The sequence below is a fragment of the Micrasema longulum genome, unplaced genomic scaffold (genome assembly GCF_059751315.1).
Source record: "Micrasema longulum isolate JH-2025_06_02 unplaced genomic scaffold, ASM5975131v1 h1tg001207l, whole genome shotgun sequence".
Lineage (NCBI taxonomy): Eukaryota > Metazoa > Arthropoda > Insecta > Trichoptera > Brachycentridae > Micrasema > Micrasema longulum.
In genome coordinates this window covers 47,102-180,523 of record NW_028278394.1, presented here as the reverse complement: position 1 = coordinate 180,523, position 133,422 = coordinate 47,102, and the positions used below count along the sequence as shown (strand labels likewise).

Genomic DNA, 133,422 nt, shown 5'->3' with positions numbered 1-133,422 from the left:
TCTTCATTTTGTAAAGCTTGCTATTTCCTCCGACAGATGGCGCCAAAGTCAAAGAAAGACAAGAAGAAAAATAAAGACGAAAAGGTTCCTCTCGCTGCTGAGGCAAAAATTCACTCGGATGAGGCGGCCGGGCATCTGAAAAATGGAAATTATGCTAAAGCATTGAATTCATACAATCACGTAAGTATTTTTGTTTGCATAATTAACTAATGTACTGTACGTTGTATATATTACAATTTTCGGAAATGGCTGACACATATTATGGGTAGCCTGGAACTAAACTTGTCACGTTACATTTTTGGCAAAACCGAGTTATGGGCATTATTGAACTTAAAGAAATAAAATCTGAGAAAAAGGCTATGTTTATTTTTTATTTTTTTATAGTTGCAAGATATTTGTACCTTGCTTTTGTTTACTAATCTTGCACCCAAACGTCTATTAGGTACTCAAAATTATCAGATTACATTTCACGTGATTCTTTCATTTTATGCAATGAGAAAAATCTGAGATTTTTGTTATTAGAGTAAGCCAAAAAAAAATTGTAAATTTTTGTGCATTGAGTTTTGTATTTTAGAAATTTTTCCGCACGTGACGTCACGATTTCTCTCCCCCTTCTTCTCGGTGAGTTCTGCTGATTGGTCAGTTGACATACTGTAAACCAAAAATCTATCACAACCTTCTTATCACTGGTTGATTCAGAGGAACTAGTGACGTCATTTAAAGTAGTTCGTTTTTATTAAAATCATTTTAATTATGTTTTTCACACATTTTTAAGAAACTTCACGTTACAATTAAATGCTCTAATTTTTACAGCGCGTAAGATTACATTTTTGTATTCAATTTCCCGTAGGGCTAAATTTCCTTATTCTGAAGTGGTCTATGTAAGAAGTTGTGCGTAAAAAAATATTTTTTAATGTTTATTGTTTCAAAAACAAATCAATAAAAAATAAAAGAGCTAGGTTATCTACTAAATCGATATAAGAATGTAAAATATTCACTTGACCGTAATTAATCGTGACATTTCATACGTGATTTGAATAAAGATAAAAACGGGGGCGTCTCTGATATTAGTGGGTAGATTATTCCATAGTGAAACAGCTACCACTGTAAATGAGGAAGCAGATAAGAATGCGGTGAATGGGTGTTGAAAGGGTTCTCTCGTTGCCAGAACGAAGAGATAGCTCATGCTGTGATAGAGTTTCCACTTAGTTTGATATGTTTTGGCTGAAAGTTCCAACTTTTGGGACGTAAAGATCCAACAATCTCTCCATCATTTAGACGGTTTCTTAGGGCTGGTATTCCGAACGCAATAATAGGGCAGTATAGCGCGTTTTTACGTACTAAAGCTACAGTCTCAAGCTGGAGAAAACGCAATTCAATCTAAATCCACGGAAGCACTTCCTGAGCAATAGGGTTGTTAATGGTTGGAATAAGCTCCCACGAGATCTGATCTCAATGGGTTTAAAAATGGTCTTGATTTGTTTCAAAGTTCATAAAAAAATAGTAATGCACAATTCGCTCATCGCAGTATTGAAAATCGAAAAATTTCATACGCGATCACATAACCCAACTGCTGAGTTATCATAAGCTCTGTAAATGACCAGAATTTCACATTCTCAACAATTTCATCGCTGTTGATAATATTTCCAATATTAACATTTATCTGCCCAAAACACTAAATCGTCATTATAATATTTTTCCTATCCGAACCCATTGCATATGTCACCGCATTTATATACCAAATGCAGTATATCTAAATCTTAGAGTAATTATACGCCACTGGCTAGAGTCGCCCAAACGGGCAAAAACCACGATTATCAACCACAAAGTTCGCTACAGTAACAGGTCGTTGGTTCTCAGGTCTAGAATTACAAGCGCAAACCGAAACCATCCGTTACACGTTTGTTGTTAAACTAAAAACGAAACAAAAAATTTGGAACGCTTTTGTTCTTTGGAATAGAGCTAAAGGGGCTTCTCTAGCGAATTATTGGAGATTGATATCTAACACTTCACATGCCAGACCAGGGCTGGTATTCCAAACGATCTCACGGCCGTAGGAAAAACATTTATCTCACGAATTTACGTACAAAATACACAAGATAAAGTGTTTTTTACGGCCCCTACAGCGGTTTTGAATACCACTCTAGGGACAGTGAAATATCTTTGATGGGCGGACATAAGAGTGATTTATATGCGAAAATGTTCCTTGTACATGCCTGCATCAGTGGTATAAACAGTACACTTCTACGACTACTTAAAACATACATAAACAACTTTGGGCTTATTAAGCTATGGTTTTAATAAAATAAGTATGCACATTTGTGTCGTAATTTCAGCGGCAAGACGATCTCGGTAATATAAGTAAACTCATTTCTGTCCCATCTTTAATGGTCCAAGTAGTATATCTGGAATATTTATGTCATTTATTATTATTACAAGTCACTAAAACTCTTGGGTTTTGTTAGCAGAACATCTAGTGACTTTACTAATATGTTCACGGTTCAAACACTATATTGCTCACTTGTTCTACCTCTTTTAAAATATGCATCCGTGATCTGGTCTCCCTTCTATGTTATGTGGGCCGGATAAATCATATCGAATCGGTGCAACATCGTTTACTAAGAAAAGTAGCATGGATGATTGGCCTCGAGAGGGGAGACTACACATACGGAGAAATGGAGTCAATGTTGAAAATCTCAAGTCTACAAAAACGTAGAGATAACATTGACTCCATATATATGTTTAAGTTACTGGAACAAGTGGCATTCAATGCTCCAAACCGCCGGTTGCGAAATAATAATGTGCTGTTCCTCGATCAACACAGCACGAACTATGGCTTGCATGCACCAATGTCCCGATTGTGTCGTATTGTAAACCAAAGACAAGATCTGGACTTTCTTGGTGTAAGTTTTTATAGATTTAAAAAATCACTAAGATAGGCCGGATCTTGTCTTGAGGTAGTAATTTTCATATTTTTTTTGCCCTGGCTTTAATTTCATTGAATTGTATTTGATTTTATTAGTGCCTGTATTTATATTATAAGAAATTGTATATACCATCGCTAGAATGGACTGCATTAGTCCGTCAAATAAATAAATCTTGAATAAATAAAAATAATAAATAAAAAATTGCTTGAATCTTGTTACGCCAATTAAATTATTTGTAAATAATAACTCAATTTACAAAATATGAGTTCTGTAGCTGTTCTGTAAAATAATTGGGTTCATAATAACGTTTTTTTGCTCTCCTGAAAAGTTGCGCTTTTGCAGTTATACTCTTACATATGTCTGCCCATCAAAGATATTACTGGGTACATTTGCCTTTTAAACCAATAATTCGTGGCGACTTTGCCAGGAATCGAACCCGGAGCCATAATCATGGTAGCTGACGCGCCTATCATAACACCACACTGGTCGATAATAATTTTTATTTCAGCGCTTTAAATATAATTATATTCTTTAAAGGACGCGTGTATAAAGTCATTTAAAAAAGAAATAAAAATATGTTTAAAAATGGCAGAAGTCACGCATACATATTATATCACACCCCCCCCTGGTATAGAGTGCTGCATGTCTAAATGCGTCAAACTGAGAAAAATTACTTTGAAGATTTTGACATTTGCGATTTTGACCGCGGGTCAATACTGTTAACATATTTATTGCAACCGACATCAAGAACATTTTACAGAAGGGAATATAGAAGTCTAGGCATCCACAGGACATGTTTCGGTGGTTTGAAAGTAAATTTGCTTTAAAATAAATAAATATTTTGATATTTTAATCGAAACGAATTGATATTTTAATCCATAATATAGTATAAATCCTTTCGTGGGTTTTAAAAAACAAAGATTCGCTTATTGTTTTTTTAATTGTAATTCGTTTTTGTGCATACGATGACAGTTGAATATTGTAGGTTATTCTTCAGTATCGATTTAAACTTTTAAAATTTAGTTAGAGTTATGATAAAAACGTTACTAGTGTATAGTGTTAAGAATAAATATATATGAAGAATTATAATATGTATAACTTATGTCGTTTTGTGAATAATAATGTGATATAAAAGTCGATGAAACAATGATTCTTAAAACGTAATTTATGTTTTGTTTGGTGAACTATCGTACTCGGTAAGGAATACTTAAAAATTATTTAATTATTATCATTTATTAAGAAATAGTGTTTTATTTCAAGACAAGTTATAATAGTCTGACTTAACCAAAGATGCACTGGTGCGCTAATGAATTATCTAGCTTATTAATTACTTTTTCGATACTTAGCCGAAAACGCGAAATAGCTGCGCGGCTGGGTCGTTGCTTTCTAAAGATGAAGGCGGCGGTTCGAGTCCACAAAGGTTCCAATTTTCGTTTTGCAATTATGTTTTTTTTAAATGTATTTTCTAAATCAAATGTTTGTGCTACATTAGAAAATATTTTTACTGAAACTATTAGCCGCTGGAGCCATTTGTTAGGAATTATTTATTGAATATAAAATAGACTCGTTTTTTTATATGCCATACTACCGCCATGGACATTTTATCAGAATTTTCATAGCTTACCAATTGAAAAACTCACCGTTCGCCACTGCTAGATACGTTTGTGATATTTGAATAAAATAACGTTTTTATATCGAAAACAGTTCAAACAACTTGCGCAAATATATTTTTAATGCTTGGATAACCTTTTTTTAGAAAATTAGAAAAAAATATAGAAATAAATATATTCACCCAATGCTGAAATGCTAAATTCCAACAGAAGTAGCGAAATTATTTAATTTTCTAAATTGAGGAAGTTCAGTGGTTTTATAAAAATAAAAAAATTGCTAATACAATCAAACTAAGCCAAAAATTTAGTTTTTATATATCGTATTATCAGCGCTAATAATATTTATTTATTTATTTTATTTTATTTATTTACTTAAGTTAGTTAATATTACATTGTATATTAACTAATATATTTACAATTATAACAAATACTTATTAAATATTTCTTACATAACTACATTATTACAATAAACATAACATTTTTTTTTTAAATCCGTAAGTTTTCTTTCATTCTTCATACTTTCAGGCATCTCATCATACAGTTTTAACCCTTTATACATTAAGCTATTTTGTGATTTTGTTTTTTTCTTAAGTGGTAGTCTTATCCTATTTCTATTTCTTGTCCTATATTTATGTACATTTCTATTTAATATAATTTCACTTATAAAATACTTTGGCATGAGATTATTAAACACTTTATATATAAATACAAATACATTATACAATAGTCTTTTCTTATTCCTATCCAGTTCAATTGTTTTCTCATTTTTTCAACACTATTATATTTGCTTTTTTTCAGTATAATTCTCATTGCTCTATTTTGTAGTATTTCAAACTTGTTTATGTCTCCCTCGTTAGCTAAATATAATATAGTAGAGCAATAGTTCCAATGAGGGGCAATTATTGTTTTGTATATAAGTTCTGCACTCTTTTTGTTTATTTTTTTTCGAATTCTTCCTAGGAAGAAAATCTTTTTTGAAATTTTCTTATGTATATATTCAAAGTGTGATGTTAAATTTAATCTGGAGTCAAGAATAATTCCTAAGTATTTCATTTCATCAACCCTTTCAATAATTTAAAGTTTTTGTATTTTTGAAATTACTCGGCGTGTGACGTCTCAAGTTCTCTTCCGCTTATCTCATCAGTTCTGCCGATTGGTCCGTTGACGGTAAGTAAACTGGAAGAAAGCCTCCCACACCTCTCTTATCATTGGTTGATTCATATGAACTATTGACGTTGTTCAAAGTAGTTCGTTGCTATTTTTTTATATTTTTTTTTTTTTCGTACATTTTCAAGAAACTTAGTAGTAGTGAATGCTCTAATTTTTACCGCGTGCGAAAACATTTTAGGTTCTTTGTTGACATCAAATATGTATTGAAATAAATACTAACAAGATTTTTAATTCTGATTTTGATCATGACAGAAAACTTTGCCTCGTTCCTTACGAAAATCCCAACCATCACCATCTGATTCTTAATAAGTAGGCACTGTCACTACAGTAGGCAATAAAACTCTCCAAAGTACGATTGAGCCTCACTCTAGTGGTAGACTATAAACATTTTACTTACCACAAAAAGTGTATCTTCATGTTAAATAACGCCACAAAACCATCAGATGTAAATTTATTTATTTTTACACTAAAATTAATTGGTGCCAGTGTATACCTTACCCCGTATCTTCAAAAAACTTTCTTAAATAGGTGTTTTTTTATGTTATTTTCAATGGTGTCACTTTGTTAATATTTCAAAAAGTATTTTACAGATTGCATCTTTTACATTATTGTTAATGACATAATAGCTCCGGAATAATTTTTCAAACTGCCATTAGTCGTCTGAAAACTGCATTCATTTCTAAAACTCGTTCCTAGCCATTTTATTTTAATGACAAACTCATGAAAAGTAAATTATAAATATGCCGGAAACTTTTTCTTACTGATTCACTGAAAATTTAACCGCGGGTGAAGATATATGCTGATGCCATGAAAACAGTCTGTTGGTAGTTTTAGTAGGTACTATCATAAATAGTTAAAGCATTAACTTTGTGGTCAAACACTTAACTTAATGTTATTAAATATTTGTATATAACCACTTACCGACTTTTCTATGTTTGACCGAAATATGAAACCGGTAGACATAGAAAATTCGGTAAGTAGTTATATACAAATATTTAATAAAATTTAGTATGTACATCTTATTTTTACATAAATTATTACTTTGTTTCAAAGAACAATGTTATTTCAGTACGCTATTATTTTATGACATTAATTTAAGAAAAACCTTTCTAGCCAATAATGTACACAATATTTTGAGTTTGTCCAAATATTTATAGACAAAATTCTTGATTTCACCGCTGAGGTGGAGAACATTTAAGAGAACGAAATATGGACGTCTTGACATTTACAGGGCTTACGACCTGTCATTGACTGGTTTGAGTGGCCACTTTACGCTCAGTATAACATGTACCAAATTACCCATATTCGGACATCCATATTTCTGTTGATTTTAGTGAGGTTTCTACTCTTTGATTTCACTAAAATCAACAGATACTATAATTTTATTCTATATTTGTACATATTCGTTGAAAATAAAAGTGTTAATACGTCTATGAATAAATATTTTTATTTATTTATATCGACGGCTTACGCCTTTAACAAAGTATAAAATAATTATAAAAAACAATTATAAAGAAACAAACAAAACACCTGTACACTGTACACAAGTGAAGAAAATATGGAAAAACACATAATATAGATACATAATTTATGGTTGTGTCTAAATTTCTCCAAAACTCCCAAGGAATATTTTATACAATTATGTTTGATGTGTGTATGTGCCCTAAATGAATATTTGTGACAAGATTTTTTATTTTTTATTTACTAATTTTCATCATTGTTTATACTTAATTTAAAAAAAATATATTTATAGATCTGTGCTTAGTTGATTATTTCGTTGATACAAAAACAGGGTATTAAATAAGGTTTCTGCATATAAAAGCAGTTGGCAAATGTATCATGTCATGTTTGGTGATCGTTAAGGTACTTAAACACTAATATTTAAATGAAGAAATACCACCAGGTGCCGGCTCCGCCAAACACTTCGATGGTGATCGGAGATTCTAACATGCCAACTACTAACGAATCCTAGACATTTTCAACTTGAAATTTAGTAGACCGCATCTCGTAAAATGACTCATTATCTATCACTTCTCGCTTATTGGTTGAAGCATGGAATGGCTGCTAATGTCATCACTGGTGTACGATGAATTGATAACGTCAAAAATGATTTATTGATAATTTATCGCTGCCATCACCCGACCAGTTCAGCTGTCTGTAGGACCAATAATTGAGGGCTCTACTTGCTAAGTCAGTAACCTCCATAAAAACTTATTTTGAACTCTAAATGCATTTTTGTTCTTAGGGCATTTTTAAATCCTGTGAGCGAGTTAAGGAAACGAAGCTGGCTGAATTTTAAACAAAATTTATAATACTATATATTTTACAAAATTTGTAACCTCCAATTTGTGTGCTTTATCGACCTGACAAAGGCGTTTGATGAGGTGTCGCTGAATAATGTGATCAGAATATTAACAGAGAAGGGAATATCACCAAAAGTACTACTGTCTGCGTACTGCCAGGGTTTTTGAAAATACCCGCATACTGAGAACTTTTTACAACTCCTTGATGCGAAGTAGACTCGAGTGGCTCGATGATTTGGGGGCCACGTGAACTGAAGTACTCTCTTATGATAAAGAAAATCTGAAAGAAGTTTTTAAACTATCTCTACATGAGAGCTTTTCCAAGGTATGTTTGGCTACAACAGTTTAGAGACTAGACGAAATGTGTATTTGACGACACATTTTTTTTATTGTTGCGCTTTATTATCGATAATCCTGAGATTATGATGAGCATTGGTTTGGATGTTCCAGATAATTACCTAAGACAGCGTCAGAATAGATTGTTTAATATTCCGATATACAGGACCAACCTACCGATGGTTATGCCTGTTGGAAGGGCTACCGCTATGCTGAACAACATCGCTCTAGATATTGATCTGTTCCATGTATCCGAGGGGTTTTCCGGAGCAGGATTCTCCTACTACTTTGACATAAGTCTCTTTCATGTATTTTTTTTATTTTTATAATTTGTAAGCATTGAATGTATGTTTGTAATGCATATGTTACTCGTAAATTTAAATAAATTAATTGAATTAAAGTCTCTTAAACATTCCAAGACATTAACACTGGCAGCAAAACCAAAATAAAAGTCTAACGTGAAATATTAAAAAAAAATTCAAGCAGCCAGTGCCTTAAGATAAAGTGACAGTCTGATAGAATTTTATGGACAAGATTCATAAGCAACATTGAACTAGATTCTTTGATCAATTGTAATATCTAGAAATTGAATCATTTTCTTAACTTTCGTGCGTCTCCCACATCTTAATATTATCCTCATCGCTTTGTTTTGTATTATTTAGAGTCTCTTTAGATCTCCCTCATTACTTAAATATAAAATACTGGAGCAATAATCAATGTGGGGAACTATAATACTTTTAAATATCAGCAAAGAGGTTTTAAGATATAGTTTATTCCTTATCCTTCCTAAAAGGGATACCTTCTTTGCGATTTTCTAACTCGTATTGTCTGCATTTTTTGTAAAAGATAATTTAGAGTCAATCCAAACTCCTAGATATTTTATGCTTTAAACATTTTCAAGAACCTCTCCATCTTATTCAACACTGTGATCGCTGAAGCAAAGTTTCCTCGCTTTCAAAAAATTTTAATTCCCAAATTATCCACTCTCTAGGGGGTAGATAAGGTTCAGAATACCACCCCAGGAATTGTACCTAGGATCTCAAGCGTGGTAGACAAAGTACTCTCCATCCACTACACCAGTGGTCCCCAACCCCCGGGCCGCGCAAAGGCCTGCTTAAAAATCAAAATTACTTTTGAAAAATTGAACATACGAGTATCTATAAAATTTATCATAGTGCTGTAAGTACTAAAAATTAATCCCCATTGCCATTTCCGACATCCTATCTATGTGAAGTGGGGTTTTCTGCAGTGAGATAAGCAAAACTCTTCAGGTATCACAATCTTTTTTTACCCCCAGATGGAACCATCTCGTTTCTCTCATTTATTTAGAATTAAATCAAAACACATAAAACTTCAACATCGAAACTTTTAATCAAAATAGATTAATAACTTTCGAGTTAATATATCTGCAGGATATCAGAATAACATTAAAATCCAAATATTGAACCCTGAGCATTCTGAAAATTCTTTTCTCTATCTTGGAAAAATATTGTAAAATACCCGTGGATCCAAAAGAAAATTTATATGAAACTAAATAATCCTTCATTGTTATTATATATTAACAAATTACAACGGGTATGGAGAATACCTTAAATAAGGGAATATGGAAGTCTAGGCATTTACAGGGCTTATGACTTATCATTTGCTGGTTTAAGTGGCCACTTTACACACCGTGAAACATTCACCTATTTTACATGCCATTGCCTAGTATGTAAAATAATTGAGTCAGATGAATCTCTTAACAACAATAAAGGTTTCAGCTCTTTCACTTCACTAAAATCAACAAATGGAAGAATTTAACAAATATGGATGTACAAACATAGGCAAAATGGTGAATGTTACACGGTGTGTAAAGTGGCCCCTTTAACCAGCCAATGACAGGTCATAATCCCTGTAAATGCTCAAACTTCAATATTCCTTTATTTAAGGTATTCTCTACCCCTGTTGTAATTTGTTAATCTTAATGACTCTCGAGGGGGTGAAATCCAGTTTTTTGTCTACGAACATTGGGACAAACTCAAATATTGTTATTATATATTTTTTCTTCATTTTTCCCACAAACTTTGTGTTTTCTCTACTATTATTTGTCACTATAACTTATGTACCACAGTTGTAAATTAAAAAAAAAAAAATATTCATAAATTTCATAAAAAGTACATGTTTTTGTAAAATTCTAAACATATCCACTTTTCCACATCTAGTAAATGTTATCACTGTAACTCTCCAAAAAAAGAGACTAACTCTTGTGCTTGGAGAGTTAAATACACTGTTTTAGTTGTTTATTTATAAGAGTTTATGTAATTTTAAATACTAGTACAGAAAAAAGAAGAAGAAAACATAAGACATATAAAGAAAAAAACATAAAACAATAATACATTCATACTAATTAAAGTTCAATGTTGTTTTTACACGAGTTCAAAAAATTTCTTTAGATTAACTTTAAATTTCTTTATTGATATATTATTTTTCAGTTCATAGGGAAAATTATTATATTTTTTTACACCTTTGAAGACAAAGCTATTTTGACCATGACTTGTATGGAATTTAGGAATTTTAATATTATGTTGGTATCTAAGTGACTTTTATTATTTTCTACTTATATATTTGTATAATAGAATTTATTTTATAAAGAGTGTCTACTGTATGAACCTTAAATATTTTATATAGACTTTCTATTATTATATATTGTACAAATTTATTGTTATATATAGTTATTTTTAATTATTTCAAAAAAAGGTTGGGGACCACTGCACTACACGATGAGGTGGACTTTTCTCTACTCGATTTTCTTTTTCAGATCTTTTTAGTACAAAATTAGTTAAATATATATTTGGGTCACAAAAGCAGGAAGTAAGAAAATTCTGTTCTGAAAAATCCTGAAATAAAGCTAGCGATTCGTAATGAAAACTAATTTTGCTGAAATTCATTATCACTTCAATTTGTTCTGCGTGAAAATGGTTAACGACGCAAGCAATTATTTTATACAAAAATGATCGAAATGAATGTTTTTATTAAAGGAGGTGGGAAACAGTAACAGGTATATTATCATGTAAAGGGTAGGTATGCCGTGTGTAAAGTAGCGAGGAATGTTAGGTGGCCATGGATACAGTAGGCGGGAGTGGCGAACAGAGTCGAATCTAGATATTGCAGTTTACATATTACAATACAATAAGTGTGGTGAAAACTACAGGTAACCCCCGTGAGTACGAGGGATGCGTTCCTGACAAAATCGTACATGAAAACATTAAAATATTCAAAAATAAGACTCTTTGCAGACGATGCCTTAATATATATATCGGGAGAAAATTATAAAACAATTATGGACAGACTAAATCATGATCTTAATAGTGTATCACTGTGGCTAAAAATTAATAAATTAAAATTAAATGTTAACAAAACTAAATATATGAATATAGGAAACAAAAGAACAGAAATTACACCATCAATTGTAGTAGAAAATGAAAAACTTAATGAAGTCACTGAAATTAAATATTTAGGTGTAATGTTGGATTCAAAACTTACATTTCACCAAAACGCTAAGATGGTAATAAATAAGATTGCAAAAAAAATATAAATTTTGGGAAGGATCAGAAGATTTATTGATAAGGACTCCTGCAAAACTATTTACAAAGCAATTATTGAACCACACGTTAACTACTGTAGTAGCATTTTATTTTTATCAAACAAAGAAAACATAGATAAATTAACTGTATTACAAAATAAAGCCTTTAGAATCATTTTGAAAAAAAACAGATATACGAGGGTAAAGTCGATGGTAAATGAAATGAAATTATTAACATATAAACAAAGAATATTTTACAATACAATGATATTTGTTCATAAAATTATAAACTCTAATAAAAAAACAGAATTTTGGAAAAAAAATGATCGGAACCAGCATGAACAGGATCACAATACTAGAGAAAAGAACAAAATTAGACTTCCATTTAGGAAAAAGGCAAAGTCACAAAATTCAATTTTATTTAAAGCAATTAAAAAGTATTACGAAATGGAAAAAAATATTTATGAAGAAAAAAACATATCAAAATTTAAAATAATGGTCAAGACATATGTGATAAACAATTTATAAATTAAATATATTTGTAATGTTATTATTAGAACACACATAACAATATGCATGATATGTGTGCCCTACTTTAAGATTTAAATTTAAAAAAAATTGTCACCTATATGCGAATAAAACACATTCATCATTCATTTATTAACTCAAAGACATTGATTGTGGAAAGAAAGAGCCTTTTACGGTGAATTGTTTTTGGGTGGAAACCGATTCCACGTCCACCCGTATGATCATCGATCGTAAGCTTTCAATAGTCTTAAAATATATTCAACCTCAGATCTTCGTTCCGTTCGGCTAATATCTTCAATACGATTTTCCACAATATTTTGAGTTTGTCCAAATTTTTGTAGACAAGGAATAGATTCAACTTCCTGGGAAGCTGTTAACATTAACATATTACAACAGAGATGAAGAACATTTTAAAGAAGGCAATATCTAGACATCTACAGGGCTTATGACATGTCATTGGCTGGTTTAAGTGGCCACTTTACACACTGTGTAACATTCACCATTTTGCCCATATTTGAACATCCTAGATAGAAAAACTAAACTGAGATAATTGCACTTTTTGTGAAAAGAGTGAATAATAAAATCTACACAACAGTTAGACTGTTTTTTACTTTGACAAATGATAAATAATGCATACGTTCGGTTTTTTTGTGATACAAAAAAATATTATCCCATTAGATCCTCACACGATAGTTAGAAGGGACATAACTTTTGCAGTATGTATAACCCTTGCACATAATAAGCATGACAAAAAACAAGGAACTGCTTTTTTTTTTAGAGGACCTCCATAGTCCCTAATCGAAAAAGGTTTAATATTTCTGTTTTTTTATATTTTTCTATTTGAATTTTCAGTTTATTTATTTGATACGCTTATTTACATTACATAATTGGGGCACTTATTTTTTACTATTATTATTATATATTAATATTATTTTTTAAATTATTTATCTTTAAGTATAAATAATACTCTAGTTCTGCCCTGGTAGAAGAGCGACATGTTACGCGCCCAAAGGCCCACTTCCCTTCCACACTGCCTGCACCATTCGGCACGCGAAAAGCCAACGGGCCACTGGAATATATAACTAAGACATTCAAAAGATAAACAAGAGACATTAAATATCCGATTGTCATTAAAATTTATAAAATACAATCATTTTACAATGTTATCGACGTGAAGTATAAGGATTGTCGTGTCTGTGTAAAATTCTCATAACGTCGCGTGCGGGGTGAAAGTGTGAACTTCGTAGTTTTATTGGGGCGTAGTGTTATAAAACAGCTCCTTATTATAAGTGATTACATACCGCACTTGCGCAAAGTAAATTCTTTATTTTTAAAAATACGTTATTAATAATATTCATATCGGTAGATGGATACAAATTATCCAGATAAACTTTATTGCGTCAGATTGTGCACCATTTTATTCAAAAGATGGTGATCGCCAAGCATTAATGGTCATAGCCTTGTTCTGTGCGTTCCCTTCTTTAAAATGCCAACCGACGATGTGGCAAAAGATAGAGCTAGCAAAATTTTGGGTGCGAGTAAGGAAACGGAATTCCTGCAGAGTTTTGTGCGAGTGGATACAGGAGTCCACGATGAGAAACCGGGAGCCCGATCTGGCCACAGAAGGCTGGCAGATCTCAGCATGCCTAGACAAGTCTCTTTCGATGTTCCCGAAGGCGAGAGTAGAGACAGGACTGGTTCGGCGCGTCACGTGTACACCTCCAAGTTGTCGAGCAAAGCCATCTTCAAGCAGATCAAGAAAGAAATGAAGGAGAAGGAACTGCGATGCCGGAAGATCGTGAAGGAAGAAGAAACGTATACTGACAAAGACAGAGCAGCGGCGGTCAACATGGGATCGACTGATATAAAACAATCGCTGAACATCAAATTAAAACAAGACAGGTCGAAGGCGCTTAGTTTGCCTGACGAAGCGGATCCGAACACTCTCCTGGCCCTCGGGAGAAACGAACTCCGCGCGGGCAACACTGAAATAGCACTCAATTTTTTCAACAAGGTTAGAGATTTTTAGACATTATTGAGAGGACTCAAATGATACAAAAACTGACTAGTAAAATTACATTGCTTTTATTTTGTACCTATTTAGTTTCTGGGATATAAGTACAATAGGATTTGATAGCTAAATCAAAATTCAATTTAAATTTATTTGAACAGAGAGGGAAAACATTTTTGAGAAGGGAATATGAAAGTCTAGGCATTTACAGGGCACCAAGGCTTATTACGGGAGTAAAAAAATATTCTCACATCTCACATCTTCAAGATTTGCACTGGTTAAAAAGCCCATAGAGAATAAAATACAAGCTTTGCTGGACAGTATTCAAATCCCTGCATGAAATGGCTCCAAATTTTAAATCTGGAAATATAATATATAACTTTAGTTTAGTTAGAATGTAAGTTTAGGTATACAATTGTAAAGCGCCCTTGAGGTGATTTTTTACAAAAATGGCTTTTACTTCACAAAAGTCAACAGATGGAAGAGTTGAGGAAATGTGGATGTTCAAACATGGGCAGAATGGTGAATGTTACACAGTGTGTAAAGTGGCCACTGGAAAAAATTATGATGTACGAAGCCTATGTCAAAAGTAAATTGAGTTATATGATCGCCTTCTGGGGAACTGGTAACAAGACAGACATAACAAGAATACAAAGACAACAAAATAAAATTCTTAAACTAACATACAACCTACCCTACATGACCTCTACGACTGAACTGTACAAAAAAACACACCAGTTTGACATAAACTACTTGACTAAAATTGAGACCTTAAAAATTGTGCACAAAATAACACTGGGAAACATACAAGACAACTACATAATATTAGTCAAAAATGCTGACATACACAAATATAACACCAGACAACAACAACACTATCATATTGAAAAAGCAAAGACAAACACAGGACAGTCAAAAATACTACATAATGGACTTAAACACTACAACGACCTACCTTACTACTTGAAAACTTTTACTGGAGACAAATTTAAAATCAATCTGAAAAAGCACATGATGACTGAACTAACTAGACAAGACGAGACATAAAATGACTTGACAATATTAAATTTCTAATGTAACCCTAACGGGTTTTTTCAAATTGTAAATAAATTTTAAAAAACAGCCAATGACAGGTAATAAGCCCTGTAAATGCCTAGACTTCTATTTTCCCTTCTCAAAAATGTTTTCCCTCTCTGTTGAAATAAATTTAAATATGAATAACTCCCTAGGGAGACAATCCAGCCAGTCTACAAGCATTTGGACATACTCAAACATTGTCGAAATTTTATAATCGATTGAAAATAATATAATAAATGGGCATATTATGTGTCACGTCAGTCACGTGACACTATTTAATGGTTCGTTCTACCTACGGTACCTACGTGTGTTTTGATGGGCTCTGTAATGATTTCAATCGAAACGGTAGGTACTTTTAATTTTAATTTAAGTTAATCAAATTGATTTTTCAGTCTCGCTTTCACGGCAGATAATTACAAAAGGAAAGGATAAAAACTGGTTAGTTACCATATAATATCTTCAATTAATATTTTTTTATAAATCTTGGGTATAAGGTAATTCATGTTTAAAAAAAATATATATTAAGCCAAATATTTTAATATTATTAATGTTTGTAAAAGGCAGATTTGCCGTTTATATTTATAAAAATATTTTTTTTTAAATAAAATTTAAAAAATACTTATTTGTCGAGTATCAAAAATTAATTATAAAATTAATATTCCTAAAAGTGTATTATAGATAGTCCATATATATGTACCCGCGCCTAAAATGAACATGTTTAAAAACATTCATACCCGAATATCATTTCATAATATTATAAGGAATACAAAACATGTACTTTGAGAAGGATAACAATATAACGTATCTACTATTAATAATACTAAAAAGAATCTACGAATACTAAATTTTCGGAACCTTCCACAATCAACCCTCCTATAACGCGATTAATTCGTACTGCGTTGTATGGAAACCACGCTATAAAAAACTCGGAATTAACACGAATCAGATAAATGTTAGTAAATATTAGAATATAACCACTTACCGACTTTTCATGTCTACCGGTTTCGAGACGTACCCGTCTCTTCGTCAGGACACTCACTACACCAACATGCAAATACTAAACTACAACTTCACCTTTACTATCACCATAGTATAAATTGTATTTACGAAGAAATACACAATTTACGTGCAGAGTTAAAGGGGATACGAACACCACCATGTCCGAAGATGCACTAAAATTACGTTAATAATATTTAGGGATATGTTGCAGAATGTGTGGGGATGGGGGTTAGGAAGAGGAGAGACTAGGAGGTTGAAAGTTAGATAATTGGTTAATTTTTAAATCAAAAAGAGGGCTATATTAAAAATATATTTTAATATTTATTAGAGGAATATTATATTCCCTTCTGTAGGGCGTTCTCCATCCATGTTGCAATTTGTTAATAGTAATTAATATTTTTGTAATTTTTCATATTTGTGTGTAAGTTTATTAAAAATGATACGTAGTACAGATAATAAAATTATGATTTAAAAAACATTTCTAACAAAAAACTTAATTTAATACAAATAAGATGCTTTTAACTAACCATCTCCCTCATAATATATTATAGGCCAAACCCTTTTTTTTTAATGGGTCGAAACTCTAAATAGAAATCTATTTTTATAGTTTTCTCATATTTAGTGGAATCCCTTGATCAAATGACATTTATATTCAATAATGTTTTCAGTATGTCCAAGTGCTTGCAGACTGGCTGGATTTACTCCCTAGGGCGTAGTTCATATTTAAATTTGTTGCAACAAAGAGGGAAAACACTTTTGAGAAGGGAATATACCAAAGTCAACAGATGGAAGAGTTGAGAAAATGTGGATGTTCAATAGCGGACAAATGGCCACTGCGGCTTCGCTGGACGGCGCGTATCTTAGAGGTCCAATTTTCGATGAATCTCGATATTCGGGACGATGGTATTGTTTATATTGACTTTTAAGGCATCAAACGTCTATGGCTTGTTAGCATAAACCAGTGATGAAATAGTATTTTTAATATTTAAAGCATTAACTTTGTTACAATATTTGAGTTTGTCCAAATGTTTGCAGACAAGATTGGATTTCACCCCATCGGGAGTAAGATCACTAAAATCAACAAATGGAAGAATTAAAGAAATATGGATGTTCAAACATAGGCAGAATGGTGAATGTTACACAGTGTGTAAAGTGGCCACTTAAACCAGTCAACGACAGGTTATAAGCCCTGTAAATGTCTACACTACCATATTCCCTTCTGAAAGGTGTTTTCTCTCTCTGTTGCAACAAATTTAAATATATACCCACTTACCTATTTTTATAAGTCTACCGGTTTCAAGACGCACCCGCCTCTTCGTCAGGGCACTAATTAAACCAACATGCAAACCAACATGCAAAACCCACTATACACCTTCACTATAGTTGTTGCACAAAAATATAAAACCACACGACATGCATTTTAATAAGCCCATGCACTGATTGCAACAACCAATCGAACCGCAATACATGAACTTTTCAAGTCATTTGCATTGTTAGAATGTTGTCTTGTACGAAAAACGCGTTATATGGAAATCGCGTTAAGAGGGATTGTTCGCAATTTTCGCTTCGTGATATTTGGAAACCACGTTATAAAAATACCGCGTTATAGGAGGGTTGACTGTACATGGAGTCGTAAAATATATGGTGTTATTCGTTCCGATAGCGGTCGTATCCTTCATATAATATTATTACTATACAATTTCTACTTGTCAGCAGTAATATATGATGAACTTTCATAAAGCATGCACGTTTTCCCATATTCGTGTCATATTCTCCACTCACGAAACGAAGCTATACTAACTCCGTAGACAGGAGAGCTGCTGTACGAAATGTATAAAATATTTGATAGGTCTCAGTCACAATTTTTATGTTTAGACGATATTATAACCCCTTTCTGGAAAACTAAAATTTGTTTATATAGCTTACGTAAATCGATGTACGATATCTAAGACTTGTGGTATAATAATTTAAATATGTATATTATTGAAGTATAAATATTTATTTTTCCTGCACATGCATGCCTTTGTGTATGAAATTGATTTATAAACTTATGTGGGTACCGATAAAAATAAAAATAATTTACTGATTATTTGTCGTAAGTCCGAGTAGCTCATTAAGTTTGGTTCTGATACGAGTTCAGAAAATTTATAATTTAATTTTGAAACCATGTTCATCATCATAATTACACAGCCATTTCTGTCCACTGTTGAACACAAGCCTTCATGCATCCCTGTCTTCCGCTTTCTGCATCCAATCACCAGAAATGAGAAAGTTTAGTGTGTTTTTTTGTTAATAACTAAGCCAAAAAAATATTTTTATGGATCGTATTATCAGCGCAATGATTTTTTAAGGTCTTGCATTTTTTAAATTACTCTGCGAGTGAGGACTCAAATTCTCTTCCGCGTCTTCTCAATCAGTTCTGCTGATTGGCCCGTTTACGTACCGTAAACCGAAAATCTTTCTCAACTCTCTTATCATTGATTGATTCATATGAACTAGTGACGTCGTTAAAAGAAGTTCGTTTTTTTCAAATATTTTTTATTATTTTTTTCGTACATATTCAAGAAACTTTGAAATACAATTTAATGCTCTAATTTATACCGCTCGTAAGAAAACATTTTTGTATCCAATTTCCCGTAGGGTTGAACTTCCTCATTCTCCCATCGTGTGGAGGGTCTCCCTCTACTTCTGTTGTCTTCGAGGGGTCTCAACTCGACTACCCTTTTTGTCCATCTTTGGTTTTTTTGTCTGGCAAAATGTCCCGTATATTAAATATTCAGTTTTGATGAAAACACTGGCCACAGAACAAAGTCAATTGACTTTATTCGTTCACATTACTTTCATTCTAAAACACACTTCAATTTTGGATTTACTCACATCTGTTTCTGTTCTGTTTCAGGCATTAGAACTTAACCCTGAGGATAAAACAGCTCTTGTTGCAAGAAGCAAATGCTATCTCCTTATTGGAGAACCAAAGCTGGCTTTGGAAGACGCAGAGACTGCTCTGCAGAAGAGCAAGAACTACATCAAAGCTATTTACCAAAAGGCGGAAGCGCTTTATTATTTAGGAGACTTCGAACTTAGTCTAATGTTCTACCACCGCGGATTACGCATTCGACCAGAACTGGAAGGATTTCGCTTAGGAGTGCAAAAAGCCCAAGAAGCTATCGAGAACACAATCGGATCTTCTAAGCCCTTAATAGATCTAAAAGACATCGAAGAATCGTTACTCAGCACACCAGTTCAAGATGACAAGACCGTTAGAAAAACTATCACTCCGACGAAGAAAGCGAGCGGCTCAAAAAAGACGATGAACCCGGAGAAAAAACTGTCCAGGCAGTTGCTGGGACAGCTCTGTGTGGATAAGGAATATTTAGAAAAGCTTTTGAAACATCCCGACTTGAATGTCGCCGACAGGAAGACCAACAGTATAGCGATCCATGCTGAGGAAGCGGTGAGTTTCTTGAACAAGAGGCAAGAGTTCTGGAGACAGCAGCGTCCCTCGACTACAGCAACTGGACGAAGAAAATCTCAAAAGTTAAACGATCTTGGTCCTTTTCCAAAATGGTACGCACAAAACCAAAACCTCTAACTTCTGAATCGATTTAAGTAATATAACTTTTGATATTTACCATTATATCTAAGGTGATCGTGTTTGCAACTACATGGGTAGATATGTAACTATGTAGGTTTATTTTCGTAGTTTGCATGATAAACTTTTGATTGGCAATTTCACGACATACAAGTTTAGTGTCAAGAGTAATTAGTAAGATACCTGTCACTTGTAAAACAGTGCGTTCGATTAGTTAGTGCAGGGTTTTTATTATATGTACGTTTATACGCACGTCACAAAATAAAATTAAAATCATAAATATAAATGACGTATAATAAATAAACACGTTATATCCTTTCTAAACGTACAAATCCACAATATGTTGAAATTTAAAATTAACAGTTCCTAAATTATTCTGTCAAAATTTTAATAATCAAAAAAAAAATTATAATGTAAGAAATTAAACACTGATTTGAGTCTACTGAACACTTTATTTTAATTTTAAAAATATAAAAACAAAAATTTCGCCTTGTTAGGGTATTTTCAAACGAATGTGAAGATTAGATGGATTGAATTTTCTATTATTATAAAGAATTATTATTAACTAACAATTATGAAAATTATAAAAAATACCAACCTATTATAATATTATCGATATATTTTCCACAACTATTATCTAAAGATATAATACTATAAAGCTTAATTAATTATCTTACAATACATACATGTATGTGAATAAATACTTACTGTGTTATACATTTTTCCGAAATTCAAATATAAATACCTAAATTCCCCATTACCTATTAAACACTTAGTCTTTCCCTTAACTATTGGTTTTTCCCACAATTATGATTGATGTACATGCTTTAGTGCAAAAGAATATTTTTATTTTTTACTTAAGTACCTTGAATTATATAACTATAGGTATATGGACATTCAATCCATCTAATCTTTACATTCGTTTGAAAATACCCTAACAAGGCGAAACAATTGTCACGAAATTTTTGTTTTCATATTTGTAAAAAAAAAAAAAAAGTGTTCAGTAGACTCAGTAGAATCAGTGTTTGATTTCTTATATTATAAGTTTAAATATGGAGTTCTACAAAATAAACACCAAGTCAATCAAGAATATAATAATATGTAAAGAGTATATTCTAAAACAATTCACTTAACTTTTAAAATGTATTTTTCAGCACGGATTTTTTAGTGAGGAATACATTGTTAATTTGACCATATAATGTATTCTAATTAAATATTAAATAAATAAATTTGAGAAAAGGAGCTAACAAATTACATTACACCTACATTCAAAATTCAAATATTTAGTTAGAAAGAGGTGCGAGAAGGCAACTATGAATTTAAAGGCCATTATTTACGCGCTTGTAACTTGTAAGGTGTCTATAATTCGGCATTCCATTAAAATAACAAATTTCATTAAGGATGTTGAATAAAAAATATATATATGTTCCTTAAAAGATAAATCACGGGAGTTACACTGAATGATATGTTCAGAAAACAGGATTTTGTGACTGCGATTTCCAAAACAGCGTAACTTTGTAACCAAATGAAAGAATTTCAATCTAAATAACTTTTAATATGAAATATTGATTATTTTTATATTAATAGTACATAAAATACTAAAATAGCAAATATGGTATAACTGATGTTTTTTGTATTAAAACAAAGTAGACTTCAGATTTTTTATGACGAAAATGGACTTCAGAGTTCTTTTCACACATAAAATAGTTTATTGCCATAATTTCTACATTTTTTAACTTCAAAATGGCAAAAAGTATGCTCCCGTGTTTTATATTCTAAGTTACATATATATATATATATATATATATATATTTTAGAGATAAAATGACTAAGATATAATGTAGATAAATAGTAGACGAATAATGGCCATAACATGATTTATTGATATTGACATCCCTATATACAATAATTTTCATAAGCTTTTGAGATCATTTTACTATATTTTGTAGGTACTAGAGATGAGCGTTTCGGTATTTGATAAGAGTAGCAGTAGCAGTTACCGTTTCACAAATTAAACTGTTTTGAAAAACCGTTTATAAAATAACAGTTTAAAACGGTGTTTTTCAACCTGTGGGTCGTGATCTCGTCAAGTAAAAAACAAGGGTAAACTGGTGTTCCGGGGGAGGGGTCGCCATTTTTTCAATTGTACTTATTTTTTTATGTCATGAATCGATATCGTTTAATTATACACCCCGACTCTTTTTGCTTTAGTTTTTCGTTAAAAAATTCATTTATTTTTATGAAACTGTTTCAGCTACTTCGGGAGAGTAACTGTTTTAAATAGCTGTTTAATTTTATCTTTTACCACTAGTAGGCACTAGTTTGCATATAAAATAGACTGCCCCTTTTCATTTTGTTTGATGTGCTTTAAAATGTTAACGTAATATGTTGAGTAAAATATAAACATGAAATATTGTAATTATTATACAGTGCATTTATATTTTATTTTATGGCACTTAAATAATAATAATAATAATAAATTTTCGTTCATTTAAAAAATTCACCGACAGCTTTAAATAAAACTACCAACAGTGTCCTTTTATGCATTTTTATTATTATTTTTACTAAAAAAAAGTCATATTAAAGTTTCTACTGATTAAAGTGTTATCGTTTTTTCAGAAAAAGTGGATAATAACAGAAGTTATATTTAATAAAATAGTTTAGTAAAAAAAAGTCCTGTTTTTAGGTACAGAATATTTATTTATTTATTTTCTTTTATTCAGGAAACATACAGTACAGTTACAAAGTTTAATATTTAGATGTAATAAATCTAAGATTTCAAATTTGATTGTAGATTTTAAAAAGGTATTATAGAAATAAAAGACGATCGATACTTAAATCCACAAGTCTGGAATAACCAGTTACCGGTTTCATCGCTTTCAAGACAGGTGTATTTATAATACATTCAAAGTGTTTATACAAAAACGGTATGTATTTAAACTCATTATAATAACATGATTTAAACTCTTGTATTTACCTACCCAGTAACATTTTGTAAAAAGGTATTTCAGACATAAATAATTGAATGTAGAAGTTGAGTGTTTTTTTGTATTTTTTTTTGTTAATATGCTATCAAACTAAGTAAAAAAAATATTTTTATGATTTTTTAAGTTTTGTAATTTTGAAATTACTGAGCGTGTGACGTCACAAGTTCTCTTCGGTGGTGAATTGGCTTTCAGTTAACAGGAAATCTATCACACCAACTATTATTAGTTGATTCGAAAGAGCTAGTGATGTCGTTCAAAGTAGTTAGTTTTTATTATTTTTTCCATGCATTTTCAAAAAACTTCGCCATTCAAGCTCTAATTTTACCGCGTGCAAGTAAATATTGTTTATATCCAATTTCAATTACCTTTATATTGTTTTGAATTCGTTATCTGTACTATTTTGTATAAACAAATTGTATTTTATAATAAAAATATCAGTCAAGAAGATGTCGCGAAAGTAATGAAACCGGGCACTGCTTATTCTAAATTTGTGAATTTAAATATTTAAGTATCACTCATCATTTATTTCTATAATAAATTACAATTAACTTCCACCCAGAACTTTCACTAAAAAACTAACAACAAACAAACATATAAAACTCGAATGTTTTTAATAGGTGTGATTTTATAATAATTAATTACTAATCTAATTTTGTTACTACACAGATGGAGAGTTTATAAACAGCTTACGTAATGTCATTAGCTGGTTGGAATGATCACAATTTTAATACCAGTCGTGTAACATTAGCCATTTGCAATTTTCCATCTGTCGATTTTTGCGAAGTATTTATGTCATTATTGTTTGTATGCTTACAATATGTAATAAATATAAACCAAATAATGCTTAAGAATATTATTGTTTTATTTTTCAAACTCTATGGTCACTGCAAACTCTGAGATATCTACATAAATAATGAGATTACATAGATATTTATGTAGTAGGTATGATTTCAGAAGTTTGTATTGATGAAATTTTAGTCCACTGTTGTTAAAAAAATTATCATGGTCTCAACATGTACCGTATCGAAAGCTTTTTTGAAATACATGATTACTCCTGTGATTGGAATTCCAGCATCCATATTTGTTTATATTTAATTAATTCAATTTACGTGGTGTGTTCCTTTTTTTTCTTGAAAACTATGTTGGTTTAAGCATATTATTTTAAGGTTTTTTCATATGACCCGTCAATAATTTATGTAATGCATTTTTAGAAGATTTTTTTAGCTCTAGTGATGTGATGTCACGCTAGTCTACATACGATACAAGATTTGATAAATCTCTCTTATTTTTTTTTGTGATGTAGTTGTATTTTTTTTAATATTCAGGTGGACATTTTCACACCGGATTTGGAAAGCAAATTTTGTTTAACTATGCTGGATTTTAATATAAAAAATATTTAACCTTGCTACCCGAAGACTGATATCCGCAAATACAGCAATACATCTATATTAGAGAGAGCACGAAGATAGAATACATATCAAGGAAGACAGAGACGCTGTTATGTAGCCGCCGTAGTTGGTGTTAAGTGAAACAAATTCAGTCAGTTGTTGACAGTGATGGGGGACGCACGTATTTTTTTGCTATAACAGGGCTAAATTATTTGTTTATCTTTTATGTTTATAATTATGGAAGAATTATTAAATTGTATGTCTCCATGTTTTTTTTCTTCAAATGTCTGAGCTTTAGAATTTTCTGTCTTTTGCTTGTGGTAACACGATGTTACATCACCGGACGCAAAGAGATTATTTACCACAGTCTTTTAAGAGTTAAATACATTTAAATTTGCTATATTTACAGTAAAACTCCAACTATCCGGATTAATGAGTGCTAGACATTATCCGGATATGAAGAAATCTAGATAATTAGATTGACCCATAAATTTAGGCAATGTTTTGAAAGAAAACGCAAAATTTACTCCAAGATCACTTTTTTATTAATTTTGAAATAATACGGCAAATTGCTAAAATAAAAAAAATACTTATGACGAAGAACCTCGTTTACGAGCATCGTAAGTTTATTATAACATCTCCTTTTTTATTTCATGATAACGACCCGGATATTTGTCAATCCGGATGGCTAGAGTTCGGATAAACGGAGATCTACTTTATTATTATTTGGCTGTCGTTATATTTTATCTTTGGAGATTTGGAAAATGATGACGAGTGATGAGTCAGTGAAAATTAGAAATTGAGTTGTTTATTTTAGGAAAATAACAACAAATTTTATAAATGCATTTATACATTCTCCACAGTGAACAATATAAAATATTCATTAACATACCAAGTAATAAAATAAAATTAACAATGATAAAATTTGTAGGATGCCACGAGTAAAGAAATGAATTATTTTAACACATTTAAGATACTGTTAGTATTTTTATTATATCATCGTCATCATTCACTGCCCGCATTAATGGTCCATCTGGTACCACGTTAGTCTTGATAATTTATGTAACATGAAGGTTTCCCCTTTTTTATGAAAAAATAAAAATAAAAAAACCCATTTCATGGAATCTAATTTTTCAAAGAAGTTATTTTGGTTAAAAAAAAAAATACAATGCGTTTTTATCAGAATTTGAACGTCATTCGATGGCCATTTTGCACAAAGCGTACCGTAGAATTTGAAAACTTACAACCAAAACGTTCATCTTTAAATATATAAATATATGTGTATATAATTCCCTAAAAAAAGAGCATGAATTAAAATATTTCAACAGTTTTATTTTTTAAAACGATTATTGAAGGCATAATTACACGTAGAATTAATAAAAAATACAACAAAATTTACGTGATTCAGAGTGCTTGTAAATTCTTTAAAAAAATCATTTTGATTTTGTCCCCATAATTCTTTTGATCAATTTATTATCTTGAAATAATTTCAACCAGTTTTACTTTAATAAACATTGACATCCTTATTGTAATTACTTCTGTACCCATGCTTCAATTAAATAAATATGTGCCAAAAAGTAATGTTATAAGTTATAATGCATATATTTCAAATTTATGTAAACATCATATCCATAGAATTAAGAATAGTCATCACATATTATTATAATCGTAAGTATTGTCCTATCAATCTAATATAAAGTAATAAGTCGACACTGAGAATTTAAACTCTGTCCATTCGCCGCTTGTCGCTTATTTTGAGCAGCATCTGTTGTCGATGGAAGGAATGTGGAATTTTAAAATTTGTGGAGTCGGTAAGAAAGAAAATGACATAAACAAAATGGCCAATGTAGTGTGTTGCGGTGGTTTGCCTTGTAAATTGTCCAAATTATATTATTTTATCAATAAACCTCGAATAGAACGCATTTTAAAACAATAGTTTGGGATGTATCATGCCTCAGAAGAAATATTTTGCCGTTCTTGGAGGAATATACAGCGGTAACTGCCAATATTACATACGCGGTTTTATCGCGGTTCCTCACCTTTTTGAAGCTGTATGAGGTAATTATTAAATTTTTTTATTAAAAATAAAGCACACTTTTTTTACAAATAAAATAATGTACTATTTTCAAAATAATTATTTATTTAGTCTGCATTTTTTGTACACTATAAATATTTTTTGGTTCATTATAGTTTTATTTTGGCGTATTTCATTTTAAGGAGTTGAAAATATATAAAACCATTTGATTTTCTTCACTTTTAAGCCTTTTCTCGGACAATAAGTTTCTTTTTATTCGCTCGAAAACAAAATGTCCGAATATCCGTCAAAAATAATTATTTTATTTACGTTAAACAATGGAATCTCGACGGTTTTCTTTCTAAATGACAGCTGAAACCATTGGCTGAAACTGTGTATTTTGATCTCGATTTGCGGCCCGAAATGATTGTAGACTTATTTCGTCCGATTTATTTTTGCAGGTTAAACCGCACACCTTTCACGAAATAGTTTAAAATGGGTCGTAAGAAAAAAGTACCACCGGCTGGCCGATCTATCAGTACTAGAAGTACTCGACAGTCGGCCAAAACAAACCCATCCATAGCGACCGAGACCTCTACAGCGGCCGACAGCAACTCTCAGGACAGCAGTCAGGACGCCTCCGGAGAGAATGACTCTCAAGACTCTAACCACACGGCAGCTCCCTCCTGCGTTCCCGTTACTTCGCTGTGTCACAAGAAGTTCGGCAAGTACCGCTGCCTCATGTTGGGCGACTCCAAGTACCAGCTGCTCGGCAACTCCGAGGTCAGCGGGAGTGACAGTGAGACTGGGAGTGGTGTGGAAGTGAGGATAGTAGACCCGTGCGTGAGTTCCGAGTCAGATTGTAGCACGCCTATAGAATTCACTAATTGCGCTCCCACTTCTGACTCTGTTCTGGTAAAAACATTTTCCAAACTCGATCACGATTCCTCTAGCTCTGAAAATCAGAAAACATTTGCTGAAAAGACCTTACATTCCAACATATTGGAAACTATTCACTGCTCCGGGGATTCGAATACCCTCGATTCAGATACTCCGATCAATTTAAATTCAATCTCATACGATACTCAATTGCCGGACCCGACTCTCAACCTCATCATTAACAGCGATCCTCGAAGAGGATACAAAGTAGTCTGCGAGGATCCCATGATAGTGGAAGAGGAACTGTCTCCTGCCGTCTCGGAGAATGCACCATCTAGCGGGATGGAATGTTTCAACGACGGAGCTGACATCGCCGAGGTAGTTGTAGGGGATTCGCGGGATAACGAAGAAGATGAAGTTATGACAGTTTACGAAATAATAGAAGAAAATGGTTCTGATAATCAAGACCTCTACTTCGGCCTGACAACGGAAGATATTATTTATTCAGAACCGAAACAAACACCCGAAGTTCTTAAATCACCCCCAACCTCTTCCGACGTAGATCTCGTTAGAAATTCGGAGCAAGTTGTCCAAACTGTGGAAGATTGCGTTGTAAACGACTTCCAAAACAGACTCGAAAACTTAAAATTAATTCCCTGTGATCTCATTCAACCTGAATCCTCTTCTATGGACATTGCCGATGAAAGCAAAGACACACCCGAAAACAGTTCTCGCGCATCATCACCCGTACTTATTCCTCAATCTGTGATTTCTCAAAGTTCATCACAAGAAGTTTTCCCAGTAGTGACAAATCATTACGAAGAAGAAACACCGAGCGGCACTAAGTTGGAAGGTGACAATATGAATTGCGAAAGTAACGAAGCTAATCTCGGTTGTTCCACAGACTCTTCTTCGTGTTCTAGTGCATCTGGAGTGAGGAGATCGAATAGAATAAAGACTATTAGCGTTTTGAAACAGAGATCAAAAGGACACGGTTTAGTTCGCGCTCCTCAGAAAAAAACAGAAACACCTTTGGTGAAAGAAGTTTTAGTTAAAGTTTCGGAAAATCTTTGCGAAGCGATTTCTAAATACTCGCCGGATAGCTTTCCATCTTCTCCGTCTCCTTCTGTGTCTATTCCTCTCAGTTCCCCTTCCTTTCCAGTGCCGGTCTTGGACAGCGACCTGAAGCCTGTGAAGGTGAAGTCTCGTTGGAGACGCTCCAGCGAGATGGAATTGGGGAGTCGTTCCCCCGTAACTCCGCCGCTGCACAGCCCCAACGCTAACGGCTCCAAACTTTCCGTCATAAATGAAAGCAACGATAATTTTCCTCTAAAAACTGACTTTGTGGGTATCACCCAATCTAAGTTACCGAATTTTCAAAATGACGACGAAGCCACGCAAAGGAGACTCAAACAGTTTGAAACTATTTTAGAAAATGAATACCATTGTGAAAGAACAATTAGTAAAGAAGCTCGTAAAATGACTTGCGATTGTTTTCTTACCAAAGAAGAAATCGAAAGGGGAGAATTAGGTTGTGGAGAAGATTGCCTTAATAGATTATTAATGATTGAGTGGTAAGTCGTATGTATTTATTTATTTTATTGCAGAAATACATTTAAATATGTGTAAGGTAATCAATGTTACCATTTTTGTATTATGTAGTTAGAAATAACTCCCCATATGTTACACTGAATCATTTTCTATTAGTGAGATAAGTGATTTTATCCATTTGTAAGGGGTCAGATTTATTCTGTATTATCACTTTGTGTATGTTTTAAAATATTTGTCTTGTTTGATAAATAATTTATTCCAGCACAAAAAATGTTTGCCTCAAAGCACCTTGTTGGGCAAACCGTATATACATATTCCAAAGAAATGTTTTACATTTAAATACATACCATAAATTTGAAAATTCCCTTATGTTAATACAAATGCATAGAAATAATGTTTTTTTTAACCAAATTATTAATATCGATATCGTGTTTAAAAGTGACAAAATCAAATACATCAATTTTATTCATTTAATTTTATTTCAATCTATTTAAATCAATAACAGATTACAAGTAATAAATTAATTACTGAATTTAAATAGGAGTTTAGCTTTTCACGGTCACTGTTATCAATATGTATCTTCTTTGTACAGTATGTAGTTTTGTGGCAATGGTAGCCGAAACGTAGGAACGAATCCAACTTGCACAGGATCACCCAAAAAAGATACATATTGTTAATGAATTTAGTTTTAATTTTGTTATGGACATATTTAAAATAGTATTAAATCTTTATGTATTTACTATTCATTTTTAAAGATTTTGTGAATATTTATTATGTTTTATTACTAGACTTCACTTCTATAATTTTTTAGTTCAAATGTATGTTTTTCATTTCAACATTTGCCATTCTTGCATGCAATATCAATGTTGGTAATTTAAAAATTAAATTAATGAAACTTTCATTATTCTACATGTTACTATTCCTCTCCTCTGGGTGGGTGCAGGTCTGCGATCATGTTGGCTCTTATTATTTTAGTAATGGATGCCCGAGAAAGCTCCACTGAAGACTTGGCATATCACTGCCCCGAGTTCTACTGCCAGGAAATTCTTCTCCCAGGCCCCCTTCTGCTCTCAATTTTGTGGTGTAGGATCTCATATTTCTCTGGGTGTCTAATGATGTATCCAAAATATTACAAGTTTCGGATTTGAATCGTTTTTACTATTACTTCATACATCCTACTCATCACATCTTCACTGTTACTATAGTAAAGAAATTTACTAGTCCTAATGTGTATCGAGGTGCATCCTTTAAATCTATTTATATTATTAATAAATGTATAAACCTCTTTTTTAGTAATTCACGATGTCCTGTTGGAGACCGATGTACAAATAGAAGATTCCAATCCCGTCAGTATTCTGATCTCTGTGTGATGCGTACTGAGAAGAAGGGCCTCGGTATTCAAGCCGAATCCAACATATCAGGGTAAGAAAAAATATTATCTCACATTATTGGAATCGGGTTTTTTTATCATTTGTCAAATTTATTTATTAGATTGAGTTTTCTACTGACATTTCTTAGTGGAGCTGCATTCTCAATAAAAAGTTTTATTCCACTTTAAAAAAAAAAAAATACCACTAACCGGGTTTCATCGTGACCGACATCATCAGACTGGTGGGAGACTAAACAAACTTTTGTTACATACAAGTAAAAGTGAGGATTGTCTATCATGATTTTATGTAATTATGGTAATAAATTAAAAACAGTATTTGAATTTAATGTATTTAAATTTTATAAGAACTATAACAGGGACCACTCATTGGTAGTTTCTTCGAATGCGCGCTTCAACTGTGTTCTCGGGGGTAATAAGGTAATTCTCTGAAAGCAAATATTTCCATCAGTTAATTTTTATCTACTAGTATCATTGTTTGCATTTTAATAAATATAATGTCGGTCACATCAATACCCGGTCACTGACGATAGTTATTGATTAAACTAAATTTATTGGATTTTTATATCATTTTTCAATCATGTTAAGAATGCAACTGTTGAAGTTTCACTTTAAAACCATGCTGTAATTTATTATAATTTTAAGTCTCATCTAGGGTTTCCAATCCCGCAGCTGATTTGCCAGTTTTTGAAATTTTTTAAGTTTGTTCCAAAAAATGTCCCAAATAGTATATTTTTTGATGGGGCAAAAGGATAAAGCTATAATAATAAAAGGATAAAGATATTAGATACGTGGAATTATCTTTTATAATGCCCTGCCCAACTGATTTTGAAACTTTCTTTTTGCTCTCCTGTAAAATAGTGTCTGTGACAGATATAACCTTTTGCCATCACAGTACCGATTTATAGTATCAGTATGGATTTTTTTAATGTGCCTACCTATATTTCAGAGGGGATTTTCTCATGGAGTATGTTGGGGAAGTGCTTAATTCTAAGCACTTCAACCAGAGAGCTGAAGAGTATTCGGCAGACAAAAATCGCCATCATTACTTTATGGCTCTGAAAGGAGACGCGGTCATCGATGCCACACTTAAAGGAAATATTTCCCGTTTCATCAACCATTCTTGCGATCCTAACGCGGAGACCCAGAAGTGGACGGTAAATGGGGAATTAAGAATCGGCTTCTTCAGCAAGAGGGATATTAATCTCGGTGATGAGATCACTTTTGATTACCAATTTCAAAGATATGGGTAAGTTCAATAAATAAATAAACATTTTTGAAAAGTCTGCAATCTGCAGTTATACCAAATATTTTATATGTTCAAATCAATTTATTTCATGAATAATATGTGCACCACAAACTTAAATTTAAGGCGTAAAAATATTAAAAAATACATTAGAGAGACTCTTGTCAAAAGTCGTAGGAGAATCCTGCTCTAGAAAACCCCTACATTGTTCAGCATTGCGGTAGCTTTTCCAATAGGCATAACCATCAGCAGGCTGGTCCTGTATATTGGAATATGAAACAATCTATGCTGACGCTGCCTTAGGTAGTTATCAGGAACATCCCAACCAATGCTCGTCATAATCTAAGGTTTATCCACCATACTGCACAACAATCAATAAAAATATGTAGTCAAATACACATTCCTTCTAGTCTCCAAACTGTTGTAGCCATGCATGCCCTGGAGTTACTTGATCAAGTATAGCCAAGGATAATCCCCGCTCTCTCTCATGTAAAGATATCTCAGAAACTTCTTTTGGATTTTCTCTATCGTAAGAGAGCACTTCAGTTCATGTAGCCCTGAATTATCTTGTCGCTCTCGAATCTACTTTGCACCAAGGAGTTGAAATGTTGTACCTACATGGTATCAAGCTTAAGGATGCTTATAAAACCGGCTCTTAAAATATAATACACAATGAACTCATTTTTCGGGGTGTATTTTATATTAATATTTAAAATACTATATCCCCTTTATCATCTTCAAATATTTTTTGTTATAAATTATTATAGAAAAGAAGCCCAAAGATGTTACTGTGAAGCCGGCAACTGTCGCGGATGGATCGGTGAGGAACCTGACACAGAATCTGAAGAAGAGGTCCGTTTGATTTATGAATTTTAAAACATAAGAACCTTTTACTCCCTTATGTTTCCTTATGTACATAATATACTATTCTCATAACATTTTAGGAAGAAGAAATTGAGGATAAAGACAAAGCTATTGAAATAAAATCTGAAATAGAAGAAGGAAAATTGGAGGTAACAGACATCAAGGAAGAAGCCAAACATGAAGTCGTTGAAGACGTATCAGCTAAATCTCTTGTGACAGAAGATATTGCTGTTAAGAAACGAGATAGACCCAAGAAATATGCGCGAGCTGCGAAGGAATTGTTACAGGATGTTGATGTAAGTTCAATTAAATATCTGGGAATTTACATAGATGGGAATTTAAGATGGACTAGTCAAATTGATCATATTAAAAATAAATTTAAAAAGCAAATTTACTTTTTTAAAACTATAAGAAATATAATTAGCCTAAAAGATCTTGTAAAAATATATTACCCAATAACTCAATCAGTTTTGGAATATGGGATAATTGGATGGGGATGTGCAAATGACACACTGATCAAGCAAATAATAATTGCACAAAAAGCTTTAATAAAAATGATCTTAAGAGTCCCAATCAGAACTAGCTCTCTTGGCATATTTGAAAATCTTAATGTTAAATCTATAAAACAACTTTATGTAAAATCTTTGTTACTATATGCACGTAAACATTATTCTCTACCTTCCGTTACAAATACAAGAGTTACTAGATACTCCACTCTGATGCTGCAAAAAAATAAATACAACCTTCAGTCAAAAAGGATTGGCCTGCTACTCGGTTAAAGTGTACAATCTGCTTCCATTATCCATAAGGACAATTAGTAAGTTCTCACAATATAAAATTGCTATTAAGAAATGGAAAGTGGAGGTGGGTTGCGCACGAATCGATGAGTGGATCAAGCCAAATAGGTAAAATGTGCGTACTGTTTATGAAATTTGTTCTGATGGTCTATATAAATTGGTTATATTTTTTATGATTATTTTAGTTTTTTATTCTTTATTATGTTCATGATAATTAGGTTAATTGGATTAATTACGTTTTTTTATTGTTATTATTATGTTAACTTTGTTAAATAGCTAATCTTAGGCATGTTTCACATTTCGTAAAATGTTTCCCTCGACACGGGACACCCCAGTGAGGGAACATTATTCTGTATAAAAAAAAGAAAACAAACAATGTAAAAGTATAAATAAATAGATAAAATAATAAGACTTAATTTCTCCGCTACAACTCGAGAAGTACTACATCTCTAGATACATTGCCATAACGAGATCATGTTCAATTCTGGATCAGATTGCTGTAAATATATTTGAAAATTTTACATTGTAATGAATTTTGAATTCACTTTTTTGCCATTATTTTATCGTCGCCGTTCAGAAAAAAGTCAATAACCCAAAAAACGTCATTTTGAGAAATCTAAATTTGAATGTTTGGGGTACCAAGGAAAAATCCGGTTTTTGTGTTTTGGAGGTTTTGTGTACACAGCATAATTAATTCATGTCTTTCTAATAAATTCCATTGGTAACTTTTCTTTCAGATACATTTTTATATATCCGGAAAGTTTTTATTGAGGCAAGGTGACTAAAATTTGGTTACGTGACTTGCTTGTTTACAATCTGGATAATGCAAGCTGTAAGAGTTAGTGAAAGGAAAGAAATGTTAGAAATAATTATTATAATGTAATTAAAAATGCATTTTTATTCAAAGATATAATTTTATTTTTATGTTTGCATATAATAATATAAAGTCATACAGTTAAAAACAAATCAAATTCACACACACATTCTGACTCAGTTGTCTTGGTGACGTTTACCTCTTAAAGAACATATTTTATGCTCAAAATTGTAATTTTTAGGGTCAGTGATTTTTGCCTGAACGGTGACGATATATCAACTTGCGATGCATTGCAACCATCCCATGTATATTTTTTTGACAGAACACCCTGGCCTTAAAAAATCACATGTTTTTTTTTTTAAAGAAATATTTGCGTTCTTATGATATACCCAAATATTTCATTTTGAGGGCCATTTTAAACGAGTTGTAAATAACTCACTATAAGAAAATGGGAATCAAGTTGGGGTAGAGTGGGATTCGAACCACGGATCATTGAGCCGTAAGTCTGAGACACTAGCTGCGGGACCACAACCCGATTAAAATTTTTATGTTCTCCGAGAATTACACCAGAGCTTTCCCTATTCAGTTTTCACTATTAATCCTTCAACTCCAAGGCAGTTCTGTAGAAATCGTACGATTCATTTCTAAAAATATGTGGATTTTACCTTTATGATGTATTTTATACTCATAATGGAACTGAGTTTTTGTCAGCATAATTACAATTTATTATTACCTTGTAGGTAGTTTCGATTACCACACTAAGCTTCGTTAAGTTCCGTATAAAATATAATTTGTTGGTTGTTAATATTGAAAAGTGAATTTCAATATAAGTTTGTATTTCTAGCTCGAGGAGGAAATGGAGATGCTAGGCAGGAGTGGAGTGAAGAATCAGTCCCACACTCTATCCCTCTGCCGGGCCATGGTGCGAGCCAAGAGGTGGACCGCGAGGGCGGCCCTTCTGGCACTACTGGCCGCGGCAGACCTGCCCTGCCGTCGCCTGTTCCTGGACTATAGAGGGTTAAGACTGCTGGCTCCTTGGTGCCAAGATGCTAATGCCAATTTCAGGTATTCATTATCAGTATTTAAATCACACTTTATCTTTACTCTTAAATCAAAAGTTATTTTCCTATTTTTTTTAATAGATATCAATAGAAATATTTTTAAGGAATCTACAAAAAAAATATTACGGACTTTTTTGTTGCATAAAAGCATCTTTTAAAGCATTTTATCAAAAATTTAGGCAGTCGACATTTTATATTATTTTTAATCATTTTAAAGTAGGCTTGACTTATGGCATTTAGTAAATTACTAATTGGGTTTCTGAAAATAACAATTCTAGTAGGAAAAATCAGAATATGAGTTTACTGTGGCTTTTCATTGTAACAATTAAAATTACAGAAAATACGCTCTGTAAGAAGATAGTGGTAATTATAATTTTTTAAGTATAGGCACATAAATCAGATGATTTCCGATGTGCGCTGTAGCAGCTATCAGGAAATGAAGAGGCTGGCAGCTGACAGATGAGTGGATGGGTCGAGTGGAGACCGATTCTCGGATAAAGAAGAAGTTTAAAGAATAATTGTATATTAAAAATAGAACCAGGAGCATAGAAAAGTGATTTTGAGCTGATGACTGCTTTCAGAGAAAATTTCTGAAAGAAGAAAATGCATCAAAGATAAGCCCGTCTCGGTTAGGAGAGCTTGTCTACCATTCTTAAGGTCCCAGGCTCGATTCGTCTGGTAGGGTAGACATGAAATGTTTGTTTTAAAGGAGGTTGCAGTGTTACTGCAATATTTCGCTGTCTCTGGACTAGCACCTGAAGCGATCACCTTTCCTTTATGTCACGGATGATCGGTATACGCTACATTCGGTGTATCAATGAGTGCCCTATGCATAGAGATATGATAATAATTTTAATTCCTAATTTTTTTTACCTTCTGATGAATTTATTGAGGAAGTTCCGTGGTTTTTTTTTTTTTTTAATGGACTATCAAACTAAATCAAATAAAAAAATTATATCGTATTATGGACGTTTTGTAATTTTATAATTTTTCTGCCTGTGATGTCACAACTTCTAATCGGTGAGTTCTGCTGATTGGTGCCTTGGCATTCCCGGAAAAAGGAAATCTATCACAACACTCTATCATTGGTTGATTCTAAAGAACTTGTCCAAAGTAGTTCATTTTTATAAAAAAAATTCATACGTTTTTGAGAAACTTCGCCGTGCAATTAAATGCTCCAATTTTTACCGCGTGTAAGAAAATATTTTTTCATATCAAATTTCCTGTAGCGCTGAACTTCACTGTTCCAAAAAGACATTTTTTTACAAAAAGTAAGAAGCCACTTTTATTTTATTACAATCATTTTATTTTTTTTGCAGACTGGATATGTTAACTGCCTTGGAAAAGTTGCCAATTCCTAATAAGACGATTCTACAAGAATGTAAGCTTATCATGTATATAGAAAAGTGGCTCTCTGACACATGCCCTAACAAGTCTCCCAAAGAGGACTCTAGCGATAACAGTGGACAAGGTACTCCTGTGCTGATTGACGAAAACACGGGCCTGCCCATAGAAGTGCCCTTCAAGTTCTCCCACAAGTTGGAGACACCGACGCTGACCCCGGCCGAGGTCGTAGATGGTACGGAGGCCGGGATGAAGCCCGACATTGTGTTCCATACTGAACTACAGAAGGAAGAGATTGTGCGCTTGTGTACACTGTTATTGGAAAGGTGGTCACAGTTAAAGGTAATTACAAAAATACTATATTGTTCTTAAATTGATCTAATCCCGTCGTTTAATGATCTGCTAAATTAATACAATCTGCTTTAAATATTTAATAAATGCTGTCAAAATGTGATCTCTCAGGCAATGTACAATGGGTGGACAAATGTCAAGATCCATGTATTATGTAAGGCTGTGACAAACATTATTGACAAAATTAAGAAAGAAGTGCTGCATCGGTTTGGATATGTACTAATGCGAAAGGACGGCCTAAAAGATTTATGATGTGAATGTTAGTGGATGCAAAAAATCCGGGAGACCGAGATAGACATGGCATGACCGAATCCAACAAATACTTGAAATTAGACACGTTAAAAGTCAGAATAATTAATAAATGTATTAGAAGCGAGGTCTGCATCTAAAAACAGAGTATTAGACTCTCTGTCCCAACATCGGACCTATTGTCCTCGTATGAACAGAAATTTGGAGGACAGGGCTACGGACGGAGACATAGTCCTAGACAGACAGGCTATCTCCGCAGGCCACATTGCCCTTGAATGAACGTGCATGAGCAGAAGAACAGTACGACAATAGCTATATTTTTAGTATTTAGTTTGTCCTCCAATAATTCCAATACATTTTGGTATTAAAGAAATAATCTTTTTTCAACTTCGCCTGTAAAGCGCGTTGTTGCATATTCACTTTTCCAACATTTCGTGTCTGAACTACGGCCAAATTGTTGTATTGTCCTGTCCTGCGCGGTCAGGGCTATTCACTGCCTATGCCTACAGGGAAATTGCGTGATAGTTTTGTTTGTTGTTAATTACTAATTTAAAACATTAATGAACCAATACTATTTTATTATTATTAACTACTTATGTAGGTAGTGCCATTTTCATAATATACATAATACCTCAAGAGTGCTCTAAATTTTTTAATTTATTTTTTTAATCTTTTATTTTATTATATTTTTTGAGCATTTCAGTATTTTTTGGGTGGTTTGGTTCTCTAAATTATTAGCTTTTCTCAATTTAGTTTAAATCAATATTGTCACTCCATTTTTTTTTTGTGGATTCGGTGTAATGTCTTTCTTTCCAAAATCTGGTATCAGTGTGAAATAGCGCTTTATTGTCTTGCAATAATAGTCAAATTAAAATGTTTCTTCCTATCTTTGTGGTGGTTTGGCATTTGAGGCGGTCAGCACTGATATGACATAACCGACAAATAGGCATAAATTGAATTAAACATCGGAAAAGGTTACAACCATGCGTTTTATAAACTAGAAGTGATTGGGCCAACCTTTTCCCATCCATCAATAAATGGCACTGCCCACACCATTATCAATTTCATACAGGACATGTACATGGCTAAACTTTGAATGCGATTATCTCAGTTCCACATATTTGTGGGGTTACGTCACTTCTTCGCCAACCGCTACATTTAGGGTGTAATATATATAATGCCCAATAAATTGTCAAACAAAATTATTATAAATAAATTGTCTGTGTTTATTTTCATTTATTGCTTTGTTATCAGAAAAATGAAAGAGACTGGATTGGGCACACGGGCACACATCAACATTTTTTTGATTTCCAGGAGATATTCAAAATCCCGAAACGAGAGCGGATCGAACTTATGAAAGAGCACGAGAGGCAAGCCAACGAGCCGCATACACGCCGGGACAAGGATCCCTCCAGAAGGAGCCGCTGGGAGGAACGGTACAGCAGGGACAGGGACAGGGACAGAGATACCCGAGACAGAGACAGAGATAGAGACAACCGAGACAGAGACAACCGGGACAGAGACAACCGGGACAGAGACAACCGGGACAGAGACAACCGAGACAGAGACAACCGAGACAGAGACAACCGAGACAGAGACAACCGAGACAGAGACAACCGAGACAGAGACACCCGTGACAGAGACACTCGAGACAGAGACACACGAGACAGAGACACCCGAGACAGAGACAAGAAACGAAGTCGCCCGCCCAGTCCCGATGTATCACATAGACCACTCCCTAGGTCAGTATAGATAAAGGCAACTTTGTTATATAAGTAAAATTTATTTCATCATGTTTGCTATTTATCACCAATGTATTGGAATAGATCTGTGTCCTTGAGTTAAATAGGTGCATGTCACTATAAGCTGCATATGCAGGGGGAGCCATTTAAAGTTTTTTTATGGTGTCTTTTCTTTAACGTACAATTAAGTGTTATCTTAGAATAAACTGTAAATCTGTGAATTTAAGAATGAAATACGTAGTTAACGAATTTATTATTAAAATAAATAAATTTCTTAAAATTTTAGTATCTTCACTCAACCTTCCGTAGGTCTTTATTGTTTAAACATCTATTCTGTTATTGTTTAAACATGCACATTTATAGAGAATGGTGAATGTTACACAGTGTGTAAAGTGGCCACTTAAACCAACCAATGACAGGTCATAAGCCTAGACTTCCATATTGTTAATTACATATGTTGTCCCGAAATGAGTTTTATGTAACTCCTGAGAGTACAATTTTTTTTGTTGATTACTAAATAACAATAATACCCTTTTTTATAAGTTCGCCGTTTGAAATTTCCTCCTTTTATAATCAATATATTTGTTACTATTTTTCTGTGTCTGGGCGGATGTAGAATACAGTTCTGTGTGTGAAATAGAACCCAAACTCTGGACGATCGCTTTCGACTCGATGGCTACTCGGGTGAAAACCCTAAAACAAGGAAAATGAGGGCAAATAAATCCACCTTGTAGTATTTTATCGTTAAAATGGTACCTCGTACATAAGACTGATCATCTGTAACAAAAATGCAGTGCCTTATGCATATCTGAGTGGAGTAAATGATGATGATGGTAATCAATATGTCTATCCCAGGCCCGAAGATCGAGTTCCGAGTTCTCTGAGCAAAGAGGAGCGTCGCCGTGAGTTCGCCGAGCGAGCGGCTCGCGAAGAACAGCAGAGGGTCCGCCTGCCCCCTCCTGTGCCCCCGGCCGGGGCGCCGCCTACCAAGAGGAGGACCCTGCTGCCTTCTCCTGTACCCAATAAGCAGTGGCCCCCACCTGAATACATGCAGGTATGAAAATACCTCTTTCAAATAGTTTTCACACGAGGACAAGACAATACTGCCCTATCCCAGCATTGGACCTATTATCCTCGTGTGAACAGAAATTTGGAGGACAGGGCGATCGACGGGGACATCGTCCGAGACAGGTAGGCTACAGGCCACACTGTCCTTGTATGAACGCGTATGGACAGGACATTAGGACAATGGCCACATTTTTAGTATTTAGTTTGACCTCCAATAATTCCAATGCATCTTAGTTTTAAAGAAATAGTATATTTTGCAAACTCGCTTGTAACACGTGTCGTCGCGTATTCATTTTTTACCTTTTGTGTCTGAATTATGGCCAAATTGTTGTATTGTCCTGTCCTGCACGGTCAGGGCTATTCACGTAGCTGGGACAGGACAAGCTTTAAAGTGAAAATGACTCAAATATTTTGGTTGCTAACATAAGTTGTGTCAGTTTTCTTCCAAATGAGAACAAGAAGACACGACAATAAAAAATTACAACAAATTAGTGAATGATTTATTCTCCTTATCTATTATATTATTTTACAAATTCCATTTTGAAGGCTCTTAATCAATGTCATCAAATGTAAAAGCAAACGCAATATCTTATAGAGCAGAGTATCATGGTTTCGATGTACCTTAGTTAGTAATATTGTGAGCTACAATAATGTGAGGATTGGTGCTACAATAACACATTAGATTGAAACTTTTTTCTGCATATCTTGTATCCTAACTAGAAACCTCAGACAAAACTTACTTTTTCATACCGATAACCATAGAACTAACTATGGTTTTTATTCCCCTATGCCCGAAATTCTTAGGTCTGCCAACAAACATACCAGTCTTGATTTCTTTGATAACAAGTTGTCTTCTTTTATATGATCACTGAATCAAATACAATTATAAAAACCTCTCTCCCGCTTCTACTTCCACCAAGTCTACTATATACCATTGTGTCTTTCTACTTTCTTTTATAATAATTTTCTATGCATACATATGTTCTTAAAAATGGCCATATAAATAAATACATTCAGAAAAAGTCACCTCTGTTGAATTAAAAGCTTTAAAATATAAATGTATCAACCTATTCCCTTGTCGTAATAATGTCTATTATTTCATATCAAATAAAATTTGCAAAATAGTCCAAAGTTAAAAAAAAAAAAAAATGGTTCACATGATATTCTTCTGTATATTACATAATTCTAGTCTCTACCAATGTGCCATAACCAAATTTCAATTACTTCATTGGATATTTTATTTAAATAATTTTCGTTTTTCAGACTTTGCCACAAGGTCCGCCTCCTTTCGGTCCCATGATGATGAACGGCTTACAGAGCATTCCTCCTCCCGACTACATGCTCCCTCCCGGTATGGCTGGCTTCGTGCCCCCCGAGTTCATGCCGGTGGAATACATTCCCGACTACATGCAGCAGAAGCCCTTCATGCTCCAGTACTGTGGACCGCCGCAACAAATGTTTCCCATGCAGCCGAACTACCCTAATCCTGGCTTCATGCAGATGATGGCGCAGAATCCAAACATGATGGGGCAGAATCCGAACATGATGGGGCAGAATCCTAACATGATGGGGCAGAATCCTAACATGATGGGGCAGAATCCTAACATGATGGGGCAGAATCCTAACATGATAGGGCAGAATCCCAACATAATGGGGCAGAACCCTAATATTATGGGGCAGAATCTTAACATTTTGGGCCCAAATCCTAACTTTCCCCCTCCACCTTCCCCCCACACGCCCGTTTCCACATACCAAAATATTCCTCTACCTCCGAGCATGCAGCAGCTTCCTCTCCCAGCCACCCCTATATCTGTTAAGCCTCCGACCCTTCCTCATCAACCTGTTCCGGAGATACCAAACCAGATCATAATAATGAACCCCCCTCCTCCTGTGCCACCGAGGCCTAGAACCCCTATTCCTCAGAGTATCCCTACTCTCGTGCCGGGCATCCCAATGCCAACTGGCTACCCATATCCGACGGAAGAACCCATCCAAAAAAATCCGCCGTTCTATCCACCGGAACTACCGTACCAGATTCAAATACAGACACCAACTGACGAAAATCAGGTATGCATATAAATTCTGGATCGTAATAATAAAATAATAATTTCTTCATTTTTACCTTAAGGTGTCGAGGAGAAACCGTTTATTTTCTTCTAACAAAATTTAATTTTTAAGCTAAAAAATGTATTAACCCGTTGTTCCCTGAACATAGATTTAGTAGTTTTTGAACTTTTTCTTTTTGAACTTCAATAAAACCCCCTTTTAATGTTTTTCAAGGGAGCAAGAAAAAAAGTGTAAAACTGAGGAAAACGCTAAAGTGAGGAAATGAAAAATGTATGGAAAAACTAGGAATTACAATTTTTTTTTATTGATTTTCTACACTGTAGTGTACATATACTTCCAGAAAAGTTGTAAAAACGGTGATAAGAGGAAATTGACAATATTTTTTTTACCTATTTTCAATGATTTCACTAAAAATATTTTCACATTTTTTCAAACAATATTATATAATCAGTTTTTTTATTTGAAATAAAAACAGCATGTTAAAATTATTTTATGTGTAAAAAAAAAAAAACGAAAATAGAATTTTAAATTTGCATAAAATAACCTAAAATAATTTTTCCCCTAAATGTTGGGAAATTTTATTTATATGGTATCACTTTTTTTAGTATGGTACCACAGAATTTCAACTGTCATTTACATCGCGGCAAAAATGTTTCAACTTTTATGATAACTAACTTCTTTTCACATTATGTTTATAACTTCAAATAATATTTATATTGCCAAATTTTTAAACTTTCTGCATGGTAATTTATTGATGTAACGATTTTATTTTTCCTAAACATGCGTCAATTGCATGTCACTATTTGGAAAAATGTTAAAATTAGACACTTAAACAAAATGGTCAATAATTGCACTGTCAATTGAATTTAGTTTGCGACAATAATTTGCACATTTTTTTATTTACATCGATTTTATTCTCCATTCACGCGGCGATGCGGCTCGTCTTTCGACATATCGAATGAGTTTTGAAAAAATTTCAACGTAAAACCGGGGTTATTATAAACGTAAAAAATGTTAATTAAGGGGGGAGGGGAATATTTGAATGAGAACGTATGGAAAAAAATGGGACCTTAATATTTCAGTTAATAAAGCGGGAAAATGTAAAAATCGAGGAACGTAAAAATGAAGTTTTACTGTATATCTTTAACTTTGTTTACTGTTGTCATGTCTAAAATAGTAAAATGAAAATCGAACCTTCGGTGAATACTGCTCATTCATTTTATTGTTATTTCAGGAGTCTACAGATGTGGCCCCGGAGGTTCCCCCCTGGACTCCAGTCCGTCTCCCCTCACGGTGGAGGTCTATGCAGGATGCCCGAGGCCGTACATACTATTACCATGTCAAGCTGAGAATTCCACAGTGGGAGCCCCCGCTCTACTCTCCCGCTCCTCATAGGGAAGGTAAATTTCCCATCTTCCATTGTTTTCAAACATCATTAGTACATTCGAAAACAGTGAGAATCATTTATTTTTTGAACCACGACCCTGACATAATATTCCATTTTATAAAGAATCAACTGAGAAGCTTGCATTAAAGAAAAATTAAACTCATATGTGGTGTCCCACACAGATCGATTCTTAGCCTATTTATTAATTTTGTACTTGAACATTTTTTCTCTCACTTTATATTCTGTTTTCTTTATGTATTTTTTGTGCATAACTAATAATGTGTTAACATTTTTTTTCTCTAGTTTTTGTTATGTCGAATTTTACTTTTTATTTGAATTGCTGCGTCCTTTTTTGGTTCCTACACATCTTTTTTTACAAAATAATATGTTGTTTTTTATTATTATTTCTTTTGTTCTTACCCATGTTATTTTTGTAAATGCCCCTTGGGCGTATTGTGAAACCAAATAAATAAAACTAATATTTAATCTACAGTAACTATTCAGTGATATGGTGATGGCACAATAATTAATATTTTCACTTGCAGTATTAAATGGATCTGCACATTACAATGGTTTAAACCTAATGAACTTATTGTAAATGTGTTTTAAGAAATCTCATTATTTAAATTTGCTAATAAAACAAGTCTTTATCTTAATGTCTCCAATGGGTTTGACCATCTCGTATAGAAATATTTCGCAAAATACCTAACCCTGGTTCTATGCTAACTTGAAAAAATCGAATAGTTTGCAATGTGATATCAAATATTTTATTTTATTTTATTTATTTATTTAATTCTTCAAGTTCAAAGAATAAGTATGTGGGGGCCATAGTCCATTGATCGATGACACACACTCACCTGCAATGATTTCACCTGAAATATAGAGCAATGAATGAACATGCAAGTCGTCATTTTATATTGAATACAATACAACACATTCTGCAAGACTTAACAGTATTGCACATAAAACATGCGTCTAAATATGAGCAACATCCTTCAGTACGTTCCTACCATGGAGATATGAAAAACAAAAGAGCGCCGCGGCTTATAAAGAGACCACAGGGTGTGGTAACGTAAGTCAGCCCAACCAAATCAGCTCAATGCACTCCCTCAGTTCCAGCATTTAGTCTAAGTGTAGTCAGTTCAACTCCCCATCGGTGTTACTCTCGTGCTTCACAACAAAGTTCGTTAAAAGGAACCTTATGACAGCGCGCTCCTTGCATTTGGCGGGATTTCTTATTGACATATTTCACAGAAACGAACACTACGAGGCAAGTTTTGGTACTAACGAGGGTCGCCGATGCTCGTTGTGTTCAGGACACCCCCCACTACCATTCAGTGTTGCCAACTTTTGGAAGAAAAAAACTCACAGCACGAAATCCAAACAGTACTCTTACTTTCTGGATGTGCCTCGTAAAAATTATAATATATAACAAAAGATACATTACATGAAAAAACCTAATTGATTAAAAATAACAGCCGTTTTTTAATGGAGAGATAATGCGTGCACATTTAAACACATTATGCTATACGCATTAAAGAATAAGGAATATAGAATCAGGTGATGAATTTGGAAGGAGACAGGAAGAGGAACCAGGGGTGGTATTCTGAACGCAAAAGCATACTAAATACTTGCTAACAGAGCAATCTGTTTGCGTGCAATTCCGTTCAAAATACCAGCCCATTAAAGAAAAAATAATAAAAAGGGTTCTAATGATCCGTAGTCATGTTTCAGGTGTTTCTTGAAGGTGGTCAGAGAAGGTGCATTTTTTACATGAAGAATCACAATTCTTTGAATAATCTAAATGTTAGGCCATTTCCGGAAATGCTGTTCAGGCTTTTATATTTTTGATAACTCTTTTGTTCCGTTGTGTATTTTTTTCTTGGCTTATGTGTTTGCTCAATTCAAAATTAATGTTAACCTCACTAAATCAGAAAGACTTCCAGACTAATTCATAACATATTTTTAGATAATAGTTCGGATGAGGAAGATAGCAGCAACGAAGTTGACGGCAACGAGAATGGAGAGGAAACCGGTGAAGAAATTTCACCTGTTAAAACTAAAATTATAGAAGGAGTCGATGGTATCTTTAGAGGTATGATTTTATTTCTTTGAAACAAAATTTTGATTTTATAAGCTATTGACAGTAGGAAATTGTGTATTTTTTTTTTTTTAATTTACAGTTTTAAAAGAAGACATAATTGGCAAAAACGGCCTAGAAATTTTAGATTCACCAAAGAAATTAAAGAAGAAGAGGCCTGGATTGGTAACCAACTGTTGGATTATCAGTGTAAGCATAAATTTTATTAATTATGTTTATATTTATTCATTGTGTGTTTTTTATTTATTTATGTTTAATTTACTAAATGGTTTAATTGATATACCATCGTTACTGGAACAAATTAATGGCTTTCAATGTCTCGATCCGCCGCTCGTGAAACAATAATGTGCTGTTCCTTGATCAGCACAACACAAACTATGGCTTGCATGCATCAATGTCCCGATTGTGTCGCATTGCAAACTCGAGACAAGATCTGGACTTTTTTGGTGCAAGTCTTTCTAGATTTAAAAAATCACTAAGATAGACCAGATCTTGTCTCGAGGTAGTAATTATTATTTAATTTTTGTCCTAGATTTAATTTAATTTAGTTGTATTTTATTTCATTTGTACCTGTATATATTATAAAGAAATGTATTTACCATTGTTAAATGGATGTAATACGTCCGTAAATTAATAAATAATAATAATATGCAACAATCTGTACAATTTAACGCTTTATGAATTGTCTTCTTGCAGCCTCGGAGAGAAGAAGATAGATTAGCGAACCAATTAGAACTAAAACGTTACAAAGAAAACAAGGAAAAGTTACGGAGAAGAAAGGAACACCAAGCTTTATTAGCAGCACAAAATGAGGAAGTTATATTGCGATACAAGAAGAGATTAAAAGATAAACAGAAAAAGGCTAAGGTTTGTGCATGATTCGTCCGTAGATTAGATGGAACCAATGCTTCCCTAAAAACTTCTAAACAATCAGTACTTGATGATTATGATAAAATTATAAATAAACTCATCAATGAAACTTCTTGGTATAGTTTTACTTTTTATTATTTTCACCAACGAGCGCTTTCGCCTGAGTAGGCATCTCAGTCTTGAAGATGCCTACTTAGGCGAAAACGCTCGTTGGTCAAAATAATAAAAAGTAAAACTAAACCAAGAAGTTTCATTGTTAAGTTTGTTTATAATTTTATCATAAAAAAAAATACTTACTTGTTTATTTTTATTACCTTATACTTGTTTTTTATTTTTTACTATTACATCAAATTGCGTTGTAGTATTGGCAAATACGCATTTCATAGATACATATTTTTATTTCTTATTTTTTCATGATAATATATGCTTGCTTGTTTATTAATTTAACTTAAAAATGTCTTTCTTGCTTACCGTAACACTTTATTTATTGTTTGCTTTACAGAATTTATTTCATAAGCTTATATCTTTGCATTTTTTGTTTATATGCTTACTGTTTTTACTTGCACACTTTTGTTATTATGGTTTTTTTTTTTTTACTTTGTAAAACTTTTTATCTTATCCTTTTTAACTAATTTCACAATTTTTTTCTGTATATTCTTTTTATTATTTAGTATGTTAGCATGTATTTAATTTTTATTTTTTGTAAATGCCTTTTGGGCGTTAATGAACAAAATAAATAAATAAATAATCATTAACTATGGAGTTTTATCAAGAAATATCAACAAAAAACATCAATATTAATCAGTACTTAATTTTTTATATAATAATATCAGCTATAAGTTAACTAATCATTTTTGTAACTACAACAAATATTTTTTAATTAGTTTGTTGATCGTAGCGTCTGAGACGGGTTTGATGTCAATTCATTTCTGAAAAGTCAAAGAGCTGAAAGCTTTATTGATGCGGGTGTAAATGTATCATTACTGCACAGGTTCCTCAGCCAATCTCTTCATCGAGGAAGAGGAAGGAAATAGAGATAGTGGGTGAGGATTCAGAGCGGAGAACCAAGGAAGTGTTCCGCAGTCGCATGGCGCGAGTTATGGTGCATCACCTCAACCCCTTCCGCAGGGAAGAGTGCCCCCTGGGCCGCATCACCAACACAGCCGACTTCAAACATCTCGCCAGGAAGGTAATCTTACAAGGATTAGTGGGTTTTCGAGAACACATGTGCATATTTGGATACTAATAAAGTTAAAAAAAACAAGGAACGATCTTATTGAAGCATATGAAATTTGTATGCGTTCAATGAACTTTCTAAAATTTCAACTTTAAAATTGAACTCCTATTCTATAAATTTTGTTTTTCATTAATAAATCTGTGCCATATTTGCTAATAAAAATGATGGCATATTATTAGCTAAAATCTACTTGTCCTAGTAATAAAAATTATTACATAAATTTCAACAATATATAGGGTTTTCCAATAGGGGTGCTCGAACTTTAACAGTGTATAGCGGACATGTTTGTGAAGCTACGCCTTTCAAATTTAGAATTAATGAATATTGGGCAAATTATCTTTGAAAGAAAGTTACACTGTTAAGCAAAGCGTGCAAATCATTAAACTTGACTATCAAAATGAGTGCTCAGTTCGAGGTATGTTTCATACGGAAAATTATCTTCAGCGACGAGGCCCATTTTTTGATAAATGGTTATGCAAAAATCAAAATTGACACTTGGGGAGAAAACAATCTATATGAGATCCATATGTTGGAAATGTATCCAGAAATAGTCTCTGCTTGGTGTGAATTTAGTATTTAGTCCAGCTCTACCATCGTCCCGAATATCGAGATTCATCGAAAATTGGACCTCTGAGATACGCGCCGTCCAGCGAAGCCGCAGTGGCCATTTGTCCGCTATCATATTCCATTCATAATGTAATCATATCTCATACACAACTTGTTTAATTTAAATTTCGTGCGCCCTTAATGGAAAACCCGTTATTATTTAAAAACAACTTTTTGTAAGATTTGATCAGCATTCAACATCCACCCCTTTTCATAATTTCTTATTAATCTTTGCCATTGTCAGAAAGTTCACGCAAATTAGGGAATTGTCCCTGAAATGTAAATAGTATTAATTTTAAACAGCGCTTAAAGATTTCCCTTAAAACGTTTTTTCCAGCTAACTCACTTCGTGATGCTAAAGGAGCTGAAACACTGCAAGGATGTAAACGGATTAGATTGCAATGATTCTGTAAAACAGAAAGCTAAAGAGTTTGTCAAGAAATACATGGCCAAGTTCGGGCCAGTGTATCAGCGACCGCCGGATGAAATGGACTAAACTAGACTTGTGATTACATATATGTTACATACATATATGTATATATAATATATATTATGATCCTGTACTTTTATCATATGACTGATAAATAATATTACCTTATTGTTGCATGTACATATACATATGTGTTAATGAACAAACTTCAACTCAATTTCGATTGAAATATGGATTTTAGTCAATTTTAAACTATTAGAGTATTTATTATTTTCATTACACATTTCATATATTATTTTAGTTGAAAAATATTTTTTTACTCTTTTGTTGTGTATATAAATTGATTAACCAGTTGCATAATAGGGAAATTTTGTAAATACGTTTTTGTTACTTTTTAAGGTTTGGAGATTCGAGCTTAATGAATTTTAGTTATTTTTTTATACATATTTATGTAGCTTATATATTATAATATGACTGAACGATAGAATGTTTATTTTGTGTAAGGTGTTCGGCTCAAGCTTACATAAATATTTTTTTATGTCTGTTAATATGGTTGGAGTTATCTTGCATTGAAATGTTATGTACAAATTGTGGAGCTGAATTCTGACTCATTATCATGGTGTAAATTTCTTTTATGAACTTTACTATGTTTGTATAGTTGTTGATGTGTAAAAATGAAGATTATTTTATGGAAAATTATTCCAATAAACATAGAATAAATTACTGCCAACATTGATAACTTTCCATTTATGTGTGCAATCTGACATTTTATTTCCTAAATTTGTTTCGGGAGGAGGCATAATAATTGGCATGAATGGCATTAAAATTCTGGATGCATAATTGTATTTATTTGACACTACGAGGTCAATTATTGTTTTTCTATTTTTCGTGATTCCAGTATGCTCTATGACTAATTGTTTCATTCCTGAGGTCTGAAAAATGGATTTTAACTTCTTAAAATACGTATCCTATTTGCATGTATATTGGTAAATATTTAACTTATCGATTTGATACACGTTCCGTATAGCCTCGCTAATGCATTGTAAATATTCTACATATTTGTATATAAAAGCTTGCAATTCTAATAAACATAAATAATTTTAATAGCCTGAATATTCATATCGGTTTGCTAAACATGTATTTACATGAATATACATAAATGGAAAGTTGCTCTCAGTAAACAGTCAATAAATTTCTTAAAGAATTACCTTGTTTTATTTTATTTGTGTATGCTCTAGTACAAAAAATATAAAAAATGACAGCTGAAAAAAAAATCATTTGTAAAATCATATATAAAAGGTGCAACATATAAGACAATCAGGATTTATACAGGAAGCCAATTCACTAATCAGCAGAACTCACCGTAGAGAACTTATGACATTACAGGCGGAGTATTTTCAAAATTGCAATAAAATCATAGCACTGATAATACGATACATAAAAATATTTTCTTTTGGCTTAGATTGATAGTCTATTAACAAACAAAGAAAACCACTCAACTTCCTCATTGTCACTCTAGGCATAACTGATTTATTTTCTATGCAGTTTTTAAAGACCCAAATTGACACAAAATATCACACATTTCTCATTCAATTCTACTTCCCTAAGGTTTGATTCCTGTCGGGTTGACTTAATATCGTGGGGCCATTACTACGAGGTAATTACAAAATCAGCATTTTTGAGTTAACCACTAAAAACACACCTTCGTTTTCTCCTTGATGAATGCTATAAATATACGAGTGGTGCATTCAAATCATAATATTATTTGTAGCATTAATGGAGGAACATACAAAGATGTGATTTTAGTGGTTAACTCAAAAATGCTGATTTTGAAATTACCACGTGGTTATAAAATGTGTTTTTTTACTATGCAATACTTCATCATCATCCTGGGGTGCTATTCTGAACCACTCTCGCCAGTCTGAACCAGTCCTGAAGTGTGGGATTGTAACATGATCTTCATGGTAACAGAGGACTGGATTAAATGGACCAATGCGGCGCCCTTTGCACCACAAGGTGCAGATAGGGAAATCATGATGAAGTTATCAACTAATAAAGAAAGAGCTACAAAGAAGAATCATACTGGGTCTTCTAGAGAGTTCGGGCAAGTTCACAGGCATGGGTCGTTCCTGGTTGTGTCACTTTAATCGGTGTCTCTACTCAATTAATGTATATATTATGTTTATAAAAAAAAAATACATAAAAACAATAGGGAAATATAAAATCACTCGCAAATGAGTGGAGGCAAATAAAAAAAAAAGATCATGTTTTTTTTGTTACATTTTTAAAGTAATTAAAGGTCTATGAAATACTGTCCAGTAAAAAAAAATATTTTTGTTACTTAGCATTAAAAATAATTTTTAATTTGTAATTTTGAATTCTCGCAAAAACGGTCATTCCATTGGTCACGTCCCTAATACGTCGCGATTCATGTTTATTTGTTCCTGACCATTCGAATTTGTTTAGAACATAGTCACGAATCTTGACGTCACTACTATCATCTCGCGTTTTTCTAGTGACGTATTTAAAAAATAAATATATATATTAAATTTATATATGAAAACATTTCTCCGCAATATCCATATTGATTTTGAAAATACAATTAATTATTCTAAATCTATTTCATCTATTTTTATCATATTATTGCAAAGCATTGTATTACTATGATCTGTTAGCAAAACAGTAAAGAAGGTAAAAAATATACAAATAAGCTACATTAAAGTATAAACAAACATATTGGGCACTGTCTATTCTCACTATGCTTTGTAAATGCCTGTTCTGGGGAAGTCAGCATTTAAAAAAAAAAGAGCATATATTTTTTTTATAGATGTCTAAAGATAATTAATACAAAAAATTATGGAACAATAAAAATCAAAACTGTCAATAGTGTTTGTAACTGAGAAAATATACATGAAAATGAAAAATATAAATATATGTACTTACAGAAAAAAAATATATTAACAGGTGTAAACTGATGGAAAGTAATAAATTTGTAAACTAACATTTAAAAATAATAAAAGAATTTTCTGACAAAAACAATATATCACACAAAAACACTTAATAGTTGTTCCAACCGGCTCCTTCCCATTTTTAAAATCCACTCTTTTGTACCAATTTTAAATCTGTTTCCAGCTAAGCATAATATTTTTTGTGGGAGCATATTGTATACACGGGGGCCTGTAAAAATTGTATGACTTTGGGCAAAAGAAGTTTTCAAAAGGGGAATATTTATTTTCCCTTCCGTTTCAATACTTCTAGTAAAAGTGACAATGAGCGAAGCTTTGTATATATGAATGCCTTCTAAAATTATCTTTATAAACATTTGTCTTACATTTAATATATTGGCTCAACGAAATGATGGTTCTGATTCACAACGGAAAGATTTATGAAATAACTCTAAAGCCTTTTGCACCTTTATTATTGGGTCATGTATGGTAGTTGCAGCTCCACCCCAGCCCACTATTCTATATCCAATTGAACTCTGATACAATGCAAAATAAACCATTCTCAAATCTTTAAGGCTTAAGATATTTCTCAGAGACCTAAAGCAGTAGATACATTTCCTGAGTTTGCCAGATAGCGCTTCAATATGAGCCTCCCCATTTTAGTTTGTCATTATATTTTATTTTTTTTGCATCACAACGGGCCAGGAGGCCTAAATACAGTGGTGAATTACATCACAGAGCACCCAGGCTTAAGAAAAATCACATTTTAGTTTTTGTGTTCTCACCGGGAATCGAACCCGGAACCTTCCGTGCGTGAATCAAGCGTCTTGACCACTACACCACGGAGGCCGCCTCCGGTTATCTATAGTTATACTTAAGTGCCGAATTGTTTTGGTACTGGTATTCGTAGTATGTGATATTTTTCTATTACCAATATAGTTTAGTGTCTAAAAAAGCTTGCCTGTTGATATAATTGTTACGTTTGATGTTATTAGTCAATAAAATAAAACATAAAATAAATCGTTTTATTTTGTGTGTTTTATTCCTCACAATGCCGTATTAAAATGTTTTTTTATAAAGAAAGACGACTTTTCTGTCACCGTTATTAGGGGAATTCCTTAATTGTGTATTTGTTTCTCCAAATTAACGAATCTTGGCTTCAAAATCAGGTCGATGATGGACAGTACCTATGAATTTTATAAAATCTAAATATAGGTCTTCACTGTCAAATAAGTCACTTACACACGCACTGCGTCTGGCAACAACAAATATGAATTTTGATAAATATACAGAATTGTAAAAAATGAACGAATGAAGAACTCATATAATTAATTATATTATAACAATGACATTCCTGTATTTTATTTTTTTCTTCAAAAAGTTTAAGTGTTTGTTTCTGCGGCCCTCTAATCTATTTAGTTATTTGTATTGGCCTGGGATCGTATTTAGTTTGGACAGCCCTGTTTTGGTATGATCATAGGTAGTAACTTTAATAAATCTGTCTCTGCCCATTGCATAGAATAAATCCATACGAATGTTATCGTGCAATTTCTCTGAAATTTTACATTCGATTGTCTATGCGCATTACGAAGCAAAGTTGCTGTTTATCGTTTTCAATTGTCATCTAATAAAATTTTTCGAAATGGGTTCGCGATACGATAGAGCTATCACAGTATTTTCGCCAGATGGTCACTTATTGCAAGTTGAATACGCTCAAGAAGCCGTTGGAAAAGGCTCAACCGCGGTAAGAATGTTGAATAACCTATAAATTCGACCGGTACCCTACTCAATTTGTGCACGATAATCCTCGAACATTTATTTTAGGTCGGTGTTAGAGGCGAAGATGTCGTCGTTCTAGGAGTAGAGAAAAAATCAGTCGCAAAACTTCAAGAAGAGAGGACCGTCAGAAAAATATGCCTTTTGGACGACCATGTTGTGATGGCATTTGCGGGACTGACAGCCGACGCCAGAATTTTGATTAACAGAGCTCAAATCGAATGCCAATCTCACAAATTGACTGTGGAGGATCCAGTTACGCTGGAGTATATCACAAGATATATCGCAGGGTTGAAGCACAAATACACTCAGAGCAATGGTCGTCGACCATTTGGAATCTCCTGCTTGATCGGTGGATTCGACTACGACGGTATGCCGCATTTATATCAAACGGAACCATCAGGAATTTACTTCGAGTGGAAAGCTAATGCTACTGGCAGATCAGCTAAAACTGTCAGAGAATTCTTAGAAAAACATTATACCTTAGAAGAAGTAGCTGCTGAACATGGAGCAGTGAAGGTTTGTAATGCTTGTTGTAAATTATCTTACTGTTTACTACAATATAGCCGACTAGCAACTGAGGGAAGCACTAGCACATCTGTGCCTTGCCTACTATTAATTTTAAATACTTAACTTGTCCGGCCATATCATATCCTGCCACTCCAATATGCGGCGACGGATATCGCCTTGTCATTTGCTTTGGTTTGATTAGGTTCCCAGGAGTTTAGCTGTCTCTCATGAACAGCCATATCGGTAGGTGGTTGTCATGGGTTGTGCCGCAGTCACAAGATTTAAAATAGAACTCTAACTGATCAAATTTATAAATAAATAATGTATGGTGGTATTACCAATCTACTTATATTTTTTGTGATGTAATAAATCTAAAACTGGGTTGTGGTCCCGTGGCTAGTGTCGCGGGCTCACGGATTAGAGGCCCGAGGTTCGCACCCCGCTCTACCACAACTTGGTTCCCATTTTCTAATAGTGGGTTATTTACAACTCGTTTATAATGGACCCCAAAATTGAAATGTTTGGGTAAATCATAAGAACGTAATTATTATTTTTTTACCCTAAAAAAAACCTTTATTGATATAGGTATGATTATTCTGATCTCCATTACTATGATATGAATAGATATGCATTTTGGATGTTTGTAGCACTAACTTTGTGGGTCATTTATTTCTTTATTCATTCAAAATTACTTTTGTTTAAATATTAATGAACTTATTAAGGCTTTTTAGGCTGTGCTCGTGTCAAGCCATAATAATTAACGATAAATATATAGTAAAATTAATCAAATGAAATGATTACGACATGTGATGCAATAGAATAACAATCCAGAAAAACAAAGTATAAATAATAAAATTCCAAAGAAAACAATGTAAAAATAAACAGATATAAATATTGAAATACAAATTATACAGATTTAGATTCATACATAATCAATTATACAAAATAATAGTATTGAAATCACTCGAAAAAAAATATAAAATCATAATTGAAATGATAATAGAGATATGGTTTCTAGAAACTCCTTCTATACTGTTGCAAGAAATGAGAGTAGTAAATATTGTACTAAATTAAATAATACAAAAATACTTAGTGAAAAAAAAATATATATCAAGATATTTAAAAAGTAAATAAAAGTACGCAAGGAAAGAAGATTAGTCAATTTCCACTAATCTCGAACTTTAAAAAGATTGACAACCTCGTCCCTATCGATGTGCAGCAACCAATTGTAAACACTTTTCTTAAATACATTGGCACTTATGGAGTTCTTTATGGCTGCCGAAAATTGATGAAAATTTTAGGAGCCAGGAAGGTTAAGTTTCTTTAAGTTAGCTTTGAGCGAGTAGTAGGGCCAAGGTAATTAATCCTTCCTACTGATCGCATTATTACATTTTTGTGAGATAAATAAAACAATGTTGTTTTATGATCCACTTTTTATTGAGGTCGTGTAATGGTCAGTGCAATTTCCTACCATGCAAGAGGTCTCGGCTTCCCGACAGAATGATATAAAATATTCATTTGAAAGGGTGTTTTCACACTAGAATATTTCGTAGTACCTGAAGCGTAAGACTGATCACCTTACCCTCATGTAACAAAAATGATCAAGATACGCTGCGATTGGTGTACCAATCCAGTGCCCTATGCACCATTAGGTGTGCAAGGGGAATGATGATGATGATTTTATTGACAAAACCGAACTAGTCGTCTGTGTCAGTAAAAAGTCGTTCATAAAACAAAGTTATTTTATTTATCTCACAAAAAAAATATGTATTTTTAGCTCGCCATCCGCGCTTTACTGGAGGTTGTGCAGTCAGGACAGAAGAACCTGGAAATAGCGGTGATGAGACGTGGAAAGCCGATTCATATGTTGGATGCAGAGACGATCGACAAGTATGTGGTTGTTATTGAGAAGGAAAAAGAAGAGGAGGCTGAAAAAAAGAAACAAAAGAAGTGATTTAGTAATAACATTTTATTTTTGGAATAAGAATTTCTTTATTTGGCTTACATGTTTTTTTTATATAAATAAATGATAACTAATATTTGGATTTTTTATTAATTATATGATTAGTAAAATTGAACCCACGTTAAATAATTAGAAATAGAATTCCATGAGATGTCCAATTAGAATCCTACTGAAAACATTTATGTAGCAGTTAGAATATGTTTTAAGATACTATTAATTACGTAATGTGATACAGTCTCAATTTTACTTGTAAAACTTGTTTTTTATTTGTAAAAAATAATGAAATAGATCAATAGTAATGAATAGAGCTTCCATTATCCTATTCTATAGGAATCTATAACTATTTATCAGAACATAGCATAAAAATAGCATTCTCGGCATAGTCAACATTTTGTCAAAATGAAATAATTATTTTATTTGGATCAACCATCCTTGGTGTGATTTTCATTAAATCAGCACTATATAAATAATCCCAAATAATAATCAAAATATCAATTTCATTGCTTAAAACTAAAGAAAAATGCATATCAGTACAAAATGAGTTAAATAAACTCAAGAAAGCGCAGAATTGTATGTAGAAGACAAATCATAATTTAAACTCTTAGGCAGATTATTTAGTGTCATTGCCCCTGACTATCGCAATCTTTCATCATCCCTATTCCCTATCATTCGGCCCATCTATTCCTATGGCAACATTTAAAAAAAGTTAAGTAGTAGATTATGTTTCTAGAAGTATGCAATTCCCATGAGGTCTATCTGAATATTTAGAATTCTATTTTTAAAAAAGTTATTGAAACATTTTCCATATATTTGCTCTGGTGAATTTATTTATTTATTTAAATGTACAATACAGCACTATTGTCAATTACAATGTACATAAATTATATTATTAGGTAATTACAAAAATATGTTTGGAAAAAAAGCATAATAGATTATTAAGGTCCAACATGTAGTCTGTTAAAACAATAGTAAACAAAGACGAATAAGTCACTAATACACATAGAATTAAGAATGGTCCAGAAGCAGCGTAGAATCATATTTGTATATATCGGACTGCGTCCAATAATCCCCCCACCATGACCTACTTTCGCCGCGCGCATTTGTGACTGAATTATAACACAAATGTTAGGTAAAAAAAAGCAATCTCTTAATTTCTCGAAAATTTTATTGTGCACGCGGAAACATTGATTGACACAACAGAGTAGTTAAGTAAAGGGTCATTTAATAAGAGTAATTGAATTTATGAACTTTGAACTTAAAATATAAAACAAATTTTATTTGATATAAAACGGATATTTTTATATCATGTTAAATAATATTTAATGTTTCAAATATAATGTCGTTCAAACGTCCCCCACGGCGTTTTTTAATCTGAGGTCTAATTTTCATTAGTTCTTGCATTAGATGGGCAAAGAAAGGTAAAAAAAAGTACTACCCTGGCAACACTAACGAAATTTCTATTTTGTTTCTTCGACAATCTGACAGATGAAAAAATAATTCAATTTTCAAGTAATTCATTTGCTACTTAAACATTCGTTTGCTAATTAGACATGCAATGTGATACCATCCCGTTTCTTCAAGATCCTAGCAGTGTTTCTACACTTTAAAAGGACACAACACGGCATAGTTGAATTCAAATCAGGAGTTGCGTACTGAGCGACGTCTATAAAGAAACTAATGGGTCAAAACGTAAACCTACTCATTTATGAGTAGTTTAGTCGCCTTTTGTTTGATGTGCGTATGCGGTTTCTGGACTATTCTTAATTATATGGCTGCGTCTAATTAAAGGTCGATCGTCAAATGTATGTATGTAAGTTGCTGCCAGATAAGAATTAATATTTCTTATATATCGGGTTTTTCTTTTTCACCATGTGGAAAAATAAACAAAATGAGGACTCAGATAGACAGCTAAATTTGTAAATTTATTATATTTCATCTCGAGTGCAGGGAATACGAGTAGAAGTAGTCTAAGTATTTTTAATTCATTATAAGATGTTTTGTTTCTCCACTCTCCCCTATTTTATCTTTGATGTGTTGCCCGTCTAAATAATTTTTCGCCAAAGTAAACAAACTGGCGAATATCTTGACTTTTTACTTTGACGTTTACTTTGACAGATTTGAATCTCGATCTCAATCTCACTATTCGCTGTTTTTGTTTGAGCTGTGTTTGTTTGCGATTTTTGCATTTTAATTTACGACTTGCATTTTTTCTACCGACTGCTTGTTACTTTTTTAGATTAGTTCCGATCGTTTGTGCAATATGGATAAGGAAAGGTAATATATTTATTTTGTGTTTTAAAAATATTACAACTGCAATAAATATGTAATTATTTTACTGTAAGTTGAATGTACTTATTTTACTGTAAATTCTATGTATTTAAGGTTTTCTATGTTATTACTTGAACCGGGCGAGATTTATTTTGAAGACTATTCAGCAATTTGGCTCTCAAAAGAAGGCTCATCAGTAGTGGAGAAGCAAAATGGTCGGTTAAAGTTGTGTTCCAAATCTCTAGTATTTGAACCCAAAGATAGGGCGCAACCTTTGATAAAAATCCAATATAAAGAATGTGTGACAATAAACCGCTGGGAAGAAAATTTCAGCTGTAATTCGAATAATGTTATATCTGTGAAATGTAAACAGTTTGCTGAAATGTTGGAAGGAAACATAATAGCTCCGTACAAGTTTAAAATTGAAGATATGGAGTTTTTGTTTCTTTTGAATTATGCTTCAATATCTGACTGCACTCAACAAATGAATCAGTTAAAAAGAGCCTCTTCTTTACATGCTTGTGAACAAAACAGTATGGTTGCGACAATTTCGCATTCGCGCTATTCCCGCATGAGATTTGACCCCATATGGTTAGATGACCTTTACGATCAAATTATATTGGAAATAAATGCTGATAGGGTTTCACCTCTTGTTCAAAACCCTGGAAAAGTTGTTCTGACAGCAAACACATTATTTTTCCAACCTTGCAACAATATTGAACCTGTGAGTACCTACTTAATTTAAAAAAAATGAAACTTCTTTATTTGAAAAATTATAAACTCATTCAATTGTTTTCAGAACCCTGTGCTGAAGATAAAAATATGCGATATAAAACGCATATTTAAAAGAAGGTTTTTACTTCGACAAATTGTAAGTTCTAAATGGATTGCTTTATTGTTTTTGTTGTTTTCTTTTGTTAATAACAGTTTTTTAACTTGTTCTTTCTGTTAAAGGGTTTGGAATTTTATAATAATGATAATTCAGAAATACCACACATATATCTCGCAACTCGTAACAAAGATGACAGAGATGCCTTATACTTGAGATTAATGGAATTGCCAAAGCTTAAACTTGATAATATGGAACAAAATGAGATGACTATGCAGTGGCAGAATGGAGTGCTTTCTAACTATGATTATCTTTTGTATCTAAACTGGTAACAAGAAAATAAGACGAGAAACTGATAAAAATGAACAGATTTTGTAAAAATCAGGGTTAGGTATACAATATTTTTTTATTTCAGTTTAGCAGACCGAACAAAAAATGATTTGACGCAATATCCAGTCTTCCCTTGGGTTATTAATGATTACTTTTCAAACGAATTAAATTTAGAAGATACGGGGGTTTTCCGTGACTTAAAGAAACCCATTGGAGCGTTGAGTCCAGAGAGGTTACAGAGACTCAAAGATCGATATGAAGAAATGGCTCCACCAAAGTTTTTATATGGATCCCACTATTCTGCTCCCGGATTAGTTTTATTTTATCTAGTAAGTTTAAAAATTTGTAGACAAAATTAAAAGTTGATATTTAAAGCTGAAAATTTTGTGCACCTGATTTATTTTGGGGATGTATTTGTTTTAGTAAGTAAAGTAAGTAAAAAAGTAAAAGTAAAAATGTAAAAAATGTTTAGTTTATTATGTAAATGATTTTTTCTCTCCATGGGCGTGGTGTTACAGCTTTGATAGTTACGTCATATAAGAATATTCTGCATTAGATTCCTGAAAAGATGACGATAATCAATCACTAGCAGGAAACAGTCGGCTGTCGTCGACTGCTATACGGTCTCAGTTGATTAGTCATTCGGGCCTCGGTTGATTAGGTTCTTGTATGCCTAGAGTAATTGCCCCTTTGGCCTCACAATTATTTTTTTGTTGTTCGGAGCAATTGAAATGCAATAAAAATAAAAAAACACTCAAAATAATTCTACCAAAACCACACAAAATGAACAGATATATTAAATATCTATGCCAAAAGTTCTGTTAGTAAACGATCAAAATTGAATAATCAAGAATCTGTAATTCAAAATAATAACTGTTACATTATTATTACTTCATGTTAGCAAATTCGGCCCTCTAGGCTTCGATGAATCTGTCCTTTTGACCTTGGTAAATCACAATCTACGCTTTCATGTGATTACTTTTTTGCTGGGTGCCAGGATGGTTTTCACGTAAAGTGTAGACTGTGAAAGGACACAGATTTCGAATAAACAAGCTGCATAATATATAAAACATAAACTCTGATAATGGATGCTGTAGTGCGATCTGAAAAGTCTGAAAATAATGCGAAGAACACATGGCATAATAACCCACAAAAACTAATTAGGTTTCTGAAGAGCCAAAAATATAAGAAATTGAATCTAATTCACCATTTATTGGGCAATTTGGCCTATTTAGAGAATTATAATAATAAAAATATGTATACAATTTTTATCCACTTTTATTTATAAATTGAGTCACCGGTTACTGGTGAACATCCATACTAATATTATTATTGCGAAAGTGTGTTTGTTTGTGTTTCCTTCACGTCTCAACATGGCCACCGATTGACACAATTTTTTGCATAGGAATGGCCGGAGAGATAAGTAAGATAGGATACTTGTTATTTACCCCGAGTTAACAAAAAAAAGAAATATCAACAATGAGCAACATTATTTGAAAATAAGTAGGCGGATAAGGTGGGATGCCAAAAAGAATCAATTGTTTAAATTTGAAAAAAAAAAAACTTAACACGAGTAATGTTAAAATATAGAATACATCCTTTTTGTCAATTTTTTGTTAGTTGTATTTTATCACATTTTTATTAATACAAGATTGATCTACAAAACACGTCTAATTATTGTACAGTCAAGCTTCTTATAAACAATAATACATTGGTTAGTTTGCTTTGCTTTTTGTTTTGGTTTTATAATACGGTTTTGGGATAGCAGTAGTAATTTGCACTTTATTTATGTGAATGCTAGTTATAAATAAAAGGGGAATAAAACTATATGCGTCTTTTTATTATTGTAATTAAAATGCAGCCCCACCAAGAAATGTCAGTAGAAAAACTCAATTTATTTAGAGAATGAAAAAACTTTAAACTTGTTTAATTTTTTTAGGTTAGAAGGTATCCTCATTATATGCTGTGTTTACAAAATGGAAGATTTGATCATCCTGACAGAATGTTTAATGTGTTGAGTGATGTCTATAGAAATTGTTTAAACAATATGTCAGATTTCAAGGTAGATTATTGTAATTTTAACCGCTAACTTATGATTTATTTTGTTTTACTGGTTCAGTAATGTTACTTATTTGATTATTTTTTAATTAAAGGAGTTGATTCCCGAGTTTTATGACGCTGAGAGTAAAGGAGATTTCTTGGTTAACAAGTATGGAATCCAGTTTGGCTACAGGCACGATGGTACGAAGGTTGATAATGTACACCTTCCTCCGTGGGCCAAATCTCCCGAGCACCTTGTCCAGACACTGAGAAAGGCTTTAGAATCTGATTATGTTTCACAAAACTTACATCACTGGATAGATTTGATATTTGGTTACAAACAAACTGGCGAAGAAGCCGTAAAGGCTGATAATGGTAAAATGTATTCATGTTTTATTTTATAATGATAATAATAGCCATTTTGTGTTCAGGTCCCGGGTAATGTTTTTTTATATTTTTAAAAATAATTTTTACTTTGTAAAATAGTATTTTTGTTCTACACTGCATTGTTTCTGGATTGGCACCTGAAGTCTAAGACTGATCAGATTTTTATGTAAAAATAATGTTTCAGATACCTACACTACAACGAGGAAGTTCAGTGCTATGGGAAATTTGATATAAAAAAATATTTCTTATGTGCGGTAAAAACTAGAGCATTTAATAATTGTATGTTGAAGATTCTCAAAAATGTATGACAAAAAAAATATTCAATTAACTACTTTGTACGACATCAGTAGTAGTCATTAGTATTTAAAGTATGGCAAAAAATAATAAGACTAATTACAGAATAAATGCCTCCTTTTATATTTTTTATGTAAATAGCATTTTAATTTCTATACCCACATTTTATATTTTTATACATTTGAATCGGGTTGTGGGCCTGTGGCTAGTGTCTCGGACTCATGAATCAAAGGTCTGTGGTAGAATCTCACTACCCCAACTTAATTACCATTTTCTAATGGTGAGTTATTTAAAACTCGTTAAAAATAGCCCTCAAAATGAAATATTTGGGTAAATTATAAAAAGGTAAATATTTCTTTTTATCTTAAAAAAAAATTGTAATAGACTTTAATTTATATAAGTAATTTTACTATTTTGTGACAGTAATTCAAAGATATGATTGCTAACCACATCCTCAATTCATATTACTTATTCTAAAAATATTATAATGATTAATGTATAATATATCGTTATGACTGTAGACGGATGTGTGAGACACACAACATTGACATGCTTTTATATTTGATCTTGAAAAGGTTTTATGTCTCAGGTTTGAAAAAATATAAATATATAACTGACCCGAGTATCAAAGGATATATTTCTGTACTTATCGAGTTGTGAGATAAAGTGTGAAAAAAACAATGTTTGAACATGTCCAAATGCTTACAGACTGGCTGGATTTTCTCCCTAGGGAGTTATTCATCCGCAAGCATTTGGACATACTCGAACATTGTTGAATTAACTACCCGGTAAAAGAAGAAGTATAAAAATTGGAAAATTGTTTTCAGGCACTGCCTAGTAGGTGATTTGGTTCAGCCGGATGAATCTCACCCGTGATAAAGGTTTCAACTCTTTTACTTCACAAAAGTCAACAGATGGAAGAGTTGAGGAAATGTGGATGTTCAAACATGGGCAGAATGGTGAATGTTACACAGTGTGTAAAGTGGCCACTTAAACCAGCCAATGACAGATCATAAGCCCTGTAAATGCCTAGACTTCCATATTCCCTTCTCAAAAATGTTTTCCCTCTCTGTTGAAATAAATTTAAATGTGAAAAAAACATTTAGACTACTCTCGTGTTAAGTTGAAAAAATCACGTGTCGTTGTTCTACGATCATGAAAATATTACGTACCCACATTCATAATAATATGTATTTCATGCTGATACTGAATAAAATAAGATTTCAAAAATGTAATATTTTACCTTTATATTTGTTATACATATTATAAGAACTTTATTTTGTTTTGACCACTTTTTAACTCTAAATATTTCACTAGTGGTCAGGACAAAGTATTTTTCTTATAAATAAAATGCAGTTCCACCAAGGTGTCAGTGGAGAAGCTCAATACTTATATTAATCATATTTTCAACCATGTCACTATATGTACTACGCACTATAAGTACAGCGTTCATCCGTGTTTTAGGATTGAAGTTGCGGTTACGTGCCAACAAAACAAATCTAGATATCTCACTTACTCAACAAAACAAATCTAGATATCTCACTTACTCATAACTTAAGTATTAAGAAAGGAGATAACGGTCGCCGGATTTAACAGCCCCGGACTTCTTTTTGTGGGGATATCTAAAGAGCCAGTTTTTTGTTAACAAACCAGAAACACTTAAGCGACTTAAACAAAACATTTGTGATGAAATTAATGAAATACCGGTTGAAATTTGTGAAAATGTGATGGAAAATGTTACGAAAAGAGCCAGCATTTGTCAAACTAACAGAGGGACATTTAGCTAACATTGTCTTCCATACGTAACTCCCAACATTCCATAAAATATTTATCAGCATTAAACCATTTTAATTTTCCGTAAAGTTATACAAAAATAAAGTTTAAACCTTTCCGGCGAACATATAAAATATTATACGGTCGACTCACGTTATGTCTCGTTTGGTTGTATGGTTATCGTATTCAAAAGATTGTTTATTCTAATGCAATTTAAATCTAATTTGTTCCAGTCTTCTTCCATCTTTGTTATGAGGGAGCTGTGAATTTGGATGACATAGCTGATATGAATGAAAAGCACGCCTTAGAAGTTCAAATCATGGAATTTGGACAGATTTCCAAACAAATATTCAAGAAACCTCATGTTAGGAGAATCCTCCCTTCTATAAAGAGACCTCTCGAAGACAACACTCAAATGCAACAACAAATCAACGAAATACTTCACAGCTCAAGGAGTAACGTTACAAACATATCCAAGAGTATCGGAGTTTATTCGCACCGTGATGGAGTCAATTGTGTTTTGGTTTCTGAAAATGGGAGCAAAGTTATCTCTGTAGGGAAGGACGGCATCTTGAAGGTCTATTGCCTAGAAAATAATAAGCAAACACGGAGTGTTAGTGTGGGAAGCATGTCCCTCAGTTCTTGTGTACAGATGGATGAGAATACGCTTGTTGTGGCTTCTTGGGACAATAACATGTATGTATTTTAAATAGACCCAATAATACATGATGTATCAGGTTTTGTATTTTTTTTTTCCAAATTTAAAAATCAGCACCAAAAGAAAAAAATTTGCAAAAAAAAAACAAAAAAAAATTACAACAAATTAATCAATAATGTATTTTCCTTTATTATTTTACAACAAATAAGTCTTTATCTAGTATTTTACAGCAAATATTGTGATCAGCTTTGGCAGCTTCATTTCTTCGATTGATAAATGCGAACATGAGGTGTTGAAAATGCTCACTTTCGTCTACTTGACATTCCATTTTAAAGGCTTGTAATCAAATAAAATAATATGTGTAATGCTAAAGCAAACACAATATCTCATAGAGCAGACCGTTTACCATTTTGCTTTACTTTTGGTGCTGATCTTTAAATTTGGGAAAAAACGGACACAACTTATGTTAACACCTAGTAAATATTTATTCAATGACTAGTACCTTTAACAAAAGAAAAAACTTGCGCAAAGAAGCAAAATTTTATTTATTTATTGTGGATAACTTATATAGCGCCATTTTCGTAATAAAATACCTCAAGGGCGCTTTACATGGTGATTCTACTGTTAAGTTAATTTAATTGAAGCTTTAAATTTGTAATTTGATTAAAATAATTTATTTTGTTGTCACGTGCTACGGATTTATTCAAATGATTTAGAGAACAAGTGGGTTTTAAGTTTTTTCCGAAACATCACTTCACTTTCACAGCCTCGCACCTCTGCTGGGAGAGCATTCCATGCCATAGGGCCTGCGACCGCAAATGCGCGCTCACCAAATTTAGTGCGCTGTTTGCGTAGAGGTATAATAACTTTTCCTCTCGCCGTAGACGTAGCTGATCTTAGCGTGAGACGCCTGTCAGCTAGTTCATCTGGAATGCATAGTTCCCTTAGATATTCCGGAGCCGAGTTGTGCAGTGACTTATACATAAGCCAACAGAGTTTGTATTCGACCCTCTGTGAAAAACGTAGCCAGTGTAGTTCCCGAAGTAGTGGAGTGATATGACTGAACTTAGAGATTCCGAAAATAAGTCTCGCTGCGGCATTCAATACAGATTGTAGGCGAGTCATTTTGTTCATTGGTAGACCTGCATAGATACCATTACAATAATCGACTCTAGACACTACAAACGCATTTATTAATTGACGGGCGGCATCAACCGGCAAATTTTTGCGTATGCATTTAATTTGTCTCAGCTGGTAGAAGCATGAACTTATCGTTCTACTAATTTGAGCGTCAAGAGATAGGTCAGAATTGAGTAAAACTCCCAGTAGTTTAACGGTGGGTAAAACGGCACTCCCTACATTGGGCAGAGCCGTATCCTGGATCAAATTCTGTCGTCTGGCTGAAGCCACCCACAGTTGTTCAGTTTTTGATGGGTTTAATGTTAGTCTGTTTTCAGCCATCCAGTTTCCTATTTTCTTGATGCATCCATCAATTAAATTGACAAGCACACTTCTCTCGCCTGGTTTGCAATAAAAATAAATCTGCGTATCATCTGCATAGCAGTGCGACCACAATCCACATTCTTTGATAATGTTCTCTATATCTTTAGTGTAAAGGAGATAGAGAAGTGGTCCGAGTACTGACCCTTGAGGCACTCCTGTAGACACCCGAAAGTTGGTTGAGCTTTTACCCTGGAACACGACTGCATATTCTCTTTTATTAAGATATGAACTGAACCACATATGTGCCTGATCACGGATACCATAAGTTTTCTCCAGACGTTCAAGCAAAATATTATGGTCTACAGTATCAAATGCAGCACTCATGTCCAGAAGAGCCATCAACACCAGATTACCAGAGTCCACCGACGTTATAATGTCAGATAGTACTCTTATCACTCCCGTCTCCGTGGAATGAAAACGTCGGTATGCCGATTGCCTTACCGAAAATAAAGAATTCCGCTCGATATAGTTAACGAGCCTGTGAGAAACTATTTTTTCTAGTATTTTTGATACGATGGGAAGATTTGAAATAGGGCGAAAACTGGAAAGATCTTCCACATCTAGTTGGGAATTTTTTAAAAGTGGAGTTACATTTGCTTTTTTTATGGCTCTCGGAACAATGCTGCGCTCCATGGATGTATTAAATAAATCTGTTAAAAATGGAGCTAATACGTTAATGCATTTTTTCAAAAGCCATGTTGGCATCGGATCTAATATACATTGTTTGTTGGGTAATGCCGCAACAATTTTTTTAACCTCATTTATAGACGTTGGTTCAAATTTACTGAATTTTTGAAGGGCATTATCTAAAATTACAGGTTTTTTCGCTGAACTACACGCCAGTCTGATTTTTTCGACTTTATTTGTAAAAAAGTCGGCAAAATCAGTGGCAGTAGCGCTTGTGTTAGATGTCTCTGCTATACAGTCACCACGAACAGATTGAAGGCTTCGCCAGAGTTGTTTTGGAGACTTTTTCTGTTCAGTGATTTTTGTACACCAGAAACTAGATTTTATTTCTTTTATAAATGTCCTATAAGAGGCTTGCATATCTAACCATATTGATCGGTCCAAAGTTGACAGTGTGTTTCTGTATTTGCGTTCTAGACGTCTTAGCTCTTTCTTTTTGAGTCGACAATTTTCGTCAAACCATGCATCAGATTTCCTTTTTCGAATAGTTTTCGTAGTAAATGGTGCATGTTTGTCTATCAGGTTAGATAGTACCTCATTGTACAACCCAACCAATTGATCGACGTCGTTTGAGCGACGGTCAATGTCCGGACCAATCAACGATGTCAGAAGTTCGGATTTAAAATGTTCTAAATTTAATTTTCTCCATGGCCTTGATGCGAGTGTTTTGTAAGTTGGTGTTGGTTTTTGGATATTAATTTTACAGTGCACTAATCTGTGGTCTGAAAGTCCGATGTCTGTTACAAAAACTGTGATTTTTTTATCACAATTCCGTCGTATTATAACATCAAGTGTACCTCCCGCATCATGTGTAGGGGTATTTACTTCTTGTGAACAATCGAAATCACTTAAAAGTGCATTAAAACGAACCGATTCTGAATCCGTCTTGCGGTCGAAACGAATGTTCAGATCTCCAGTTACGTATGTTACTTCTGTACGAGTGATGGCCCATTCAAGTAAAGATGTACAAAAAAATGTACAAATATATATATATATACACATTCCAAAACTGTATATAGTGAACTTTCATCAAGAATTTTCATTAATTTATATAATACTACCTGAGAAATTATGTACAAATAAAGTCTCTTTTAATTTTAAAGAAATATTCTATTAAGATGATACATTTTAAAAATAAAGTATTGCTTTCAAGTGGTTGACATGAAATATTTATTTTAAAAGGTGTACATTGCAATATTTCAGTCTCTGGACTAGCTCCTGAAGCGTAAAATTGACCATCTTATCTTCATTTAACAATAAAAATGATCAAAATAAACTGCGAGTAGTGCCCTATGCACCATTGGTTGTGAAAATGCGTATCATGATAATTGCTCAAAATGATTACTTGCATTCTTACATTACTCAAATATTTTAATTATGGTGCCATTTTCAACTAGTATCAAATGTTGAATCTTTGTTTCTGCACGCTATTTTGTGATTTTTTTAGAAACATGCTTTTTGTTGATTTCAGTGCAATGTACGACTTGGAGTATGGAAGAGTGGTCGACAGATTCAGAGCACACAACGATTCCGTCTGTTGCCTTCTTTGGTCTTCTAAAGGTATTTAGTTTTTCTTAATTTATTAAATTTTATCTTTAAAACACGTCTTATTTCCAATTTTTGTTCTAAATATACAACATTTTTGTAGCTGGAATTTTGGTCTCCGGAGGGTGGGATTGTGCTGTGAGGGTATGGGGATCACTTGCAGGATTCGGAAAGGGAAGCTTTAGACCTCTACAAGGACTTCAAACAGAACTCGATCATGATTCCAAAATTACATGTCTAGCACTAAACAGGTAAATACATAAATAGTGATAAATTACTGAAGGACGCACATTTATAAGGCTTCAAAGTTAACACTTTTTGAAGCTGTGTTGATTTAGAGAGGTTTGACATTTATGTAACGCAATTTTTCTGGTAAAAATATCAATGAGAAGCTAAAATTATTATCTGTTGGTTTGGAAGCAATCTTTAGTGCAGCTAGAAAAATTTCCCTTAGATTTTCTACAAGTTCAAAACTTCTTACGCCCAATCAGCATGTACAAAGATCTACAATCTTCAAAACAGTAGGTATCTCGAGAATTACACAAATTTTACTAATTCCGCATTATTCCTCATCAACTGATGTTTTGGATAATGACCGGAAGTACTTTTTTGTTTTGTTTCTAGAGCTACAAAAACAAATGAATGCTGATGTTCTTATGAAAATATTTTTAAATAATTTTTACTTCTTTTTTACTATCCGCTTATCCATTGTAAGAATTTAGAAATCTTCAATTTGTTTAATTAAATACATAATAAAGTGCTGTTTTATGAAAAAACACTATGAGTATACTTAAATGGACTACCGTGTTTTGTCTATAGGCTAATTTTTGCTTTGTGTTCTTCAACATAAATGTGTTAGAGCATTTATTTCTGAAATATACACAAATGGGAATATTTGTCTTAACGATGGCCAAATACGAATTAAGTTATGGAATTCACCCTTCACAGAACCTAATGATTGCATTTATTAAAAAAGTTAGAGTTTTAAACATTCAGTTGATAGAAAAATCGCTTTCCTGAACAAAAGTCCAAAGATATTATTAAAAAATAATAATGTATCCCTAACTTTATGAGAGCAAGAGCCCTGTGTTGAGCTGGGATATAGCATAATGGAAAGTGGGGCATGCATGTTAATTAACCATACCAAAAAAATATTTTTTTAAATATTGTAAATGTATTGAGACTATTAGTGGATAATATTTCTTAATCAACACGTTTCAAGTTATCCAATTTATGCCATTTCTATTGAATTAATAGATCTGTAAGTATTTTGATGTCTGGAACTGACGATGGCGAGTTGATGCTATGGAATCTAGAGACCAAAAAACTCAGGAATACTCTAACACCGCACTCACAGTCTGTAACTGGAGCGTGTTTTATATCCGATGATAAGAGACTCGTTACTTGCAGTACTGATGGAGAGTTCAGGGTCACGGACATTTCAACTGATACCCAAGTGAGTTCTCGCTTACTAAGTAGGATCAAGGAGCAGTGTAACAAAAAAGTTTTATTTTATTTTAGTAAAATCTATATTTATTAAATGAACACTATTCTTACAGTAAATCAATTGAAATTTAATTTAGTAAAGCATTTGACAATATTTGGACACAATGCGATGTATGCAAACTGGATTCTACCCGCCTTCTGGTATATTATAATTCTATGGTTACAATGAAGAAAAATAAAATAAATATTATTACTTTTATAGTTTACCTGTTACACTGTTCCCCATCTGACCTTATTTAAAACATAATTTGCATTCAGTTTTGAAAATATATTTTCTCCTTTAAAACATTTTTCCTGTAGTTATATGTTTTTATAATATATTTTATAGGTTTTTAGTAAACAAACAAATGAGGGATTATCTTGCTTATCGTGGGACGGAGATAAATTGCTTTGTTTAGGAGGAACAAAAGGAACACTTTTCTTATGGAACTTACAAACTGTTGTCCTGATCGTCCAGATTAATGTACACTCAGGTAGTGTTAATTTTATCTTAATCATATCTGTGAATTGGATCAATGTCCAAATTGGGCCAATGTCGTAAATCGTAATACTACAGGAGAGTAATTATTTAGCCATTTTGTGGTGTTATTATGAATTGTTTGACATCTTTGATAACAAATATCAATACAAAACATTACAACACATGTATGTGACAAAATAGTTAAATATACAAGTTAATTAAGTGACATCGACCCTTTACAAAATGATGGCAAGAAAAAATTAAATCTGACATTGATTAGATTCAAGCCACAGATATTATTAGTCTTTTATTTTCAAAATAATCATCAGTTATTTGTATTCCTCAACAGATTTTTATTTATTTGCCAATAGTTGTATCTCACATTAGCTGAAGTTTCAGGAAAACAGTTTTACCTCTGTATGGTCTACTTCTACTATGGTAAAAAAAAGAACTTCATCTTTTATTTACTAGAAAAATTACAGCGCAGGGAAAAGTTAGAAAATTAAAAAATTGCTGTAATAATAACTTGAGAATAAATCGCTGAAATTATTATAATGAATATTGAATGGTGTGTTTCAGCGGCTGTGAACAGTATTGCATTTGGTCCCAATAATTCATTTATTGTTACTGGTGGTGAGGATCGGAATGTCAAGGTTTGGGAAACTGTAACTTCCGACTAAATGAACATTCCAATATCTGGTGAATTTCATGTCTACAATAAATTTTATTACCTAGTTAAATATTTTCAAATGTTGTGAGATTTAAAAAAAAATAGGCTGTGTTTGAATTATAGCCAATAAGAGATGTGATACAGAAATAAGGGAAATGATTCTGAGATTTGAAGGTTAAAGCCATCTGAGCAATATTACTTGTTTATTGTTGTATAATATTAAATATTTATGTCGTTTATTACATATGTGTCGCCATGTTTGGAAAAACAATTATGAATAAATTTGAGTTTTTAAAAATTAAATAATTTAAGGCAGAAATGAGTTTTCCGGGAGTATATTGAAAATTGCATATTTAAAAAATGAGTGTCATGTTTCTAAATTATTAATTTCAATTATCTTCTAAGCAATAGCTCTGATAATACCATAATCTAAATTAGGTTAGATTTTCTTATGCATATACACATGTTTCAGGGCCAGACTGCAAAACTTCAGAGGAACATTCCTCATGGTAAACTTTTAAAAAATCTTAGTATTTTTTTTCCAAAAACTCATTTTTAAATATAAAAAAAAAGTGCGTAATTTGAAAATGGAGACAATTCTTAATGTCTCGGGCTAGCATTCTTTTCACAAACCCTCACCCAGCAGCTTCCCTTATCCGTGCCCGGTGCGCTGATTTATGGCATTTTCCTTCACTCTTTCCAAAACTTCCGGCGCTAGGTTCTCGGATTCTTGACGGATATTCTCTTTGAGGGCTTTAAGAGTCTGAGACTTTTTAACATAGACTCTCGACTTCAAGAAATCCCACAAAAAAGTCAGGAACAATTAAATCGGGTGATCTTGCCAGCCAGTGCAAATCACTAAAACGAGAGATTAAGCGGCCCGGAAATATAGCCCTCAGAATATGGTTGTGGCTCGTGCAGTATGCGCCGTTGATCCATCCTGTTGGAACCACATGATCTCCAATCCCAAAATTCTCTGTAAAGACCACCGATTGATGCCCAATTCCGTGGTACGTCGTCCGGTCGACACTCCGGGATCCTCTGCGACATCTTTAGCCACAGCCGGGATATTCCCGGCAGAACGACTGCTCCGGGGCCGGCCAGACCTGGCAGCATCTCTTGTTGTCCCATACACTTCTAGGCGAGCGGCTAAACGCCGTAGTGCTTGTCCAGTTGGTGTCGGACGACCAGGAAATCTGCGCCTAAATTCACGCTGCGCTAACACCACTGACCATTTGCAAAAGTTACGGCATCTCCCGATAGGATGATGACTTTTGCGCCACCTTATACATAATAAAAATTGTTCCTCTGAAGTTTCACAGTATGGCCCTGAAAAACTGTGTTTATAGCCAACTTATAACATCATTAAAAATATAGCCCTTTATTGTTTATTTTGGTTTTCTCTAAATATCTTAGTAATTACATAATATTATATAACATTGACTAAGGAACTCCTGCTTTACAATATGTAAATTATGTTGTATGCATGTAACGCCTACTTTTTTTTACTCCAATTAATATCACTTTTATGGCTTTCAAGCTTTTATTCAGTTAACGGATTTGTTTTTAAAGCAAAAAAAAAAAACAGTAAAATAAATATTACATTGTGTGTCGAATTTAGAAAAAAAAATATTTAGTGGTCTCTTTGCAGTTTGATATATCACAGCCCAAAACAACAGTGAGATAAACCTGACTTTTCTGATTTTGAGATATACATGCAGATATGTTAATAAATTAAACAAATGGATGTTTTAAAATAATGACATATCAAAGTTACATAGTTAACCTATGTGAAAATATAGTATTTAATTTAATTCAGCCAGACCCTTTGTACACCTCAGAATATGTTCTTCATAGATATCTCACTGTTGCTTTATTATTTACCTTGCTTATAATGAACAAGGTTTATACATTTTAAAAGTGGATTTTTCTGCAATTCAATTTCTTTAAATTTTCTCTTTTTTCTTCTCTTCCTGTTTTCAATTTCTTTTAATCTTTTCTCACTGTTGCTGTGGGCTAGCGATATGTATTTAGCATTTTAATAATGTAGGATTATTTATATAAGTGTAATATTTTTTTCTTTGTAGGATGAGATCAGATGGAAACTATGACAATATAATCGTTATCATTGGTATAATTGCAATAACATACATTATTTTTATAAAGCTTAAAATGTCTTGTTGAGGAAGATTTTTTGATTTCATCTAGTGATTAAAATAACTACTGTATTTAAGAAGCTAATGTAATTTTTTAGATTTGCTATATCAACAACAATTGTATTCTGATCAGTTAGCAACTAACTCTGTTATTCGCAATCAATGCATTTACCGCAAAAAAAAAACAATTCAATGTAAATCTCATTAACTTTTTCAAGGTATTGTTGGATTTTTAATTGATTAAAGTTGTTCTAATATTCCAACAATTACACATTCCAGGGTGAATAATTATTCCTGCCAGGATCAACATAAAAATGTTTTTCGAAATACATATAACTCAGATTAAATTTTTAGTTTTTCCATAATGAAGATCAATATTGTGTTTTGTTAGAATATAAGAGAATGAGTACAGTGATTTCTAATTACAATCCATTCCAAATATTTTTATTTGCATAAATCTATATCATTACATATAAGATTTAAAAATCATTTCTCCATATTTATATTATTCTAAAATTAAGATCTCTATTTTATTTGCATGTGTGTTTGATTGTCAAAATAATTATGAAAGGATGCATGTATTTATACGAGACTGAGTTAAGATGTTTGATAAAATATTACAATTATTGTTTGCCTTTATAAATTTAAATGAGAATATAGTAATAAAACATAGAGCGTTTATGTATTTTTCCTGCAATGCTACATAATAAAATGTGTCATGTGTCATGTACTTACTGTTAATGAAAAGTGGACTGTATAATTTAAAACAGAATATCATTCAATTCTGTACAAAGTTGGAGTATTTGAATAAAGGAAAGGAGCACGGGAACGGACCTACTTTTGATGTGATAAGGATGTTCTTCAATATTGGTGCACTGGATGATGAAAGTTCACTATATGATATTAAAAGATTTATTTTAATAACTTTCACAACGACGCGCGACTATTCCAAGAATCCTTATGCAATATGAAGTAATGTCAAAATTTTCTTTATTTTGTTCCAAATCCAAATGTTCTATTTTTATAAATATTCTATAAGGATGCGAATGAAAGGTAATCGCCAGAAATAATATCAATAAATACTGTTTTATATTAAACACTTACCAAAGTCCACTCTTAACGTTTATAAAAAAAAAAAAAATAATAAATGTACACTAAAATTAACTGCATTGCATGATCAAAACAAAAAAAAAATGCTATTTTATAAATACTCAGAGGGTGTGAAATCATCATTTCATTTTATTTTATTTTAAAATTATGTATTTTGTCATTTTTTTTCCTTTGTATTTGTTTTTACATCACAATAATTATACAAAATAAATTCAATAAAAAAAAAATTATTAGATAGTATTATTAATATTAAATCATTATGAAATTATAATTTTATCATCTTCCCTTTACTACTAACAAGTGTAAATTAAACCCACTTTGTTCTCCTTCCCTCATGATTAGTCCATTGAGAAAAAATGAGATTTAGCTGTTCAGTAATTACCTTTTCCTTGGATTGGGCATTCTTGTAATTCTGATTACATTATATGTGTTTGTAGAGTATTTACAACCCTCCCAACGTCTGGGAATAAAAAGAGTGTTCTTATTGCCTCTAGTTTTGTAAAATTTACTAGCATAACAATTTTTGTTTTCCAAATAATATGCAATCCTTATGTCAAAAAGTACCTTGATGTTTTAAGACACTACGTTGTTTAGTATTTATTAGACAGCCATCAATAGCGAACGCTGTCAGTGAATTTGTAAATTGTCATCTTTATGTGATGCAACACTTTCATTTGAAAGGTCTCAGTCCAACCAATATCAAAGTCAGCAAGATTCTACTCTGGGGGAGTATGCTCCTTCGTTGACAAGATAAAATATTGGGTGGTGGATTTTTAACGAGGCCGTTCGCACGGCAGCTCATGCTGAAATCACCAGAAATGGTGAAGAGAATTCACAAAATGGTGTTGGATGACTGTCGACTGAAAGTGCGCGAGCTAGCATACATAGTAGGCATTTCAAAAAGTACTTTACATCGCATTTTGACTGAAAATTTGGACATGAGAAAGCTATGCGCGAAAGGGGTGCCGCATTTGCTTACAATTGAACAAAAACAGCATCTTTGCGTTATTTCAATCGAGGGTTTGGGGATGTTTCACAATAATAAAGCCGAGTTTTTGCGTTAATTCGTAACCACGGATGAAACATGGGTCCATCACTTTATACTGGAGACGAAGGAACAGTCAAAACAATGAACTGCAAGGAGAGAATCGGCTCTAAAAAAGGCGAAGACAGTTCCATCTACTGGCAAAGTTATGGCGTCAGTTATTTGGGATGCACGTGGGATAGCTTTTAATGATTCTCTTAAAAAACTAAAAATATTCACCAATGATTGAACATCGCTGGGAAAAGTGTATCGAGCTAAAAGGAGACTGTTGTGAAATAAATATATTTTTTTCAAATTTTTCTTTGTTAAGTCTGGTACTTCTGTGACTACCCTTGTATCAAAACATCATACACCGCAAGACAAAAAAATTTACGAGTTTACCTGCTACCGCGCCCCTTGACTTTACTGAACCCTTTTTCTAAGAAATCCTTTATCGATACCTCTTTCTTTTGTTTAATAAATTAAGGACACTATGTGTCACCTTTCTACAATATTTACATTTTAAAATGTCTCAACAGTCTTGTTTTACCCGCGTTTGAGTGAACATAACACAACAATCATGGAAAGTGCAAAGCAAATGTCGATTGCGATAAAATCCAAAATAATAACATTGTCGCAAGAAAACATATCTAATTGTGAAATATCTCGTCGAGTTGGGTATTCAGAAGGTGCAGTGAGGTTTTTATTAAAAAAAATCCAAGAAACTGGATCCATAGAACGGAAAAAAGGAAGCGGACGGGGGCGCGTGACATCTGCCCGAGATGATCGCTTAATAAAAAAAATTGTTATGCGCGATCGATTTTTAACGGCACCTGAAATACACGCAGAGGTGCAGTCTACCAGCACATCAACATTTTCAGTAAAAACAGTGTCCAGGCGGCTGTTGGAGCATGGTTTCCAAGCACGGAGTCCCGCAAAGAAACCATTACTCACGGACAAAATGAAGAAGGCTAGACTGTATTGGGCGAAAGAGCACCAGAATTGGACCTTGGAGGATTGGCAAAATGTTGTTTTCTCTGATGAATCAAAATTCAACCTTTTTGGTCCAGACGGCAGAAAGATAGTTTGACGAAAACGTGGGGAAAGATATCATCCGTCGTGCGTCACTCGAACCGTTAAACATTCACCCTACGTGATGATTTGGGGGTGCATGACAGCATACGGTTTAGGACCTCTAAATTTTGTACAGGGTACGATGAATGCCATTCAGTACAAAAAAGTGTTAAAAAAACATATTATTCCAACAATCGAGGACATTACGCAGTATACCGCGGACCCAATTTTTCAGGACGATTCTGCGCCGTGCCATAGAGCCCGCACTGTGAGTACAAATATATATATTTTTAAATGCATTTTGTGACCACATGATAAATAATTTATTGTTTTTTTATAGATCAATGAATTCAAGGAGAAAATTGGCTTAAAATCGTTGACGTGGCCCGGGAATAGCCCTGATTTGAACCCGATAGAAAATTTATGGGCGATTATGAAAAAAAAGTCGGGAAAAAAAAATCAAAAAACATTGAGGAATTAAAAAAAAACTTAATTCAAATTTGGGAAGAAGAAATAACATCAGAAATTTTAGATTCGCTTTACGCTTCTCTAAATAATAGAATTTTACATGTTATAAAAAATAAAGGTGAATTCACTAAGTACTAAATATTTTTAAATGTTATAAATATGTTTAAATGTAAAATACTTTAATTTAAAATAAAGCGATAAGAACCTACTTCTTAAATATGAATTAAAAAATAACATGTCTTTTATTATTCCATCACAAACACTCGACCATAAATGAACCGTTATGGGTCTCTAAGGTTCGGGTAATCTGATACCTGATATATAATGGCAATTTCTAAGTACAATTCATGAGTAAGATTTTTTATTTTAACCTTGAAATAACGAGTAGTCATCACATATGTCAAACAATATAAAAAAAACTAATTAAATATCAAGAATAATTCATTATATGTCAATTTTAGTTTTTTTTGAGAACTCGTAAATTTATTTGTCTTGCGGTGTAGATTATATTCAGTAATGGATATATTTAAACTAATATTATGCTATACGTTGTTTAATGTTTGAAATTTTAGCAAGTAGGTTACCTAATGTGAAAATAAAGAAAAAAATACTGCGATAACTTTATTTTACAATATATAGAACTTAAAATTATTTAAATAATTACATAATTTATGTAGACACAGTTTCTACCATTGTCTTTTTAATAATCTCGCCAAAGTTTTCATCACTTTCACTGGAATTAGCGACGGGTGGGGGTTGATGCAGAGTGTCGGGGGAGGATTCTTGGTGTACCAACACTGGGGTAGGGGGCGGTGGTGCCACTTGTTGTACCGATGCTACTTGTTCTACTCCTGGACCCAGGGGTGGAGCGGAAACGCCCATGCTCGACTCATAAGAATTATAAGTGTATTTCCCTTGCATTAGTTCTGAGAATGATTCTAACTTATTGCTTAAGGGGTAGGCAGGTGAATGCAGATTTGTGTATTGATTAGTTTCCTTACTTTCTTGAGGGAAACAATTCTCCCCAGCTCTGTAACCACCATATGACCCCGTAGCTTGTATGTTAGGAAACTCCGCAATATTTGGGTTTTGGTCTTGCGCTTGTTTAGAGGAGTATTCATTTATATACATAGAGTTATAGTGATTATAAACATTATGTGACTGTTGAGAGAAATCTTCAAAACTTGCCGCTGAATATTGTTGGTGGTCTGAATAATGGCCGGATTCTGGATGCGATGGGCAAGGAAATGCCATTTCACACGGGAATCTCAATGAGGGGGTTCCAGGATATGATACATGATTTGGATGGGCATAGTTACTTACTTTTTCTTTAGAAATATTTAAAGAAAATGGTTCTATTTGCTGATTTGGCGTATTACTATTTGGCGTCAGGTTGGTAACACGACTTCCCTCATTGTAACAATCTTCTCTGAAGGTATACAAGTCAAGGGAATCCTCCCTGCACTGCAAATTTGACACGGACTTTGTCTGATTCCTAAGATCATAATGCATGTTGTTAAATGTTCCAGCATTTACGCATGATTCTACTTCTACATGAGAACTAAGATTAACATCTCTTAATAAATTACCGCTGTACTTGTTTACACCGGGAGATTCACAGTTTATACTATCTCCCTGGTAAGATGAAGAGGGGGTAGACAATAATCTATTTTTAGTGCTGGGCCACTGAGTATGTTCATTCGCAGCCCCGGATTTGGAAGCATTTTCTTCGGCCTTCTTTTCCAAACCTAACCTCATCAAGGTGTGAATAAAATGTGTTCGAACTCTAACAGGATTGAACTCTATTCTGCCCGTTGTATTGCCGCACCCATCCCTCGTGCAGCCGCAAGGAAAGTTTAATCTGTCTACCTGACATTTGATGCCATTTTGACTGCAAGAACACGTTTCTGGATCGCAATATCCCTTACAAGAACAACCGCAGAGTTCTCTCGATGTGCGAATATCTCGACATTCGTCTTTCTCCATGGCTTCGATCTTCCGAACACCGGCTGCGCGAAGAAGCGCTCGCCTCTGTCTCGTTGGAACTGGCTGTAAAAAATAGTAACTGTCTAAATCTAATTCAGATTCTGAAATTTCACTTGGCTCGTCTTCGGAGTCACTATAATCACTGGAAGAGACCGAAGATCCCTGAACAGAATGTCTCTCACTGCGTAGCTGCTGTAATATTTGCCTATGTAACCTTCTCTGTTCAGTGTTGTGTTCAGGAAGAGTAAACTTTTGAATGTGTGTGTGCTGATTAGCCATACCTAAAGTAGATCCGCCTTGGGATGGAATGCAAGTAAAACCTTGCGACCGAGGAAAATAATATACAGTTACGTCATCGAACGTTAAAGTTTTTCTCTTTTTTATTTTAGGTACTTCACAATTGTCCATGTCATGTTTTCTTTTTAAATTACTTTTGAATCTAAGACTTTCAGAATTTATGACGGAAACATCTGTAGAAAATGTCGCCACATCAGTAAATTGTGACAAACTTAATGGATCCTCTAGTTTTCTATTGATGCTTTCGGAATTATTATTAAGGATTTCAAAAGTATCAAAATTAGTTCCATCCACCGTAAGACTTTCATCCAAAAGTTTTGTTTCAACAGGAGGTATATCAGTAAATGGCTGCTGAGTTATTTGGTCTTCAGCTATTTCTGATCCTAAACCAGAATCACTTCCATCAGATCTATCTTGAGGTTCATCCTCTCCCTCTTGTAGAAGAGGAGGTTCGCAGGGTAAGCTGCCTAAAGCTGAATCTTCACTATCGGCGGAAACCATGTCCGGTTTATTATCTTCAAAGTCGCTGACTAGATCATTTTCATTTTTTTCGACTGAGCTACTTAAACTATGGGAAATATTAAATTGACTCCTGACATCCTGATCTAGACCCAATGCAGAGTCTAATTTCATATGGTCCTTTGAGACTCTTTCGCTAATTTCAGTTTCTTTATCAAAGGAATATAATTTGAATCCATCACAGTTAATATTTGATCCATTTTTTATATAATTACTTTTGAAACTATGTTCATTGTTACTTAAAATATTGCTATTATCACAATCGTTAGAATTGGGTGTATTTTGAATGTCGGTGAATGCCGACTGAAGGTTTTGTGCTGAGATGGGTGTGTTAGCTTCTGGATTGGATTCCACACTACTAACGCCGAACTCTGCTGTAGAAGAAGTAATCTGAAGACCCTTCAAGGGGTGGTCTTCACTCATGTTGGTCCCCATGGCAGTTACTTGGTGCGTTACTGGAACAAGGAAAAGGAAAAAGTATTACTTTATGTCAAATTTGTCTTATTCTTAATTAAATAATTATCTATTATGATTATCTGGAAGGTATACTAACAAAATATTTTCAGTAATTTATTCTGGATGTAAGTAATAATTTTTAATTGTACATTATTATATAATGATCTGACAGTCAAATGGTCTAACATAATCTATTTGAATCTATTGACTTTTGCAATAATTATGTTTTTAAAGAAAGATGAATGATAAAGTGAAGACCAAGTAGGCAACTTCGCAATCAGCATTATTGAGTTAACTACTGAAAACACATTTTTGTATATTCCTCCATGAATGCTACAAAATTGACAAGTAGTGCATTCAAATCATCATAATATTATTAAAATTGATCATGACTTATTTGTAGCATTAATGGATGTGGACTATGTCTTGGGAAGTTGGTACGTACTGTAAGTAAAATGGTAGATTTGCTTATTTTAATTTATCATACTATCCTTTAATCTATTCAACCTTTTGATTTGATTTTCTTGACTGATCGATGCAATTTTATTTTGAAGGACTGTAGCTGGGACCTTATGCATCGTTACACCATAATAAGATGTAAACTACCTACTGTGATTCTGTGTCATGAGATTGGGATAATTGCGAAGGTAATGAATGAGTAAGCTTATAACGAAAATGCTCTGAAATATACGCCGAATAAAATTTAAAAATCGTTATCATTTGTGAATTAATTTACCAATCAAAACTACCCGTTTGACTACAGTGGAAACTAGCAGAAGCGGTGGTAACGCAGGATACCGTCACAAACAAAAAAAATTATTTGTTCAGCATAATAGATCATAATCTAACACTCCTAAATTTCATGATCATACGAGGCATACCTAGAAATTAAGTTCTGTTTGTATTTCCTGCCATCACAGTGCTGTGATTGCAGTTTAGCGCATGCGTGGTAGTTTCCTTGACCTATTGAGAAAGAGTTGACACCATTACGAGTTAGCTGAGTGTTGTGTGCGCTCCGTGGTGCTTGTTTGAAATGCCAGATAAATTTTTTAATCTCTCTGCTTGAGAGATAAGGTCTGTAATTTGTTTCCTTTATGCGAAGAACATTAAGCCAGTCCACATTCATCAACAGATCTGTGAGGTGTACGGAGAACATGTGGTAAGAAGACAGGTGAGACAGTTCAATAAGGGCCGTTATAATTTGTACCACGATGAACGAAGTGATTGCCTTTTTGATTGGTGATAACTGTTCATCAAAGATGGATAGCGCTGATATGTTGATCTTGATGACTCCCTACTGGGTAAATTCTATTCCTTGTCATTCCTATCTTAGGACAAACTCAGAATAATGTTGAACGTACTTTTACCCTAATCTAATACCCAGTAAAATCATTGTTAATTGCATCATTTCATAATATCTACGCTGTTTATTATACTTCTTCATTTATTTTAGTAACATTTAGATAACAAGATTAAATTTACGAAAAACTATGAAGTCTTTAAATAACATATGATTAAATATCAAAAGACTAACATGTTTTTTTTCAATAACGATAGATGGACAGGATTATTTTCTGAAGTAATATTTTTTTATTCATTGAAACTTTTGTACTTTATTTACTCGCCATATTACTAGCTTTTATAGCGCCATTTTTGTGAAAATCTCCTCAAGCGAGCTGTACAATAAACACCCTAACACGTCTTGCAGCTGCAGAGAGTTCCCCATTTCCAATTATATTAAATTTTAATAGTATAAATTACAACCTGTCTTGCAGCAATGGAGCACACGGGCGTGTAGAAATCTATCCCATTTACATTTTACAAAATAATTACTAAGAAGTATTTTGAATTGAAAAATAATCATTCACAGATAGAATCTACATTTGTATTATTTTTTAATTTATTTAATGGCAGTTAATCGCACTAACTGGTACACCATGAGGCCGTTAATCTCTACGCGATTTCCTTGTTCAGGATTTTTACCTGAGAGTAGCCATCGAGTTGAAAACACTCGTCCAGGGTTCTGGTTTTATTTCACACACAGAACTGTATTCGTCATCCCCCTGGACTCGGACAAAAAAAAAATTTGACTAACTTAAATATTTACTTATTTTGCTGTTGTGTTTATTTAGTAACCCAAGCGACAGTGCACTTATTTCATATCAATTTCTTCCTTACCGAGACTCAGAATCAGGCCCATTCCATACGTATCGAGTCAATCCATGAGGTAAGGTAAAATTAGGGTAGATTGACATTTAAGATTTTACTTTGTATTTTTAAAAAATTAGCAGTTACTCCCAGGAAAAAATTTTCAAAAGGAAATCGAGTGGAGATAAGTCGGCCTCATGATGTACAAGTTAATGCGTTTTTTTTTATTTATAAATTTCATAAAAAGTATATATTTTTGTAAAATTCTAAACATATCTACTTTTACACATCTAGTAAATGTTATCACTGTAACTCTCCAAAAAAAGAGACTAACTCTTGTGCTTGGAGAGTGACTTACACTGTTTTAGTTGTTTATTTATAGGAGTTTATATAATTTTAAATACGAGTACATGAAAAGAAAAAGAAAAACATAGGATATAAAAAGAAAAAAACCTAAAACAATAATACATTCATACTAATTAAAATTAATTAAGTTTGCCTGACTGTTTTCACACCACAGTAAAAATCCACTCGGCTCGATGAAATAACCTAGGGTGGATTGACTTTTATTGTATTTTAATAAAAAAATAAATTTATTGTGAATAAAACATATAATACAAAAACTAGATATTATACTTCCAGCAGTTTTTTATTTTGTTTTTAGTTTTTTATTTATTTATTTTATTGTTTATTTTTTTAGTTTTATTTATTTAATCGCGGGTAAACGCACTAACCTGTACACTATGAGGCCGACTAATCTCCACTCTATTTCCTTTCGCAAATTTTTTACTTGCGAGTAGAAACTAAATAATTAAACGAAAAACGAAAAAAATGATGTGCAGATTGGGACGATACATGAGAAATGAGGCTAAGTTGGCAGATTTCAGAGTAGTTAGCATAAAAATCACACTGTTCGTTCGTATGTAGCGGAAACAAGAACGAAATACAGTTTCGGTTGCGTTGGAGTCGTTAGAGTGAGATAGTAATAATAAATAATAATGTGCTGTTCCTGGATCAAACTGTGGCTTGCCTGCACCAATGTCCCGATTGTGTCGCATTGTAAACTCGAGACAAGATCTGGACTTTTGTGGTGCAAGTCTTTCTAGATTTAAACAATCACTAAGATAGACCGGATCTTGCCTCGAGGTAGTAGTTATTATTTTACTTTAATTAATTTAAATTGTACCTGAATATATTATAAAGAAATGTATTCACCATTGTTATACTTTAAATAAATAATAAACAAATAGGTATATGGGATACGAACGAACTTACGAAACGAAGGTATGACATGCTAAGGAGTCACATTCAGAGGACCCCCTCTCTACCCTAGCCCCTAACAACCGCCGAGAGCTGGCACCCCTAGACGTCAATAAATTCTAAGAATTTGTGTTCAAACCTCAATTAATTTAAATTACGAGGAGTTATTCAATGTGAAATAAAAATACGGACTCAAATTATTATATTTTGCACGCAAATTATGTACATGCAAAAATGAACTTAATAAAATAAGTACTGTTATTATTTACCTACACGAAAAGCGACAAATATCTATAGTCCTTAAAATGTAACATGATTAGAATAACAGTTGTCAGAAAAAGTGACGACGTAACTTTGTAGTAACGTCAAAGGAGTTATTTATATTGACACGAAAAATCATTTGTATCTGGCGTGTTAATTTATTTTTTATTACAATGCTTGAAACATAAATCAACATTGATATATAAAATCAGCTTTAAAACTAAAACAAACCTAATTATTAACGATGTTCTTACAAGGTTACATCATTTTGCAAAAACGTTAGAGATGGGACAAATTTATCAATGTAAATTGATCGAATAAAAAAATTATTTGTTTGATGATGTTCATGAAAAAAGTATAAATGTCTCTTTTTTTGGTGAACACACTATACTAGGCTTGTTTTTTTGTTTTTTATATAAATTTTCGGAAACAGAGTTTCATGACTGCATGAAATAACTGATAAAATCGATTTGATCAGTAATTTCCCATCACTAATGAAATAAGTTTGACAGCTGTCATTCTAATCAAGCTATATTTTAAGGACTATAATTATTATGATATTAGAACAAACGTTAGTAAATTAATTATATAGCAGCGAAGAATAGGGTATCTAAAATTACGTTTGGATATTATTTTATTAAAAATTTCATCCTCGATATGCAATCGTAATATATTCATAAAATGAAAAAAATAACCATTATATACAATTGTTATGAATGCAAAAAAAATAAAATAAAGGTAAACTTGACTAAAAGGTGAACTTATTGCCGCTAGCAATTCATTACAGTCCAACCAATAGAAATTTGAAAAATGCAATGATTATAATATTAAGAATTACCAGGCAGAACATTTAAATTAGATAATTTCTGCTCGGTTTTCCAGGCTGAACTACTCGCAATACGAGAAGCTCTCGAATGGTTATTAAAGAAACCACCAGAGAGATGGGTTATTGCAAAAATATTATCAGATTGTCGTTCGGGCGTTCAAGCTATAACAGATACTCGGTCGGTAAATCCATTCATTGTAGATATTCAGAGTAAAATTAAGCATCTAAAAATAAGAGGGATAACCATTCAAATATGCTGGATAAGAGGACATGCTGGTATCGTAGGAAATGAGAGAGCGGATGAACGAGCAAGAGCCGCAACTTGTAAAAGAACGGCACCTTTCTTCTCAGAATTTCCCCTTAGCTTTGCTAAACGCTGTATAAAACAAAATACGCAGCAGCGTTGGGAGGATCATTACCGCGCTTCTTCTGCAGGTAAAATCACTAAAATGTTTTTCCCAACGCTGGCTGATGCAGCAAACTTCCGTCATCATCACCAAAGTACTTTCGAAACGACCCAAATTTTTACCGGACACGGAGCTATGAGAAGTTATCTATATAGGTTTAAATTAAGGAATGATGACTATTGTCCATGCGATGATATTTCTTCACAGAGTATAGAACATCTGTTATTTCAGTGCCCATTTTTCAGTTTGCAACGCCATAATCTTGAAGCAGAATGCAGGAAAGATGGAATATCCTTAACAGATATCCACACTGTAGTAAAAAGTAGTTATTACGCGCCATTGTTCTTGAACCTTGCAACAATGGTGATTGGACTCATAAAGGTAATAAACCAAAATCAGTGATCGAACATCCCATTTCCAAGACAAACAAAAACTTTTTTTTCCGAGTACCTTAGCCTTGTACATGACACGTAAGGCTACTAAATACAGGGGTCCAAATATATTTAAAAAAAAAAAAAAAAAAAAATTTAAAAAATAAATAAGAAGTTAAGAAAAAATAAAAGACAAAAATATAGTATCAGTTATGGCGCTTAGTGCTTACATTATTTACATTTAAATTTATACAGTTTCATTTTCCAAATATTCATTAATACTATAGTATTATTTATCTATTAAGAACACTTTTAACATTCTTGCAAAACCAATAAAAAATATTTCCTTTATATTTTTGGAAGTTTACTGAATATTTTTACGGTCTTGCATGAATAAACACGTTTTCGCCAATGAAATTTTCAATTTGCTTTTATTTCTAGTGTTGTGGACGTGACTATTTTCCTGCTTACAAAAATATTCCACAAAGTTCCATGATACAAATACCCGTTGATGTTTATAAATTTAGTCGAATAAAAATTGGCCCGAATGTTGCTAGGTAAAATCATCCTGTACATTTGCAGAGTTACCCCCAAAAATATACCATATTTCAAAATTGGATAATGATACGCATAATAAGTGGACATAACACATTTATTGTTTGCTATTTTATTAAGTTTGTCTAATACAAATACATAACTACCCATTTGAGCGACATCAGTCTTCACGTGTTCTTTCCAGTTTAAGTGATCAATAGTGTGAAGTTGTTTTTATTATTTTAGAATCAATTATTATATTTTAATTTAATAGGGATGCTTGGTTTGGCTGAAAATGTGTAACTTTTGTTTTCTCAGTATTTAAAGATAGGTTTATAGACGCAAACCAATTTGCCACTGTTATTTTTCACTTATATCTATAGAAACAGTATTTGAATCACCTGTGCAGTTAAAAAAATAATGCTGTATCATCCGCAAAAATAGTACAGTGTGCTTATGCAATATTGGGTAGTTCATTTGTTAAGTTACTAGCTGACCCGACAGACGTTGTCCTGCCCAAACTAATAAAATTAGATTTTCTTACGTTTAAAAAAAATTACAATACTTATATTATGTATTTTGTATGTATATGTATGTATGCGTAAATTAGTGCTTACTTGCCCATCCTGCCTATGTGTTTTTTTTCATTGTTATACTATATATATATCTTGTTTTTTATGCTATAAACTATGCATATGTCCGGCAAGTTAAACATGAAAACATCGACCTAAAATAAGATGTTTTTACGCTGCAAACTTCATAGATTCACTGAAATAACATAATTTTATTTTTGTGCAACAAATAATTGATACTCTGTAATTATTGAATTAATCCAGCGTCCTATGCACCATAAGGCGCAGATAAATTATTTATATTTTATTTGCATTGGCCATGGCGCAGTCGCAGTTGCGTACCTTTTTGGTCGCAAGTTCTTAGTTCATTTCCCGCTAGTTGCTATGGAATTCCATGAGGATTTTGTTCAACAAGTCTCGGGGTAGTATATATTCTACCATATATTATGTAAGTCTCAGACTCATACCCTAATCATTTTTTTCTATTTATACCGATCTCCTAAAATGGAGACTTACCGTTTCTTTATAAAAACACGAGTACCTACATAATAAAAACGTTGAAATATGAAGTACATTGTGTGTTTGTAATAATTATGTATTAACCACGGAGGTTGTTACCCAAGATAGGCAGTAACAGGTAAGATAGTCAAATCAATCATTAGTTATATATCTAGGAAATTAGTGCGTATTTTATTACATCGAAACGATGTAGGTATACGGTTCCTAAATAATATAATTTGTATGTCTTTATAGACACAGTGCGATCGAATTTTTAATAATTCTATGCTAATGGGTTAGTGCCTGTCGGTGAACCAAGTAAACATACAAATTTCGTTTGTTTTTGTAGGCGCACTAGAATATTTTATTTAAAAACGTTCCGCCACTCACATACTTATAAGTAAAGATTTAAAAGATTAAAATGGACTGTACATGAATAATAATGATGTCAGTGCATTATTTATATGGTCACTTCGCGTGCTTTCTTTATGTGTGTTTTCTACTAAAATTTACTGTGTTTTTCAAATAAAAAAATAGATATAAATTCTTTATTGTCATATTAGTAATTTAATTACATGTTACTTATTATTTTTGTAACGCAACAGGCGAAGAGCCCAATAACAGGGGTGAATTTATTTTTTTTAAAAATATTTCACAGAACACCCAGACATAAGAAAAGTCATATTTTAATATTTTTATCCCGTCTAGAAACTAGCCCGGAACCCTCCGTGTTGCGAGGGAAGTGCCTTCCCTAAATTATAAAGGGGTGTTTGCAAATCGTGCTTTGTGTTGCGTTGTATAGAATCGAAGTACTAGTTATGATTAACTAAATAACTCTCGCAAAAACTAAACAATTCAATGTCAATGAACTTTTTCAACTAGAATCATTAAAATTTATTCATAAGTTAGCCACTGATATAATTGTAGACAAAGAAATAAGACTTGTAAAAAAATGTAATAAACATGGACATAACACAAGAATATCACATACAACATTCCAAAACGAGATAAGGACAATCGAGACTAATAAATCAGGGACTGAAATTACACTATAAACTACCAGACAAAACTAAACATAAGACTCAGACAAACTTTTCAAAAGAAGTAAAAAATATTATTATCACAACGAAGTATAAATAAAACATTATCTATTATTTTTGTAAAATGAATGTAATAATCTGTAAGGCATCCGTAAGGGTTAATAAATAAATTTTCAAAAAAAAAAAAAAAAAGTATTTAAAAATGTTAGTATATATTTTTTTTAATTTTGCCATTATGATTTACGCAAACATTAAAATTTTCAATGAATTGTAAATAACTCAACTCAATCATTAGAAAAAAGTGTAAAAACGAAATAAATTTTAAACTTTTTACTATTGCGATTGAAAGGTAACAATATAAAGTACTAACTTAATTTTGTTGAACTTATCTCAAGTAAAAGTATGTGGCAATAATGTATTATATTTTTGTAAGCATCCCTTTACAACCGCCATATATTTTTATATGGCCCATATTTGTATCAGCATTGCGAGTCAAGTTGACCTAGATGAAATAAATAAATTTCATAGGTTCGTCGAACAAATTATGGACACCCCAGATACTAATTATTATAGACATTATTTTATTCATTTTAATTATAAACGTACTGTCAATTATACTTATGTCGTCTTTTATATATATATATATTTAAATATGTAGGTACCTCCAAATAATCTTATGATTAAATTCATGCTGAATAGCTTAGCGTCTTTAAGGATGACATGTGTGACTATTAGGACATTGGTAAGACATATTTATGTATTTGTGCAACTACTAAGGTGAAGGTCTATATTGGGGTATGCAAGTTAGTGTGATTAGTGTCCTGACGAAGAGATAATTACGTCTCAAAACCGGTAAACATAGAAAAGTCTGTAAGTGGTTATTAAATTAATTGGAAATAACAAAATACTGCCTGCGAATTGTTTATATATTGTATTATCAGCGCTATGATTATTTAAAGTTTTGTATTTCTGAAATTACTCTGCATGTGACGTCTGAGTTCAGAGGTTCTTTTCCACTTATTCTCGGTTAGTTCTGCTGATTGGTTCGTTCACGGTAAGTAAACCGGATATTTTTCACAGATCCCTTATCATTGGTTGATTCATATGAACTAGTGACGTCGTTCAAAGTAGTTCGTTTTTATTAAAATATTTTTTCCCTCGTACATTTTCAAAAAACGTTGCGGTAAAATTTAATGCTCTAATTTTTACCGCGCGCAAGAAACCATTTTTTAAATCAAATTTCCCGTAGGACTGAAGTTCCTCATTCCTCGTGTCCTAGTGTTTTATCAACCTTCTAACAGATGTCTCCGAGTGTAGGAAATCTAAAATCGTTCGGAATAATTAACCTCGACACGTAAAGCGCGTACAAAGGAACGCGTCTTTACGCGCTATTTTTTAATGACCGGCCCTCCGAGGGAAACGTGGAGCGCGTTTACGCGCTTATGGGACTTCAAACAATCAAACAAACTATCACGCATATGTAAGTATGAATAGAGAACGCCATATCACTTTGTCTTTGCATACATATCTCGCTTCCTCTACATTCATACATTTTAAGTGTTTGTTGTATTTGGTAATGCCATGTCTTTCTCAGTCTTCCTCTCTATTTCTGCATCCATCAACATTCGCATCGTTAATCTATTTAGCTGTTTTTTTTTCGCTGTCCATTCGCTCTACATGTCCAAACCAATGCAGAGCTCATTTCTTGATTTTGTCGATAATGCTTATCTCGACATTTGTGCATCTATCGTACATAGTTTTACCAGACATTCGCCTGAGAGATCGCATTTCGACAGCATTTAGCCTACTTTCATCCCTGTTTTTCCAAGTCCGTACATCGCTCTCATTTTTAACGCTGTCTCAAACTGATAAAAAATAGAAGTTTATGAAACGTGTCTAATTCTATTACAATATATTATGTTTATTCAAATTTTAATGAAATATATTGAAAACTTGTCTAAAATATCATTTAGAAAGACGACAGCAATTTGTTCCAAAATAAACCAGCCAGAAGGCTGTCAAACCAAAAGACATCATATTCTGCGTAATGCCGAATGCCGACTACCAACATCAGTAGAAAAAAATAAAGACGTATTTAGGGATACTAATAAAATACTTTTAAATTTGATTCGGTACCTGAGTAAATAAAATCTTAAATATTGTGTGTATTTGAATGAACACCTGGACTCAAAGGGTTAAGTGTAATAATCGTTTGGAACACTAATAACAAATATGTTATTTTATAACTATTTTTATATTTATTTATAAAGTGTTAAGAAGTCAATGCCGATTAAATCGATGAATTAATTATGATTATAATTAATAAAAGTTTATTGCAACACTGAATGTTAAATTTATATAGGGTGGCCGGAAAATCGACGGTAACAAATTAGGGCGGTTAAGTATTAGCTCAGTCTCGTAAAATGAAAAAAAGATTATGCGTTTTCCGTTAATTTACTGATATTTATCTATTCGTTTTGGCAAGTTAGTAGTTTTACATAATTAGCACAATTGACATAATATAATATCGTCGTGTTTCTGGCACAAGTTGGTAACTACATTTTAATAGTTGTGAGATATTGCACTTTTAAAGTTAAAAGTTCATCCTAAACCAACAATTTAAATAAAACTGCAAGCTGAACATTAATATTACTTTTTGTATTCATAATAAAAGAAATGTTTTTATTTATTTATTTCGCAGTTTTAAAATGTACAAAGGTTCTTTGTTACAAGTCCCGAATAGCTGGGAAATTCCTGTGTGCAAGACCTTCTTTTTTACATGTGTTTTTTAAAATTGAATAATGCCTAAAAAAAATCTAATGATAGTAATTATATAAAAAAATGAAAAAAATATACACGGTTTTTCAGGGCCAGACCGCGAAACTTCAGAGAAACATTCCTCATGGTAAACATTGAAAAAAATCGTTATGAAATTTTTCCAAAAAGTCATTATTTAAAAAATAAAAATTATTTTTATAATCTCAAAATGTAGCAAATCCTTAATTTCTCGGACAAGCAGTCCCTCCCTTCCCTTCTCCACGTCTAATGCGCATCGGTTCGTTGTTCGTCGTTTTTATCACATATTTTTTGTAGGGGAGGGGTAGAGGTTTGCGGAAGGAATGCTAGTCTGAGAAATGAAAGATTTACTCCATTTAATTTTTTCTTTTTGAAAATGACTTTTTGGAAAAATATTATCAGGATTTTTTTGAAGCTTACTATGAGGAATGTTCCTCTAAAGTTTTGCGGTCAAGCCCTGAAAAACCGTGTATATATAATTTAAATACCGATAATAATGAAAAAATTAGCATAAATATAAATTACAAAATACACAATTAGTAATTAGAAAATGAAACATGAATTTACTTTTTAAATAAAGATTTTTAGACGCCGTTTATGAAGACATCTAATTTTTTGAAAATTAGTAGTTACTCATCTGTGCCAGAAATCCGACGGTATATATAATCGTTATCAATGACGTATGCCAAAAAAAACAATAATAAAGCTTGCTCACCACATACCGCACCTGAGGACATAAATCTCCTTCGCGGTGCCGACATATACGGAATAATTACTCATTGCCGAACGGAAAAAGCTGCCCGAAGAACTTCTTTGTTATCGGGTAACCTTAGCATCTTTGTGCTGAAAGAAGGTAATCCAGAAGTACATAACATGCACTTTATTGGATTGCGAAAAGGGGGAAGTGAATTCTTCACTGACTGGGATTAAATTGATTGGATATGATAAATTAGCCGAAATTATTACAAAACTTTTTAAAAGCCTTGATGAAATTCTTTTTGGAAGCAACAAGATTAATAAAACAGTTAAAAATACAATAAAACTACATCAAGACACCCATTTATATTTTTATTTCTGAGCCATTTTCAATTCAATGATAGAAAATAGGAACCATGTTGAGGTAGAGCGGGGTTCGGACATCCGATCCGTGGAACCGTGACACAATTGCCGTTTGTTGCGTTCACACCGCAGTAAAAATCTCTCGGCACTATAAAATAAAATTGGGTAGATTGATTTTTATTGTATAATATATATAAATAGTGTTTAAAATTATTTTATTGATTTAATAGAATGTAAACGCGCTTTGTCGGCTTCATGGCGTAGTGGTCAGCGCGTTTGCCTGATATGCAAGAGGTTTCGGATTTGATTTCCGACATGGTCGACATGGAATATTTATTTTAAAATGTGTGTTCACACTGAATATTTCATAGTTCCAGGACTGGCACTATACCATGTAGTGTGGCCTTATGCACCAGTAGCATACGAAAAGGGAATGATGATAGAACGCACTAACCAACCGTTTTTTAACATGTAGGCCTTGCTGCGGTCGTGGTCACAAGCAAGGCAAAAGTAAGAAGCAAGGGATAAAAAACTATCATCATTATTGGGGGAGGGGGTAGCACAAGATCTTATAAGAGCTGGCTCTATCCCCCCCCCCCCCTCAAGGCCCTTAATTTTATTTGACCCAAGCAAGGCAATATCATCGAGTTTCTCTCACAAGTTGGTAACTACACTTTACTATTTGTGAGATATTGCACTTTCAAAGTTAAAAGCCCATCCCAAATCAACAATTCAAATAAAACTGCAAGCTGAATATTTAAATATGAATTATTATTTTTTGTATTTATAAATCATGAAATAGTTTTATTTACCTTTTAAATAAATATCATTTGACGCAATTAGTAAGACATCTCATTTTTGAAAATTTGTTGTTACCAACTCACGCTAGAAACCCGACGATATGTTGGTCCTAGGGGGAAGGGCGTTCGCCAGATATTTTTACACTCGCAAAGGGGTCGTGTATTCAAAAAAGTTACAAAACCACTGCAGTACACCATGAAACTTACAATTTCCTTTGGCAAAATTTTCATCCTCTATAAGAAACTAAAAAAATATAACGAAAATAAGAAATAAGTATCCTACCAATTTTACCGCGCCAAAAAAACCGTGTTGTAATCTCGTGATGGCTTCTCTCAGATAAGAATCCGAAAAGGGAAATTAAGAGGAAAAAAGTCCGCCTCGTACTGTAATGGTTGGCGCGTTCGTCTATCATGCTTGAGGTCCTCGGTTCGATTTCTAAGAGGTTCAACGAGATTTTTTTATTTTTAAGGTTGTTTTATATTGCACTATTTCACTGTTCCTGGATTGTCACCTGGTGCGTAAGACTGATCCCCACACCTTGAAAATGTGGTATTTTGCAATCCATCAGGTGCGGATTAGGGTTTGATAATGATGTTTTATAAGACGCATAAAAAATCAATCATGATAAACGAAAATCTCAAAACATATAAATGTGGAAAAAACTGGGAACGTATGCCAGGATAGACGCATTTGGCTTTTTATTATTATCCTCTTTGCCTACTTTTACGGGAAAATGGCGTTATGGTAGTACTTAATACTTATAAAAATAAGTTTTTTGTACCTATATATCATCCGACCTAAGCGATAATAGTGGCACAAGTCCAAATAGTTTTTTTTTAGTTGAGTATGCAGATATGTTCCTAAATATATTTCGCATCCGCGTAATTAACGGGGTTCGGACATCCGATCCGTGGAACCGTGACACAATTGCCGTTTGTTGCGTTCACACCGCAGTAAAAATCTCTCGGCACTATAAAATAAAATTGGGTAGATTGATTTTTATTGTATAATATATATAAATAGTGTTTAAAATTATTTTATTGATTTAATAGAATGTAAACGCGCTTTGTCGGCTTCATGGCGTAGTGGTCAGCGCGTTTGCCTGATATGCAAGAGGTTTCGGATTTGATTTCCGACATGGTCGACATGGAATATTTATTTTAAAATGTGTGTTCACACTGAATATTTCATAGTTCCAGGACTGGCACTATACCATGTAGTGTGGCCTTATGCACCAGTAGCATACGAAAAGGGAATGATGATAGAACGCACTAACCAACCGTTTTTTAACATGTAGGCCTTGCTGCGGTCGTGGTCACAAGCAAGGCAAAAGTAAGAAGCAAGGGATAAAAAACTATCATCATTATTGGGGGAGGGGGTAGCACAAGATCTTATAAGAGCTGGCTCTATCCCCCCCCCCCCCTCAAGGCCCTTAATTTTATTTGACCCAAGCAAGGCAATATCATCGAGTTTCTCTCACAAGTTGGTAACTACACTTTACTATTTGTGAGATATTGCACTTTCAAAGTTAAAAGCCCATCCCAAATCAACAATTCAAATAAAACTGCAAGCTGAATATTTAAATATGAATTATTATTTTTTGTATTTATAAATCATGAAATAGTTTTATTTACCTTTTAAATAAATATCATTTGACGCAATTAGTAAGACATCTCATTTTTGAAAATTTGTTGTTACCAACTCACGCTAGAAACCCGACGATATGTTGGTCCTAGGGGGAAGGGCGTTCGCCAGATATTTTTACACTCGCAAAGGGGTCGTGTATTCAAAAAAGTTACAAAACCACTGCAGTACACCATGAAACTTACAATTTCCTTTGGCAAAATTTTCATCCTCTATAAGAAACTAAAAAAATATAACGAAAATAAGAAATAAGTATCCTACCAATTTTACCGCGCCAAAAAAACCGTGTTGTAATCTCGTGATGGCTTCTCTCAGATAAGAATCCGAAAAGGGAAATTAAGAGGAAAAAAGTCCGCCTCGTACTGTAATGGTTGGCGCGTTCGTCTATCATGCTTGAGGTCCTCGGTTCGATTTCTAAGAGGTTCAACGAGATTTTTTTATTTTTAAGGTTGTTTTATATTGCACTATTTCACTGTTCCTGGATTGTCACCTGGTGCGTAAGACTGATCCCCACACCTTGAAAATGTGGTATTTTGCAATCCATCAGGTGCGGATTAGGGTTTGATAATGATGTTTTATAAGACGCATAAAAAATCAATCATGATAAACGAAAATCTCAAAACATATAAATGTGGAAAAAACTGGGAACGTATGCCAGGATAGACGCATTTGGCTTTTTATTATTATCCTCTTTGCCTACTTTTACGGGAAAATGGCGTTATGGTAGTACTTAATACTTATAAAAATAAGTTTTTTGTACCTATATATCATCCGACCTAAGCGATAATAGTGGCACAAGTCCAAATAGTTTTTTTTTAGTTGAGTATGCAGATATGTTCCTAAATATATTTCGCATCCGCGTAATTAACGGTATAATTCTTTAAAATATTTGTGTAGCCTTAAAAGCAAAAATTATACTACATTAAAAAAAAATCAGTTTCAAGAAATAATAGTGGCACAATGATCAGCTTGCTATCACAATGATGTGAGTTTTGGTTGGTTAGTTTACTGATAGCGCGGGTTTGGGTGTAACTACTCTTATGTAAAAAATACGTTTTTTGAGTTGTATCACTATTATTCCCTGGATGCAAGATGTTTAAAAATATTAATACTAATTATAAACACGAAATTTATTTAAAACTCATGCACTAAAATCTACTTCAGTTATTTGTACGGAAACGTTTGCCTTACAAGCAGGTAAAAGTGCCAATCTACCGTGAAGCAGGTACATACAAATGGCTAAAAAGGGCACACAAGGAAGGACAATGAATTGAAACGATTACAAAGCTAAATAATATTGATAATGTCTATGAATTCACCACAATATGATAATGAAACATGAAATTGATAAAAAATGCAAAATACCAATGTGCGCCATTTCGCTGCCTGTACTGGCGACTTGTCGAGCTTCTGTTTGCGCTAACTGTACTGTACAGATAACAACACTGCTAAGGTTTGTATCAGTGTGTATACACTATAGTAAAGACGACTCTTGTATTGGTAACTTTAACACGAGCATAGCTCAGATATTATGTATCTCTCGGGACGGTGAATAAATAACGAGACAATATTTTTTATTAGTAAATACAACTTAAATAAGACAATTGCTCACCTTAAACAATATTAAAATAGCTGAAAATATAATATTCAGCGCGTTGTACCGGTTTATCTTTCAAACAAGTGAGTATACATTCTCACATTCTAAGTTCGCTGCGGAGCATTCTGTCTCCTTCTCTCACACGCCTCGCGCATGTGGCCTCTCTGTCTTCCGCATTTGGTCTACCAGTTATGTGGGCCGGGCATATTTCAATTTTTCCACGCCGATTAGTTCGTAAAAGGTGATGATAAAATGCAGACTATTTTAAATTTATAATCCCAAAATAATAAAGTAACACTGTTTCTCCGATTCGTGGTTATTAAGGGCAGAAATCAATGTCCAACATCACTTATACAGGCCATTCCCTGCCGTCAACAAAATCTGCACAAGAGACGGATTTAAATGAGGTTATGTTTACGAAATGTCACGCACAATTGTTTATAAATGGGATGCTTTCAAAAATGTTTATATCCAACAGTCCTGGTTATTCTCACAACGTCTAAAAGTTGTTCAGCGTTCCAATAACACAAAAATACGTACACACATCACAAAGAAATAATATTTTTTTGGTACGTATTTGAATGAATCCGGAATAGTAAATTAAATATTAAACTTTTTTAGATTATTTTTAAAGTTTCAGCAGCGTTCAGATTTTGTTACACGTCCGACTCAATCGAGCTGCGCCTCCGCACTAGACAGATGAACAAAAGTGGCCGCGTCGTTTGAGCCACCCGTTTGTTTGGCAGTTCGTTTCTCCATGCCCCAATGTTACCAGCAGTTGGAAAATAATTTTACTCAATTTTTTTGATTGAAAAAAAACTATTCGAAATAACTACCACTACCAACCTTATAATGTTTTTGACTCCTCGAAGATTAAAAAAAATAATTAAATAATGCGTCATACGTGTGATCTTTATTTTCTAAACTTCATGTAGCAAAATGACTAAGATATACCGCAATAAGTATATCAATACTGTACCCTACGCAAAATGATAAAGACGATGTGACTTTGACAATAAAAATATGTAGAATCCAGATTTAAAATTCATCAAAGTGTATCTATTGTTGTAATTATATCGACTTATCTATTAAAAAGTATAAGTTTCGTGGTTATAATACCATTCATACTAAATAGTCGAATTTGAATTATGGGATTTAGTTATCAATTCACGAATCTGTCAAAATATTTTTGTTTATTCTCGTTTCGTAGGGAAAATTATGCGCTGACAACACCGCAGACGAATCGAGTAAATTATTATGAGCTACGCTTCTGCGCGTGCGCGGTGCAGTATACTCAATACTAATGCGACGGCGACTGTGGCAACGCATACATATGCACGCCTGTAAGCTTATAGTGTGTATACGTGTATAGGATGGTTTGTAAACGTTCGTCAGCGCCTCTCGCTAGGACCTTGAACGTGCGTCCGAGTCACGGTACCTATACACCACACACTGAAACACCATGTTGACGGGAAAACGATTTCATAAAAAAAGTAATAGCGAAATATATTATCAGATATTAGTGTTACATTTAAGCAGTTTCTGGTACGTTATTTGATTTTTAAATGTTTCCACAAATTTCTTCATATTTGTGAGAAGTACACCTAAATAAATTTGACACCATATTATGCGTGTTATTATTTACATAAAAATTCGGTGTTATATAAGCCATATAACCCATATTACGATATGCACCTAAATGTACAAAAATGTTACAAAATTACATTTACAAGGAAAAGAATAACAAAATATGTAATTTACAGTATTGATAATATGAGCATTAATTCAATTAACACGATTCGAGATTTAGGAATTATATTTAAGGCTTTATATTTTCCTGTCATTTTAATAACATCAAAGAAAAAGCCCTAAAGATGTTAGGATTCATAAACATAATATGTAAACTTTTTAAATATGAATCATCTGTAATTTGTTCGTACAATTCATTAGTTCGTAGTAATTTGGAATTTGGATGTGTAGCTGGTCACCACATTATATAACTCATATTAATTTAATTGAATCTGTGCAAAAAAATTTCTTCAAAACCTAACATTTAAATCTAACCTGGGCAGAACCCTTCAGTCTTATGATCAGCGCCTAGAACATTTTGGTCTAGATAAGTTGGAATTTAGGAGACGGATTATACACTTAATGTATCTTTATAAAACAATTCATTGTAATGTTGATTCTCCATTTTGATTAGAGAATGTACCTCTGAATGTCCCCAGTCGGCGATTGAGATCATACACTACATTGTATCTTCCAACCTTCAATAATAATATGGCTCACTTTAATGCATTATCACGCATGTTAAGATTATATAATTATGTAGAAAGTAATGCTGATATAGCTATCTTTAACGATACATTAAATAACTATAGGAGAACTGTAACGCAACGTATTAAATCAAATAGTCCCTTATGTTACTCAGGTAAAATAATTGTTATAAACTGTAAGTATAATTAAGTTTCACAACTTACATAATATTAATAGAATTTATTAAGCTAGTCAATTTTTAAAAGAAATTATATTTGTTTTTTTTTTTATACTTATTTGCGCATGTTGTGTTCACATATAACCGATGAACAATATCTAAACATAACATATTGTGATTATAATACCAATTTCGCATATATTGTTTATTGTTTGTGAACCGCAATAAATAAAGTAAAATAAAACATTCAAGTTTGTAAGTGAAAATTCTTGATGGAAGTTCATTGTAATTTATTATATAAATAAAACACGAGTGATACTTTAATCCACAAATTTGGAATATCCAGTGACCGGTTTCATCGCTTTCATCGCATTAATGATCATTAAGATAAAAATAACTTAATTTAATTTACTTACATATAACTTTGAATTATGTATCCTTACCTCTGTTCTGTATAAATACATTTAACTTTTTAATAAAGATACCAGTCTCGAAGATGTCGCGAAAGCGATGAAACCGGTCACTGGATATTCCAAATTTGTGGATTAAAGCATCACTCGTGTTTTATTTAAATAATAAATTAAAGTAAAATATATACATGTAATATTAACTTACTTAAGGTAGTAAATAAACATTACGTTATAATCACAAATCCCTTTTTTTTAAAAAGGAACAAAAATAATATGGAAGGAAGGCATAAAAAATATACTACAACACCCAGACCAATTGAGAAAAAAATATTTGTTTTCATAATAATATTTGGCGGGAATCAAACCACCCACCAACAGGTGCACAGGGCACTACATTGATAAACGAAATGCGACTTGTTTCGATTACCTGTTACATGGCGGTAAGGTGATCAGTCATAGACTCATGTTATGTTCCTATACCTTGGCAAGCCTGTACGAAAGCGACTTACTACTGCAACTATGCATGTTGAGGAGAGGACGAGGTTTGAAAAATACATCGTCCTAGGAGGAGAAAAATTTAGATAGTGGACTGTATTGTTGGGGAAGGAAGGTTGCGCAACTCCCATAACCTGCTGATAATGTAGCTTGACCTGTGATGGAACCTGGCTGGTGAAGCTGGCAGGCGTGAGACACTGGTACAGCTTGTATAGAGCTGGCGGTCTAAACGGAAGCTGGCACAGCTCACTTGGTGGTGGCACTCACACGTAGAATTATTGAAATTGGAAGGATGGCTAGGTAGATATAGATTTGATTGAAAGTTAGTCCGAAAAACGCACGTTAGTAGTGAAAATTTATCATTTGAAAATCTTATAACTTTTAAAGTAGGCAAGCGTGATTATGGTTCTACAGAATAACTTAATTTTTGTGAATGTTATAATCGGAAATTGATGCATCGCTGAATTTGAATTTCCTTAAGTTGGACCACTGCACGCTTAAAATATATTCTTAAGAGACATATTTTCAAATTCAATCATTTGCATTTTCGGCTCTTAGTGATTTGACTTAAATACGAGGCGAATAAAATATTGTATATTCCATCGATTCTGACTTATTACTCTGATTTTTGTACCTCAAGAAAATATTGTAATTTTCAAGTTTCAAAAAATCCCTCGGCCATCGTAAATTAAACAACGTTGACGCGTAAATTCAACATTGGTCTTTGCCATGTTTTCTGAAGCGACAAATTTAATAAGGGTTGAAATGATGTTTGATTGTTTGTAAGGTCCATTCTTCTATAAGTTAAAAAATATATACATGTACAAAACTGAATGAAAAAACTTTATACAAAATTAACTTAAGAGTCCTCTCTACTAAGAAAACCTTTTTTAAGAGGACTGTACAGTGTTTAAAATGAAATTTACGGAAATATTTTTCTATGTTAATTTGCTTCTTGTTTTTCTTCTTCATCTTCATTCCCTTTCCACACCTAATGGTGCATAGGGTACTGCATTGGTAAATCATCGCAGCGTATTTTGCTCATTTTTTGTTACGTTAAGGTAAGATGATCAGTCTTGCGTTTCAGGCGCCAGTCCAGGGAGTATGAAATATTCTAGTGTAAAGACACCCTTTTAAATAAATATTTCATGTCAACCATGTTGGGAATTAAACTGGAGACCTCTTGCGTGGTAGGCAAATGCGCTGGCCACTGCACCACGATGCCGATTTGCTTCAGTCGTATTGAAAAAAACTTGAAATATTTTTTTTTATCTGATAGCTTGATTTTATGGGGAAGCCTATTAAACAATTTGGCAGATAAATAAACCTAGTACCTTTGACCAAATGTTATGTCAAGTGAAAGAATATTAAAAATAATATTATTTCTTGTCCTTGTTATATATTCATGTCCCTGAGCAGGGAGACGACGATATCCATCTCCAAACTTGTCTAGTAGAACATTTTTGCGTTTATAAGGTATATTTAATAAAATTGTACTGTAAAGTAAAGTTATGTTTTCCGGCGATTACTTAAATATGTCATACAAACATAAATACAAATACAACCGTGCTCGAACCATTGGCACACTGTGACTTAATGATCTCCAGGAGCTCTTGCGATTTGTAAAGCTGACGCAACATGTGAACACATGGGCTCTGTTTAGGTCCAATATATTAAACCACAATTCTGGAAAAATCGGTTCAAACGTGTTTTGAAATTCCAGCGTCTATTGACTTACATTATTTTGCCAGAATATGCGTAAGACCTATGCACTTGGTTTAAAACACATTTGAAATAATGAAATCGTTTTTCCAGAATTATGGGTTAATGCCTTTGACCTGAGCATGGTCGATATGTAAGATTGGTTCTCATGTACAAAACTTACCACCGCACTGGCTGGCGATGTGTGGGACGGACGGGCTCGAAGCGGACGCAATAAATTAAATTTTTGACGTCAGTGTAAAGTTGGTGGATAATCAAAATGGTTATGAAAAATATTCGTGATTTGTGATGAGTCGTATGAATTCCATTTTATATTCAAGGAATAATTTTTATTCCATCGGAGACAATTTGAAGATTTTATATTTACTGCTAATATTAAATTATTATTTACATACATTTAAACTGAGATGGAGAACTTTTAAAGGAGGAAATTGAATGGAGTTACACAGTGCGTAAAGTGACTACTAAAACCAGATAATAACTTATCATATGCCATTTACAGGGCGTATGATCAGTTATTGGTTGGTTTTAGTAGTCACTTTACGCACTGTGTAACATTCAGCTGTTCCTTCTTTTCCACTTACACCACTGTTTATATCAATTTAGTACATTAAAGTCGTTCAAAAACAAAAAAATAAAATATTTTTACGAGTTTGAAAAAAAACCTTAATTTTAGGAAACAGAATTGTATATATTCGTTAGACTCCCAGGGCTGGTATTCTGAACGGTATAGCGCGCGCAGAGAACGTTTCGTTATCGCGTGTTTAGAACGTAAAACGCGCTAAAAAACGTTATCTAAAACAGTGTGGGATGAAGTTGGATTGTTGTATAACATTATTGCATTGCCCGTGTTTGTTTTTGCTACATAGTTTTATGTTATTTTTGTTCAGTTTCTTGTATTCATATTTCTTCATTTAACTGTTGTAATTAGCTTAGGCCGTATTTATAATAAATATTTAAAAAAATATATAAAAAAATAACAAAAAACCTTTAAAAACTTGCGGATTCATTCTACGAATATCAAAACCATTCAAAAGCCCAGTTGTTGCAATTACTTTTTATAAATCCTGGTTCAGGAGCATATTAGAGTTTATATTTCTTACTAAAATTGAGTGAATTTATAGAAACATAACTCAATTATCATTTCAATTATGCTTTTATATATTTCAATTTTTCAATTATGCTTATTTTGTGTTATTTTTTTGTTTTATACTACTATATTTTACTATTATTTTGTTGATTTTAATGATACCACTATTTTGTATATTTGATTATGTCTGATTCTTAATTTGTATAATTTATATTTTAAAAATTATTTATGATTATCTTTTTTGCATTGTATTCTTTGGAATTTGATTACTTAATACATTCACATTTTTTTTCTAGATTGTGATTCTATGTCATTATAATTTGATCTAATTAATGTTACTATGTATTTTTATTGTTATTTATTGTGGCTTGACACGGGCATAGCCTAAAAAGCCTTAATAAGTTCATAAATATTTAATTTTGTAATTTTAAATAAATAAATAAATAAGTAAATAAATAAATAAATAAATAAATAAATAAATAAATAAATAAATAAATAAATAAATAAATAAATAAATAAATAAATAAATAAATAAATAAATAAATAAATAAATAAATAAATAAATAAATAAATAAATAAATAAATAAATAAATAAATAAATAAATAAATAAATAAATAAATAAATAAATAAATAAATAAATAAATAAATAAATAAATAAATAAATAAATAAATAAATAAATAAATAAATAAATAAATAAATAAATAAATAAATAAATAAATTCTATAATATTGTGGTCTCCCATCATCCATAAAAAGCGGATTGAATCCGTGCAAGGCAAATTTTTCAGAATAATTACCCATCGAAACGATTTAATCAATACTTGAGATAATTATTTCGATAGACTGGAATAATTTCACATGTTTAGCTCCAAGCTAATTGAATTCCAAATTCAGGAGAACTTTAGCTTCATCATACATTTATTCGGAAAGATGGATGCTCAAGATATTTTATCTCAAATCAACATCATGTTCCAAATCTCGCCACTCGTACTAACACTTTATTTGCTGTGGGAAATTACAGGACCATCACGGGCTTCTTTTTACTAATGCCAAGAATGCTTAGGCTTTACAATGAAGTGTCCAAAGACAGCTCGGTTGATGTATTCCTACAGCAAAGAGAGTTATTCAAAAAATAAATTATTAACTCACTTTTCGAAACATGAAACTCACCGACCGAACAATAATGTTCCGTCTCTTGTCACTCTGTTATAATAATTATCTCTTTATTTATATATTTTTTCTTAAATTACGCTATTTACAATATGTAACTTATGTTTTGATTACTCTTTTTACATCTTAATTTAATAACCTTTAAATATTTGTTTGTATTTGTTTATTTTATTTTTTATTTTATTTTATTTAGAAAACATACAGTCATACAAAATCAGTATTAAAAACAACAATTCTTTAACATAAAAAGACCAATTAAGTTTTCATAAATTAAAAAGATATAAACATTAAATGTGACAAAAAATAAAAAATAAATAAGAATTTTAAGTGAAAAAAGGATAATTGTTGACATTTGCGTTTTCCATGGAGGTAATAAATTAAAATAAATAAAAATACCGAATGTACACTCCGAGCCATCCACGCACACACATGAACGCACATATAAAACATACACAAACATATACATTACATGCGGCACATATACAAGTTGGTACATAAAAAAGGGAATTTAATCTAGTATAGCGAAGAGGACAACGGAAACCAATATTTTGTAAAAGATACGGCGAATCAACTATGTTATTGAGAATTTTGAAAAGAAAAATTAAATCATATCTAAGGCGCCTTTTTTGTAGTGATTCTATATTAAAATTGATCAAAGATGCGCCGTAATCATTTTCAATGTTACCAAAACGATATTCCAGGCTCCTTATAAATTTGTATATCCATAAAAGTTCATCCAATACCTATCGATTGGTTTAAATAAAAACAAAAATAAAAAAAAAGAATTAAGAGGGCACGGTAAAATAATTATGATTAATAAAAAGAGGAAGCTCAATGCTGCGGGAAATTAGATAAAAAAATTGTTTTCTTACACATTGTAAAAATTAGAGCTGCGTAGTTTCTCTAAGATCGTAAAACTCATTTTTCATTGTATTTGTACGCTGTATAACAAATTAAAAAAGTATATAAAAAAAACAACAAATGTATTTCTATCTATTTTGTGTAAGACAAACACGGTTTTTCAGGGCCATACCGCGAAACTTCAGAGGAACATTCCTCATGGCGAGCTTTAAAAAAAAACAAATATTTTTATTCCAAAGTCTTTTTAAAAAAATAATATTTTGTTATGATCTCAAAATGGAGTAAATCTTTTATTTCTCGGACTAGAATCCCTTTCGCAAACGCCTACCCCTCCCCGACAAAAAAAAATGCGATCAAAACGTATTTGACCAACGAAGCGATACGCACCAGACGCGGACAAGGGAAGCGGCTGGGTAGGAGAGGGGTAGGTGTTTGTGGAGGGACTGCTTCTCCGAGAAATTAAGGATTTAGTACGTTTTGAGATCATAAAAAATATTATTAAAAAAAAAAAAACTTTTTGGAAAAAAATTATTAGGATTTTTTTTAAAGCTTACCATGAGGAATTTTCCTCTGATGTTTCGCGCTCTAGCCCTGAATAATCGTGTATATGCATGTAAAATTGTATCGACGAATACATTTAAATTATATGTTTTCTAGTATGTATCTTTGTTAAATTACCTTATAAAATAAAATTCATGAAAAAATTCATAAAAATAAGTTTTGATAAAAATGAACTCCTTTAATTCGTCATAGGCTCTGGTCAACAGCTGTTTAGAAAAGCTAATTAATTATGTGTTGTGATAGATTTCCGGTTTCCGGGAAGCCTTGTTTAGCGTGTTTTATTTTACGTACGGGGTTCTCTTTTAAATGTTAGCTCAACTTACCGACGACAACTCAAGTGTGGAGAAATAAAAAAATTTCAAAACTTTAAAAAATCATTGGGGTTACGGTTACGGGTTAAAAATCACGGTAAATAAAAATCAATATTTTTTTAAAATTTATATTAACAAAAAAAAAACACTGAACTTCTTTATTGTGAAGTTTCATGTAGGTGGTTAAGGGTTCGATTTCTGATAAGGTTGGGTCGAAATTGGTACGAAAAGCGAAAAATGTTTGTTTCCAATAAATACAGCGTTTATAAATATTTAAAGGTATATAACCACTTACCGAATTTTCTATGCCTACCGGTTTCAAAACACCCGTATCTTCATCAGGACACTAATACACAAAACCCACTATACATCTTTATCACAATAGTTGCACAAACATGTAAGACCATTTTGAAAATTTTACAAGAGATTTTTTTTTAGTTTTTAAAGTTAATTGAGAAAAATCAGTAAGTGGAGATTGGCAATAAAAAAAATCTGAAAATACTATTAAATTCAGAAAAAAATAATATTATTTAGCTACATGGACGCGTAATAAGATAATGAACATATTCGTATTGGCATTCAGAACTCAATGTTGCTAAAAATTAATGATCTATTGAATATACAAGAACTAGGGCAGCGATATGCGAAGTAAACGTTTATCTTAAATTTTATGTACAAAGTAAAGTTAAGTTTTCTGTATGAAAAGCAGATATGCATACAATTTTTTTCTTCTAAACATGTTCAATTATAGGTTACCGACGAAAAAAAATTAAATGTACATGCAAATATACTCATTTTCGTACACAAATACTGGTTTTTCTTTATAGATAGTCGAAGATAACTCTGTTGACTTCCCATAGTAATCGGGGCCCTGGAATTACATCGCGTGCATTCGCTGACGAAAGGATTTTTTAAAGACTGTGTTTATGTGGTAGTGATTTGTACCGTGTCGCAGTCGGTAGACTCCGTGTCAGTTTTGTAGTGTGTAGAGCCGGGAACCACATTGAGTTTAATTTTAGCCCGTCGTCTTTGTTTATGTTATTTGGGTGTTTGTGTATTTCAATTTGTTGCCCCTTTTATTATTCGTGCACTGTAATTTCTAGGTTTATGCAAAGACCCTGAAGATGTTTACTCCTGCAATGGTAGCCGAAACATCGCACCATGGAAAATGGTAAAACAATGGCATATCACAAGTGATTTTTACCAATGTTGCTACTGACACATTTTAATAAATATTTTGAAAAGTTTAAGAGTCAAAACTATAAAATAATGTTAGGAATTGAAATTGAGTGAATATTATATTTTTTTTTTCAATGCCACAAACTGTATTTTTTTTACGGATACCATTTTAAATACAGTCACTTGTGTTTCACACAGTGAACAGTCATTTCATCATTTTAAAAGTTAATTTCTTATTAAACTTTGGAGGAAAAGATATAATGTATTATATATGTCTGAAAATTTTATCTTTTAAACATTGTAAAACAACTAAAACATAAAAAAAATCATTATAAATATATACACATTAAAATAATTATGCAATAAAATAATATTGTAAAAAAATTAAGTTCATCGAGACTTTTGACAGTCATCTACGTCTCCCCATGGTTTACATTTATTGTTGTTTTGTAGTATAGGTATTTTAAAAAAACATTTATAAAAATCAGCTTCCAAAATTTGTCTATCATTGAGTTATTGTGAAAAATGTGATAAAAGTCAGAAAACCAAAAACCGCTAACTACGGCGGTTTCAAATGTAGACTATTTATGAAAAATATTTTCGAATAAGTTTGTTATTCATTATTTAATCATTTATTGATAGGTATTTGTCATTAAATAATAATAATAATTACCCATCGATATAATGATATATCTTTTGTGTACATATTATAATCAAACAAACACCATTTTTTATGTTTTCAAAATTATTTTTAATATTTTTTGTGTGAAAATATAAATATTATAATTAAATTTGCTTCATTTGAAGCCTTTGAGACTATTTTACATAAGGGTATTTTTTAAAAATATACCTCTAAAAATAAAAGAATTGTAGACTTTTGATCCTAAACCAACTTTTATTTTTTTTATTTTTTTTTATTTAACTTTTTGTACATAATGTTATTTGTACATTGGCGGGCTTATTGCCAAATGGCATTTTCTTCCAACCAACCAATAAAATAAAAGTTTTATTTTTGTAATTCAAGTTACAGAACATATTCAATTGAAAAAAAAAAAAAGATTAAAAAGTTAAAAATATATAAAAATAGAAATAAACGTATTTGTTTATAAATTACCTTAAATCAAAACTATTACTCAATGGGAAAAAGGAAAAAAGCGGAAAGAGGAAAAAGGAAAGGAGGAGAGATTAAGGAAGAGAAAGGAGATGTTTCTTCAGACGTGATTTAAACAGAGATAATGTAGTAACATCTTTGATGGTGGATGGGAGATGATTCCACAGTCGAGCCGCATGGACACTATATGAGTTAGAGAAGAAAGAGGAATTGTGTATGGGTATTAAGAGAGTGCCTTGAGAATGAGAACGAAGAGGTAAACCATGAACTGATAAGCGTTGAAATTTTTCACACAGGTATATAGGAGCGTTAGGACTATGAAGTACATTGAACAGAAGCGAGAGGGAGTGATAGTCTCTCCGCTGTCTAATTTTGAGCCATTTCAGTTGCCTACGATAATCAGAAATGTGGTCATATTTCCTAAGACCAAAAATTAACTTTTATGGTCCATAGTGCATCGAAACGAATCCAACTTCACGGGAGTCCAAAAATATACCATTAATATTAAAAAATGTTTTAAATACGTTGAAATGTTTGTAGGTAGGTTGCATTTCCTTCCTGGAGAGTTATTAATATTTAAATTTATTGCAACAGAAGGGAAAAACATATTTGATGTAAAAATTGGAATTTTTTTTTAGGCGTTGTCTAGTAGGTGAATTGGCAGTAAAGCGGCCACTTTCACCAGGCAACGACAGGTCAAAAGCCCTGTAAATGCCTAGACTCCCATATTTCCTTCCCAAAAATGTTTTTCCTTCATGTTGCGATCAATTTGTATATTAATATTAATAATTAATTTTTAAAAAATTTGAACATTTTTTCCTTATATTATGTTGTTTACTGTAACGTATGTTGGTTTGATCATACCTTTTATATATAAATTTATTGACATGTTTATTAATTTGTTTTTATACCAATCCATAAGGGTTTATTTAATAACCTGTTGAAACTTTTAAATAATCAATCAAATACAAAAAAAAATCGAAATGTTAGTAGACATTTAACTACTGCTCAGGGAAGTTATTTATATTAAATGTGGATTTTTAAACAAAGGCAAAATTGTAAATGTTATACAGTGTCTAAAGTAACCACTTAAATAATTTTTTAAGCCATTTTTAATAATATTTTTATGTTTTTTCATTACGTATTTTTGTATTATTTAATTTAGTATTTAATCTTATTTGGCACATTATTTATTACTCTTATTTCTTAGTACAGTGTAGACTTAATTTCTAGAAACCATATCTCAATTATCATTTCAATTATGTTTTTAAATATATATTATTTTTCTATTTATTTCAATGATACTATTATTTTCTATATTTGATTATGTATGAATAATTTATATTTTAATATTTATGTCTGATTATCTTTTTTTAAATTGTATTCTATGGAATTTTATTATTTACTAGCGGACCCGACAGACGTTGTCCTGGCCGAACGTTGGCTTGCCTACTATTACCTTGGAAAAGACTTTACATTGATAAGCAGGCACCTAGGTACTTGTGTATGATTGAATACCAAAACATAAAACAATTCATTGCTAAATATAGAATTCTTTTTACAAATGTCAAACTCGTTCTTCTCACCAACAGGGGTGCACTTTACTTATGAACGCGATTTTCAAAAATGTATTGAATGTCAGTTAATTTTATTTTAGTATTACCAAAATTCCAGTAAAAAGAAATAAATGGGAAAAAATTATAAGAAATGTTAGGAAATAATCTGATCCATAAAAAGCGAATGTTGTTTGTAAACATAAAAAAAAAACTTTTTTTAAACACGAAAAAACAACATCCTTCCATTTTTTGTATATACATTCTAGTTGAATGCAACCCTAGTAGATCAATGAAAAACATATTTATGCTTCTAACTCCTTTTTTACATATTCGATTGAAAATTTTAATATCGACGAACATGCGCAGCGCAAAGAACTACATTTCGCTGAAAACCGCACGTAAATCGGTTAAGCCGTTTAAGATGAGTGCAGTGACATCACACGTTCAGAGAAATTATATACGTAAAGATTACTTTTACCTTGTTCTTCTAGATTGTTATTATATTGCATCACATGTTTGTATCTAATTAATTTTACCATGTATTTTTTATTGTAAATCTAATGGCTTTACACGGGCACAGCCTAAAAAGCCTTTATAAGTTCACTTATATTTAAAACGAGTGTAATTTTGAATAAATAACAAATTAGCAGGTCATAAGTCCTGTAAATATCGAGACTTTCATATTCCTTTTTTGAAAATGTTTTCCTTCTCAGTCGTAATAAATGTCTACCGGTTAAACTCTTATCAATTACGTTATTTTATATTTATGAAAAGGCAAAAGAAAATCACAAAGAGTTGTATATTTTCTCTGTTATCTACGCGTTGATGTCTGCTATTTACCCTTTTCCGCGATGACGTCAGAAAACCGTACATTTTTTTTGTTTTATTTATGTATTTTTTTGTTTTTATTTTATTATGGCAATTTATTGTGTTTCATCATTTAATGCATTTCGCACCTGACCGATAATGGTGCCACAAGTCCAAAAGTGACGTTTTTGTGACATTTCAATCTTGATTTAAATGTAATGAAAGAAGGGCGTCTCTAACATTAATGGGTAGATTATTCCACTGTCAAGCAGTTAATGCTGTGAAAGAGGAGGTAAGAAAATTAGAGCGATGAAAGGGTTGTCTCGTTACTAGAGCGAAGAGATAGTCCATGTTGTGATAGAGGTTGAAAGAGCTCTCTCAGATAAACAGGCGAAGTGGGGTTATTTAACATATTGTGAAGAAGTGACAGAATGTAAACGTTAATGATACTGAGCCAGTGTAGTTGCGTGCGGTATCATTTGCGAGCGATCATCATTTCATTACACGCATCTAAACATGCGTAGTGCTTAGAAAACAATATAAAAGGCGGCCTCCGTGGTGTAGTGGTCAAGACGCTTGACTCACGCACGGAAGGTTCCGGGTTCGATTCCCGGTGAGAACACAAAAATTAAAAATGTGATTTTTCTCAAGCCTGGGTGCTCTGTGATGTAATTCACCACTGTAATTAGGCCTCCTGGCCTGTTGTGGTGCAAAAAAAAAAAAATGTTTAAAAAGGCTCGATGGGAACCGCTCTGTGTCCAGGCGGATGAATAATACAGTTCGGTGTGTGAAGGAGAACCAGATGAATGTTTTCATCTCGATGGCTGCTCTCAGATACAAATCTTGAATAAAGTTTACCTCAGTGTGTAGTGATTGGCGCGTTCGTCCACCATTGTTCAAATCTTGTATTCGATTCCCAGCAGGGTGGTTTATAAAAGGCATGCGGTGCCAGACAATTTTGATGAATAGATATTTGAACATTGTTTTTCCCCTCTCGCAAATGCCCCCCCGGTACTCTACGAAAAAGACAAATGCGCGTCGGACTGATTATGCGTAACATCTAAAATCTAAATTTCGCTGTTCCGTTTTTCGCATCGTAAAACTGAACAGATTTTGATTTTTTTCTTTTTTTCTTTGTGGGGTGAAGGTGTATAGTGGGTATTTCACGATGGTTCAATTGATGTTCTGACGAAGATACGGGTAAGTCTCGAAACCGGTAGACTTAGAAAAGTCGTTAAGTGGTTATATACAACTATTTAATAACATTTAGTAAAATGTTTGACCACAAAGTGCTTGAATGCTTAAAATATATAGTTTAATGATATTTGACGTAATGTTTGTACTATTTTAAAACCAAATAAAAAAACTGCTTCTTAGTTTATTTCAAAGCACTGAATTGAAATTACTGTAGTGTTAAACTACTGCGGGGACGATGTTTTGGCCACTGTCCATGCATCTTCCACCCACCTCATTAATCTGCATAGAGCTTGTATTTCATTAGAATAAGTTTGTTAACTTTCCTCTATGCTCAACTGACAGCTGCCACGGTTGATGGCGGGCTTTTGAATACTCTAATGGCTTTGCACATAAATTTTGTAGAAGATGTAAGGAAAAAAAAGGGAAAAAAGATACTGCATTACAGCGAATTAGGATCATTTTTGTTACATGTACAAACGGATAACCATAGAACTAACTATAGTTTTCATTACCCTATGCCTAGAATACTTATATCTGCCAACAAACATACCAGTCTTGATTTCTTTGATAACAAGTTGTCTTCTTTCCAACGATCACTGAATCAAATTCAATTATAAATACCTTGCTCCCGCTTCCACTCCCACCAAGTCTACATTGCGCCTTTCTACTTTCCTTTATAATAATCTTATATGTATAAATATGTCCTTTAAAATGCTCAATGGGCGTATATATAAATAAATAAATGTAAGATAAGATGATGAGTCTTATGTTTCAGATGATCGACAAAATCACAAAAGTAGTTATTGCTGTGACATGTAGAGCGAATGGAATGTGAAAGATTGTCAAAAAAGATTTACGATTCAAATGTTGATGAATTTAACACATTTTTGACGATGGACATTTGACATCAAAAGTTGTATTAATATACGAATGCCGAGGAAGCGAGGTACATAAAGACAAAGTAAAATAGCATTCTATCTTCTTTGAATACCTCTAAAGGGAGCTGCGTGATTGTTTTGTATACAATCAATAAAAAATATTAATAGTTGGCATTTGACACACGATTGGTAGGTTTTAAGTATAATATACCACAATACCATATTAAAAATTAAAACAAATGAGAAAAATCAAACATGGGCGTAATGGTGAATGTTGTAAAGTGGTAATTTCTAACACCTAATGATAAAACTCTTAATTCCTGCAAATACCACTTTTTATTCGACTCTGTTGAGATATCTATCTATGTAAAAGAAAAATGATTTATCAATACGTATTTGTACATCACTTATATCAAATTACGTATATTTAATAAATTTTAGTTAATATTTGTCATCATCATCATTCTATATCCGCTCCCTACTTGAAGCATATGGTGTCCATGAAGATCTTCCGGGCCTCTCTGTTGGCTGCCAGCTCATGTGCATCCTTCCAAGTCAGGTTTGCGACCCGTAGTTCTGACATGAACTGCCGACGAACAGTCAGCAGTGGACGTCCGGGACGTCGAGAACCAGATGCCTTGTGAAGTAGGCGAGCGTGGTTAAGGCTCTCAGGAGGCATTCTAAGTACATGGCCAAGTCAACCGTATCGCCTTCGCTTGATGACAGTTGTCACCGGAGTTTTCAGCGTCCGTTCTCTTATTACTTCATTCCTCACAAAGTCAAACCACTGCACACCCAAGAGTCTTCTGAGACACCTATTCTCAAAACTCATAATTTAACTGTTTTAGGCCCTGATGAGGTGCCACGATTAGCATCCGTAGAGAAGAATAGGTGTTATGCAGGCGTTACATAGGCGGCATTTGGTTTTCACTGAGCAAATATGCGATCTCCAGACAGCCTTTAATACTCTCGAATGTGGCGTCTGCTATTCCTAGCCGCACTCCCGGTTCTTTTTGAAAACTGCCATTTTCCGTAATATACTCCCAGGTATTTGACTCTCGACCCTTTCGATGTCTTGGTTTGGCAGAGTCAGGGAATTTTGGGCATCAAGTCATGAAGTGTTACAAAGTACATAACCGCTTACAGACTTCTTTAAGTCTACCGGTATTCGAGACGTAGTTACCCGTCTCTTCGTCAGGATACTAATTACACTAACATGCAAATCATACTGTACTTGCACAATAATCATAGAAGTTGGTAAAAAATATGAAACCATCTTGCTGATAGGACACGTGCTATTTGAAGCTAACACAAGATTAAATATATTTTTGAATGCGCTACAATCAGTGCACGTTGGTATTAGCTTAATCGGGTGTTAATTGTGGTCCCGTGTCTAGTGTTGCGGACTCACGGATCAGAGGTCCGAGGTTCGAACCCCACTGTACCTCAACTTGAATTTACATTTTCTAATAGCGAGTTATTTAAAACTCGTTGAAAATAACCACTATAATTGAAAGATTTCGGTAAATTGTACGAACGCAATAATTTATTGAAAAAAGAAAAAAACATATTTCAATCCAGTAGATACCCAGATAGTAGTAAGACTTGGTACAAAATTGATTTAAGATTGATCGAAGGTTGAAAAGGAAAATTTGACGTGACAAGTTTTTATCAAAAGTTGCTGGAATATTGTTATGTCAAATTTGAAGAGACAAGTTTTGACAAAACTTGCTGGAATCTTGCTATGTCAAGAATGGTATTTCAGTATCCGAAAGTCATACAGTGATGATCAACACATTGCCATATACATGAACATATGGAGAGAATTCCTTTTTTTATTTTTTTTTTATTTAAACTGTTATATTCAATCCCAGGACTTTTCTACAAGACCGATTTTTTTTTTGGCACCACAACAGGCCGTGAGGCCCAATTACAGTGGTGAATTACAGCACGGTACACCCAGCCTTAAGAAAAATCAAATTTGATTTTTGAGTTCTCAATAGGAATCAAACCCAGAACCTTCCATGTGTGAGCCAAATGTCTTAACCACTACACCACGGAGGCCGCCGAATTAAATTAGTGCATGACAAATATAAAAAAAAGTGGTTATTTCTAAACAATATTCAGATTGGCAATACTATCAGAGTCATATAAAAATGATATATTTCACAGTTTTTGTCCGTGGGTTTCATGTCAATTTTAATGTTCGTGAGTTAGTATTTTAATTACGCATTTATAATTGGACGTTTTTCCGGCGATTTTAAAACTTTTAATATTGTTGAAGTGTTAATACTCAGTTAAAAGGATAAACTATTGATATGGCACTGAAGAAAAAAACAATAAAAATGAGTTTTCGTAGCACTGTCATTCGACAAAACGGTCTTGTCAAGAGTTCTTTAAAAGTATGTATGATATTAATATCTCATCCGCTGCATAATGCGTACAATAGTTTAAACTGATTAATTATTTAATATCACAAACATTATACTATTATTGAATTGAATTGATCAAATTATGTTTTATTTACAGAACAAAAAAGCTGTTGATAATATATCGATATACTAAACCAATACTTTAACCCCAGAGGCTCTTATACTTCATAAAAGTTAACAGATGGAAGAGTTGAGGAAATGAAGATGTTTAAACATAGGCAAAACGCTTAATGTTACACAGTTTGTAAAGTGGCCACTTCAACCAGCCAATGACAGTACATAAGCCCAGTAAATACCTAGACTTACTACCATATTTCCTTCCCAAAATGTTTTCCCTCTGATGAAACAAATTTTGATTTGAATTTCGGATACTTTTTACCATGAGAAATCCCGCTAGTCGAAAAGCTAGTAAGTCATAAAACAGTTTTATTTATTTGTTTCAGAGCTGAGAGACAAAAGAATGCACCGGACTCTGATCTCCAATCAATTGACATGAATTATTTGTCATCACATCATCTGACTTTCTTGGCCCGTTATTTTTATTATTTATTAAAAATAAATATACTGAGTAATAATAACAAGATATTTTATTAAATATTAATATTTTTAAGAAGCTTCGTGTTTTTTGTTTTTTTGGTTTGTGTTTTTTTTTGTTTAATTTTTTTCTGTTTTTTTCTTGTTTTTTTTTTGTTTTTTTTTTCTGTTTTTTGTTTTTTTGTATTGTTGGTTTTTTGTTTTTCGTTTTTTTTTGCTAAATAAACTTGCATGATGTTTGTTTTTTTAGTAAAAATGCAAATTTGTTGGATGGTTACTAGGAAGTTTGCTTTAAACTTGCCTCAAGTTTACAGAGTTGCAATCTCAAACTTGGGTCAAGCTTGAACTCTTGATACTTCAAACTTGATACAAGCTTGAGGCAAGTTTAAATTGCTATCTGGGTATGTCGCGCCCATTTGACAAAAGATTTATGACAAAACGTACATAAATACTCGACCGTCTTTACAATGTTATATTTTAATTGTCGCTGGTAGAACTTTACACTCAACATTTTCTGTATTTTCCTCAATGTACGCCTGACGTCAATTTAATTATTACCTGCTGTTAGAGCTAATATTATAAGACTCACAATGCCTGAACATAATACAACGACGTAAATCGCACCGCCCGCGCCCCGTCTAGGGTCTCACAACTATAAATGCGTCAAACTGACAAAAACTACTTTAAAGATTTTGACATGGGCAGGTTTTGACCACAAATCAATGAAAAACAACGTGTAAATATAATTATACTGTAATACATATACTAACAATAACAAAAAAAAAACAATCATTTATTTGAAAAAATTGTGGCAACACTACAGACGTCCGAGCGATGGACAGGACGAGAAGGGTTTTGGTTGTGTTCGGTGACACACGTTCTTTAGACAAAAACTTGATTTAATTTTAATTGTTACGATTTCATACTTTTTCTTAACTGCTTTATTTTAAGTTTTACAAATTAGATTCCTTTAGTTATTTTTAAGTATTTCCATTCTCTATTATATTAAGTTTAGTTAAGTTTATATATTGTATCTTTTGTATTAATAAAATATAGTAAAATTGTAAGTACAATCTTTTACTCTATATGTGCATTACACATACTATGTTAAGCTAGGGTTTCCTAGGACAGCGGTGCCCGTATCTTAACGGCCGTAGTGAACGGTGATGCGGTAGGCAGCCGTCGTAGCGGTGAATAGAGAGTGGTTTTATTTTTTAACGGTGTTATCAACACCATTTTTATAGGAAACCACTCTCTAGTCACCGTTACGACGGCTGTCAACCGCATCACTGTTCACTACGGCCGTTAAAATACGGGCACCGCTGTCCTAGGAAACCCTAGCTTTAGTCTGAAGAATTATCCAAAACGAGCGTGAAGTAAAAAACGTTCTCACGAGACGATTTTTACGGAATGATATCAACGCGGATAAATATTTAGCAATTTATGTGGAACCTACTAGGCAGTCGACATAACCTGACGTTTAGTAGGTAACAAACACGACCATAATATCTTTAATTGTTCATTTTGACACTTCTTCTTCTTGCAGTGGCTTGTCAGGTCCTCCCGACGTTGGCGATCACTACAGCGAAAGCGTCTCGGTCCTGCGCTACTCTTTATTTCGTAGCCAGGACACCTACTTGTTGGATGTACTCGCCATAGTGATTCCTGAGAGAAGATAAACAGAGTGGTTTCCCGTAGCCTTCTTTGGTGGATTTTTCTGTCGGGGTTACCGAATGGAAATTAGCTGAATAGTTCTGGTTTGGAGGCGCCAGAGACTTGCCTTTCATGGTCTCGTTATCCGTTATGAGTGTGATCCTATTGCCCAGGGTTTGCGACGTACATGCTAACGAGTCGGACTAGTCAGTAGTGTTGCCGGTGGAATGCAGCTGCATTGAATGGGCGTTCGCAGAATTTTATATAATCACACCCTTCAGCAAGACGTGACTCACTGCGGCCCTACTGACAGTTTGAACCCATTTTGACACTTATGAGTTTAAATAAAAATTATGTTGACGTGCCATTATGCACCCGTATGCGGTTTGATGAAATTTTTAATAATTGCAGTTTGGCACTGTGCTGATGTTTTTTTTAAACTTATGGCACCCTTGACGGGGGGGCGCGGTTTAGCGGGTTAAAAAGTAGAAAAGTAGTTTACTCTAGATTAATTATGTATTTTGCTCCGTCTCCCGACGGATAAAAAATACAATTCTGAGTGTGAAATAGAACCAGAATCCTGGACTAGCGTTTTTGACTCGATGGCTGGTATCGGGTAAAAATTCTGATAAAAGTCAATCGAATGGAAATACTTGAAGTCCCGGGTTCGATTCGTGAAAAAAATATTTAAAATGTGGTTTTACACTACAATATTTCATTTGTAAAATTTGTCCTTCACTGGAACCTAAGCGTAAGACTGATTACCTTACCTTAATGTAAAAAATATCAACAAACGCTGCATTTGGTGGACCAATGCAGCATGGTCAAACCGTGTATGGAAGCGATTATGCGCAGCTTACCATTATATTTTACTACCCAAAATAATTATTGACGGTAAATTGATTCACAGAAAAACATACAAATAATGACCTTTTCTTAATAATAATTGCCAGTATTTCAAACATTATTTCTTGAAGACTATTTTTCTTTCAGATGATACTCAAAACATATGACTCGCAACGCATGTAGCGCTCGACGCGGCCGTTTTTGGCATTATTCATTTCTCGAACAAATCGGCCAGTTGACATTTCAATCGTAATGAGAATACTTAATACTGACTGAATTCATTGTGCTATTTTTTATAAAATTTTATATGGTTTATGTGTTAAATTCATGAATAATATAGCTACACAGTATAATAAATCACAAAATTACGTCGTTTGAGTTGATTTCATAGATGAGAGTTGTTGTATCACACAGAACCACCGAAAAAATAGGAATTTATAGTATATTTAACTTACATTATATTATGAACCTAATATACAGGTACAAATAAATGATATTTTTATGGCTTACCTGTAAATAAAATCCACGTTCGCCACGGCAATGCAGTAGTCCATGTACCATAGGGTGCGGATAGGGACATGATAATAATTGTAAATATTGAAAACCGCATGGGTACCTACTATGAATTTTTGACTTTAAGATAGGGACCTACTTTAAGACGGGAACACAAGGCTCCTATAGAGTCCTTCTCCTTTTTTATCGAACACCCCCCATGTTGAAGCTATAAATAAGTCCGTGATAATATGTAATATGTACCTAAGCTGTATAATGTATGTAGATATAATGATATAATCGATTAATACTGAATAAAAAAGTCTAATGGTACATAAATAATTGTTTTTTAGGCATGATAACAAAGCAAATATTGAAATTTCAAAACAATTTTCTAATTTTTGAAAAATTAAAAAAGATGCGTTCGAAAACAAGCCTAAAAAAGTTGACAATTTTAATTTGAAATGATGCTGTAAAGAGAATGAATTCGAAAATAAGGCTTAAAAAGTCACCAATAATCATTTGAAATGCTGCTGTAAAGAACATCCATTTAAATTTCAAGACACTTTTCTGATTTACGAATTTTAAAAAAGAAATATTTAAGTTCTTACGATTTACCCAAACATTTAATTTATGAGCCATTTTCTACAAGTTGTAATTAACTCACTATTAGAAAATAGGAGTCAAGTTGGGGTAGAGTGGGTTTGAACCACGGACCTTTGATCCGTGAGTCCGAGACACTAGTCAAAGGACCACAATCCGATTTAAGTTTTAAGACAAAAAAATTAAAGAACATGCGTTCGGAAACAAGGCTTAAAAAAGCCGCCAATGATAATTGAAAATGTTGTTGTAAAGAACATGCATTTGAAAACAAGGCTTTAAAAAGCCGCCAGCATTTTTTTCAAAGGATGCTTTAAAAAACATGCATTTGAAATAAGATTAATTTAGTCGTCAATAATCATTTTTCAAACTTTGGATGCTACTGTAAAGAACATGCATTCGAAAAAAAGCTGTCGTTAATAATTTGAAATGCTGTTGTAAAGAACATGTAATCAAAAATAAAGTATTTTTTATCATTTTTATTCATGATTTTATTATTCGACAGCATTTTTAAACACATTTACACGTTTTAAATAATATGTTTGATCAGTTGACATGTGTAAATTATATGATTGGAATTCTAAACTATTCAAACATAAAATTTTCAAAACAATATTTCTTCCGATCTAATACCTTAATCTATCTTAAGGCGACTCTACACGCTGGCCAATACGTTGGCCAGTACGCTGACGTGCGTATTGGCAACGAAATCACTAAACTGCCCACACAATGAGTCGTTCAGTATCTGTCAGTGCGGCATTGGCAAATCGTCCATATAATCGATTATGCGCAGCTTACTATTATATTTGCCTATCAATAAAAATGTTTTATAGTAGTTTTAATTGTATGAAAATAAATAAAATAGTTTATATTTATTATAAATTAACGTCACCGTTTATCTTTATCTTACTCAAAAAGAAATATAAACATCTATAATCGCACCCAGCGCCCAGCCTGTTCCCAGTGGAAGAAAGAAACTGGCCGATTACTGCGGCTTATTTCTTCATACAAAATGTATACTGTATTTAATCATTTCGAAACCCAGTGGGTATATTTTCCTACTCGAGTAAGCTGGCAGATTACAGGTATTGTTTGAAGATTCTCTATTTGGAGAATAGCATGTCGAACATTATATAAGGACCATTTCCCTTTGATAGTATTCCTTTGACATATGACACCAGTTCTTTCGTCCGCCCGTCTTAGTTAGTGGCGCTCCGCTCAGTGCTGTGTCAATTTTTGGCATTATTCATTTTTAGAAGGAAACAAAGCGGTCGGTGACGGCCACGTGGCGATGCAACAATTTTATTGCAATATTATTGCGAATATGTCCAATAAATGGCATTGTTTATTTTTTTAGTTTATTCAGTCCCATTACGTAAATTGAAAAAACAATATTTGTGTACATAATGGGGAGTGACGTCTTACATAATGTATTTGTATTTGTTATATTTTTAATCTGTAAATATTTTCAGCATAAAATATAAATTACAAAAAAAAAATCGGTGTTTTCAATCAGTGCTCCACAAAAAAGAATTATGAATATAATTGTTTTATTTGACTTATTTTTTAATATGAGTATTTAAACTTTTGCCCAGCATTAAAATAATGGAGAACATACCTACATATTTTGGCAAGGTACTCAATTGTTGTTTAAGTTTTTTTGTTGGATTATTAGTAATAATTATTTTGATTAAAAATAAGTAGGTATTCCGTCTTCTGTTGTCATCAGGTGAAACGGAGAGATGAAGTTGTTTTCATACAAAACCATAGGAAAAGAAACCACGTATATACTTTATTACTCGTATTTGTATGTACGTATGTACATATGTAATAAAGTATATACCTGCATGTGCATACATACTTTATGTATGTATGTACATGCAGGTAGAAATTATGAAATAGCTTGCCTATAATAAAAGTCAGCGTTTACCACTGCAGTGCGGGCCAATAAGCTGACGCCAAAAGCGCACAAAAATGTCGTGCGCCTCCTCCGGTAATTCATAGCGTACTAAAAGTTGGGCCAACGTGTGGAAACGTTGACAAGCGTTCAGCCAGCGCCCTTTGATCTGTGTTGAATAACCAACAACAAACGGATCACGCGCCAGCGCATGTGCCAGCGCGTGTGCTAGCTCTACCAGCCACAAACCTGCACATTTGTCAATACGTATTTGCCAACGTATTGGCCAACGTTTTGGGCAGCAAGTAGAACCTGTCTTTTGATTAATAGGTATTTGAACATAGTTTTTCTGTCACTCTCTCGCAGAGCTTCCTGGATATTGTGCGAAAAAGACAACTGCATGTAGCGTTGGACTGATTATTCTTAAAATCGACAAAATCGAGGTTTCGTTGCTCCGTTTTCCGCATCCCAAAACTGGACCAATTTTTTTTTTGAGAACGAATATCGGAATAAAATTTTCTGTGTCGGTACTTTTACGTTTTTATTTATTACATAATTATTTATTACATTTGTATCCCGTACGTCCGTTGACGGCAGATAAAATTGGGGGGTTTTATGGGTTTTTGGATGGTCCTAGCTCCCATAAAGCTAGTGTTTCCTAGGATAGCGGTGACCGTATCTTAACGGCCGTAGTGAACGGTGATGCGGTGGACAGCCATCGCAGTGGTGACTAGAGAGTGGTTTTATTTTTTAACGGTGTAATCAACATCGTTTTCCTAGGAAACCACTCTCTAGTCACCGTTACGACGGCCGTCCACCGCATCACCGTTCACTACGGCCGTTAAGATACGGGCGCCGCTGACCTAGGAAACCCTTATGTATATTTACCATAAGACACGCTTATGGTAAATATACAGGGTGTTCTTTAAACCTTGTCACATCCGAAACCACAATGATCAGTACTGGCAAGAAGACATATTAGCATATTTAAAAAAATATTTAGGACAAATATTTTTTTTCAAAATAAAATATTTAAAAAACAAATGGTTGCTTACGTCTGCAGGGGAGAAGTGAGGGGAGCGCGGCGCAGTATCAGACTCCCCCCTCCCCCTCCTCGTTTCTCCCCTGCAGAAGTAAGCAACTATTTGCTTTTTTTGATATTTTATTTTTTAAATTTTATTCGTTCTAAAAAAATATTTTAAGGTGCCAATATGTCTTCTTGCTCATACTGATCATCGTGGTTTCGGATGTGACAGGGTTTAATAACAACCTGTATATATGGTGTGTAAAAAAATCACTGCTTTAGTGAGAAAGGAAGAAAATACGTTTGTATGATGAAAAGTCAGTCAGATTTTCCTTTTAATACTTTGGCTCAGCTCGATATCTTATTTCGTCGACGGCAATCCATCACCGCTAATCTTTTTATTTTATTTATTTATTTATAATTTTTATTTACATTAATAAAAAAAATCACAAATTTAACACTTTAGTTTTTTTTTTCAAAAAAAAATTTTTTTACCGAAACTATAATCCCACCAAGCCACTTTCTGTGGCTTGTTGGTGGAGACTTATACTAATACTAACTTATATGATATTACCTAAATTTATAAAAAAAATAATTTACAGATATAATTAGCAGCCGGAAAGATCAGTTATATAGATACAAATTAACTGTTCTTTTTTCAAATACGAGGAAGAAAATACACAAAAAATAAAAAATAAAAATATGTACCCATAAGCTAGTTTAATAACTATTCATATATGAACTTTTGATCGAGTAGCCACTTCTTGATTTTGCTCTTGTTACCTTGTGTGTAAAATTTAAGTTTTTTTGCAATAAATTAAAAATTCCAGGTACTAAATAATTAAGAATTCTTTTACCATACTTATAACATATTTTTTGTACTACTAAACCTTCATTATACAATAAGAAGCGTGTGTTAGGTTGGAAAGGAATTTCGATTTTTTTTTTAAATGACTCAAAGTATGATTTACCTAAATGTTTAAAAAAATGCGTAATTTTACTGAACCCACATGAAAATAAACGCTTTAATCTCTCTTCTTTAAAACGGTCCTATTTGAGTGACGCGGTGATGGATTGCCGTCGACGATATGCAGATTATGTTTTTTCAACCCCCTTTTCCTTTTTTTACTATCCTTATTTGTCTTTGTAACGTGTACTTATTTATATCCCGTTCAGTTTCTCATATTTGTTTTTTTAAATCAAGTGTTTGAATTGGCTTAGTACGTAAATATAATCATCATCATCATAAGCTCGACAGCCCTGGGTGGGCCTTGGCTGAACCCAGGAGTCTCCTCCCCTCTTGCCGGTCTGCTGGCCTTCGTCTCCAGTTCGTCACTTCCAACATTGTCATATTTGCGCTGATTCAGTCCACCCATCGCATTTTGGGCCTTCCTGGTCTTCGTCGTTCTTGTGGCACAGAGAGTTAAGCGTTTTATGGGGTTTACGTCTTCCATTCTAATTATATGGCCAGCCCACCTCAAGGGTTCCACCTTAATGGAGTTGATTACATCGGGCGCTCGGTAGATATCGTAAAGCTTTCTATTGTAGCGACGACGCCAATGGTTGTTTTCTTGTATAGGGCCATAGATAATTCTGAGGATTCTTCTTTCGAAAACTGCAATGGTTCCCTCAATATTCTCTGTCATAACCCAGGTTTCGGAGGCATATGTCAGGATTGGTTAAGTCAGAGTTCTGTACAGTATTATTTTAGTATTTTTTCGTACTAGTTTGAACCGTAATTGTTTTACGTAAATATAATTAAATACTCTTTCTCATTCATCCCTTCATGGGGTAGAGAACATAAAGGATGGATGCCATTTTTTATGTGTTTTAAACTAATAATGGCATCTGACGGCAGATAAATAAAATTTGCCATTAAGGCTGTACTTTCCAAGACACATTACAAATTTGAACACGTTTTAAAACTACCGAAATGCAAAAAGTTTACACTCCGCGAAACTGATTACTTTGAGCGCCTGGCTAATATTGATGAAAACAATGGCTCATAAAACAATGGCACACATTTATTACAAAACAAAGTGCAACTCACGCCCTTAGATGCTTATTAAGTAAGGCTTAATGCACATTCAATTGGACTGATTTTCTTACTTAAATACGAAACGACAGCCGGTTTAGCACAAAAAATCGACTTTTTCGAAAACTTCAAGCTCTGTTTGCGGCCACTCATTGGCTTGTTTCGATCATATGATGTCAATATGACAAGTAGGTAGAACATACCGAGGTAAGATACAGATAGTACAGAAGTTAAGTATACCGTCTCGATATATACAGCTGAAGATAGCGTTCATAATCGAGGCACTGAAATTCATAAGCAGGGTTTAGGCGAGACGGCGAGAGTCGGTAAAGCAAGGAACCTCTTGACCCCTCCAACCATGGCTATATTCACCAGTAACACTACAGTAGTTGGTCTTACAGTAGTTGGACCACCTTACTGCCTTACTTACTCACGTAATAGTGTGGAAGTTCAGTGATTTAAAAAAAAAAAAAATTAGCAGACTGTCAAACTTACCCAAATATTTTATTATTTTTTTTATTGAAAAAAATTTACCCAAATATTTGGGTGGGCAGTATCAACGAATTGGAAATAACTCACTATTAGAAAATGGAAATCAAGTTGGAGTAGAGTGGGGTTCGACCCTCGGACCTCAGATGAGTACGCAACACTAGCCACGGGACCACAACCCGATTTATTTTATGTATCGTATTACCTTCGCAAAAGTTTTGTAATTTTGAAATTACTCCGCCAGTGTCATCACGAGATGTCGTCGGTGAGTTGAGCTGACGTTTAAAAGTAGGACCCCATAGCTGTCAAAACACACTAAACATTAAAAAAAATGGCTGCCCGGAATCCAGAAATCTATGATGACACATAATATTGTTTATTGTTTACATTAACCTGTGACAAAATTATTTTTAATTTTGACTCACTCAATATTTATTTAAGATGACAAATTACAAAAGAGATTTTAGAGAATGAAATATGGAAGTCTAGGTATTTACAGGGCTAATGACCTATATTCACAATTTTGCCAATGCTTGAACATTTTCTTGCTCAGCATGTGGACATCACTAGTTGTCTCCAGGAGACCCTATCGCCAGCCAGCATTTTCGCCTCCTCTCACGTCAATCCAGCGCCCCTTAGTTCCGCCGAATAAAGTCTAAAGATCGACATCGACGGCCTTCCAAGACGGCCAGAGCCCGCTGGTTTAAAGAAGAGGCAACTTGGGTAAAGGTTATCCTGAGGCATGCGCAGCACGTGTCCATGCCAGGTCCACCGCCGCATCCTCAAGACGCTCGTTATGAGAGGCTGCTGCGTCCGTTCTCGGACTTCAATGTTAGTTATAAAATCAAACCACCTTATATCTAATATTCTCCTCAAGTTCTTACTCTCAAAACTCAGAAGCTTGAACATCTGGAATCTTCCATCTGTTGATTTTTGTGAAGGTAATGATACATTGTGTGTAAAGTAGCCACTTAAACCAGCTAATGCCAGCAATTTGTTGATCTCAATAACTCCCTATGGTGTTAAATCCAGTATTTTGCAGACAAATTCAAAATATTGTAAATTTGTTGCAAAAAAAAAGGAAAAACATTTTTGAGAAGGGAATATGGGAGTTTAGGCATTTACAGGGCTTATGACCTATCATTGGCTGGTTTAAGTGGCCACTTTACACGCTGTGTAACATTCACCATTCTGCCTATGTTTGAACATTCACATTTCCTCAACTTTTCCATCGTTGTTGACTTTTGTAAAGTAAAAGAGCTGAAACCTTTATCATTATAATTTTTATTATTATGGATAACTTATAAAGCGCCATTTTCGTAACAAAATACCTCAAGGGCGCTTTACAAAGTGATTCTTTTAAATTTGTAATTTAATTAAAATAGTTTATTTGGTTGTCACATGTTACGGATTTATTCAAATGATTTAGAGAACAAGTGGGTTTTAAGTTTTTTCCGAAACATCACTTCACTTTCACAGCCTCGCACCTCTGCTGGGAGAGCATTCCATGCCATAGGGCCTGCGACCGCAAATGCGCGTTCACTAAATTTAGTGCGCTGTTTGCGTAGAGGTATAATAACTTTTCCTCTCGCCGTAGACGTAGCTGATCTAAGCGTTAGACGCCTGTCAGCTAGTTCACGTGGGTGAGATTCATCCGGCTGAACCAATTCACCTACTAGGCAACGCCTGAAAACAATTTTCCAATTTTTTGTACTTCTTCTTTTACCAGGTAGTTAATTCAACAATGTTTTGAGTATGTTCAAATGCTTGCAGACTGGCTGAATTTTCTCCCTAGGGAGTTGTTCATATTCAATCTCCCGGATGAATCTCACCCACATGATAAGGGTTTCAGCTCTTTTACTTCCCAAAAGTCAACAGATGGAAGAGTTGAGGAAATGTGGATGTTCAAACATAGGCAGAATGGTGAATGTTACACAGTGTGTATAGTGGCCACTTAAACTAGCCAATGACGGGTCAAAAGCCCTGTAAATGCCTAGACTCCCATATTCCCTTCTCAAAAATGTTTTCCCTCTCTGTTGCAACAAATTTAAATATTAACCACACCCTAGGGAGAAAATTCAGCCAGTCTGCAAGTAATTGGACAAATTAAAAATATTGTAATTAAACCAACTGGCCCAAAAAGTATGAAAATTAAAAAAATGATTTCAGGCTTTGTCTGGTATGTAAAATAATTCAATCATATGAATCTCTTCCTAATAATAAATATTTTAGCTCTTTAACTTTACTAAAATGAACAGTTAGAAAAATTGAAGAAATACAAATGTTCAAACATAGGCAAAATGGTAAATGTTACGTAGTGCATAATGTGCCCACATAAACCAGCCAGGTCTACAGGTCATAAGCTCTGTATATTTATGTGTTTTGGCAGATATCTGTTAATAAAACTTCATGGTTAGTAATGATTTTAATAACATATCAATAATATTTCTTTGATACATTTTTTTATTTTGTTTTTGTTTTCTTATCTACCAAAAACTTTGTATTTTAGTTGAACACGTAAATGATTTACCAGTTCAGAAGATGTCTACGAAGCGAAAGCGCTTTTTGATAAAAAAAAAAAAGTAATGAAACTTAGCCGAGGATTAAAAAAAAAAAAAAATATTTGTTGTACACGGTTTTTCCGGGCCAAGTGGAAGAGAACCTCTGACGTCACACGCTGAATTATTGCAGAAACATGAAACTTTAAGAAATCGTAACGCTGATGATACGATATAAAAAAAAAAAATTGGCTTAGTTTAATAGTCTATTAACAAATAAAAAAATCCACTAAACTTCCTCATTGTGACAACAGAGATGGGACATCACTTTAACATAGAAAATTTTGAAAATGCATATAACGTCCATCTCCGTTTTGCGTTTCTCCAAAATATTGCATCAAAATCATTTATGCTTTTTGAGCTTGTTCATATCATTTCAAAAACTACTACTGGTAAAATGAATCATAAACATTAACGATATTAATATTTAATTTGATTTGAAATATTAAACACGCGTCCTACGATTTAATTTATAGAAAGATTTTTAAAAACGTGATTAATGCCGCTCCCTTGTCTGTTTTTCATTACACCCCAATACAAGTGTATGTATACCCAGTTTATAAGAGTTTCGTCATAATAACTTGTTACTATAATATGAAAGTCAACGAACTTTGACGTGAACACAATGTATCACCTAGCGGAATTTTCAGTAAGCTGTAAAGTGTCAAAATAGTACAAACTTTCTATGGGCTTCCGGCCTACATCCAATACTACAATTCAAGGATTTTCTTGCAAAGTATTGCCCAACGATCATTTTTGAAAATGCAACTGTAGAGTTAAAACATGTTTGCGATGAGATGAATGATAAGATTATCTTTAGTTTTATAAGTTCAACAAACTATCAAACAAAGAGTTTTCGCTTAAGGTATCTCCGCATAATAATATCTCATGTTGACGCAGCGCGAAAACCGTTTCATTGTCTTATTTTTCAAATGTTTGCTTCAAACATTTCTCATTTTCTCTAAACATTGAGATACGTTAATATCTACACGTATGTACTTCATTCAAATACCAAATTTAGTAAATTGTTATTTGCTGAGAAACTTATTGTGTATTGTAACTGCAGTATAAATGAAATTTAAACGTTGTGTTTTGTATCATGAGAATATTATTATGTATATCATTATTTTGCGTCGGTGTTGGGTCACACATTATCACAAAGACCCCACTCAAGTTTTGAGTCGGTAGACAAAGTATTCATATAAGTACACACAAAGTAATTGAACACCAAGATTTTCCGCATCATGATGTAGTGATTTTCGCTTTAGCATTCTATTTTACCGAGGTTGATCTGTACTCAGTACTGAAATATCTTTTTCCGAACGCTTTCAGCGATCAGACTCCAATTAGTTCTTATGAACATGGCTTCTCTTTTCCACTTGCGGGGAAAACGGAGACACGATTACAGAATGAAGCCGAACAATGCTCGTGAATGTTCGCTTATGACGCTCGCTTGAGCGTTCGAAAGTGCAGAGTAGATGACTTCGGCTGTTCTCGGTTCTCTTCGGCTTGATTATTGATCACAATAAGTACGTATGGCGCTATCTACAGCGAACTAAAATAAGTTGTCTACATTGCAGGTTGTGTATCGAAAGTTATTATCATATTCATCCAATCCCGACTGTGATGATTTTCTTGGTAGGTTTTTTTTACAATGTGGTGTTTGTACAAAACTGAAATGAGATCGCATTTTGGTGTAAAAACTTAGCTACATTGGCGGGATGTTATGGCAAATGACGAGTAGCGTGTATATTTGTAAACACTTTCCACTTGTATCTGGCTATCGGGGAAATAGAAATTAAAGCAAGGAAGTTTATTCTAATATGTAAGAATTATGAATACTACATAAAGTTTAAACGAACGCCAACGCCCTAAATTCCCTAAAGCACCTACTTATGTTTTTGCCAAGATAATAATATTGAGCCGCTGATTGAGCGATGTCGAAAAACTTATGGAACGACAACTCCAAGAGGATACACACGTAAACGTAGGTATAGGTCTCAGAGTAAAAAATCTTACTCTAAGGTATGGGTACATTTGTTAAGATAATTAAGTTCTTACTTGTTGGCGTACTAAATAACTCCCAGTCAATTTTATTTTTGGAGGGAGGTAAAACACACATAAGAAGGAGGGAAGTAAGATACAGGATGTTTCGTAGAAAAATAATTATGTAACCAAAGTTTATCAATAATTTAAAAATATGTATTTTTGTAAGATATTGATTTACCTAAGACAAATCTTGTTACTTTTTTGTACATCGCTTGTAATTCAGAAACAACATTTAAATGGCCATTTCTAGATCAATCGTGCTATTTTAAAGCAAATTTTTTCGGCCTTTTAGAGTATGAAATAAAATCTACTAACGGTAAGTCGTAGCGACGTGTTATTAAAAATTTCCCATGCACCTATTATAATTAGAATATAATTAAGTAAATAGCTCATTTTCTGTTTTGTAGGTACTGACTTAAATCATGCAATTAATATCGATAAAACATTTTTATAAAAATTGTGTGGACAACATAATATTGTTTTGTCCCAGGACTCGACCATTGCCCAATTGTAAACAGCGATTCGTAGGACAAAACATTGTTCCGAGACATTGTCACCGTGATAGACGGGCAGGATGTCTCGGTGGAACAATGATTGCCCCCACCACCGCGCGTGGCCGCATTGTTCCGTTTGACCGCCCATAGATAGGACAATAGCGATTTGCTCGACGCGTGCACGTCGCTCCCGCGTATTTTGTCTACCAAAAATGGAGACAGAAAAATGGCTTCTTTTTAATTAGTTCGTTCTTTAACAATTCCAGTACATCTTGGTGAAAAATAAATAGTATTTTTCATAAAATCGCTCGTAATAAACACCGTTGTTTATTCATTTTCGCACCGCTCACGTGTCAACTGCGGCCGAATTTTTATATTGTCCCAGCGTTTTATCCTGCGCTGTCGAGGTTGATATTGTCATGTCTATTGTATTGTCCACATGTAAACAATACTGAAGTGTTTTGGGGTAAAAAGGGACGTAGTCTTACGCTTCGGGTGCCATTACAGAGATTGTAATATTATATCATAGCAGTGTAAAAAACTCAATTCATTCACGTTTTATATTATTATCTTCTTATTTGGTACCTTACAGCTGAGGATCGTGAACAAGTTAAGGTATTTTCGAAACTTCAGTCCTCCACTTGTCCTGGCACAACGTATTTCCGAGAGCTGTCACAAACGTTTGTAAACTGGCCACATAAACCAGCCAATGACAGGTTATAAGCCCCGTAAATGCCTAGACTTCCATATTCTCTTCTCAAAAGTGTTTTTCCTCTCTGTTGCAACAAATGTATTATTTGTCAACAAATTTTTACTGGTCATATTAATAGTATTAGTTATTACTACTTAGAGATCTATTGATCTCTAAGAATGTTGGGTTTCATTATCAGAACCACTAAAGATTTCAAAGATATTGGTGCACTTAAAATAATGTACACGTCACTTGTAAGAAGCATTTTGGAGTACAACTCTACAATATGGGCTCCTCATTATTCTAGGCACCGATATTGTATTGGAAAGGTCCAAAATAAGTTTTTACGATTTATTAATTTTAAACTAGGTGTTGGTATTGAATTTTGAATTATAATTTGTTACTGTTTATTTTGAAATTATTAAGACTAAGCGATAGGAGAGTTATTACTGATTTATTAAATTTACATATAATAATCCATTCCCACCAATTAATATAATCCACCCTTGAAATTTTATCACTAATTAATTTTAATGTACCGAAAAGGATAACTCGGCAAACCTACCAATACTGTGGCAACAATACTTCGACATCATATGGTAAAAATGCAGTCATCAATAGACTTCACTCTCTAGGCAATGAGTACCAGGACGTTGGTGACTCATTTTACATGAAATTTAGTACATATAGAACGGCTCTTCTCCTGTATTTCATTAGTAATAGTTCGAGGTAACTATTTGCTACTATTGTTAAAAGCTGTTTTAACTTCTTTATAAGTGTATTTTTTTTCTTTTTTCGTTTCTTTTCTTGAATGAATTTAAGTACAAAATATTTCTCTTCATCATTTTTTTACATCATTATATATTTTCATACATAAATATATACTATTTACCTAAGTATTTATATTACATTTATCTAGGACACAAAGTCAAACTTTGTAAAGATAGCCAGATTGCGGAGTTAGCAAGAAGAATAGGGCTAAGTTGGGCTGCTTTCGGCAAACTTAAATATATTTTTGAAAATAAACAAGTCCCTATATGCTTGAAAAGACAAGTATATGAATCGTGCATATTGCCGGTTACAACATATGGACTAGAAACCATGTCTATAACACAAAAAAGTAGCCAGAAATTAAAATGCACGCAACCATCCATGGAAAGACAGATGCTCGGTGTATGTCTAAGAGACAGAATAAGAAATGAAGAAATAAGACGCCAAACCGGAGTCGTGGATATCATGGATCGTGCAGCGAAATTGAAATGGCAGTGGGTAGGGCACTTGGCGAGACAAAATGATGGCAGGTGGACACCCAGAATAATAAAGTGGAGACCGTGGGCAAACAAAAGAAGTGTTGGAAGGCCACAGAAAATATGGGTCGACGACATTGCCTCTATTGCCGGTAAAACGTGGATGATGAAAGCGGGTGATATGAAGCAATGGAGACGTTTGGAAGAGGCCTTTATCCAGCAGTGGAGAGAATAAGGCTGCAGAAGAAAAAGAAGTATTAGTTTTAAATAATAATACATACATTTAATTTTTTTTTCGTTTGATGTTATTCAAAATTGTTTTCTTAGTTTTTTTTAACTGGTTCAAAGTATTTCTAATTATCTTTTTTTATCGATAATTCTATAACTGGTAATATTTTATATAGTTTATCTTTTTCAGACTTTCTTAACTTGATAATTAATAATATTTTTTTAAATGCTCTGTATTACTTATAATTATGCTTACATGTATGTTTATTTGATTGTATTTGTAACTAATATGTAAAAGGCACTAAGTGCCGTTTATTTCAATAAAAAATAAATAAATTAAAAGAGATGTAAATAACTCACTATAATGGCATAAAAGTTGTGGTTCGAGCCACAAACCTTTGATCCGTGAGTCCACTACACCCGCTTTGGGACCACGTGGACGTGGAATATGGATGTCTAGGAATGTACAGGACTGAGGACACCCGATTTCCTTTTTCAGGACTTTTACCTGAGAGTAGCCATCGCTAGCAGAGCTGTCAAGAAATGTCGGTAGAGAAACTCAACATATTGATTAATTCCCGGTTTTCCAGTCTGACCCTATAATGTTATAATGATTATAATTTCGGCATTTAAATTACGTATGTTTAACATTTGCATTAGATGTAAAACAATTAACGTTAAAAATTTAATGTAGAATACAATAAAATAGACACCAGCTCAATCAAAAAAAGAGTATTTACAATTTGATAACGCTAGCTTTTGTATGACCTACATTTAATATGATAGAGATAAGTATAAAAGTTGATTAGATATATTTATTAAAATTATAGCACAAACTATATGTATATTATTGGGCTTAACACTTTGAGAAATATCTTCCAACCATCCAAAAACAGACTTGGGTAAGTTCGTTGAAATTGGAACGAATCGATTTTTATATTTCCATTGCACAACAAACGCAAACGGTTGAATTTAAAAAGTCATAGTTATCTTTTTGTCTATAAAGTAAAATATAATTTTCTGTTCTTGTTCAATTATTTACAACGTACCGAGGAAGTTGTTTTGCTTAAAATTTTAATGAAAAAATATACACATGAAGGATTCCGTTGTTGAGCTCCTACCCCAGTTACAGATTGACAGAAGACACGAGGTTGCTGTTTGAATGCGTATTTATTACATGGCGAATAAGATATGACACTGCGTTGTGGAACGCGAGAGTAATGGAGATGAGGAGTTGAAGTAACTGCACTTGGACTACATGCTGAAACTGTGTGACTGCGTTGAGCTGAGTCTTCGGGCTGGCAGGACTGACTGAACTAAACTGCTGAATTGTGGGCGTTGACTGTACCCTGTGGACTCTTTATAGACTGCGTTCCTTTGTTGTTCGTTTCTCGATGGTAAGGACGGTGTTAATGAACTGCAGAACAATTCTTTCGTCTTTCTGTGCAATACTGTAAGAGTTGCATAATTTGTTGTATTGGATTCTATAGAAAACGATGACATTGCTTTATCGGTCATCGCACTATTTCAGGTGAAATGTTTTGACACGTGTGTGTCATCGATTATGAACTATGAAACCCTCACACATATTCGTATATTTATCTACAAACATAAGTTTACTGTACATTATTTGAGACATAAGTCCCAACTCCATGGGACTAAAAGTCTTTGATGGGACGAGAAAATTAGTTGACTCAGATACATATCTATATATCGCCAAAAGTATAGGATTATGTACATAAAAAATAATTTAAAAAAAACATATAATATGGTAAACAGCAAGCTTAAACATTCGGAAAATCATCAAGGAGTTAATTACTCAAACCCCCTCCACTAAGGAAAATCTCTCTCTCCTCTCTTGAAAATAGTTTTTTTCCTTGAGAACTTAATACACTCTTAATATAAAATTCAATATTGCTAGTTAGAGGACTATAGTTATGAAATCGAACCACCTTATGCCTAATATTCTCCTCAAGCACTTACAAATTTAGAAGTTTGCTGTTTTGAGCCTAGGTAAGGTGCCAAGATTCGCACCCGTATAGGAGAGAGATCTTATTATGAAAGTTGAATATACAAGGGGTTCTTTAAACCCGATCACATCCGAAAGCATGATGATCAGTATGGGCATATTATAGTGTTTAAGACGATTATTCACCAAAAAATAAAACATTTATACTTTTTTCATGAATAACAACAAATAAATGAATTATTTTTTTATTCCATCGATTTACATTGATCAATTTATCCCATCTCTAATATTTTTTGCAAAATAACGTAACCTTGTGAGAACGTCGTTAATAATTAAGTTTACTTTGGTTTTTTGTCAAGTGTCAAGCATTGTATTAAAAAAATAATTTAACATGCCAGATATGAATGATTTTTCGTGTGTCAACATAAATCACTCCTTAGATGTTACTATACAGTTATATCGTCACTTTACGATACACCAAGCTATATTTTAAGGACAATAACATTGAAGACCGAGAACGGACGCAACAGCCTCCTATATCGAGTGTTTTGAGGATGCGGCGGTGGACATAGCATGGAAACGTGCTGCGCATGCCTCGGGAGAACCTAAGCCCAAGTTGCATCTTCTTTACACCAGTAGGCTCCCGCTGCGCCATCCTGGAAGGCCGTCAATGTCGGTCTCTTGACTTTATTCGGCGGAAGTAAGGGCGCGGGATTGACTTTGGAGAAGGCGAGAGTGCTGGCTGGCGATAGGGTTTCCCGAAGGCGTCTGGTGATGTCCACATTTTCCACCTAGAAG

General features: G+C 33.1%; 5 protein-coding genes and 1 long non-coding RNA gene across 8 annotated transcripts; 5 read left to right on the top strand and 1 right to left on the bottom strand.

The window, feature by feature from the left end:
- The first annotated feature begins 13,805 nt into the window (after positions 1-13,805).
- LOC148276517 (outer dynein arm-docking complex subunit 4) lies at positions 13,806-20,382 on the top strand. Its single transcript, XM_088234145.1, has 2 exons — positions 13,806-14,450; positions 19,423-20,382. The coding sequence occupies exons 1-2, from the start codon at positions 13,923-13,925 to the stop codon at positions 20,113-20,115; spliced, it is 1,221 nt and encodes a 406-aa protein (XP_088090271.1). The 5' UTR covers positions 13,806-13,922; the 3' UTR covers positions 20,116-20,382.
- Positions 20,383-26,300: 5,918 nt separating this feature from the next.
- On the top strand, positions 26,301-49,759 carry Set2 (SET domain containing 2). The gene is made up of 17 exons (XM_088234143.1): positions 26,301-26,548; positions 26,966-28,957; positions 30,228-30,356; positions 31,271-31,570; positions 32,335-32,419; positions 32,512-32,727; positions 34,887-35,107; positions 36,423-36,789; positions 38,362-38,789; positions 39,645-39,843; positions 41,121-41,924; positions 43,159-43,324; positions 45,281-45,406; positions 45,495-45,601; positions 46,109-46,279; positions 47,274-47,471; positions 48,463-49,759. The coding sequence occupies exons 2-17, from the start codon at positions 27,000-27,002 to the stop codon at positions 48,619-48,621; spliced, it is 5,634 nt and encodes a 1,877-aa protein (XP_088090269.1). The 5' UTR covers positions 26,301-26,548; positions 26,966-26,999; the 3' UTR covers positions 48,622-49,759.
- Positions 49,760-53,069: 3,310 nt separating this feature from the next.
- On the top strand, positions 53,070-55,825 carry Prosalpha4 (proteasome alpha4 subunit). Its single transcript, XM_088234144.1, has 3 exons — positions 53,070-53,244; positions 53,325-53,795; positions 55,564-55,825. Exons 1-3 carry the CDS (start codon positions 53,143-53,145, stop codon positions 55,738-55,740), a joined length of 750 nt encoding a protein of 249 aa, XP_088090270.1. The 5' UTR covers positions 53,070-53,142; the 3' UTR covers positions 55,741-55,825.
- Positions 55,826-57,834: 2,009 nt separating this feature from the next.
- On the top strand, positions 57,835-72,847 carry LOC148276514 (protein FAN-like). Of its 2 annotated transcripts, XM_088234139.1 has the most exons (14): positions 57,835-58,023; positions 58,132-58,741; positions 58,817-58,888; positions 58,972-59,174; positions 59,262-59,505; positions 61,116-61,238; positions 61,330-61,591; positions 63,904-64,366; positions 67,990-68,078; positions 68,167-68,314; positions 69,321-69,519; positions 69,898-70,042; positions 70,609-70,728; positions 72,787-72,847. In XM_088234139.1, the coding sequence occupies exons 1-13, from the start codon at positions 58,010-58,012 to the stop codon at positions 70,707-70,709; spliced, it is 2,673 nt and encodes an 890-aa protein (XP_088090265.1). In that variant the 5' UTR covers positions 57,835-58,009; the 3' UTR covers positions 70,710-70,728; positions 72,787-72,847. The 2 variants fall into 2 exon arrangements, with proteins under 2 accessions (XP_088090265.1, XP_088090264.1); XM_088234138.1 differs by lacking the exon at positions 72,787-72,847 and having other exon boundaries at positions 70,609-71,247.
- Positions 72,848-76,237: 3,390 nt separating this feature from the next.
- Positions 76,238-76,584, top strand: LOC148276513 (uncharacterized). The gene is made up of 2 exons (XR_015823710.1): positions 76,238-76,331; positions 76,404-76,584. It is a non-coding gene; the product is annotated as an uncharacterized LOC148276513 (long non-coding RNA).
- A 555-nt stretch (positions 76,585-77,139) lies between these two features.
- Positions 77,140-96,298, bottom strand: Axud1 (AXIN1 up-regulated 1). 2 transcript variants are annotated; one of them, XM_088234136.1, is made up of 2 exons: positions 95,372-96,298; positions 77,140-79,788 (listed from the first exon to the last, which is right to left on the bottom strand). In XM_088234136.1, exons 1-2 carry the CDS (start codon positions 95,382-95,384, stop codon positions 77,201-77,203), a joined length of 2,601 nt encoding a protein of 866 aa, XP_088090262.1. In that variant the 5' UTR covers positions 95,385-96,298; the 3' UTR covers positions 77,140-77,200. The 2 variants fall into 2 exon arrangements, with proteins under 2 accessions (XP_088090262.1, XP_088090263.1); XM_088234137.1 differs by having other exon boundaries at positions 95,619-96,298.
- Positions 96,299-133,422: the final 37,124 nt, after the last annotated feature.

Excerpts from the sequence above, each read along its gene's own strand:
- LOC148276517 (XM_088234145.1), top strand. The coding sequence starts at position 13,923 with ATGCCAACCGACGATGTGGCAAAAGATAGAGCTAGCAAAATTTTGGGT. Across the intron at positions 14,451-19,422 it reads CACTCAATTTTTTCAACAAG|GCATTAGAACTTAACCCTGA; the intron begins GTTAGAGATTTT and ends GTTCTGTTTCAG.
- Set2 (XM_088234143.1), top strand. The coding sequence starts at position 27,000 with ATGGGTCGTAAGAAAAAAGTACCACCGGCTGGCCGATCTATCAGTACT. Across the intron at positions 36,790-38,361 it reads AAAGGTGGTCACAGTTAAAG|GAGATATTCAAAATCCCGAA; the intron begins GTAATTACAAAA and ends TTTGATTTCCAG. Across the intron at positions 43,325-45,280 it reads TCCCGCTCCTCATAGGGAAG|ATAATAGTTCGGATGAGGAA; the intron begins GTAAATTTCCCA and ends ACATATTTTTAG.
- Prosalpha4 (XM_088234144.1), top strand. The coding sequence starts at position 53,143 with ATGGGTTCGCGATACGATAGAGCTATCACAGTATTTTCGCCAGATGGT. Across the intron at positions 53,245-53,324 it reads TTGGAAAAGGCTCAACCGCG|GTCGGTGTTAGAGGCGAAGA; the intron begins GTAAGAATGTTG and ends CATTTATTTTAG. Across the intron at positions 53,796-55,563 it reads CTGAACATGGAGCAGTGAAG|CTCGCCATCCGCGCTTTACT; the intron begins GTTTGTAATGCT and ends ATGTATTTTTAG.
- LOC148276514 (XM_088234139.1), top strand. Across the intron at positions 59,175-59,261 it reads TATCTTTTGTATCTAAACTG|TTTAGCAGACCGAACAAAAA; the intron begins GTAACAAGAAAA and ends TTTTTATTTCAG. Across the intron at positions 61,239-61,329 it reads ACAATATGTCAGATTTCAAG|GAGTTGATTCCCGAGTTTTA; the intron begins GTAGATTATTGT and ends TTTTAATTAAAG.